At 38.9% G+C, this 133521-nt stretch overlaps 2 protein-coding genes across 3 annotated transcripts; both read left to right on the top strand.

The window, feature by feature from the left end:
- The first annotated feature begins 3213 nt into the window (after positions 1–3213).
- Positions 3214–87892, top strand: dhrs11.L (dehydrogenase/reductase (SDR family) member 11 L homeolog). Its single transcript, XM_018241137.2, has 6 exons — positions 3214–3417; positions 82026–82120; positions 84090–84219; positions 85253–85345; positions 86963–87028; positions 87851–87892. Exons 1-6 carry the CDS (start codon positions 3298–3300, stop codon positions 87890–87892), a joined length of 546 nt encoding a protein of 181 aa, XP_018096626.1. The 5' UTR covers positions 3214–3297.
- LOC121399957 lies at positions 42532–46954 on the top strand. 2 transcript variants are annotated; one of them, XR_005965378.1, is made up of 3 exons: positions 42532–44097; positions 44330–44901; positions 46002–46954. XR_005965378.1 is itself a non-coding variant. In XM_041581996.1 (3 exons), exons 1-3 carry the CDS (start codon positions 44289–44291, stop codon positions 46673–46675), a joined length of 894 nt encoding a protein of 297 aa, XP_041437930.1. In that variant the 5' UTR covers positions 44105–44288; the 3' UTR covers positions 46676–46954. The 2 variants fall into 2 exon arrangements, 1 of the variants encoding a protein (XP_041437930.1); XM_041581996.1 differs by lacking the exon at positions 42532–44097 and having other exon boundaries at positions 44105–44426; positions 44820–44901.
- Positions 87893–133521: the final 45629 nt, after the last annotated feature.

Below are 133521 nucleotides of genomic sequence, written 5' to 3' on the forward strand. Positions count from 1 at the left end.
AACGTTTTGAAATTGGCCTCAGGTGTGCACCCACAACCCCCCATTTTTTATTTGTATTTGCCGGAAGCTTTGGCTAAGCTCATGTGGTTGTTGCACCCTCATACCCACCCCTTTATACTTTTGGTGGTCCTTTTCACCTTTTGAAAGTGTCTTGGTTTTGTGCAATCTCTCTCTCTTAAAAGCCATAAATGCTAGCGGCATGGAGGATCTAGCCGTGAAAAAACCAACGTCCCATTAGACAACTTTCTATGTCCACACACACAAAACCCCTTATTGTGTTTTTCATTTTCTTTACACACTTTCATTCTATGCACATATTCATACACATTCCCAAATACACACACACTGTCCCCTTCTCACCACCATACTCACTTACACATTTCACATATACACACTATTGTGCAACTGCACATATCACTACACTTTGTTTTTAATTACATCACTTAACTACTTTTTTTTTTTTTTTTTTCTGAAATGGTCGTTATTTTAGGCAGTCTCTCCCTCTTAAAATCCGCTCAGCAGTTGGCGGGGGAGGATTTAGCACATAGTTTGAAACCAAGGCACAGGAGATGTTTACATAAAGAATTGTTACTAAACAGAGGTAAAATTCTTTTTTTACTATGATTAGAGGTTAATAAGTTAGGGACCACCATGTGGGGTTTTACCTTGACGTGGTATGGTGGCTTATCAATATTATGATCATAACTTTGTAACAAAAAAACCCTGTCTCAAAATTACATGCACTTGCATATTTACTTGAATCATTTAGACAGGGCTCTAAACGTTTTGAAATTGGCCTCAGGTGTGCACCCACAACCCGCCATTTTTTATTTGCCTTTGCCAATCCCTGCTAAAAATGACCACATCATTCAAATAAGCAGAGGCAAAATGATGATGAGGTCTAAGAATGTGGTCCATCATTCTTTGAAATGTGGCTGGGACTCCCTGGAGCCCGAATGGCATTAGTACATACTGGAAAAGCCCTTGTGGGGTAGAAAAGGCTGTTTCTCCATAGCTGTTTCTGACATTGGTACCTGCCAATACCCCCTAGTTAGGTCAAGAGTTGTACCTACCAGGACCTAGCCAGTCAATCAACTCGGCAACCCTTGGCATGGGGTAAGCATCAAACTTGGGAGACTTCATTTACCTTCCTGAAGTCATTGCAAAATCGTATATAGAGTCTAGACCCATCTGGTTTAGGAACAAGCACAATGGGACTATTCCACTCACTTACGGACTTCTCAGTTACCCCCCAATCCAGCATCCTTTGCACTTCCTTTTCCACTGCCTGTCTACAGGCTTCCGGGATCCGATAGGGCTTAAGCTGGACCCGAACCTGAGGATCAGTAATGACATTATGCTTTATCAGGTTCATACAACCTGGTATGTCAGAAACACCTCAGTGTTTCTTTGCAGAAACTCCCTGACTTCCTGCTTTTGTGGCTCTAAGAAATGTCATAAAAACGCTGTCTTTATTTTAGCTTTGCAGTATGGTAGTTTGGAGTAGAGAGGCATAATTAACCATTTTGGAATCGTCAGAATGTGTACTTTCCAAAAATATATTGTTTCGGGGGACCTTTGTGCTGTTAGGAGGGTTTTGTGGCACATAATACAAAGTAGGGGGCTTTGTTCAGAAAAGGCGTTTTTCAGAAATGTCATAAAAACCGCTGCCTTTAGCGTAGCTTTGCATTTGAGTAGTTTGGAGTAGAAAGACATAATTAACCATGTAAGATTCATCAGAATGTGTACTTTCCAAATATATATGATTTTTAGGGGTCGCCATAACTTTTTGTAGCTTTTACCCCATATAAAACCAATGTTTATAATGCCAATGTTTATTAACTAGTGTAAATGTAAACCATCAAATAAGTATGCACAAGGTAGATTCTGGAGTTTTTACATGCCATGTATTTCAATAAACCTATGTACATTGGGCATCAAACTGTTCAGTTGACCCCAGGCTTTCATGTTTGTGGTGATTTATATTGATACCTAATAGTATGTGGGAAATAAGATGCTGCAGGTTGCAGTTTTAAGGTGATTTTTGGAAGTGTCTCCAAAATTGCCAAATTTAGGAAAGGTTTACAGCTTGGTGCGTTGGAGTAGAAAGACATGCATACCAAATTTGGATTCGGGGGAATGTGTATTTTCTGAAAATATATGGTTTACTGGGTTGAATGTATTTTTTTCTACCTTTGCCCACCTCACTATGATGTAAATGTGTTGATTTTGCAGTATCTGGTATAACAGAACTGATAGCTTGAATGGGATGTCTAAATTTTGGGGCCCCTATATGTCACATACTTAGGTAAACCAATACATATTGGGCATCAAACTGTTCAGTGGCCTCCTGGTATTCTTATTTAGGGTGTTTTACATTGGTACCTAAGGATTTGTGGTAGATATTATGCTGTAGATTGGAAGCTTTGAGGTAATTTTTCAAAAAATTCACCAATAAAAATTATAACTTTAGGAAAGAATTGCAACTTGGTAGTTTGGAGTATATCGATATATTTACCCATTTTTGATTCTACAGAATCTGTTCTTTCTAAAAATGGTTAGTTTTCTAGGGTAAACCTACTGTTAGTGGAATGTTTGGCCTTGAAATCAGAAGTATGCCATTTTGTGGAGCGGTGCTTTGAAAATTTGGTAGTGTACTACTTAGAGATTTTGATCTATACAAGTCAGAAATCTCCATAAAAATATATATATTTGTTATTGGAGGATTCAGGAGACATAGAACTTTCCAATAAATAAATAAATATATATATATATAGTCCACGAGGTAGCCAGCACTCTCGAAAAGTAGTCCAAGGTGCCAGGGTGCAGTATCAATGATATCAATACATATTCAGCAAGGAAGATCCGCACTCTCAGGTCTTAAGTAAAAATGTAAAAAAATTTATTGTTACATACGAGTCTCGTATGTAACAATAAAATTTTATATATATATATATATATATATATATATATATATATATATATATATATATATATATATATATATATATATATAGATATATATATATATATATATATATATATAAATCTCATTTAGTCTTATGTTTATGTTGGTTTGTGAGGATTGTGACCTTTTTGCTAGCAAGTTTATGAGTTCCATAAGTTTTCTGCATGACTATTAGAAAGCTTAGTTTGGCAAGTCCCTTAACTGCAGCACTAATAACGACCTGCTTTCTCTCTTGATAGAAACTGGCTGCTGAATGTCAGAGTGCTGGTTATTCGGGCACCTTAATCCCTTATAAATGTGACCTGTCCAATGAAGAGGAGATTCTTTCCATGTTCTCAGCAATAAAGACTTTGCATCAAGGGGTCGATGTGTGCATCAACAATGCAGGTTTGGCCCGACCGGAGCCTTTGCTGAGTGGCAAGACAGAGGGATGGAGAACAATGATTGATGTAAGTACCAAGAACATTAAGAAGAGATTTTATACATCACAAACCAGTCTAATTCACTGTTGAAGGTGCAACATTTGCTAAATTTTAAATCATCTGTAGCAACCAATCAGTTTAAGAAGTTTATATCTGTTTTGATTATATCTTATGTGCTTTAAGACTTTGATTCCATTACTTGAACATGGAAGAAGTCGAGGAATGAGTTGAATTACTGCCAGCCTATAGGTAAATTGCCCCTATAAGTCAGAGGCAGACTCATGGGCACTTCCTTGTGTAGAGCGAGTACAAATTGATTGAAGAGCCTGGGCTGTGTAAACTCATGCTTTACCTTGTAGTGGGTTGTGTCAGTAGCCACAAATGGTTTCAGGTGAAACTGACACAAATTACCTTATTAATGCCCCATGGTAGATGTGGTTTATTTGAACACAAATGCAGAGCAAAAAAAAGTCTGTCCCAACTTGCAGGGGTGTTACCAAAAGGCACACTACTTTGAGTCCATATAGCTCTGCATCACACAGAAGTTACAGTGGACACAACTTAGTGTGTACCCAAAATCATGGGTTCTGTGAAAAAAGCTGCATTGTAGGTAAAAAACATTGCGATTTGCATGTGAATTTTGCATGTTGCACACTGCAACATTTGGAAATTAGCCCTACAATTTTAAGTCTTTATAATCATACACGGATATTAAAATTTGGTTCATATATATGTAAATATGTTGTAAAACCACTCAAAATAACCTATTGGATATTTACATATTTTTGATATCAAATACATCTGTGGAATTTATGCTCTCCACACATGGAGATGCAACATAATAGTTCACTGGATATATGGCTTCATTAGATCAGGATGTTTTTAGTGTTTTCTTAAAGGGGCTTTTCACCTTCCAACACACTTTTAAAGGGATACTGTCATGGGAAAAAAATTTTTTTTCAAAATGAATCAGTTAATAGTGCTACTCCAGCAGAATTCTGCACTGAAATCCATTTCTCAAAAGAGTAAACAGATTTTTTTATATTCAATTTTGAAATCTGACATGGGGCTAGACATATTGTCAATTTCCCAGCTGCCCCAAGTCATGTGACTTGTGCTCTGATAAACTTCAATCACTCTTTACTGCTGTACTGCAAGTTGGAGTGATATCACCCCCCTCCCTTTCCCCCCCAGCAGCCAAACAAAAGAACAATGGGAAGGTAACCAGATAGCAGCTCCCTAACACAAGATAACAGCTGCCTGGTAGATCTAAGAACAACACTCAATAGTAAAAACCCATGTCCCACTGAGACACATTCAGTTACATTGAGAAGGAAAAACAGCAGCCTGCCATAAAGCATTTCTCTCCTAAAGTGCAGGCACAAGTCACATGACTGGGGGCAGCTGGGAAATTTACAAAATGTCTAGCCCCATGTCAGATTACAAAATTGAATATAAAAAAATCTGTTTGCTCTTTTGAGAAATGGATTTCAGTGCAGAATTCTGCTGGAGTAGCACTATTAAATGATGCGTTTTGAAAAAAACATGTTTTTCGATGACAGAATCCCTTTAAGTTGTTTTTAAATAGTTCACCAGCAATAGACTTTTCAGTTACTTTCTGTTTTCTATTTGTGACAATTTTTTCTAATATTGAAGCTGTTTCATTTCTCTCCTTCTTATGTCTTTCTGAAGCACCCCCGGGTTGGGGGGGGGGGTAGGTCAACAACCCTGTAAACTATTGTAATATGATGCATTAGTTGATACAAATAAGTTTTATTAAAGGCAGCTGTTATAATTGATAAAATTATTGCTAAGGTTCCACAGGTGCTGCTGAGAAATGTAGCAAATTGTAACAGTTAAGAATCTGCACACGATCATTGAGCTGCCTGACACCAGAGACAGAAATAATAAACTTAAATTTTGAAAAAAAAATGGAAAGCAATTGAAAACAGTATTTATTTCTGGAGAACAATCTGAAAACCACTGAACTAAAAAATGTTTGAAAGGCGAACAACCCCTTTTATGAGGAATGCAGAGCTGCAGATTATCTTAGAATAGCTCTGTCTACATCAAGATCATTTTAAGGTAAAAATTGTGGTATGTAAAAATACATTTTGTTTATAGTCCCGACCAGTGTAATTTGCCCTTGGCGGCAAAATAAGACAGGCAATATTCAAATTGGTGATATAGCAAGTATAGACATCTTTAAAGACCCCCCCACACACACACACACACACACACACACATCATGCATTTTCCTTATACGTTAGCTTCTAACCCTGTCTCCTGAAATGCTATAATTTTTCACAATAAAGAGCTTGTGGCTTTCATCTTGGTTGAGGACAGGGCTGACTGCTCTCAACAGATTATTCTGCACAGGCACCTCATCCCTTCTACTTTACTAAAACTTGAGGATTAGCATGGACCAGATGCTGAGCAATGCACACTGCACATGCTACACACCCAGGACAGTATCGAAGGAACCGAAGAAAGGAAGAGCCCAGGGCTGAAGCTGGAGAAGGAAATAATGCATTATTACAGTTGAATGATGCAGAACTGCTGGGACTATCTTAATCCAGTTAATATGAAATCTGCCTTTATTATTGCAGTTAGTTAAAAACAAACTTTCCTTGTCCTTGTAACATTGTTGTATTAGCATACAAATGATTCTGTCCTGTCGGCGGAATTGAGAATCAATGACCTTTCACTTTGCACATTATTTCTAGCACTAGGGAGGCAGGAAAGGTTTGTCTCAGGAAAATAGATTTATTAGATCGGACAGCTGCCAGAGCTGCTTATTGAAGGTAATGTCACTTCAACTGTGTAGAATTTATTGTACCCCAGGGGTCATTGCAAGTTATTGAATTAAACAGGGAAACACATGCATGTGAAAACAACTTATATGCAGGTATGTATTAAATGTAAAAATGGGTTCACTTCACAGAATGTAAAATTACATTTGATGGTGTCCTTTTAAAACAAAGTCTGGCTGATTTGCTTTTCTCTATCATAATAAAATTAATAAAACAACCGCACTTGATGACAACTAACCTACCATAAATCCATGTAAACCTCAAAATGTTCTTGCTGGATTTTTATGAAATTTTTTTGGTTTTAGTAAACTTTAAAGGGGAAGCAAAGCTAAAATCACAAGTGCAAAGTTGTTAGGCAACCTCCAAGTGATTTTAGTCACTTACTTCCTACCCCAGGCCAGCACTAGTTTCTCTTTTGCCGAGTACCATGTCTTAATTTTTTGGGGGTCCCCAAGATGGTTAAATAGGCTGTGCAAAATAATATTTCTAATATAGCAAAAATGTAATCTATAAAGGCTAGAGTGACTGAATATCTAACAGAATAGAACACTTCTTCCTGCTTTGCCATCAGTGACCATAAGGGGGGCCTTTTGGCTTCCCTGAGCCATATTGGAAAAAGAAAAACTGTGTGGGGCCACACATGAAATACACAATAACTTTTGATTTGTAAAAGTAAAGAAAATACACAGAAAAGAACTACAATACCAGCTGGATAACCAGATGGAGCTATACACTGGAATATGGGACACCTGGATATTGAATACACTTATTATAATTACTAACTGGGCAATGGACAGAGTCCCTACTCCTCCCTACTCCATAGTTCACTACATTGTTACAACCTGGCACAGTAAGCCTGTTTCTAACAAGACGGCAGACTGAGGTGGTTAATGTGTCTGGACTTGGAGAGCACAAAGTGTATTCTACTCTCTTGTTTTCTCCTGTTTCCATACCTTTATTTCTTCAGAACGTGCATCATCTTAGGGGTAATACAGTGCCCCAAATGAGTGAAGCACTTAGCACAAGTAGCCAGAAACCACACTGATTTCGCTCCACAGCCGCTCCCTCCGCCAACACGCCTCTCTCTGATTATCCCGCACGTGAAGAACGCAAGTCAGACATGCGAACAACAAGCTGAATTGCCAATGCCAGGTACCAAGTAGTGGCAGCGGACGGGCCCATTAGGTCCGTGGGGGAACCAAGCATCTCAAGCTGGGCCACATTCATATCCATCCTGGGCCGCATGTTGGACACCCCTGCTATAGAGGTTATCTGCTGCATATCCTGCGCCTTTTCTCCTTTTTCAGCTATGAATATTGGTATGTTCTTGTATGTATGCATACAATGTTATTGTATATGTATTAATAGGTGTTGGTGCTCAATTGTAGTTATGTCTTAGATTTGACAAGTGGATGCCAGCACAGAAGATGGTATATTTCAAATAATTGTTAAGGTTTTATGCTAAAAGGAGATTTTTGTCATGAAAATACTTTATGTTGATATCACAAAAATAGGGAAAAAGATGTGTATTACCCAGCTGAACTGTATCTCAGACTAACAACATTAGATCAGTGTGTGAAGCCCTAACAGTAAATAATGCCTGGTCACTAGCAAAATAAGTGACACGGTATGCCTCACAAGGACCATACGTGGAGTAGTTTCAGTTTAAATATTTGCCCTGTTTATCTAAAGAAATAACAAAAACTATAGATTGTTCATAATTAACCCTTTAACCGCCAAGCACGTACGGCGTACGTGCTGGCGGTTCAGGGCTCAGGCTGCCAAGAACGTACCATGTACGTTCTCCTGCAGCTGAGCCCTACTCTCTGCATCGTCGGCTTTTGCCGCCTCAGCAGAGAGTCAGAAGGGTTGACAGCCCCCTGGGCAACAAGGCTGGGGGGCTGTCGAGTCGGATCTGCGACACGATTGTCGCAGATCCGACTTCAAAGTCGCAAATGCGCTGCAAATAGAGCTGCTGCGTGTTACTCACCTCTTCCTTCCTGCACATTCACCCACACACTTCCTGCTGCGCAGTAACTCTGCAGACACGCTGTTCTGGCTGCCTCCATCTGTTCCAGCGATCCTCCTTCCACAAAAACGGTAAGTGCATGTTTTTTACCCACTTACCTGCACTTACACATACCTACAGTACATTTATACACTTACACAAACATTTTAGTAAAAATTTGTATTTTTTATTTTTTTATTTTAGCACACTTGGTCGATTTTGTACACTTATTTACACTTAATTACATGTATTTGCACACTCAGACAACTTTTATTAGTGCACAAATATGTATACACAAAAACTCACAATCAGGTTTTTTTTGTTTGTTTTTTACTTATTCATTGTACCGTTTGTTTTGCCTAAAAACATTTTATTTTGACAGCGTGACTATTGGATAATTGATTTCGGCCACTAATTACGCTGTCGGATCAATAATTTTGTTATTTCATTGATTTACGCTATTTTTGTGGTTTTATTGCAATTTTATCCCTGCATTATTGTTCCTTATGAATCTTTAGTATTGTTTTGCTGTTTGGTGCTTTGGTATAGAAAGATTTATTTTACTTAGTTTGATTCGCCAGAATATATGCTTTCCAAAAATATATAGTTTTCTGGGGATCTTTTTACATTTTGTGGGTCTTACGGCACATAACGCACAGTTGGGGCTCTCTTTTCTGCAGCTTAGTTGGCTAGCGTGAAAATTCATATGCATGTTTTTCATTTGGGGTCCGTACACGCCACATACTTTGGTAAATCTTTGCATATTGGGCATCAAACTATTCAGTAGACCTCTGACGTCCATATTTAGGGTGATTTTTCTTTATACGTAAAACATTGTGTGCGATAAATGCGGCAAACTGCAACAATTTTAGGCGATTTTCAGAAATGTTGTAAAAACCTCTACGTTTAGAAAAGCTTTGCAGTTTGGTAGTTTGGTGTAGAAAGACGTCTTTATCTTTTTTGGATTCGTTAGAATGTGTACTTTCCAAAAATATATGGTTTTGGGGGGGTCTTTGCTGTTAGGAGGGTCTTGAGGCACATAATATGAAGTCAAGGGTCTATGTTCACAGAAGGCGAATCGGCAGCGGAGATAAATCATATGCACTATTTTCATTTTGGGTCCGCACATGCCAGCTGCCTTGGTATATCAATGCATATTGGGCATCAAACTGTTCAGAGGACCCTAGGCTTTCATATTTGGGGTGATTTCTCTTGATACCTAAAAGTATGTGGCTAATACGATGCTGCAGGGTAGAAATTTTGAAGTCATTTTTGGAAATGTCACCAAAATCACCAAATTTAGGAATGGTTTGCGGCTTGATACTTTGGAGTACAAAGACATGCATACCCAATTTAGATTCGTGGGAATGTGTACTTTACGAAAATATATGGTTTTCTGGGGTGAACTTACTTTTTTCTACCTTTGCCCCCCCAAAACGATGTAAATGTGTAGATTTTGCAGTACCTGAAATGACAGACCATACAAGGGGGGGGTTTTCATTTTAGGGGCGATATATGCCACGTGCTTGGGTACACCTATACATATTTGGCATAAAACTGTTCAGAGGACCCCAGGCTTTCATATTTGGGGTGATTTGTCTTGATACCTAAAAGTATGTGGGTAATACGATGCTGCAGGGTAGAAATTTTGAAGTGATTTTTGGAAATGTCACCAAAATCACCAAATTTAGGAATGGTTTGCGGCTTGGTACTTTGGAGTACAAAGACATGCATACCCAATTTGGATTCAGGGGAATGTGTACATTCCGAAAATATATGGTTTTCTGGGGTGAACGTACTTTTTTCTACCTTTGCCGCCCCCCAAAACTATATAAATGTGTTGATTTTGCAGTATCTGAAATGACAGAACAAATGGGGGTCTTCTTTTTGGGGCCCGTATATGCCACGTGCTTGGGTACACCTATACATATTGGGCATCAAACTGTTCAGAGGACCCTAGGCTTTCATATTTGGGGTGATTTCTCTTGATACCTAAAAGTATGTGGGTAATACGATGCTGCAGGGTATAAATTTTGAGGTGACTTTTGGAAATGTCACCAAAATCACCAAATTTAGGAATGGTTTCAGGCTTGGTGCTTTGGCATAGAAAGACATGCATACCCAATTTGGATTCGTGAGAATGTGTACTTTCCGAAAATATATGGTTTTCTGGGGTGAATGTACTTTTTTCTACCTTTGCTCCCCCCCAAAACTATGTATAGGTGTTGATTTTGCAGTACCTGAAATGACACACCATATGGGGGTCTTCCTTTTGGGGCCCCTATATGCCACGTGCTTGGGTACACCTATACATATTGGGCATCAAACTGTTCAGAGGACCCTAGGCTTTCATATTTGGGGTGATTTCTCTTGATACGTAAAAGTATGTGGGTAATACAATTCTGCAGGGTAGAAATTTTGAGGTGACTTTTGGAAATGTCACCAAAACCACCAAATTTAGGAATGGTTTGCGGCTTGGTACTATGTAGTACAAAGACATGCATACCCAATTTAGATTCGTGGCAATGTGTACTTTCCGAAAATATATGGTTTTCTGGGGTGAACGTACTTTTTTCTACTTTTGCCCCCCCCAAAATGATGTAAATGTGTTGATTTTGAAGTATCTGAAATGACAGACCATATGGGGGTCTTCATTTTCAGGCCCCTATATGCCACTTGCTTGGGTACACCTATACATATTGGGCATCAAACTGTTCAGAGGACCCTAGGCTTTCATATTTGGGGTGATTTCTCTTGATACCTAAAAGTATGTGGGTAATACGATGCTGCAGGGTAGAAATTTTTAGGTGATTTTTGGAAATGTCACCAAAATCACCAGATTTAGGAATGGTTTGCCGCTTGGTACTTTGGTGTAGAAAGACATGCATACCCAATTTGGATTCAGGGGAATGTGTGCTTTCCGAAAATATATGGTTTTCTGGGGTGAACGTACTTTTTTCTACCTTTGCCGCCCCCCAAAACTATGTAAATGTGTTGATTTTGCAGTATCTGAAATGACAGAACAAACGGGGGTCTTCCTTTTGGGGCCACCTATGCCACGTGCTTGGGTACACCCATATTGGGCATCAAACTGTTCAGTGGTGATTTCATATTTGGGGTGTTTTACATTGATACCTAATGATGTGTGGGAGATATGTTGCTGTAGAGTGGAAGCTTTGAGGTAATTTTTCACCAATTTCTATAAAACATTATAACTTTAGGAAACAATTGCAACTTGGTAGTTTAGAGTACAAAGATATTTTTACCCATTTTTGGTTCACCAGAATCTGTTCTTTCTAGTAATGGGTAGTTTTCAAGGGTAAACCTACTGTTAGCGGAATGTTTGGCCTTGAAATCAAAAGTATGCCGTTTGGGGAGCATTGCTTTGGAAATTTGGTTGTGTACTGCTTGTAGATTTTGAGCTATACAAGTGAGAAATCTCCATAAAACTATATATATTTTGTATTGCCGCGTTCAGGAGACATAGACCTTTCTAAATCGGTTGTGTTCTCGTACATAAAATAAATGATGTTTCTGATATATGTGATTGTTCTTCGTGAAACATGATTTTTTTCATTTTATTAGACACTTAGAAGCCTATATTTTTTTACAGAAGTAGAATTATACCAAAATTCTTGCATATTGTGAAAGTTCAGGTTGTCCCGAAAAAAACAATATATTGTTTTCCTGGGTAAACTAAAAGACCACCCCAGGAAAGGTCCTTAAAGTGAAAGAGTGCAAAATATCTAAAAACTGCTTGGCAGTAGATGTTTGCATCTAGGACAAAACGGCTGGCAGGGAAAGGGTTAAGCCAATAGTCAAAATATGTTTGGCACAAGCCCTAGTCATTGAACTCACGTTGAAAAGAGAGTATATATCTGATCAGTCTCTGCAGCTCTTGCTAAGTAGATTGTTTGTTTTTAATACTTTGTGTCAACAAACCGCAATCTGTGGACCCCATGGCAGACACCATGGCAGCCCACCACCCCAAAACCCACACAGAATATACCATTAGCTATCCACCAGGTCTCTGTCTCCAGGCAGCTTAAATGTAGATCGTGGGGAATGACGATTGTTTTCAGTATGTTCATTGGGACCTAAGCTGCCCCCTCGATCTTACCTTTGACATGTCTGAATGGGCCAGGAGGGGGGTTGCATCACTAGTACGCAATTGCGCTCTTTTCACTAGAAGAGCCTAATTTCTGGTTTATTATCTGGAAATTCGGCTCTTAGTTACCAGGAGCAGCTTTTTTGCTGCCCATGGTAACTTGTGGGGCAGTGCCAACCGAGGCAAGGTTTTCACTGAGTGGGCCTGAGGCTGGCTTTGAAATGAAGATGATTAAATACTTCTGCCACATGTTGTGTGAATGCATACAATGAACGATGGCTAAACTGAAGTTGGCTAGCGTCTTACTTTTCGTTTGTGTTTGTCAAAGCATCACAGTGTAGAACTCTAAAATCTGGAAGACTGGACATATTTTCGTTTTAGATTTCAGTTAAAAAAAATAGCATTAGACTTTGTTTTCTGTAGATCCTTTTTTTTCTTTTTAGCAAAGGTTTGTGAAAATTAGCTCTTGCAAAATGTATCCTATTATGTGCTGGGAATATACTGCTAAGCCTAGTTAACATGTTGACATGCTAAAGCTCCACTACCTACTAGTGGCACATAAAGTGATTAAAAGAGTAGCTTACCTTCACATAAACTTAATGTTTACCAATGACTAGCAATTTATGACTCTTTACAAGTGGTTTAATTTTTTACTACTTTACTAACATATCTTAGACAGTAACATAACTATAAAGGGAGCACTTTCTACAGCGATTTTGTGACCTGTGATACATGCTGAATTGTGAGTGACCCGTGATTTCACGCACAACCCACAGTCACCCATGATTTCATGAGGAAAGAAATTGAGGAAAATTTTGGGGGGTGTAGGCCCCCAAAAATACACCACTGACTGAGTTTTGTTGCACTGTCTCATGTTTCCCAGTAGCAGCTCAAAAAAACCTAGACGCTGACTCTGGCGGCAACCAACACACTGAAGCTGTAAATCACAAATTCCTACTATTTGCAATGCACTGTGAACAGGGTTGGGTTTGCAGTAGGTAACAAATGTCAGACTGAGAAAGCATGCTAATAAAGCTTAAAATAGTAAAACCTACAGTCATATGAAAAAGTTTGGGAACCCATCTAAGTCTGCATAACAATTTACTCCACTTTAAACAAAAACGATAACAGTGGTATTTCTTTTATTTCTCAGGAACATCTGAGTACTGGGGTGTTTTCTGAACAAAGATTTTTAGTGTAGCAGTATTCAGTTGTATGAAATTAAATCAAATGTGAAAAACTGGCCTTGCAAAAATTTGGGTACCCTTGTAATTTTGCTAATTTGAATGCATGTAACTGCTTGATACTGATTACTGGCTACACCAGATTGGTTGGATTAGCTCGTTAAGCCTTGAACTTCATAGGCAGGTGTGTCCAATCACAAGAAAAGGTATTTAAGGTGGCGAATTGCAAGTTGTGCTTCTGTTTGACTCGTCTGAAGAGTGATGGCATGGGATCCTCAAAGCAAGTCTCAAAAGATCTGAAAGCAAAGATTGTACAATATCATGGTTTAGGGGAAAGCTACAAAAAGCTATCTGAGGAATGTAATCAGGAAATGGAAGGCCACAGGCACAGTTGCTGTAAAACCCAGCTCTGGCAGGCCAAGAAAAATACAGGCATATGCGAAGGATTGTTCGAATGGTTACAGACAACCCAAAGATCACCTCCAAAGACCTGCAAGAACATCTTGCTGCAGATGGTATATCTGTACTTCGTTCTACAATTCAGCGCAATTTGCACGAAGAACATCTGTATGGCAGGGTGATGAGAAAGAAGCCCTTTCTGCACTCACACCACAAGAGTCGCTTGTTGTATGCAAAAGCTCATTTAGACAAGCCACAGTCATTTTAGAACAAAGTGCTTTGGACTGATGAGACAAAAATTTAGTTATTTGGTCATAACAAAAAGTGCTTTGCATGGCAGAAGAAGAACACCGCATTCCAAGAAAAACACCTGCTACCTACTTTCAAATTTGGTTCCATCATGCTGTGGGGCTGTTTGGCTTGTTCAGGGACTGGGGCCCTTGTTATAGTCAAAAAGTCGAATGAATTCAACACAAAATCAACAAATTCTTTAGGATAATGTTCAAGCATCAGTCAAAAAGTTGAAGTTACGCAGGAGTTGGTTATTCCAACAAGATTTAGGATAATTCTAAACACACTTAAAAATCTACAAAGGCATTTATGCTATATTAATAAATGATGATGATGCAGAGGGACAAGTACAATATTCTGGAATGACCCCCGACATGAATATCATCAAAAACCTATGGGATGATTTGAAGCAGGCTGTTCATGCTCGACAGCCATCAAATTTAACTGAAATGAAGAGATTTTGTATGGATGAATGGTCATCCAGAATCCAGACACTCATTAAAGGCTATAGGAGGCATCTAGAGGCTGTTATATTTGCAAAAGGAGGATCAACTAAGTATTGATGTAATATCTCTGCTGCTACTTTGAAAGCTCATCCAATGATAAACAAAACTACAAAGAATTAAGAGGGGTTCCCAAACTTTTTCATATGACTGTATTTGTGGGAAAAATGTATTAGGTACCCACTACAAAAGTGATGGTCCTTTTAAGAGAAATGAAAACTAGGATGTTTAACTATGAAATATAAAATACCTGCACCAATAACTACACAATTTAAAGTCAGAAATTCAATAGTGTTAAAATTTTAGTTCCCCCGAGGAGGCTGTCAGCTGTATTCCCGAATCCACTATTTTGTCCGAGTCAGAATCTCCAAACCATTTATGAAAAATTCGGACGAATGCTGAACCAAATCCGAACCCTAACGTACAAATGTAAATTAGGGAAATGAGGGGGGAATAGAACTACGCACACAGCTTGTGGCTACATTTTTTTTTTAAATTTTTTTTAAAATTCGGATTTGGTTTGGCCAGACACTTGGATTCGGACGAATCTGAATCCTGCTGAAAAAGGTTGAATCTTGGCTTAATCACCAACCGAATCCTGGATTTGGTGCATCACTAATTTAAGTATTAAAAAAAAAAAATTAAACAAGGTCTGTGTCACTTCCTTCCTAATTGGTTATAATAGGTGTTTTTTCTTATACATTCTCCAAATATCACATAAAGAGGGAGCAATATGAAAGCCAGTTGTGGAAAAGAGAGGGATCCCCCTTGGCTTGGCCTCTGGATTATTTCTAAAGAGACTGAGGGAGGATTGCAGGCTGAGGGAAATCTTTTTCCATATACAGATATGGGATCTGTTATCTGGAAACCGGTTATCCAGAAAGCTCTGAATTACGGGATGGTAATCTCCCATAGACTCAAGTAGCAGACCGAGGGAAATCTTTTTCCATATACAGATATGGTATCTGTTATCTGTAAACCTTTTATCCAGAAAGCTCTGAATTACGGGATGTTAAGCTCCCATAGACTCCATTTTAGCAGGCTGAGGGAAATATTTTTCCATATACAGATATGGGATCTGTTATCTGGAAACCTGTTATCCAGAAATCTCTTAATTATGGGATGGTAATCTCCCATAGACTTCATTTTAGTCAAATAATTAACATAAAAATTTGTTCATTTTTCTCTCATGATAAAAACAGTACATTGTATTCAATCCCAACAAAGAAAGAATCCTTACTGGAAGCAAAACAATGCTATTTGGAGTATTTCATGTTAAAATAATTTTTTAGTAGTATGGTGACCCAAATTACGGAAAGACTCCTTATCGAGAAAACCCCAGGTCCAGAGCATTATAGATAACAGGTCCCATACCTGTATAGGCACCCAATGGCCACTCCAGTAGAGGGTTCTTATAGAGAAAATACACCCCTTTGTGTACCATTAGCTGTAGTCAATTTAGCATAAAATCTATACCATTGTGCTTTCATTTAAAAGGCTATATTTTACTTGCTTCAGTGGGGGTTGCCTAAGCAATACCCTACCTAGCCTTCTGAAAATACAGCAACTGTATCTCTCATATGCTGTAGGCTCCTCAAGTATGATTTAGGTAAAGTTTATGGAGGATTATTTGTCTACAACAGTTATTTATTTGACTGTTGATGAGCAAAAGTGTATATTGCTGCTTTAATATTAATCATTTCTAACACTACTGGCAACAAATTATATGTCTAATACAGTTAAGCACAAAATATAAAAATATAACCTTTAGGTGTTTCTGCAGTAAAATATCTGTGCTGTTTTCCAGCATTCCACTAAAATTACAGTATATTTGGCATATCTGGAAAAAACAAACTTAATGAATAGGTTTTATTTTCATTATTCATATACAGCAGTTCCGAATAGCTCTGTAAAGGTTAATCCAACTTAGATAACAGACTGTCCACATGTAAACAAATTCTCTAGGGGAGGAACTCTAGTATTATTATTTATTATCAATAAAATCCAGAATTCCATCTCCACCTTTGTTCATGGCCAACAATGGACAAATGGCACGATAAATTTAAACAGACTTCCAATCATGTTGCATGATTTTTTTTTTTTTGGTAAAATCGAAAATACACTTTGAAATGTATATCCTAGTGCAGTGTTGGACACCCTTCTCTAGGTTGTGTGTAACAGCAATTCAAAAATTGATAAAAAATGGGGACATACATTTTTGGCATTTATCTCTGCTTCACTGCCAGCTGGATTAGCATCACTGCAGAGTCACGAGGGCCTAATGCGTTCAGGAAACAGCATGTCATAATATCTCTGGAACAAGAGAAAAAAAAGTTCTGTAGTAGTAGTTACATTTGTATGTATTACATTTGTTTTGCATACAAATGTAACTAATACAGAACTTTTTTGCACAAGAAGTCCCTTGGTGCTGTTTTTTTGTTCCAGTTGTGTATGAAGTATATACCAAGCACAGGGGCAGCTGCAAGTTAGCTTCTTTGGAGGTGAGGTGCTGTCTGTGATCACTATAGATTAAGTAAGCAGTTTTTTTACTGTTTCCTTTTCATCATGTTAAGTAAGCCGATGAAAAGTTATTTCCATCTGTAATTTTTTTTGAGCACTGTAAAAGAAATATGCTTATTGTTCTGTCCTCGCTACCTATTACCCTGGGGCAGTGTGTAGTTTGACATGCAGCTAAACCTCCCCACAATCCAATAAAGAGACTAAGCTTGGAGTCTGTAGATTTTACTGAATAGGCAAGTGGAATAAGGTGAAACTGTAATACAAACAGCAGAAAATATAATAAGTATGCTTGCAATGAGCTATATAAAAACATGCAAATGAACATATAACTGCGGCATAAAATATAAACAGTATACTGGCATAAATGTCTATGCAGCAATGTCTCTGGAGGTGCTGGCAGCTGTGGAGATGTTTTGGTGTAACTATTTCCTTACCAGCGATTCTATCATAAAGGAGATGCAGAACTGTGTGCTTCTTCCAGCAGCATGGTCTGTCAAATGGAGTCCTGGCTCCCACAAGGCATTGCTCTAGGTCACGTGGTGGGCGTACGGTAGCCTGATTAGTCCAAATTCTGCCATAAGCCTTATGGAGGTGTAGAATGAATATACAGGAAGTGACGTTGTGCACTTACAGCAAGTGTCCAGAGGAGGGAGCTCCGAGCAAATGAATAGGGAAATCCCAAATATGGTAAAAGGGTATGCTGGAGACATGACACTTATTTACTGGTTCCCTTATATAAATAGTGAGTGCCAATGTCACTTTAGTTTTTCTAGTGATGTATTTTTTTGGGTAATAGCACAAGAGGAGAATTATATTAATGTATTACAATGCCAATGGCACCTTGTCCTGCTTAGCGATGGTTATGTATTTCCTGAAAATGCAGGGCTGAGTTTTCGGTCTCAGTATCGGTTGTACCGGCCACAAGCTCCATGTAGACCCAGTCTGTAAGGATATGTGCAGCAGGTTGAATGATCACCTTGACAGATAGCTTACTCAATGAATAAAGACTCCAGAAATGTTCCCCAATGCTTCTTTATGCTTCAAGGTATAAAGTGAGGTTGTGGAATGCACTGCCGGGTGATGTTGTGATGGCTGATTCAGTTAATGCCTTTAAGAATGGCTTGGATGATTTTTTGGACAGACATAATATTAAAGGCTATTGTGATACTAAACTCTATAGTTAATATAGGTATGGGTATATAGAATTTTAATTAAAAGTAGGGAGGGGTGTGTGTATGGATGCTGGGTTTTCATTTGGAGGGGTTGAACTTGATGGACTTTGTCTTTTTTCAACCCAATTTAACTATGTAACTATGTAAAAATGTTAAACATAGAGGCCCTTTTTCATAGGTAATTTTCTAATGGAGTTACACAGCTTACACATACTGCAGTCTCTTCATAACTCACTAAACCAAGGGGGAGGTTACAGAAGAAAATGGAGGGCGGGAGCAGCTATCTAGCAAGAAACAGTGGGGGTGAAAGGATGATACCAAATACCATTATAACATAACATATAATTTTTGAGTAATATGCACCTGTCACTAGACATGAGAAGTAGCTATTGGGCCTTTTATCATTCGCTTTGAAATGGGTGGGAAGATATGTAGCATTATTGTCCCCCTCCCTGAAATGATACATTGCTGGGGGCACAGCAAATCTCCTTGTGTGCCTTTACCCCTCTACAGGTATGGGACCTGTTATCCAGAATGCTCAGGACCTGGGGTTTTCCAGATCTTACCTTAATTTGGGTCTTTATACCTTAAGTCTACTAAAAAATCATGTAAACATTAAACAAACCCAATAGGCTGGTTTTTGCTTCCAATAAGGATTAATTACCGTATATACTTGAGTATAAGCAGAGGTACCTAATTTTAACTACAAAAACTGGGAAAACTTATTGACTCTAGTATAAGCCTAGACACAACTACAGCCCTGTCTCCCAGCAGCGCACATTCCGCCAAAGCAACCCCCCCAGCGATCAACCGGACTTCTTTGCAAAGTTTATGGTGACAGAGAATTGCCAAACGGATTACTGTGTGCATTGTCCCACTGTCCCACTACAATGTGCAGAGGGTGCTGTGTGATATTGCCATCACTGTTAATCTTTCATATAACCAACAGAGTGCGCTGTTTGATATTGCCATCACTGTTAATCCTTCATATAACCAACAGAGGGCACTGTGTGATATTGCAGTCACTGTTATTCTTTGATATAACCAACAGAGGGCGCTGTGTGATATTGCAGTCACAGTTATTCTTTCATATAACCAACAGAGGGCGCACTGTTCTTTCATATAACCAACAGAGGGCACTGTGTGATATTGAAGTCACTGTTATTCTTTCATATAACCAACAGATGGCGCTGTGTGATTTTGCAGTCACTGTTGTACTTTCATATAACCAACAGAGGGTGCTGTGTGATATTGCAGTCACTGTTATTCTTTCATATAACCAACAGAGGGAGCACTGTTATTCTTTCATATAACCAACAGATGGCGCTGTGTGATATTGCAGTCACTGTTATTCTTTCATATAACCAACAGAGGACGCACTGTTATTCTTTCATATAACCAACAGAGGGCGCTGTGTGATATTGCAGTCTCTCCCCAAGTGAACTGTTGGTATAGGAATGATTAAAAGTGACTGCAATCTTAGCTACTGCCCGCTGACCCGAGTATAAGCCGAGTTAGACTTTTTCAGCACATTTTGGATGCTGAAAAACTCGGCTTATACTCGAGTATATACGGTATATCTTCATTTGGATCAAGTACAAGGTACTGTTTTATTATTACAGAGAAAAAGGAAATAATTAAAAAAAAAATTGGATTATTTGGCTAAAATGGAGTCTATGGAAGATGGAGCTTTCTGGATAACGGGTTACCGGATAATGGATCCCATACCTGTAGTTTTATTTGTTTTTTTGTACAGACATAGGTTTCATTATCCGGAAACCAGTTATGCAGAAAGTTCCAAATTACAGGAAGCTCATCTTCCATAGAAGATGAAGATCCATTGCATATTTTAATAAAATTATGCAAATTTTTAAAAATGCATTTCTTTTCTCTGTAATAATAAAACACTACCTTGAAATTGATCCCAGCTTAGATATAATTAATTCTTTTTGGAGGCAAAACAATCTTAATGGGTTTATTAAATGTTTAAATGATTTTTTTTAGCATACTTAGGATATGGAGATCCAAATTATGGAAATGTATCAGTTATCTGGAAAACCCAGGGTCCAGAGCATTCTGGATAACTGTTCCCATACCTGTATTTATTTAGATTTTTTTAAATGTATTTTTAACCCAACATAGCTACATTCTGCAACTAGGTTATGCATGCATTAAAAACTAAATGCAGGGAATATTTAGCAAAGATTTCGGGAGAGCTGGTTTCAGTAAGTCCAGGCTCAAAATTGCAGCACTGCCATTTCTCAAAGATTTTATTACTCCGCCCCAGATAACCTAAAGTACTCAATTAGCTCGATATTATTATCACTTGGTCATTTTTACTGTGTAGTAGTGATAAGGACACCTATGCTGTTTCCCATTTCCCTTCATTTTTACTGTGTAGTAGTGATAAGCAAACCTGTCCTGTTTCCCATTGACCAGGACCAGATTTGTGGAAAGGCCACCAAGGCCCAGGCCTAGGGCGGCAGGATTTTAGGGGGTGGCATACTGCAGAACCACACCCACATTGGTTCAAAAATATTGGGGATGAGCAGGAAATACGTGTTTGTAAAAATTCCCTGTGTGCCAGTCCCCATTTCTCCGGTCCCGATGATGAAAATTTGCACAAATAAAGGGGAGGGGGAGGGGCAACCAACGGCAATGGCCTAGTCAATCCGTCCCTGGTCTTGACAGAAAATATGAGAAACGGCTGAAAAATTAGCAAAATACATTGAAGCAGTGCTTGAATTGGTTTGTAAAAGGTGGAGGGATGGTAAATGTGCCTCGTGCAGCGCGGCGAAAAAACTTTAAGCCCCTTTTAGTAAGCCTCGCCCACCAATAGTTTTTTGCCATTTCCATGTTTATTAAATCTTTTTTAAAAAAATATTGCAAGAAATATAGACTCCACTATTCTGTTTTATGACTAAACAAAAGTATGACCCTTTAGCTACAGTCTGCAAGGATGTTTTTAATTGTAAACTGTCTACAGTTGTAAAGAAATCTTATTTTTAGAATAAACACACTGGAAACAGAATTTTTTTTGCGTTTTACTTTAATAAAAAGTAATTTTGGTGCAGCTCTATATGTATCATTACATATACATAGATAATTAAGACAAACAAAGGAATAGTTCAGTGTAAAAATTAAAACTGGGTTGTGTAAAATAAAAAAATGTTTTCAATAGTCATAAATGTAATGTATAAAGGCTGGAGTGATTCAATGTCTAATAGCCTGAACACTTCTTCCTGCTTTCCAGCTCTTGGTTTCCACTGATTGGTTACCAGGTGGTAACCAGTGACTTGAAGGGGAGGCACATGGGACATAACTTGCTTTTGAATCTAAGCTGAATGCCGAGGATCAATTGCAAACTCACTGAACAGATATGTACCATGTGGCCCCCTTAAATGAGCTACATTTAGATAAATTTAGAGTCTACATACTTTAGCCACAATGTTTGATATTAGAAGATACAGGTTTTTGCCATGAGGAATTGTATTTGAAATCTTAAATTAAAATGAACCATTAGACTGAGAGTCCATTAACTTTAACCACAATGTCTGATATTAGACGATACAGGGTGTAGTCATAAGGAGTTCTATAATAAGGAAACCTAAATGAACACACTAGTCTAAAACCTGTATTAGAAATCTTAAATTGAAATGAACCTTTAGACAGAGAGTCCAAAAATGTAACAGCCACAATGCCTGATATTATAAGATACAGGGTTTAGACAAAGAATTCTATAAGGAAACTTTTTGCATTTGCAGAAGTATGAGAAGCCCTGATTGTAAGCATGCACTTGCTGACATTTTCACTCAATTTAAGAAAAAAATATTTTTTGTTACTGACTGGCATTTTGCCATTTTCTAAAGAAATACCTTTGAATGTCATATTTTTTACAGCATTTTCTGATTCTGCATAGTATTCCCCAGAATTGTTATGAGCCATAGATTGGAACACATGGAATTTTAAAGAAATTTAATGTTGGGCTTCCTCAAGTGTTACTATTCTGTCCTGCAATTTGAGTGAAAGATGTTCAAGTTCTATTAAGGCATCAAACATAAGTCCTATGTTCACGACAAAGATAGTTTCTCTTAATTTCTTTTTAAGCCCCATGTATTGTGCTTTTTCATTACCAGAGCATTTTGCATCCTGTGATGCTTGATTCAAATGCTGGTAAGTGCTTCATATTTGTTCCATACTGCCCTCCGTTACAATTCTTCAGCCTAAAACCTGTATTCGACGCTTGATTAAAATGCTGGTAAAGTGCTTCATATTTGTTCCATACTGCCCTCAGTTATAATTCTTCAGTCTAAAACCTGTATTAGAAATCTTAAATTAAAATGAACCTTTAGACTGAGAGTAAAAAAACAGCCACAATGCCTGATATTATGGTTTAGACAAAGAATTCTATAAGGATTAAAATGCTGGTTAAGTGCTTCATATTTTTTTCATACTGCCCTCAGAACATGCACTTGGGGAAATCCACCGTGTGCCTAAGATACACCCTACTGCTTAATTGGTGTGCAATATTTTCAATTTCTTGTTTTTGGAGATGTATTGTAAACTGCATACAGCTTGTCAAAAAAATTTTCATATGACATATGGATGTCATTTGTGTAACATCATGTACAGCTAGTTTCAACCTATGGTTACTACAGTGCCACACAATTATATCTGGAAATTTGTCAGTGAGGAGCTTTGCTACACCTGCATGCTTACCAAGCATATTAGAGGCGCCATCACACAGGCAAATGATAACCAGTTCCTCATCAAAAAGTTTTCGGTAAAACCATGCTTGTAAAGAAGTAAAGTTTCCAGTATGGAAACTGCTGTAGTGTTTTCTAACTGAATAATATCAAAAAACATACTAGTAGTTTCTATGGAATTAGGAACTTTGAAACGTATACATATTACTAATGCTTTATGTTTGAATATTGTGGTTGATTCAACAATCATGAATCCTATTTTCTCATCATTATCTATAATATAACGCACCAATTTATGTCTCATAACTTCAGCAATATGATTACAAATATTTGTACAAGAATGATTTGAATGTAGAATGCGGCCCATTTTCACATCATTTGCTTTATGAAGCTCTATTAAACTTTGGAGATCTGTTAGTGGACGGTTGTTTTTTGCAATCTGATAGGCTGTTCTGAATACTCTGCACGTTGTCTCGTAAAGATGAGTATGTGCATTTGCATTTAGATTTTGAAAAGTGTCCTTTATGGACAAAGAAACTATTTCACAAGCTTTAACCCTTTAAGTGCCAGCAGAATTTCACATTTTGGTTACGCGAAATGCCAGCCGTTTTTGAAACATTTTGTGCTCTCTCACTTTAGGGGCATTTTCTGAGGGGAAACCTATAGTTTACCTAGGAAAACTATACATTGTTTTTTTCGGTAGAAACTGAGCTTTCTAAATCTGCCTGAGTTTTCATGTATTTCCACCTGTGCAAAAAAATTTATAGTGCTAAATACCAAAAAAAAATGAAAAATTACCATTTTTCATCGTATATCAATTTATACCAGAAAAATATTTCATTTTACGGATGAAAATCCAACTGATTTGGAAAGCCTTATGTCTCTCGAACGTGCCAATACCAGATATGTATAGTTTTAGGGAGATTTAGGACTTCTGTACCTCAAAAACTCCCGGCAGTATATTAACGAATTTTGAAAGCACTAAGGCAGAAAACGGCATGCTTTAGATTCCAAGGCAAAAACTCCTGAAACCGTAGGTTTACCCCAGAAAACCATACATTTTTGAAAAGTACACATTCTGCCTATTACAAAATGGGTAACTATGTCTCTCTACTCCCAACTACCAAACATAAAAGCTTGTCTGAACATAGCGGTTTTTCAAAAAAAAATTCAAAATTCTGAAAAATCATTTCAAAGGTTTTATTTTGCTGCTCCACATATCCCAAACTATATTAGGTACCAAGAAAAAGCACCTGAAATATGATTGCCAGGGGTCCACTGAACAGTTTGATACCCATTATGCATAGGTTTACCAAAGTATCTGGCATTTAGAGACACCAATATGAAGTTAGCACATCCAAATTGATCAGGACTTTACTTCAGCTACTGAGAAATCAACACATTGACTGCATTTTTTGTGGGGTAAAAACACAGAAATATATGTTTACCCCCCAAACCCATATATTTTTGGAAAGTACACATTCTACCGAATCTAAAATGGGTACCCATGCCTTTCTGCTCCAAACTACTGAGTCGCAAGGCTTTCCCAAAATTGTCGGTTTTGGTGAAATATGTGAAAATTGCCTCAAACCTTCAACTTCCCAGCACCATATCACCCATGTATCATTATGCACTAAGAAAAAGCACCCTAAATATGATTGCCATGGTTCCTCTGAACATTTTGGTGGCCATTGTTCATAGGTTTACCAAAGTATCTGGCATTTAGAGGCCCCAAAATGAAGTTAGCGCATACAAACAGTCCCGTGGGTAACTTCAGCTAATGAAAAATCAACACATTGACTGCATTTTTGTGGGGTAAAAACACAGAAATATATGTTTACCCCCAAAACCCATATATTTTTGGAAAGTACACATTCTACCGAATCTAAAATGGGTACCCATGCCTTTCTGCTCCAAACTACTGAGTCACAAGGCTTTCCCACAATTGTCGGTTTTGGTGAAATATCTGAAAATTGCCACAAAGCTTCAACTTCTCAGCACCATATCGCCCATGTATCGTTACGCACCAAGATAAAGCACCCTAAATATGATTGCCAGGGTTCCTCCAAACAGTTTGGTGGCCATTGTTCCTAGGTTTACCAAAGTATCTGGCATTTAGAGGCCCCAAAATGAAGTTAGCGCATACAAACAGTCCCGTGGGTAACTTCAGCTAATGAAAAATCAACACATTGACTGCATTTTTGTGGGGTAAAAACACAGAAATATATGTTTACCCCCAAAACCCATATATTTTTGGAAAGTACACATTCTACCGAATCTAAAATGGGTACCCATGCCTTTCTGCTCCAAACTACTGAGTCGCAAGGCTTTCCCACAATTGTCGGTTTTGGTGAAATATCTGAAAATTGCCTCAAAGCTTCAACTTCTCAGCACCATATCGCCCATGTATCGTTACGCACCAAGATAAAGCACCCTAAATATGATTGCCAGGGTTCCTCCAAACAGTTTGGTGGCCATTGTTCCTAGGTTTACCAAAGTATCTGGCATTTAGAGGCCCCAAAATGAAGTTAGCGCATACAAACAGTCTCGTGGGTAACTTCAGCTAATGAAAAATCAACACATTGACTGCATTTTTGTGGGGTAAAAACACAGAAATATATGTTTACCCCCAAAACCCATATATTTTTGGAAAGTACACATTCTACCGAATCTAAAATGGGTACCCATGCCTTTCTGCTCCAAACTACTGAGTCGCAAGGCTTTCCCACATTTGTCGGTTTTGGTGAAATATCTGAAAATTGCCTCAAAGCTTCAACTTCTCAGTACCATATCGCCCATGTATCGTTACGCACCAAGAAAAAGCACCCTAAATATGATTGCCAGGGTTCCTCCAAACAGTTTGGTGGCAATTGTTCATAGGTTTACCAAAGTATCTGGCATTTAGAGGCCCCAAAATGAAGTTAGCGCATACAAACAGTCCCGTGGGTAACTTCAGCTAATGAAAAATCAACACATTGACTGCATTTTTGTGGGGTAAAAACACAGAAATATATGTTTACCCCCCAAACCCATATATTTTTGGAAAGTACACATTCTACCGAATCTAAAATGGGTACCCATGCCTTTCTGCTCCAAACTACTGAGTCTCAAGGCTTTCCCACAATTGTCGGTTTTGGTGAAATATCTGAAAATTGCCTCAAAGCTTCAACTTCTCAGCACCATATCGCCCATGTATCGTTACGCACCAAGATAAAGCACCCTAAATATGATTGCCAGGGTTCCTCCAAACAGTTTGGTGGCCATTGTTCCTAGGTTTACCAAAGTATCTGGCATTTAGAGGCCCCAAAATGAAGTTAGCGCATACAAACAGTCCCGTGGGTAACTTCAGCTAATGAAAAATCAACACATTGACTGCATTTTTGTGGGGTAAAAACACAGAAATATATGTTTACCCCCAAAACCCATATATTTTTGGAAAGTACACATTCTACTGAATCTAAAATGGGTACCCATGCCTTTCTGCTCCAAACTACTGAGTCGCAAGGCTTTCCCAAAGTTGTCGGTTTTGGTGAAATATCTGAAAATTGCCTCAAAGCTTCAACTTCCCAGCACTATATCACCCATGTATCATTACGTACTAAGAAAAAGCACCCTAAATATGATTGCCAGGGTTCCTCCGAACAGTTTGGTGGCCATTGTTCATAGGTTTACCAAAGTATCTGGCATTTAGAGGCCTCAAAATGAAGTTAGTGCATACAAATAGTCCTGTGGGTAACTTCAGCTAATGAAAGATCAACACATTAACTGCATTTTTGTGGGGTAAAAACACAGAAATATATGTTTACCCCCCAAACCCATACATTTTTGGAAAGTACACATTCTACAGAATCTAAAATGGGTACCCATGCCTTATTGCTCCAAACTACTGAGTCGCAAGGCTTTCCCAAAGTTGTCTTTTTTGGTGAAATATCTGAAAATTGCCTCAATGCTTCAACTTTCCAGCATCATATCGCCCATGTATCATTACGTATCACAAAAAAGCACCCAAATTGTGATTGCCAGGGGTCCTCCAAACAGTTTGGTGCCCACTGTGCATAGGTTTACCAAAGTATATGGCATTTAGAGGCCCCAAAATGAAGTTAGCACATACAAATTGTCCTGTGGGTAACTTCAGCTAATGAAAAATCAGCACATAGTCTGCATTTTTGTGGGGTAAAAACACAGAAATATATGTTTACCCCCCAAACCCATACATTTTTGGAAAGTACACATTCTACAGAATCTAAAATGGGTACCCATGCTTTTCTGCTCCAAACTACTGAGTCGCAAGGCTTTGCCAAATTTGGCGGTTTTGGTGAAATATCTGAAAATTGCCTCAAAGCTTCAACTTTCCAGCATCGTATTGTCCATGTATCATTACCAGCATAAAGCATCCTAAATATAAACATACGGGTCTACTAAATAGTTTGATGCCCAATGTGCATAGATATACCAAACTATGTGGCGCACAGAGACCCCCAAATGACAATATGTATAGACATTTTCACGGCTGACGCGCTAGCTGCTGCAACATAACCACCCGGTGTGTGTATTATGCGACATTAGACCACCTAACAGTACAGAGACCCCAGAAAACCATATATTTTCAGAAAGTACACATTCTGACGAATCCAATATGGGTAAATAAGTGTTTCTACTACAAACTGCCAAACTGCAAAGCAATGCTGAACATAACGGTTTTTATCAAATTTCTGAAAATCATCACAAAGCTTGAATTTTACCTCATTATATGCCCCACATTTCGTAACTTATCAGCATAAAACATCCTAAATATGAACGCCAGGGGTCTACTGAACACTTTGATGCCCAATATGCATAGATATACCAAACTATGTGGCGCACAGAGACCCCAAATGACAATACTGTATATACATTTTCACGGCTGACGCGCTGGCTGCTGCAATATAAGCACCTGGTGTGTGTATTATGCGACATTAGACCCCCCTAACAGTACAGAGACCACAGAAAACCATATATTTTCAGAAAGTAAACATTCTGACGAATCCAATATGGGTAAATAAGTGTTTCTACTACAAACTGCCAAACTGCAAAGCAATGCTGAACATAACGGTTTTTATCAAATTTCTGAAAATCGTCACAAAGCTTGAATTTTACTCCATTATATGCTCCACGTTTCGTAACGTATCAGCATAAAACATCCTAAATATGAACGCCAGGGGTCTACTGAACACTTTGATGCCCAATATGCATAGATATACCAAACTATGTGGCGCACAGAGACCCCCAAATGACAATAGTGTATATACATTTTCACGGCTGACGCGCTGGCTGCTGCAATATAAGCACCTGGTGTGTGTATTATGCGACATTAGACCCCCCTAACAGTACAGAGACCCCAGAAAACCAGATATTTTCAGAAAGTACACATTCTGACGAATCCAATATGGGTAAATAAGTGTTTCTACTACAAACTGCCAAACTGCAAAGCAATGCTGAACATAACGGTTTTTATCAAATTTCTGAAAATCGTCACAAAGCTTGAATTTTACCCCATTATATGCCCCACATTTCGTAACGAATCAGCATAAAACATCCTAAATATGAACGCCAGGGGTCTACTGAACACTTTGATGCCCAATATGCATAGATATACCAAACTATGTGGCGCATAGAGACCCCCAAATGACAATAGTGTATATACATTTTCACGGCTGACGCGCTGGCTGCTGCAATATAAGCACCTGGTGTGTGTATTATGCGACATTAGACCTCCCTAACAGTACAGAGACCCCAGAAAACCAGATATTTTCAGAAAGTACACATTCTGACGAATCCAATATGGGTAAATAAGTGTTTCTACTACAAACTGCCAAACTGCAAAGCAATGCTGAACATAACGGTTTTTATCAAATTTCTGAAAATCGTCACAAAGCTTGAATTTTACCCCATTATATGCCCCACATTTCGTAACGTATCAGCATAAAACATCCTAAATATGAACGCCAGGGGTCTACTGAACACTTTGATGCCCAATATGCATAGATATACCAAACTATGTGGCGCACAGAGACCCCCAAATGACAATACTGTATATACATTTTCACGGCTGACGCGCTGGCTGCTGCAATATAAGCACCTGGTGTGTGTATTATGCGACATTAGACCCCCCTAACAGTACAGAGACCACAGAAAACCATATATTTTCAGAAAGTAAACATTCTGACGAATCCAATATGGGTAAATAAGTGTTTCTACTACAAACTGCCAAACTGCAAAGCAATGCTGAACATAACGGTTTTTATCAAATTTCTGAAAATCGTCACAAAGCTTGAATTTTACTCCATTATATGCTCCACGTTTCGTAACGTATCAGCATAAAACATCCTAAATATGAACGCCAGGGGTCTACTGAACACTTTGATGCCCAATATGCATAGATATACCAAACTATGTGGCGCACAGAGACCCCCAAATGACAATAGTGTATATACATTTTCACGGCTGACGCGCTGGCTGCTGCAATATAAGCACCTGGTGTGTGTATTATGCGACATTAGACCCCCCTAACAGTACAGAGACCCCAGAAAACCAGATATTTTCAGAAAGTACACATTCTGACGAATCCAATATGGGTAAATAAGTGTTTCTACTACAAACTGCCAAACTGCAAAGCAATGCTGAACATAACGGTTTTTATCAAATTTCTGAAAATCGTCACAAAGCTTGAATTTTACCCCATTATATGCCCCACATTTCGTAACGAATCAGCATAAAACATCCTAAATATGAACGCCAGGGGTCTACTGAACACTTTGATGCCCAATATGCATAGATATACCAAACTATGTGGCGCATAGAGACCCCCAAATGACAATAGTGTATATACATTTTCACGGCTGACGCGCTGGCTGCTGCAATATAAGCACCTGGTGTGTGTATTATGCGACATTAGACCTCCCTAACAGTACAGAGACCCCAGAAAACCAGATATTTTCAGAAAGTACACATTCTGACGAATCCAATATGGGTAAATAAGTGTTTCTACTACAAACTGCCAAACTGCAAAGCAATGCTGAACATAACGGTTTTTATCAAATTTCTGAAAATCGTCACAAAGCTTGAATTTTACCCCATTATATGCCCCACATTTCGTAACGTATCAGCATAAAACATCCTAAATATGAACGCCAGGGGTCTACTGAACACTTTGATGCCCAATATGCATAGATATACCAAACTATGTGGCGCATAGAGACCCCCAAATGACAATAGTGTATATACATTTTCACGGCTGACGCGCTGGCTGCTGCAATATAAGCACCTGGTGTGTGTATTATGCGACATTAGACCTCCCTAACAGTACAGAGACCCCAGAAAACCAGATATTTTCAGAAAGTACACATTCTGACGAATCCAATATGGGTAAATAAGTGTTTCTACTACAAACTGCCAAACTGCAAAGCAATGCTGAACATAACGGTTTTTATCAAATTTCTGAAAATCGTCACAAAGCTTGAATTTTACCCCATTATATGCTCCACGTTTCGTAACGTATCAGCATAAAACATCCTAAATATGAACGCCAGGGGTCTACTGAACACTTTGATGCCCAATATGCATAGATATACCAAACTATGTGGCGCATAGAGACCCCCAAATGACAATAGTGTATATACATTTTCACGGCTGACGCGCTGGCTGCTGCAATGTAAGCACCTGGTGTGTGTATTATGCGACATTAGACCCCCCTAACAGTACAGAGACCCCAGAAAACCAGATATTTTCATAAAGTACACATTCTGACGAATCCAATATGGGTAAATAAGTGTTTCTACTACAAACTGCCAAACTGCAAAGCAATGCTGAACATAACGGTTTTTATCAAATTTCTGAAAATCGTCACAAAGCTTGAATTTTACCCCATTATATGCTCCACGTTTCGTAACGTATCAGCATAAAACATCCTAAATATGAACGCCAGAGGTCTACTGAACACTTTGATGCTCAATATGCATAGATATACCAAACTATGTGGCGCACAGAGACCCCCAAATGACAATAGTGTATATACATTTTCACAGCTGACGCGCTGGCTGCTGCAATATAAGCGCCTGGTGTGTGTATTATGCGACATTAGACCCCCCTAACAGTACAGAGACCCCAGAAAACCATATATTTTCAGAAAGTACACATTCTGACGAATCTAATATGGGTAAATAAGTGTTTCTACTACAAACTGCCAAACTGCAAAGCAATGCTGAACATAACGGTTTTTTATCAAATTTCTGAAAATCGTCAGAAAGCTTGAATTTTACCCCATTATATGCCCCACATTTCGTAACGTATCAGCATAAAACATCCTAAATATGAACGCCAGGGGTCTACTGAACACTTTGATGCTCAATATGCATAGATATACCAAACTATGTGGCGCACAGAGACCACCAAATGACAATAGTGTATATACATTTTCACGGCTGACGCGCTGGCTGCTGCAATATGAGCACCTGGTGTGTGTATTATGCGACATTAGACCCCCCTAACAGTACAGAGACCCCAGAAAACCAGATATTTTCAGAAAGTACACATTCTGACGAATCCAATATGGGTAAATAAGTGTTTCTACTACAAAATGCCAAACTGCAAAGCAATGCTGAACATAACGGTTTTTATCAAATTTCTGAAAATCGTCACAAAGCTTGAATTTTACCCCATTATATGCCCCACATTTCGTAACGTATCAGCATAAAACATCCTAAATATGAACGCCAGGGGTCTACTGAACACTTTGATGCCCAATATGCATAGATATACCAAACTATGTGGCGCACAGAGACCCCCAAATGGATATATAGTAGATAAAATTTACAAGGCAAAACAAAATAAGGCAGTAAAGAGTGAAATGAAAAAAAATCCAATAAAACCACAAAAATCAATGTTTTTTTTCCAGAATAGTGTTATCGGCCATCAGAATCACAGTTTGAATATTTTAGCTGGGCCAAACAGGTTATACGGCTAGAAACAAGTGAACACAACATATGCAGAGCTGAAAATGCAATAAAATGGCTAAAAATTCAATAAAATGGCTAAAAATGCACCAAAATACCCAAAATTGCAATATAATCACCGAAATAACATACAAAAGATATTGCACAGTACGGTTAGCGAATACGCTATTCGTAATGGCAATAAAACATTTTTTTCAGCAAAAAAAAGAGACGATGCGATAAGAAAAAAAAAAAAAAGCCACAATGCCATGTATGTGCGTGTGCGTGTGTACAAATGGTAAATTACATGTTATGTGCGCGTGTGTGCGTGTGCACGTGTGTGTAAGTGCAGTGAGTGTAAGTGACCCCCCCAATCCCCAAAAATGTATGTGTAAGTGTGTGTAAGTGTGAATCTAAGTGTGTATTACTGTAATAAGTGTGTGTTGGTGTGTTTGTGTGTGTAATTGTTGCACTAACCTGAAAAAGTCGCTGAAGACTGTTGCACACGATGTGGAGGGGTCCCAGGAAGACATCTGCGACGATCTGCGTGTCTCTGTGCTGTGGGGGCGGAGCTGGATGGCGCAGTGCAGGCTGCAGCAGCAGGACACGTAAGGAACACGTGCCTGCTGCTGTTTTTGGGCCCCTGGGCGATCGCGCCCCAGGGGCCACTCGATCCCCTGCTCTGCTCGTTGCCTAGGGGCAGGGGATCGAAGCGGAACGGAGCGAGCGGCTCTAACAGCCGCTCCTCCGCTCCAGAACCCGGAAGTGCTGCAGAACGTAGAATCTACGTTCTGTGGCATTTCAAGTTACTTTTCCACAGAACGTAGATTCTACGTTCTGTGGCACTTAAAGGGTTAATATGTTCACTTGATAATCTATGACAATAAAAAAAATTTCTGATTGACTGCTGTTTTTTTTCCTTAGTTGAGCCATATTCTTGAACACAGCCTTCTACCCATTCAGAAGCAAGTTTAAGACCCTGGGGCTCATTTATTAACGCAGCGCAGCGCTAAAAAGAGCGCAGAGGCCTGAGATGTGCCCAGCGCATGCGAGTATTTATTAATGTAGCACATAAACTGCGATTTGTGCGTTGATGTAGACGCAGACAGGTGCGACGCGTGAACCTGCGGTTAAACTCTCGCAATGTCTATAATAAATTGTGCGCACTTTTTATTAACGCAGTGTAGCGCTAAAAAGAGCGAAGAGGCCTGAGATTTGCCCAGCGCATGCGAGTATTTATTAATTGTGCGGTGATGTAAACGCAGATAGGTGCAATGGTGCACCTTTATGAATGCGCTGGTTTAAATATTTGCGTTGTATATGGCGCAAACTGCGTCCATTCTGCCGCATCTGCGTCTCTTCCTGTGCTAATAGTTTCTTTGCAAGGTTGTTTTGCCTACATGACAGTCTTAGGAACCCTGATCAATACAACTGTATTGGGGGGAAAGGCTTTGTTAATATGCACTTTTCAGGGGTTGACCTTTCAGTTAACTTTTAATATAATTTATAGAATGCTATAGACAATGTGATATTGGTTTTTATTTTGTAATAGTTGTGGGGTTTGACTTATTTAGTTTTTATTCAGTATTTCTATAGGTTGCAGTTTTAGGAATCTGGTTGCTAGGGTCCAAATTACCCTAGCAACTATGCATTGATTTCAATAATATATAGATATAATAATTATCTAAAACAAAATATTTGTAGCTTTACACAGCATGTGTTTCATGGGATGACTCCAATTTGAATACTGAAAATAGTTTTAATAACTTATACAATTATCGATACCATGCACATCTTCAATTGGTTTTAGTTTTTTATTTTTATTAGTTTTACAGTTATTTGCTTTTTTTAAAGTTATCTAAAAATCTATTTTAAAGGTCAACCACCCCATTAATGGACAATGCCTTGCTGTTTCTAAATGCCATTATTATCTCTTTTGTAAAAGTACAAAGGGGGGTCCAAATAGTGCCATGTCATGCTTGCTGAGCACTTGTGTCTCCCTGCATGATGGGCTTTGCATTAAGTAGCAAGTTAAAGGACAAGTAAGAAAAGAAAAGGTTACTATACATATTAAAGATACCAGTAAGTGCAATGATTTTTTAAAAACGTTAAGTAAATTACTGTAACTCCGCTTATGCTTATCACGAGAAAAGGCGAAAGGCCAACAATCTATTGTGCAATGCTTGATTACTAGGGATGTAGCGAACTGCCGCCGGCGAACGGATGTAGCGAACTGTTCGTGAACGTTCGGCGGACGCGAACGGCCGATGTTCGCGCAAACTAGTTCGCGGCAGAACAGTCCGCGACATCCCTATTGATTACTCCTCCAAGCCTATATCCTATAATAGAAGCAAGTATGGAGAAATTGAGACTAGTGCGCTCGATCATTGCCCTTTCACTTTTTCTCAAGAGAACTAGAAGGGAATTTATGGAAAGCACATTTTTTTTATAAAAGCTTGACGTTTTAAAACTGTATTAAAACTTGTTTTTTTTATTATTTTTTTTGGTTTAATAGCCTGTTTCTGCCCATAGAGTTCTAATCCCGGGTGTTTAATTTTTAAGATCTTTCAGTGTTCTTTATGCCTGTACAAAACCCTTTATTCTATGCAGGCTCGTCTGCGTCATTTTCCTCAGGCTGCATTTAAGAGCGACTGCTACTTTGGAGACGGCATACTCTTTGAATGAGTTTCACGTTGTGCACCATGACACTCTATTCTGTGTATGTTTAAATTATGTGTAACCTATTTGGTGGGCAGGGGTGAAGACTAGGGATGGAGCGAACTGTTCTGCGGCGAACTAGTTTGCGCGAACATCGCCGTTCGCATCCGCCGCAAGTTCGCGAACGTCGCGCGACGTTCGCCAATTGGTGTTCGCGCTCGATTCGAATAGAAAAATCGTTCGACCATTCGACCATTCGAAGTACTTCGACAGCCTAAGATCGAATGATTCCCCATTCGATCGAATGATTTTAATCATTCGATCGAATGATTTGCATTCGATCGAGCCGCTAAAATCGTTCGAATCGAACGATCGAATGGTTTAAGCATTCGAGTGTATGCTTAAACCATTCGATCGTTCGATTCGAATGATTTTACCGTTCGATCGAATGATAATCATTCGATCGAATGATTAAAATCATTCGATCGTTCGAATCGAACGATTTTTAGCGGGTGTTCGATGTTCGCGAACTGTCCGCGAACGTTCGCAAAATTTTGCGTTGTTCGCGAACGGCGTTCGCGAACACGTCGGCGCCCGTTCGCTCCATCACTAGTGAAGACACCTACATAAATACATTTGCCAACCTATTGTTTTGCATAACATTGTCTGCATTTAAATCAGTCTATAGTCCACAACACTTAGGGCAGAAATTACCAAAAATTTCACATGTATTTAAAAAATGGTTCTCTTTGTGTTGTTTGTAAATTTGTTTTTGTTTTCTAATTGAAATGAGGCCCACAACAAATACATCTTAAAACACAAGAATTAATTTACTTTTTAAAATAACATCTTTATTGAAAAGGATCTGATTAATCAAATATTCAAGTTATATAGTCAAAAAAGATTTTTTTGTTTAACAGATTCTCAACAATGTAAAATTTTACCTTAACCTCAGGCCATACTCTACATCACTTATGGCTGATGGCTGAAAATCCAAAATAATTCACATTAATGTAAACGATTATTGTGATTATCTGGAAATAATTTTGTAAGAAACTGATATTATCACTAGTGATTAGGGATGTCGCGGACTGTTCTGCCGCGAACTCGTTCGTGCGAACATCGGCCGTTCGAGTCCGCCGAACGTTCGCGAACGTTTGGGAACGTTCGCAATTTGGGTTCACGTTCGATTCGGAAAAAAAATCGTTCGACCATTCGAATTACTTCGACCGCTAACAAATCGAATGATTTCCATTCGTTCGAACGATTGTAAGCATTCGATCAAATGATTTTCATTCAATCGAATGCTAAAAATCGTTCGAATCGAACGATCGAACGATTTTAAAACATTCGATCGAATGATTTTTCATTCAATCAAATGCTTAAAACGTTCGATCGTTCTATTCGAATGATTTTAGCATTTGATCGAATGAAAAGCATTCGATCGAATGGTTACCATCGTTGGATCGATTCAAACGAAAATCATTCGATCGAATGATTAAAATCGTTCGTTTCTAACGATTTTAGCGGGTGTTCGAATTTCGCAAACTGTCCACGAACGTTCGCATTTTTGACCGGCGGCAGTTCGCTACATCTCTACTAGTGATGGGTTTGTGGATAAAAGATTCTGTTACTGTAATGTAAACTTGTAAAGTCTACGTTTTTTATGTATAATAGAATTTAGGCTAACACGAAAGATTTTAAACATTATTTTAATAAAAAAATGTAAACTGTCATAGTAAAAAATAATTCTAAATGAATCAGTTAATAGTGCTGCTCCAGCAGAATTCTGCACTGATAAGCATTTCTCAAAAGAGCAAACTGAATTTTTTAAATTCGATTTGGAAATCTGACATGGGACTAGACATATTGTACATTTCCCAATTGCCCCATGACATGTGACTTGTGCTCTAATAAATTTCTATCACTCTGTACTACTGTACTGCAATTTGGATTGATATTACCCCCTCCCTTTCTCCCCAGCAGCCAAGCAAAAGAACCATGCAAAGGTAACCAGATAACAGCTCACTAACACAAGATAGCAGCTGCTTGGTAGATCTAAGAACAACACTCAATCATGAAATCACATCTCCCACTGAGACTGAGAAAAACAGCCGGCCAGAAAACATTTCTCCCCTAAAGTGTAGGCATAAGTCACATGACGAGGGGCAGCTGGGAAATTGACAATATGTCTAGCCCCATGTCAGATTTCACAATTGAATATAAAAAAATCTGTTTGCTCTTTTGAGAAATGGATTTAGTGTAGAAGTCTGCTGGAGTCGCAATAATAACTGGTGTGTTTAGAAAATAATTTTTTTACCATGACATGATCCCTTTAAAGAAAATATTTATGGAACATGATCGGACAATTCCAAAAATCCCATGACATTGTCAAAAAAACTATTTCTTTACAAGATTCTCAAGAATAGAAAATTTTTCATCAATTTTAACAAAAAGATCTTGTTTGAAGACCTCTATCTCCTTACGAATAATATCAATTTTTTCAACACAAGAGCAATGGCAATGGGCACTATATTGACTAGGGGATCTATCAATATTATCAGCCATAACAGACTTTAGCAAATTAGATTGCTGGATTTCTCCATAGCTGCTATTTACTTCTTCTTCAATGTCTGGTCCTGCAGAAGCTTGCGTTGGTGATAACGGTATGACAGAAATATGTGTAATATCGTCAGGTGAAGATTCAGGCAGCTGCTTATGTGGTGGATGAGCAGTCTCTGAAACATCATGAGCCTGAAAATCATAGCCACACAGCAGTACAGGAGACTGGGATGTAGGTGAGGTGTATGTGATATTGGTAGAAGGCTCAGCAAATGCCTGTTGCCACTGCTGAGGTAGATCCAGAGGAGCCTTGGTTGTTGTTGTTCTGTCGACATTTACTACATTTGCTGATGTTCCAGATATTGGGTGCTCTACTGGTGGATAACATGGGGCCTGAAGTTGTTGGCCAGATGGTCTTGCTCTTGGCTCTTTTTCTCTTTGTTGTGATGGAGTATTGGAGGTCGGGATGTGCTGATGTATATGCTTGGATGATTCCGCTTGTGGCTGCTGTTCTGGTGGAGAAACATGGCTCTTTTTTTTTTCTTGATTTTTTCTTTATCTGTTAGAATGTAAAAAAAATGACATAACATTTTATCTTTTTGTATTATAAATGGAAGCTTTAGCAAAAATATATAATGTCAAATACATGTCCCAATAATTAATAAATCAGTTTTTCAGTTCTCTAGGAACTAATTTGCTCAAAGTATAATGATGCGAAATTATGTATAATAGCATGCAAATTAATGTGAGCTAATAACTGTACTTATATGTAAATGGTTTATTTCAATCATGTGATATTTGTGTTAAAAAAGATGGGGATGTAAAGTAATTTTTAATATAAAAACTGTTGATGGTTTGTTACTTTCTTCATAATAAAACATATGTTTATCATTAATAGTTTAATCCAAGTTATTTCAAATACAAAGCACATTTTAAATAAACTTACTTAACTTGATTCTGTGTCGTATATTTTCCAGTCGTTCTGTTTCACGTCTATGTAAATCATTCCAGCGCCGTTGCAGTTGTCGGAATGTTCTCTTGCGACCTGTTTTTTTTTCAATAATCTTTTGCGCCTCCTGGATTATGTTATTCTTCATAAACTGATAGTTTAAGGCAAATGTTGGTACATGGTCATATCTGTTATGATGAAAAAAGTACACAAATGCACTTATTAATATTTGACCTTTGATTCACAGAATTTAGAATAACACATTAATACATGTATAGCGTACGTTATCCGGAAACCCTATATCCAGAAAGCTGCAAATATTGGAATGGCTGTCTCCCATTGACTCCATTTTATCTAAATTTTTAAACAATGATTTTCTTTTTCTCAGAAATAGTAAAAAAGTAGCCTTATTGGAAGCAAAAGCACCCGATTTTAATTTTATTTAATGTTTACATGAATTTCTAGTAGACATAAGGCATGAAGACACAAATTATGGAACGAACCGTTATCCGGAAACCCCCAGGTCCCGAGCATTCAGGATAACAGGTCCCATACCTGTACTATACTTTTAGCAGTTGGTTGGTCAGCAGTCTTTGATATCAAGAGATATTGACTAGTTTAAAAGAATATGCTTTCTGTCCTGCTTATATGTAGAGGTTTTTTTACTGTGCTGCACTGCAGATGAGAGTAGCTTGAAAACTGTTCCATTCTTCTATATGCAACTGTAATCACACAGGCTAAACACAAAATTTTGGAAATTAATTTATAAGCCATTGAATTACTCTGAAATGAAGCTTTTTGCTATGTGGCATTTTGTTGTGGAAAATAAATTAATACAGGTATAGGACCTGTTTTCTAGAATGTACAGGACCAGGAGTTTTCCATAAAGCAGATTTGTCCGTTATTTGAGTGTTCATGGCTTAATTGACTAGAAATTATTTTAAACCTTAAATAAAACCAGCATGCTGCTTTACTTGCAATAAGTTTAATGATATCTTAGTTCAGGTGAAGTACATGCTACTGTTTTATTATATCAGAGAACAAGGATATCATTTTCCATAATTTGGATTATCTGGATAAAATTGAGTCAATGGGAGACAGCCATTCACTAATTTGGAGCTTTCTGAATATCAGGTTTCTGGATAATGGATCCTACACTTGTAGTTTATTTTGCATAATTCAGTGTCAGAAAAATCATCTAGACAAAGCTGTAGACATAACCATTACTTTTTATACTTTTTTACTGAGAAAACAAGTTGTATCTTTTGACAATTGCCACGTATTAAAGGGCAAGGAAAGTGTAAAATAGAATAAGGCTAGAAATGTATTTTGTATACTAAATATAAACATGAATTTACTGCACCACAAGTCTAATCAAACAAATGAGACCCAATGGACAGTAAGGGAAGCAGGGCCTGACAATTCTTGTAGTAGCGCCAGGCCCCGCCCCCCCCCCCCTTTTTCTTGCAGGTTTCCGACTGGTGGAGAGTTTCCCGGGTGAGCTGAGGAAGAAGTGGGGCAGCCATACTTACCATTCGGCGGCGGGACTCGGAGGCGGAAGGACGCAGCATCCCCACCCTCCCTCCCCTTTTTTGGTTATGGGTGATTTTCTTTTTGTCGCAGTTGGCAGAGGGTACCGCTACAATGCCCATCAGGGAAAGTTAAAAGGGGGTTGTTTTATAGGGTATATCAGTTGGGGTACAGCCAATACTCCTACACCCCCTTCCTCCTCCCCCCCCTTGGGTGGGGGAACAAGGTTAAAAGGTTATAAGTTTGTTATACAAACGGTTTGTAAAATGTTAAAATGTTAGACATGTTATTTAATTTTATTGATGTGTTAATAAATAACTGCGGCCATCTGTTTCCAAACCAGTTGTGTGTGTGTTTGCATAGTAGACAATGTACCCGTCATGATTTATGCTTTCAAAGTTGGCCACAGGGGGCTGTCATCTTGTAACATTGTTATACATCTTTGTCTGACACTGACACTGCACATGCTCAGTGGGGTCTGGGCTGCTTAGGGATCGTCATAAACAAAGCTGCTTGAGTTCTGCATGGCTGGGAAGTAAGGCGGGGGCTCCCCCTGCTGTACATAAGTATGATTGTTTCCCTGCTCAGCAGTTAGGGACCTTCTGACAATTCCTATACACAGCATTAAATCAAGGGAACATTTCACTGCATACAATCATGTTTCTTACAAAAACAGTACACATTTTTGATTTAAGTATATTGGAGATAGGTTTATTTTTCTTTAGAGAAAGTAAAAATGGTATTTAATTTTTTTGCCTTTCCTTGTCCTTTAACAACAACTATTTACAAAATTCTCCAACTGTTACAAATTGTTTCTACAAAGTGAATGGGGACAGATTCCCTCATAACCACTTTTGGCATTTACATGTGCTTGGTTGATTACAGCTGCATAGAAGGTAGAATGGTATTTTTTGCCATGTTCTTGCTTGTAGTGAAATGCAGGACAACAGTATCACATGATGGTGCCGGAAGTATATTTACTGCAATTTGCCTTAAAGGGCACATGTTGGGTACAAATGCAATCTCCAACAGGTGGGGGTATTATATGGCAAACTCTGGTTGGCCATAACATTATTTTTTAAATAAAAAACCATGCCATCGCAAGGCAACCTGCACAGGGAGCTACTTCCCAGTGCCCGTAGCCATGTCCAGTCACTCACAAGCACATCATGAAAATGAGCCACAAATGGCTCATTATGCCCATGCACATAACGACATGTGCGTTATGTGCATGTGACTGACTAGACATGGCTTCTGCCACCAAGAGCTCCCTCTCGGTGTGGGTAGGATAGTGCTGGCGGGGGGCATTTTTCATAACAAAACTACTGTTATCCCAAACTAAAGTGTGGCCTCAAAACTCCCCCATGTTAGGTTCGAAAGGTGCCCTTTCATGAAACTGACTAATGCTTTCTGTGTATATTCTGTGTTATCACACAGTAACATTTTTTCAATATGTATAATTATAAAAATAATAATCCACATTCCTGCATTAAATCCAAGAGCTGTAGCAGACAATGAAATGCCTCACTTATTATAAGTGCATCAATATGTTTGAGTAGATCATTAATACATCATTATTGAAGTTTACACAATTTTAAAGATTCTGATGTAGTAATAATTACTGTTAGACTTCCCTATGAATTAATGCATCGTTTAGCTTATATGTCAGAGTAACAGAATATATTTTACAAAACAATAGTAATGCTATAGTTATGTCAATATTGTTAAGTGTAGTTTAATGATTATTATTCCACATCAGCAGCAAGTTATGATTCCTAGCTTACCTCTTTTTGTCTAGTACCTCAACTAGAAAATAAAGTTCTCTTCTAGAGAAAGCTTGGCTCCTTAGCTGGCATGACATGACGTTGATGTACTTTGCAAAGTGTCTGGTGCCTTCCCGACTCGCCGTATAAACATGCAAACCACACCCATTCCACACCACGAGTTAGTGCCAATTTTGATGCACATAAAACCAATGCAGGCGCATTGATGAAACGTGCGTCTATATTGACTCTCATTTGCTCCCAATACAGGCGCATTGATGAAACATGCGTCTATATTGACTCTCATTTGCTCTCATGCGGGCAGTCTCTTTCGGCTGGTGTGGTGCTGACGTAGGACCTTTATGACGCAACTTGCGTAACTAAGAGCGCGAAAATTCGGTGCGCGTTGAGGGAAGCAAGTGTTCACTTTGAAGTTCACATTTAATTTGCTAAGGTATCTGTATTTGATATACTTAATTCTTCAAGCAATGGAAGCCACACTTACAGAGGTCGAATTAAAGCAGCTGTTGCAGTTTTTGCCTTTATTAAGAACTTATGGAAATTCTGGCTCCAGTTCTAATGCTGCCACTTGTCATAATGTGCAGGCTGTGGAAAAAAATATGCCTCAGACAACTGCCATTTCAATGAACATTGTGACTGAAAAAAGTGATATGACAGAAACTATGCCAGAGGAAAGTGTTTTATTTGAAGTTGAATGTGAGAATACTTGTGAGGCCATTTATAACAAAGAGGAGAGTAAGAAAATTCAAAAAAGGAAAATGGTAAAAAAATAAAAAAATTAAACACTGTAAAAATGATGTTTTTGAAAATAAAGACTCATCTATAAATATGAGAAAAGACTCATCAAGTGATCTTTCAGAAGAAGACACACAACTACAGTCTAAATATGATCAGAATCGCAAGAGAATGACAAAATTCTCAGATGAAGAGTTAGAGGTATTAATTCGTGAAGTACGTATTTTTATATATTAATAAAATGTATGTAGTATAGTTGTACGTGCGAGTTAGTTCTCTATTTTCATGTATATTTAATACTGTAATGTCTTGCATCAGCACATATGCAGTCTAAATAGTCAATAATGAGCAACTCAAGCAAAGCTTTATTAGGATTAAAGTTGTTATTGTTTTAAAAGCTGTGAGTGGTGCAATAGAAGGCAAATACAGTTGTTCATATCAATTATGTAAAAATAAGAATACTTTATAAAGGGCACATGTACCACATAAAAGTTTGCAGACACGCATCACCAATGATGTTGTCCATAGCAACTAGTAAAATCCCTGTTTTTTTAGTCTACATTGTATGTGGCATCTGTGACATCGGACAAATTCATGAATGGTTGGCACGAAATATTTTATAGGTTTACACTTTTTCTACATAGTTTTCAACATGATTGTCCTCTAAATGTACTAAATATTTGTATATGTTTTCCTGCATATTTAATAATATGCATTTTTAGTTCACAAGTAGGAAACAACTCACAACTAATCCTTTGCTTTTAAACTGATAAGCAGTAAATGTTACATACTGTTTGATTGCAACCTTATATAGCTACTTTTATAACAAGTTTATTTAAGTGCATAACCTCTTGAAGGGGGTGGTAATATGTCATTATGTAAATTTAGTTGTGAATAAGCAATTTGGAAGGCCAGCTTAATTAAATCAGGTCATATAAAACACATGAATAACTAATTAAACTATACAATATTAATATATTAAAAGTACAGTTTAGTTAATTAATAATATCATACACAAGAGGCATGTTGAAATACATTGATATGTTTAAAAGAGTGTTTAGTTGGCTACTATTGTTGTTATATAATGCATGTAGACTTGGGTTACATGTTTTTTTATATTTGCACTATACAGAGAATGATGACAAACTGTAAGACTGTAAAAAGTCATTAGGGAATAAATTAAACAACTAAGTTTATTTTATAGTCAGTCTTTCACTATCTTCTGTTTCTAATTATGTTTTTAACATGATAACGTATCTACTTAATGATGTATTTTTTAAGTTGTTGGTATACTTGACCACTAAAGTTTAAGTATTTTTTGAATTCAACAATATTAATCACTTTGCCTATTATTCTTCTATCTGATTTTAATATATGTTTTTTAATTGTTTTAATGGGGTGTATTGATCAAAATTGTGTATAATTGTTTGCTTTTTGATTCAGGGGCTGACCTTTTAATATTTAATTTTGTTATCCCAATCAATATATGCCTGAATGCATGTATGACTTTGGACACTAGTAACAATGCTGCTATAATAGTACCGTTTAGTGTTGATTAATTAAAAGCAGATAGTAGCAACCTGTTAAACATATAATACTATTTATGTTATATTTAAATCAATAATAAAGATTATACCTTATCATCTTCTTTACAGATTTCGGAAAAATATGACCTACTTTATGGATCATTAGCTTCAAAAATCTCAAATCAAAGAAAAAAACAGATATGGGAAAATATAAAAAACAAAGTTAGTTCTGTAGGAGTGGGTCCAAGAACAGTCATTCAGCTGAAGAAACGATGGTTGGATATTAGACGGTAAAAAAGTATATGAAGTGTTGATGTCATTCTAATAAAGCACTCAAATGCTAATTATTAATTGTAAATGTTGTAAACATTACTTATCAGTTTGTTTAGTTGACAATGTTAATTTTTATTTTTTTATTTACACTATTAATGACTGTATGGTACTGCCATACTTGCAGACAACTACTTAGGTGAAAGTATTGATGTCATTTTACATAAATGTAATTGTCTTTTACATTTCTAGGCGTACCAAAGATAAACTGAGTGATATAGAGAAAAAAAGATCAAAAACTGGTGGTGGAGATGAGAAGGTTACATCACTGAATCAATTTGAAGCCCAAGTAATGCAATTTAATTGAAAGTTCTAACTTTATAAACATCCCCGTTTTTTTTGTTTTTTTTAAAAAACATTTCAATATTTATATTTGGGAAAGGAAGAGAAGAGGTGCAGGGTAATAATATTAAATATCAATGTTGTAATAATTGCAAACATTATAAGCTCACAAATGTTGCCAAATGGAATAAATTATCTGTCCTAAGTTTTAGTTACAATTTAGTGAGTTTCAAAATTTGTAGACTGAACAAGAATGAATAAATGTATTTATATAATAATTAGAATTTTGTGTGTAAATGTGTCAAATCTTTCCTTAACATTTTAACATATAGAAAAATCGGAATTACAAACAGTTGCTTTTTAATAACATTTATTATTAAATCTTTTGTGTTTTGTTAAGGTTCAAGGGACAATACCTGAATTATTAATTAAAGGTGACTCCAAGTTTGATAGTAGTGACGTGCAATCAGTCCGTGAATATGGTAATATAGTTATCTTTTATTTACACTTGTTAAAGACATGTATAAATGTAATAAGTTATAGTTCATTTTAATAAAATGTATTTTCATGGATAGATATATTCATTAGAAGCAATCACTGTTACATGTCAAAAATAAGGGTCAAAATCAGAGCAAACCCCTCACCAAAGTACTAACTATAAAATTAAATATATTACCTGTAGTGCAAAGAATTGTTACTTTCACCTTATCTAATCAAAAGTCAACTCATACATATTAAAGCACCTCTTTCAACAAAACGTCTCGCATGCACAGCTCTGTACTACTCAATAGGGTTTTAAGTGTGAAAAAACACTTTTTAGTTTTTTCCACTTCTGTGTTTATTAGGCATAACCCTTATCTGGCATGAGGCCCGGACTGGCAATCTGTGGGTTCTGGCAAACGCCAGAGGGGCTTGCTCTAGGGTCCCATATAAAGTCATTATTTAGTGGACTGGTGGGGGCTTTTTAGGACTTTATGTGGGCTGATTGGGCCTCTGTGTACTTGAAATGTCAGGGCCTATTTTAATTCTCAGTCCGGACCTGCCTGGCAGACTTATGTGTTTACTGAACAAACATTGAACTGTAGCTCAGGGTTTACAAGGTTCATCTTTCAGCCACGACAACCATATTTAATTCAATATTGTGAAAAGGTAAGGAACACACATAAATAATTAATTAAAAAAAATTAAAATCTATATATACAGATATATATATATATATACATATATATATAGTGTAGATCATTATTGGATAGTCACATATTAGAACATTAAAAGCAGCAAAATCTCCCCAAAATTGTAGCTCTGAAAAATTACTTTGTGTGGTGTGCTGTAATAAGTTGTTAAAACCATTAAAACATACTGCCCAATTGTTCCTGTCAGTCATTCATATACTTTCCATATTGCAATGACTTATTAACAACAAGCCCTAGAGACCTTAAGAGTTTAGCCAAATTTAACACCTTCTTAAAAGAGATTCAAAATGTCTAATTTGCACTGAAATTAATGTTTGTGTCAAAATATGTTATCTGTTTTACTAATTTAAAAATCATATTGTTAACTTATCTTTTCTCTACATTTGCAGCAACTGTAGAAAACAGCATCAATGACTTCATAGATCTAAGCGATACAGAAGATTTTGCAACTTCATCTAAAAGTCAAATGTCGAAACCTTCACTTTATGTAGATAATTCAAAGAAAGACATTCAAAATGAGCTGCTCAAAATATGTCAAGAAGGTAGACCTGCTCAGGAAGAGTGTTTAAATGTTCTGAAACAAATACTATCTGTGTCAAATGCACAGCTTGAGATAACAAAAGAAAACAATGGGTTTTTACAAACAATCAATAAAGGTATAAAAACCATAGAGTCGGCATTAGTAGGTTACCTTAAAATGGAAAGGCAACTAGTGTTCACAGTTGAAACTGACTCAACTGATTATATTATCGATAATCCAACCAATACATTCGAGCAACACATAGGAGATTTGCCCAGTGATACAGTTAATGTGAATGAAAGCAAGCCTCAATCTCCATTATTGGCACTTGATTCCAACAGTCATACAGATGAAAATGTAGCTATAACTGACAACAGTGTCAGCCAACAGAATGATGTTTATAATGATAGTTTTATTGACCAATGCTCCACAATTGTCAAAGAGGTTTTGACAATAGAAACAGCACCTCCCAGGCGTTCATACCGAAAAAGGAAGTCTAACAACATTTTATCAGTGGGTCCAAAAAAAAAAAAAAAATATTAAAAATTGGGAAGGTATACATTTTTGTTGTCTTCACTTTTAAAGTTACATGCCCAATATAAAAACTATAGGTTTACTTACAAATATGACAGACAAGTATGGTGTTTGTTCTTTTCAAAGCATATGCATTGCTCTCTTTAAATAAGTTTATGAGCTTCTCTGTTACATTGTTAATTTGTTTTTAGATAGTTCACTAGAAATGGACAGTTTTTCACGTTTTAAAGGGGTGGTTCACCTTCCAAACACTTTCTTTTCTCAATTCAGTTGTTTTAGATTGTTCCCCAGAAATAAAGACTTTTTTAAAATACTTTCCATTATTTATTATCTAGTATTTTTCCACAATCTAAGTTTAAAGTTAAATGTTTGTGTCTCTGGTGTTTGACTCTGGCAGATCAGTAATTCAGGTGCAGATTCTGAACTGTTACAATTCTGCAACTTTTAGTCGCTACATTTCTCAGCAGCATCTCTGGAGTATTATTAACTATTGTATCAAGTCTAACAGCTGCCTGTAATGAAACTCAGGGATTTTGCTCAGCAGGGACAAAGATAAGAAATGTATCAACTAAAATGCATCCATTTAGAACTGTTTACAGGGTCGGCGACCATCCTCTCCCAGAGCTGCTTCAGAAGGTGAAAAATTAACTATACTCTTCAATATTAGAAAAACGGTGACACAGAAAATAGAAAGGCATTGGAAAAAGTGGTTATTTCTGGTGATCTATCTAAAATAAACTAGTTGTTTGAAGGTGAACCACCCCTTTAAGATTTCACAATGATGTCATTACATTGCGTAAGAAGTAATGTTTTTTATATTTACATAAACTTTAAACAAACTTGGTAAATGTATTAACAACAACTGAAGTGAGATTTTTTTCTCAAAACAGAAAACCCCGGGTTTTTACGTTCCAGTATGTAGTACACTTATAAGAAGCAACATTTCTCATTGTCAACTCACCGTTCAACCATGCATCCGTTCGCATAAGCAAACTTATATTAGCTCATAAAGTATTTCATGAATAAAAGTCATAGCCAATATGTATTGTTATGCAGGAGTTATTTTCTAAAACTGAACTCACATTTCTGCTTGAATAAAACAGTTTATGAATTTGCTGATATTTGCTCATGTAATTCTTCATGTTCAGATAACATTTTTGAATGCAACCAGCCTGAGAGATAAAAGTGTGTTATGTACCTTTTAAAAAAGGATAATTGGAGTAAAAGGCTACAATTAATGTAAGTCATAGCAGGCCCTGTAGGTGTGTATTTTATAAGGGCCTCAAAGTTCTTAGTTACTAAAGAAAATTAGAAATATGAGTTGCTGATTAGGACACAACAGTTGACAGTAGAAAGCAGACCCAAAAGATAGTAGTGGCATGTATCATTTAAACATTACTAAATTGTGATCAGTGTTAAGTGGTGTGTGGTGCATTCTCAGTTTCTTGTCTTATGTTCATTATATGCCCTTATAATTTTAGGATGAGTACAGTTTGTGAAACATACCTATGACCCTGACTCAGTGTTATACCCACCTATATAAAGTTTATTATGCTCTACCTATGTTACATTAAATTGGCTCCAGTTCCACATGTACCTGTACTCTGCATGTGCTCGTCATGTTTACTATGTCATATATATCCCTTCCTCTATTTTGTTTAACTTTATTATATTTGTTTATGTATTGACATCATATAAGTGCAATTGTAAGGAAACAAATTTGTGAAAATTACTAACTCAGATCCAGTATGGGAAGTGCTGAAGGATACATTTTGCAAACTGTGTAGGTATTCATAATACAGCAACACTATATTATTGTTGATTTATGATACACATCCTCTTTTGTAACATAAAGATATTTAAATGAATGAAGCATTTAAGAATGCTACATATTAAATGTTATAAACTAAATCTATTAGGGTTTTCAATTACAATGAGGTGTACTTTATTCAGTCTATAATGTATAGGATGGGATAAGACCTAACTCTCATTGTTAAGAACCATGTTTACAGCTACACAAACATATTACGATCCATTCATTGTTAACCCTAACTTAGTAAACTAATGTCTACTCTGATCACCTTCCCTAACTGTAGTCTGCTTCCTAACACCCCAGCATTTCAATATCAAAAGGACATTGGATGTCAGAAGGTTATAAGGGTAACTGAGACAGAGGGATCACAATAGCCACCAGGGCCCCCACATCATTCTGAAATAAAAGACCAATAACAGTGGCAGCCAGATAGCTACAAAGGAGTGAACAATCACCATCCTCCAGAGCAAAGGGCAGGTCATTTATAATGACCTTAAATGAACAGTTCAGTGTAATAATGACAACTGGGTTAATGGATAGCCAGTGCAAAAGATTTGTTGTTTTTTTATATAGATAAACACAAATTTTAAGACTAAAGGCTATAGTTGGATGTGTTACATACTAGCTAAAACAGTGACCAAACAGTAATCAATCATTGACTTGAGGGGGAGCCACATAGGTAGGGATACACCAAATCCAGGATTCGGTTCGGGATTCGCCCAGGATTCGGCCTTTTTCAGCAGGATTCGGATTCGGCTGAATCCTTCTGCCCAGTCGAACTGAATCCTAATTTGCATATGTAAATTAGGGACAGGGAGGGAAATTGAGTGACTTTTTGTCAGAAAACGAAGAAATAAAAAATGTTTTCACCTTCCCTCCGCTAATTTGCATATGCAAATTAGAGTTCGGATTCGGTTCGATATTCAGCCTAATTTGTAGCGAAGGATTCGGGGGTTCGGCCAAATCCAAAAAAGTGGATTCGGTGCATCCCTACACATAGGTCATAAATATTTTTATTTGAATTTGTGCTGAATGTTGAGGATCAATAGCAAACGCAACGAACATTACCATTTATGAAAATGTATGTGCCATGTTGCCACCTTCAAGTTGCTGACTGACTAAGGTGGTTATTTACTAAACTCTGATTACATGAAAAATGTTTATTTTAACAATTTCCATGTTTTAAAAATCACGAATTCTTCTAATTTTATTAAACACCGAAGATGCCAAAGTCAAAATATGAAAAACCGGCATCTCAGACCTGTCAAGATTGCATATAAGTCAATAGGAGAAGTGCCAAGGATTTTGTGATGTGCACTAGGTTTTTGGCCATTTCCCTAAGCTGTTGGAGTTGGTGGGTGATAAAGTTATAAATAAATAAGTTAAAAAAAAGCCATGGGGATTTGATCAGATTTTTTTAACATTAACAAATCAGACTTTAACAAATAACCCCCTAAGAGTTATAGAGCTGAAATGTTAGAAATAATGTTATGTTATGTTACATATGCAGTCACTCCAGCCGTAATACATATCATTTTAGGCTAACTATATTAGAAACATTTTTATATTACACTGGCTATTTAGCCAGTTTTAATTTTTACATTAAAATCTTCCTTTAAGACATTAGTCAAAGACTCATACCACTCTTTATGAAGAGCCAATTTATAAATGTATGCATTCCTTTTTAAACAAATCGGAGCACTATTCAAAGTTGAATTTAGCTACTTTATTGCCGCAAAATAGAGCACTTTTTGAAGCGTTTTGAGTCCATAAGTGCGCATATTGCTCTCATACAGGCGCAAACTCAACATAGACTACGCATCTACGTCATCCTGCGTCCATTGTTACGTGCCTGTGCGTCTACAACAGTGCGAACCTACAATTTTTTGTGTTGGTGGTTGGTGGTGTTAAGTCTTGTTTATATTTCCAAAAAAAAAGACCTGGATTTCACAAATGGCTTTATGCCAAAATTACCAGCTTGCCTTATTGGCAATGCTACATGAAAATCTTCAAAATGGTGACAATATTGAAAGGCCAAGGTTGAGGGTTCCAAGACAATTTAATCCTCGTACTGTTATGGATAACTTGACTGATGAAGAAATCAGGTTAAGATACCGCCTGGGTCGTACAGCAATTACAGAATTGTATGAAAAAATTAAGCATTACATGGAACCGAAGACCAAACGTAGCCATGCTATTCCTGGCATCTCTAAGTTGCTAGCTACATTGCATTTTTTAGCTTCAGGCTCATTTCAGACAACAATAAGTGCATGTAGTGGATTCAGTCAGCCAACTTTTTCTCAAACTTTGAAACATGTACTAGATGGCATTTGTAGCTTAACACCTGAGCTGCTACACTATGACATGAGTCCAGCTAACTTGGCAAAAATAAAAAATGATTTTTATACCATTGCAGAAATGCCTAATGTCATTGGGGCCATTGACTGCACACATATAGGTTTAATTCCACCAGCTGAAAAAGAGCGTTATTATTACAACCGTAAAGGCTTCCATTCGATAAATGTACAGGTATAAATGAATGTTTTTTTTAAATAAAACTATATTTATGCGAATGTTAAGACATTTATACTTTACGGACCTTCTTAAACATTATTTCTATAGGTGGTCTGTGATGCATCTAGTAAAATTCTAGATGTTGTGGCAAAGTATCCGGGATCAACACATGATTCGTTCATCTTCCGCAACTCACACTTACATCAACGGCTTCAAGCAGGAGAAGCTGGAAATGGATGGCTGCTTGGTTAGTACATGATTGATGTACATTATATCTCTTCATGCTTAAGGCAATATACAATGTTTTAAAAAAAACATCAATTCATTAATGACTAATTACTCTCCTCAGTTATAATTATAGAATTATCCCCATAGAATCCTTCTATCTCTCTCTCCATCTCTCTCTCTCTTTCTCTCTTTCTTGGTCTTTCTCTCTTGGTCTGTGTCTCTCATTGGGGTAGAATTATCAAAGACTGAAGTTAGAGATCACTGCGGTCCACTAGAGTGATTTTCTGCCAATTTCAATTCTTTTCTATAGCATTTTTAAAGACATGTTTATGAAAGGTGAGAGTGAAAGTTCATTCTTTGTTTAAGACACAGTTAAAAATCCATCACTTCACTTATCCCTTGTAACCAGTAGTATAGCGCAGGCCAATTTCAAACAACAGTGTAGGTACATTGCTTTGAAAAAGGGCTTCATTCATACACACAATATTAGACAGAATTGTGTTACCAGGTTACCGTCAAAGCTGCAGCCAGCAGGAATTTGCTACACTTGTACAGGGCAAGCTCAGATTTTTTTCACTACCCCCTAATATGTTGAATATCACTAACTTCACTATTTGATACATATACCCCTTTGTGTATCAGTAACTGATGTCCCTCAAAGTCAAATTTAGTACTGATTTAAGGATTAAAAAACAGTGGACAGTGAAATGTGTGTGAATACTAATTATTTTAAAGCTTCCAATCACACCTATACTCAATAATTAACACAATCAAATACATTATGAGGATAATAAATGTAACATTTCACTTGTGCTTTTAGATAGGCATAAAATAAATTAGTGATGTTCGCTTAGGAAACCAGCACTTGTGTAAAGCACATGTCAGTAGTTAGTTTCATTTGAAAAAACATACTAAGGAATCCTAAATGAGACAAATTTAATCTATTAAATTTTCTTTACATTTTCAATTTTTAAGGTGACAGTGGTTATGCAGTGAAACCATGGCTTATTACACCACTACTTAATCCACTAACTGCTGCAGAAGACAATTTTAATTCCAGCCATAAAGCTACCAGATGCATAATTGAAAGAACCTTTGGTATTCTAAAAAGTCGGTTTAGATGCCTAGATAAAACAGGCGGTTTCTTAATATACAAACCAGAGAAAGTATGCCAAATTATTTTCAGCTGCTGCATTCTTCACAATTATGCACTTCTTCATAAAGAACACATCGAAGTTGCCAGCGATCTTAGTCCACAAATAGATGATATCATTGATCACAATCGAGAAAACAATGTGGAAGGTGTGCTTATACGAAGACAACTGATTTCAAATTATTTCCAGTGGTAAGTAAAATATACTTATGCTATGATAAAGGTCCTGTGTGTACTTTTTCCATCATCTCCATGACCCATGTGCAGAATCTGAACAGTAACTAGTTAATAAATTTATTTATATATTTCTCAGCAGTATTAATGGAATGATAGCAACAATGATATCAATTGTACAAGCTGCCTTTAATAAATGGTTGCTAAGTAAATTTAGACCTTAGTAACTAAGATGCATACAAAGTTAAGTATATAATAACTAAAAAATCAATTAAGAGGACACTAAACTAATTGTTTAAGGACACCAATCAAATCATTTTAAGTCTAAACAAAACTGAAAAGACAACAAACACTTTCTATTATCTAAAATTCTGCATGCTTTACAATACTTTATCTGCAGAACAACATAATGCTACAACAGTCTCTTTTACATGGTTATATTTTAGGGTTAACATATCATTTTTTAATGGATTTTATTTATATGAAATTAGAAGATAGGACAAGATTTCTATATTTAGGTGAAAATCTGTAGCCCTCAGGCACTTAAAGTACATCACAGCACTTGCTCCAGTTCAAATAGTTCATACTGCATTGTTTTTTTTAATCAAAATAATTAATAAATAATACTTCATAATTACAATTGGATTAATTTATTTTGCAGATACCTTCAAGAAATGAAGATGAAATGTGAATGGAAAAACATTCATCAGATTATTGACTTTAATATTTATCTGAACCTAACTACATTTTCTCTGAATTGTATACTATTTTTTTTTTTAATAAAATAAGACGATAGAAATTCCAGCTGTATTACACTTTAATATTACACATTTCAGTGGTGTTTGAAACTTAATTACAACTACAGTAAAATGATCATGTTTTTATTTATTATTATTAACAAGGATTCATAGAGCACTAGCATATTTCATAACGCTATGACATAATACAAAGTTCTATTGTATCTAATGCAGATATCAAATTTATTATTTGAATCTTTAAAGGGGTGGTTCACCTTCAAAACAACTTGTTGGTTTCAGAAATATCACCAGAAATAACGACATTTTCCAATGACTTTCTATTTTTTATGTGTTTTCTAATATTGAAGAGTATAGTTCATTTTTCACCTTCTGAAGCAGCTCTGGGAGAGGATTGTCGCCGACCCTGTAAACAGTTCTAAATGGATGCATTTAGTTGATACATTTCTTATCTTTGTCCCTGCTGAGCAGAATCCCTGGGTTACATTACAGGCAGCTGTTAGAATTGACATAATTGTTGCTAATACTCCATAGATACTGCTGAGAAATGTATCAACTAAATGTTGCAAATTTGTAACAGTTCAGAGTCTGCACCTGAATTACTGAGCTGTCAGACTCAAACACCAGAGACACCAACATTCAACTTTACACTTAGATTAAGGAAAAACAGTAAAAATAAATAATGGAAAGTAATTGAAAAAAGTCTGAACTGAAAAAAGTGTTTGGAAGGTGAACAACCCCTTTAAAACAAACGTATATTTTTGCAGTATAATATATTGACATTTATCAATACTAAGGGTAGGGACACACGCAGCGATTTCGTCGCGATTCTGCCCACCGCGACTTTTCGCTGCGACTTTTAATCCGAAATAGCATCCTAACTTTGGCGCTGGCATCAACGGAAATCGCGGCGAAATCGTTGCGCTAATTCACATGCGCCGAATCTTTTTTTATTGTCGCCCGAAGTTGCCTCGCTGGGCGACTCTGGGCGACAATAGAAAAAGAATCGCCGCGTGTGAATTAGCGCAGCAATTTCGCCGCGATTTCCATTGACGCCAGTGTGAAAGTTAGGAAAGCTATTTCGGCTTAAAAGTCGCGCAAACACGCAGCGAAAAGTCGCTGCGGGCAGAATCGCGGCGAAATCCTAAGGGCAAGGCCACACCAGGCGATTTTGCCGTGATTCGAATTGCGAGGCGATTTCGGGCGACAATAGAAAAAAGATCGCCGCGTGTGTTTTCGCGCAGGCGATTTTGCCGCGATTCCCATTCACGCCAGCGCAAAAGTTAGCGCGGCGATTCTGGATTAAAAGTCGCGGCGACTTTTCGCCGCGACTCGAATCGCAGCAAAATCGCCTGGTGTGGCCTTGCCCTAACAGTCAAAATAGCCCTTGTCATTCTAAACACACATCTAAAAAAAATCTCCACCAACAGCAGCCCCATTGTATTTGCCACAACCCAGTTTAACACTATAACCATGCACACATATATAAAAATCTCTATCAAACAAAAACGCTAAAATGCGAATATACTAGCGCAGAAACACAGGACTGCGCATTTTAAAGAGCGTTACTATTACGCCATGAAGAGGCAGTCGTAGAAACTGTGGTGATGTTGCCCGAGTGCAGTTTTGCCCATATATAGACGCAAAGCTGCGTCAGTCGCAGTGCAAGCGCATTGTAGCCACGCCCACAGTCACGCCCCTCACTACCACGGCATATTTTGCGACATAAATGCCCAATCTTTTGCGCAAAGCGCATAAACAAAACCATCGCAAAATCTGTGTGTCAAGCGCAATATCACGCAGATATATTTGCGATGGCGCTTGTGATGGCGCAGACAATCTTTTGCGTCCATTTATGCCCTGCGCTGCGTTAATAAATGAGCCCCCCTGTGTTTTAGAGGGACCTAATCCACAGATCTGCAAGTTAAACAGCCTAGGCCATTTTTGCCAATCACCAGCCATTTATAGGTTTTCAGTTTTGCATCCCATTGTTCTTTTGACAAGTAGAAAGGTACATTTTGTGTAAATTTTCACAATCTTTGTCATTCAGTGTTGGAAGGACAATGCTAGCTTCATATTCTTCATCATCGATCAATATTATAGATTCTGAGGTCACTTGTTTTTGTGAATTTAGTTTTTGTTTTTTGGCGATCCACTTATCCACCATTGCTGTGAAAAAGAGTGGAAAATCACCATAAGTATCTTATATGGATTTGAGATGGGATGGCTAATCTACAAAAATGAATGTCAAAATGATACCTTTCTGGGTGATCAGGGTGATGAACTGTATCTTGAATCTAGCAGAGAGCGCAGGGAAGGAAGTGTAGCTTCCACAGATGTCTGGTCCACTTGCTGAAAAGTCAAAACCGTTGCTTCTTCACAGGCAGCCGCAAGATTGAAGATGTTGGAAAAAGATGATGATACTGTAAGGAAAGAAAGGAAAAGTTAAAAAAAATTATCAACCACAAAATATCTCTTCCCAGACGCGAGACAGGATCCACTGAGGTTTAAAGCTGCCCATGGGACTGACCATTTGACTTACCTGAAGTCGTAAATTCTTTGAAATCCACTGGCCTAGGTAACTAGCGGTGATTTTAGACCAGAGCAGAGAGCGCAGGGAAGGAGGTGTAGCTTGCACAGATGTCTGGTCCACTTGCTGAATAGTCAAAACCGTTGCTTCTTCACAGGCAGCCGCAAGATTGAAGATGTTGGAAAAAGATGATGATACTGTAAGGAAAGAAAAAGTTAAAAAAAATTATCAACCACAAAATATCTCTTCCCAGACGCGAGACAGGATCCACTGAGGTTTAAAGCTGCCCATGGGACTGACCATTTGACTTACCTGAAGTCGTAAATTCTTTGAAATCCACTGGCCTAGGTAACTAGCGGTGATTTTAGACCAGAGCAGAGAGCGCAGGGAAGGAGGTGTAGCTTGCATAGATGTCTGGTCCACTTGCTGAATAGTCAAAACCGTTGCTTCTTCACAGGTAGCCGCAAGATTGAAGATGTTGGAAAAAGATGATGATACTGTAAGGAAAGAAAGAAAAATTATCAACCACAAAAAATCTCTTCCCAGACGCGAGACAGGATCCACTGAGGTTTAAAGCTGCCCATGGGACTGACCATTTGACTTACCTGAAGTCGTAAATTCTTTGAAATCCGCTGGCCTAGGTAACTAGTGATGATTTTAGACCACAGCAAAGAGCGCAGAGAAGGAGGTATAGCTTTCACAGATGTCTGGTCCACTTGATAAAAAGTCAAAACAGTGGCTTCTTTACAGGCAGCCGCAAGATTGAAGACTTTGAAAAAGATGGTTACAAAATAAGTGATAAATAAAACATTAGTTGACCACAGAGCACAACTGAGTTTCCCTTATTGCCTCATTCATGGGGTTCCTCTGGACTCCTCCCACACATTAAAAACAAAATTTTCAGGGAGGTTACTTAGCTGACAATAAATTGACCATAGACATAGTGTGTGAGAATGTGTGATATGGACCTTTTAAAGGAGAAACTGTCAGGGAGCCGGGAGCTCCCTCCAGGGAGGTAGTCAGGATCAAGGAGGAAGCCCTCTTGAGGGTGCAAGGTCGCGGTATCCAAAGGGTTAAGCAAGATACAAGGTCAAAGTCCAGGCAAAGAGTAGCAAAACCTATTCTTGGGCGCCCTTCTGGCGTCCTGGACGCCCTTCTGGCGTCCTGGGCCCCTTTTATAGTTAAATTTGGCGCCATAGTGATGTCACTGGCGTCCTTACGCCAGTGTGCATGCGCCGGCGTGTTTGCGCATGCGTGTTTTATGTATGTGTCGGCGTTGCGGCGTTGGCATCCCAGCGTCCACGTGGGCCGACTGGGCGCCGCCATTTTGGATTCTTCGCCGCCGGGAGCAGACGCGTCTCTTCATGCTCCCGGCGGCCTTGACAGTACCCCCCCCCTCACGGGGGGCCTCAGGACCACAAGGACTTGGCTTCTGGGGAAACTTGGAATGGAAATCCCTTACAAGACGAGGAGCATGAACATCAGAGTGTCCTTCCCAGGAGCATTCTTCAGGGCCAAACCCCTCCCACTTGATGAGATATTGAAGATAGCTCCTGGAGATTCTGGAGTCAAGGATCCTTTCCACCTCATATTCTTGTTGACCATCCACCGAGATAGTAGGAGGGTGAGACTGGTCCACAGAAAAGAAGTTGGAGGTAGCGGGTTTCACCAAGGAGACATGAAACACGTTGGGAATTCACATCTTAGGGGGAAGCTGAAGTCTGACAGCCACAGGATTGATCACTTCTGAGATGGAGAATGGACCCACAAACTTTGAACCCAACTTAGGAGATGGCACCTTCAATCGAATATTCCTGGAAGACAACCAGACTTTATCACCAACCTTGTAGGGAGGAGAGGGTCTACGTCTTCGATCAGCGAAGGTCTTGTGCACAAGAGCACTTTTCTCCAAATTAGACTTGGTTGCAGCCAAATAGCGGACATATGGGCCGCATGGTCATCAGCGGCTGGGACATCAGACAAAACAAAGTCTTGCGGAAAGGCTTGAGGATGTTGGCCATACACAGACATGAATGGAGATCTTCCAGTGGATGAATGACAGGCGTTGTTATGGGCAAATTCCGCCCACGGGAGAAGGTCAGACCAATCATCTTGGCATAGGGAGACATGATTCCTCAGGAATTGTTCTAAGGCTTGATTCACCCGTTCCGCTGCCCCATTAGTTTGGGGGTGATAGTCAGAAGAGAACTGGAGAGCAATACCCAAATCCTTTCATAAGGAACACCAAAACTTAGTTGTGAACTGGGAACCTCTGTCAGAGACTATCTCTGCTGGGAATCCATGCAAACGGAAAATGAATTGAATGAACAATTGAGACAATTCCACCGCAGATGGAAGCTTCCATAATGGGATGAAGTGGGCCATCTTGCTAAAGCGATCAATGACGACCCAGATGACAGTGTTCCCACTGGAGGGAGGAAGTTTGACTATGAAGTCCATTGCCAAATGAGTCCATGGACGAGAGGGGACAGGCAATGGCTGTAGTAACCCGCTAGGGCGAGAATGGCTCGGCTTTTAAGTGGCACAAACAGTACAAGCAGCAACAAAGTCTTTGACATCTTTACTAATAGTCGGCCACCAGACTAGACGCCGTAAAAGTTCAAGAGTCTTAGCAGGACCAGGATGTCCAGCTTGCTTGGAGCTATGAGTCTGTTGCAGGATAGGCAGACGAAGTTCAGGAGGTACAAATGCCATTCCGATGGGGGTATCAGGAGGGGCAGAAGATTGACCGGCCAGGATTTGATCAGCAAATTGAGGGTACAAAGAAGCGATGATCTTGACAGGAGGAATAATTGGCTCTAGTCTTTCAGGAGAGCAATCCACTGGAGTGAAACTTCGAGACAGAGCATCGGCTTTCCGATTCTTGGAGCCAGGGCGATAAGTCAAGACAAAGTTAAATCGGGAGAAGAAGAGAGCCCACCTTGCTTGTCTGGGATTCAGCCTCTTGAGAGATTGAATGAACTCAAGATTCTTGTGATCTGTGTAGATCGTGACTGGGATCAAGGAACCTTCAAGGAGGTGACGCCACTCTTCTAAGGCAAGCTTGACAGCCAGGAGTTCTCGATTTCCTACATCATAATTCTGTTCAGCAGGAGAGAACTTCTTAGAGAAATACGCACATGGGTGCAATTTTCCATCAGAGGGATGTCTTTGGGACAGGATAGATCCAGCTCCAACTTCAGAAGCATCCACCTCGATGAAGAAAGGTAACTCTGGATCAGGATGACGGAGAACCGAAGCAGAAGTGAAGGCGCCCTTCAAGGATTGAAAAGCTTCAATAGCAGATGGGGGCCATGAACTGGGTTTACCCCCTTTTCGGATGAGGGCCAGGATAGGAGCAATACGAGAAGAGAACCCCTTAATGAATTGCCGGTAGTAATTGGCAAAACCAATGAATCTCTGGATAGCCTTGGTGCTCAGCGGTAGTGGCCATTCACACTTTCACAGGATCCATCTCGAAACCCTCTGGGGAGATGATATAGCCCAGAAAAGGAATCTTGGACACTTCAAACACGCATTTCTCCAGCTTGGCAAAGAGGGAGTTCTTCCTCAAATGAGAGAGTACTTCCTTCACCTGGGAGCGATGGCTTGCAAGGTGCTTAGAGAAAATCAGAATGTCATCAAGGTACACGACCACAAACTTTCCCAAGAGATCCCAGAAAATATCATTCATGAATTCTTGAAAGACAGCGGGGCATTGCAGAGACCAAAGGGCATCACGAGGTATTCATAGTGCCCATCACGAGTGTTGAATGCTGTCTTCCATTCGTCACCTTCTCGGATGCGGATGAGGTTATATGCCCCACGGAGATCCAACTTAGTGAAGATTTTAGCCCCCTTTAGTTGGTCAAAAAGTTCTGCAATCAGAGGCAAAGGGTACCGGTTCTTAATGGTGATTTTATTCAGACCCTGGTAGTCAATACAAGGACGTAGGCCTCCATCCTTCTTCTCCACGAAGAAGAATCCAGCCCCTGCAGGAGAAGTAGAAGGGCGAATAAACCCCCGCTGGAGATTTTCTTGGATATATTCCTTCATAGCAGAGGTCTCTCCTGGGGAGAGAGGATAAGTGCGACCTCTAGGAGGCATAGTTCCAGGCAGGAGATCAACTGGGCAATCGTAGTGACGATGAGGAGGGAGAAATTCTGCAGACTTTTTACAGAAGACATCGGAGAATTCCTTGTAAAAGGAGGGAAGCATCTTCAAATCAGATGTAGAAATATTCACCCTCTGGATGGGTTCAGCAGGAAGGCAGTGTTGTTGGCAGTATGGACTCCAACGGGAAACCTGCCCCGAGGACCAATCAATGATAGGGTTATGCAGGCCTAACCAAGGAAGCCCCAAGACGACTGGAACAGAAGGACAGGAAATAATCAGGAACGATAACTTTTCTTTGTGTAAAGTCCCAACCTGAACAGGCAATTCCCCAGTCGTCATAGAGATAAACTCGGATTCAAGGGGGTCGGTCATCAATGGCGGTTACTCGAAGTGGAGGAGTCAATGGAAACAGGGGAACATTCATATGCTTGGCAAAGAGAGCGTCCATGAAGTTTCCGGCAGCTCCAGAGTCAATAAAAGCTGAGCCAACAATGGTCTTAGAGTACAGACGGATCTGTAAAGGCAGAAGAAACCTGTGAGAGTTTTCTTTTGACTTCGGAGTAATACCCCCTACATGAGTCTTTCCAAGGTTACCTTGAAGAGGGGAACTCTGAGGCTTCACAGGACAGGAGTTGGAAAAATGAGATTGACCCCCACAGTAGAGACAAAGTCCAGCCGTACGTCTCCGGAGTTTCTCCTGTTCAGAGAGACGAGCTCTTCCGACTTCCATAGGTTCCTCCGGAGGAATAACAGAAGACTGCTGGGGGGTAGGAGGTAATAGGGGTCTTTGAAAGTGAGGAGCCAGCATGGGTTGAAACTTCTTGACTCGGTCCCTATCAGCTTGATGTTCTCTCTGATGGGTGTCCACCTTGACAGACAAAGCAATGAGGTCTTCAACCTGTGTGGGTAATTCACGGGAGACCAGGTCATCTTTGAGGCGACGAGAGAGACCATTGTAGAAGGCAGCATGATAGGCATCATTGTTCCAACGAGTCTCAGCAGCGAGAGTACGGAATTCAATGGCATATTCCGCTACACTAAGATTCCCTTGGCGGATCTGGAACAGACGCGAAGCAGCGGTCGCCACTCGACCGGGGCATCGAACACCGTCCGGAATTCTTTCAGGAAGGCTTTAGCATCATCAATTAGAGGAGACTCCTTCTCCCAGTGTGGAGATGCCCATTCAAGTGCTTTCCATGCCAGACGAGTGATCACGAAACCAACCTTAGATCGCTCAGAGATAAATTCAGCAGGTTGCAGGGCGAACCGAATCTGGCACTGATTCACAAAACCACGACAGGCTTGAGGGTCGCCACTGTAGAGAGGCGGTACAAGAATACGTGGACCAGAAGTGACGGACTGTGTAGCCATGTCGGCAGCAACTGGCGTGGGCGTTGTCAGTGTTGGAATAGTCGGTGTCAGCATGGATAATTTTTCTAGAATTGTCTCCAGCGTGTGTCCAACATAATTTTGCCGAGCTTTGTACGCCTCCATGCGAGTATGCAGACCTCGAAAGGCCCTTCCGAAATCTGGCTGAGCTTCCTCAGTGGGATCCATTGCCCAAGAATAATGTCAGGGAGCCGGGAGCTCCCTCCAGGGAGGTAGTCAGGATCAAGGAGGAAGCCCTCTTGAGGGTGCAAGGTCACGGTATCCAAAGGGTTAAGCAAGATACAAGGTCAAAGTCCAGGCAAGAGTTCAATGGCAGGCAGATCAGGATCAAATAACAAGAGTCCAGGCAGGGGGTCAAAACCAAGGCAGGAGCAGGAATCAGGAATACAGGAATCAGGAATACAGGAATACAGGAACCCAGGTTCAGAGTAGCAAAACCTATTCTTGGGCGCCCTTCTGGCGTCCTGGGCGCCCTTTTATAGTTGAATTTGGCACCATAGTGACGTCACTGGCGTCCTTACGCCGGCGTGCTTGCGCCGGCTGGTTTGCGCATGCGTGTTTTACGTATGCGTCTGCGTTGCGGCGTTGGCGTCCCAGCGTCCACGTGGGCCGACTGGGCGCCGCCATTTTGGATTCTTCGCCGCCGGGAGCAGACGCGTCTCTTCATGCTCCTGGCAGCCTTGACAGAAACAAACCCATAACATAAAAAAACCCTACCCCCTACATGTACAGTGTGGATATAATGCCCTACAAAGTATCCCAGACAACACTATGAAATAAGGACTGCGTCCCTACCAGGATTTTACTGTGCTCTATAATTATAGATAATAGATAGAGATAGATACTAGAAAGATTATATATACACACACTAGATAAATAGATAGATTCTAGAAAGAAATAAGATATCCTGGATAGATAGCTGATACATACTAGATAGATAAATAGAATTCTATTGATAAAAAGATAAACAGATAGAGGATAGATAGATAAATGATAGATCTGTCTATTATCTATCTGTCTATTTATCATCTCTATCTATCATCTTTTGCTTTCCATCAATTTATCTGTCAATTATCTATCTTATCTATCATCTCTTTCTATCTATCTGTCTATCATCTATCTATTTCTATCTAGTATCTATTTATCTATCTGTCTATTATCTATCTGTCTATTTAGCATCTCTATCTATCATCTTTTTCTTTCCATCAATTTATCTGTCAATTATCTATCTTATCTATCATCTTTCTATCTATCTGTCTATTATCTATCTATCATCTATCTATTTCTATCTAGTATCTATCTATTTATTTATCTAGTATCTATCTGTGTATCTCTAGTATCTCTTAACTATTTATCTATCTAGTATCTCTATCATATATCTCTTTCTATCTATAGATAGATATCTAGTATAGATCCTAGATATCTATCTAAAGATAGAAAGAAATAGATGATAAACATACTAGATAAATAGTTAAGAGAGATACTAGATAGATACAGATAGATAGATACTAGATAATTAAATAGATAGATACTAGATAGAAATAGATAGATGATAGATAGAGATAGATAGATAATAGACTGATAGAAAGATGATAGATAAGATAGATAATAGATAGATAGAAAGAGATGCTGATAGATAATAGACAGATAATCTATCATCTATCTATCATCTCTATCTATCATCTCTATCTATCTATCTATTATCTATCTATCATCTATCTATTTCTATCTAGTATCTATTTATCTATCTGTCTATTATCTATCTGTCTATTTATCATCTCTATCTATCATCTCTTTCTTTCTATCAATTTATCTGTCTATTATCTATCTTATCTATCATCTCTTTCTATCTGTCTATTATCTATCTATCATCTATCTATTTCTATCTAGTATCTATTTATCTAATAGATGATAGATCCTAAATATTTATCTAATGATAGAAAGAAATAGATGATAAACATACTAGATAGATAAATAGTTGAGAGATACTAGATAGATAAATAGTTGAGAGATACTAGATAGATACAGATAGATAGAAACTAGATAGATAAATAGATAGATACTAGATAGAAATTGATAGATGATGGATAGATAATAGACAGATAGATTGAAAGAGATGATACATAAGATAGATAATTGACAGATAAATTGATAGAAAGAAAGAGATGGTAGATAGAGATGATAAATAGACAGATATATAATAGACAGATAGATAAATAGATTCTAGATAGAAATAGATAGATGATAGATAATAGACAGATAGAAAGAGATGATAGATAAGATAGATAATAGACAGATAAATTGATAGAAAGAAAGAGATGATAGAGATGATAAATAGACAGATAGATAATAGACAGATAGATAAATAGATTCTAGATAGAAACAGATAGATGATAGATAATAGACAGATAGAAAGAGATGATAGATGATAGATTATCTGTCTATTATCTATCAGCATCTCTATCTATCATCTCTTTCTTTCTATCTATCTGTCTATTATCTATCTATCATCTATCTATTTCTATCTATCTAGTATCTATCTATATATCTATCTGTCTGTTATCTATCTGTCTATTTATCATCTCTATCTATCATCTTTTTCTTTCTATCAATTTATCTGTCAATTATCCATCTTATCTATCATCTCTTTCTATCTATCTGTCTATTATCTATCCATCATCTATCTATTTCTATCTAGTATCTATTTATCTATCTAGTATCTATCTGTGTATCTCTAAACTATTTATCTAGTATCTCTATCATCTATCTCTTTCTATCTATAGATAGATATCTAGTATAGATCCTAGATATCTATCTAAAGATAGAAAGAAATAGATGATAAACATACTAGATAGATACATAGTTAAGAGAGATACTAGATAGATACAGATAGATAGATACTAGATAGATAAATAGATAGATACTAGATAGAAATAGATAGATGCTAGATAGATAATAGACAGATAGATAGAAAGATGATAGATACGATAGATAATTGACAGATAAATTGATAGAAAGAGTTGATGGATAGAGATGATAAATAGACAGATAGATAATAGACAGATAGATAAATAGATACTAGATAGAAATAGATAATAGACAGGTAGATAGAAAGAGATGATAGATAAGATGGATAATTGACAGATAAATTGATAGAAAGAAAAACATGATAGAGATGATAAATATAGACAGATAACAGACAGATAGATATATAGATAGATACTAGATATATAGAAATAGATAGATGATATATAGATAATAGACAGATAGATAGAAAGAGATGATAAATAATAGATAGATAAGACAGATAGATATAAAGAAAGATGATAGAGATGAATGATAGATTATAGATAATAGATAAAGAGACAGAGACAGATAAAGAGAGATGACAGATGGAAAGAGGATTATTAGATGATAGATAGAAAGAAAGATAGTGATAGATAAAGGGGCTTGAGGGTTTGCAATCGTAACTAGACAAGCATTGGAACTAACAACAGTATTAGTAAATTACACTGTGTCACTGAGAGGAGCAGTTGTGTTTGGCAGAGCACCAGACCCCACTGCAGCACTGGGAGAAGCAGCTCTCAGATGCCCTAACCAACCAGCCAACCTCTAAATCTCATCATTTTCCCCATCACAGACTGTCACACAAAAGGGGAGGTCGGAGTCACAGCAGCAGAGACTGTGCATAGGGGACATGAAGGGAATCCGGATTGGACATTGGTGCAAAAGAAGGGCAAACTGAAGTTCCCTTATCACAGACTTAAAAGTGCAGTGCAGCCCAATTATTTCATACATAAATATTTTAAACAGGACCCATCAATTCCCAGACCAATTAAATATAAAGTGCTATTTAGTTCATATATCAAATGAATGTTATCAAGCTAATTGCTAATATTTAAATTCATTCCAATCCCAAGTTCATAATTAGACTCACTCAGGTGCAATTAATAGGATCCACAATCAATATAACGTGCTACTTAAAAGTAGCAATGAATAAAGTGCATTCACAGAATTAATAAATTTAATTAAAATTTCATAGGTCAGATAAGGACCTATTTAAAAAGTGCGGTGCAATAAATAAATTGATTTACTAGATATAAGAATTAATTCATTATAAGAAAATAAAAACAATCCACACTCTATTCAAATCAATGCATGGTTGCTAGGGTAACTTGGAACCTAGCAACCAGGTGGCTGAAACTGCAAACTGGACAGCTGAATAAAAAAGCAAATCATTTAATAATAAAAAATCCACAAAATAGAAAAAAATAATAAATCGCAATGGAAATGGTTTTTAGGTCCCTGGACATTTTTATATGCCTTTGCTGCTTTGCATCAAAATTACATAATAATCAGGAGTTGCCACGTGCATGTGTGCCAGAATAAAGATGTCCTAAAAATCAGCAGGAGGCAGGGGAGGTAAATAGAATGGTAACAGCAGGGCAAAGGGTTGGCTGCGCAGTGGGACACAGAGGTGCCGTGCACCATTGTTGCCCACTTGCCCCCCTGTCCGAATGTACCTGTTGTGAACAAACTAGGGGCACTCTCTGGCTCTGCGCAGCTCATGGGACATGGGACCCATCACCCGCAGCAAACCCCACACACCTTGAAAAGGCAGATTCTTACCCCTTAATGCCTCACCCTCCGCACCAGGCCACCATCAATCTGTTCCGTAGCGCATTCGTAGTGCGCCTGCGGCGGCCTCGGCGGCAAAATATGTTGGCCAGGCCCAGCCAGTAAGGGCCGGGTAAAAGAAATTAATGGGCTGGTGACCGGATGCGGAGGGTCGGGTAGCGTGGAGCCCGGCTATTAGCACTATAAAATTTGCCAGCCAGGTCGTGATACAAAATTTGTCCAAAAACCCCCCACCCTTGACTCAGCAGGAGATTGTGGACTGCAGCACAGGACAGGTATAGTATAGTAAACCGTTTACTTACATCAGCCAGGCCCAGCCCTCACACTCCAGCAGCACCACTCCACACCCTCCTCACGCTGCGTGTCTGGCGTGCCTGCAGTGCGCAGCTATTTATTAGCATTTAGGGCCCGCCCAGCCAATACTGTGTCAAAGATTTGGCGCGTCTCATATAATTGGACAGATCCACCTGTCAGTCTACAAAAACAGCGCCAAAACAAAAGGGAAAAAAAAAGATAGCTCCGGTATTAACAATCGCTCCATCCCGCCTGGCGGGATAGAGAACGGTCATTTTAATAAAGTAACGGCATGCCATCCCGCCCCATCCCACCCCAATTCAAGCACTGCATTAAAGGCAATTGGTGTTTTTTACAGCATTTTTTCATGCAAAATACATTAGTTAATGGGTGTTATTTTCTGACTCCAAATGAATTCAAGTCAATGGACATTTGTTTTCTCACTCTAAATGCAATTAAGTCAACCGGGTTGACTTGCTAAATCTTAGAACTGATCAAATTGCTGGCATTGCTTTTGGATTCTGCAGCTTGATCTATTATAAAAATTGCCCTAAATTTCTAAATCACACCTGGAAGAGTGTGTGGCAGGAACATGCATATAAGAGTGTATGTCCCCTTCAAGCAAGGAAAATAGAGGCAAATTCACTAACCTCAGAAAATTCGCCAGGCGTAGATTCGCCAGGACAACGCTAATTCACTAAAATACGAAGTTGCGCTAGCGCTGCCTAATTTGCATATGGCGGGAAGTTAAAGTTCAATGGACGTATATGTTGCAGAAAATACATTACCCTACACAAGCCTGGGAAACCTTAATAAAATGAAAAAAAATTGGTTATATTGCCCTACACATGAGCCCAGTGTATAGTTCATGTGCCATATGTTAGGAAATGTAGGGGGGAAGCCGGTTATCCCAAAAAAAATTGACGCTATGTCTCAGCCTATCACCCTGAAAAAGGAAAAGATGCTAGCGTTTTTTGGGACTTAGAAAAATTCAACTATTTTTTGAGTAACTCTTATCTACTCTATTGTACTTCGCCTGGTCTGAGGTGGTAAAGGCAAGTCTGGCACAAGAGGTAACGTTCAGTAAAATCCGCCACTTAGTGAATTTGCGTAGTTACGTCCATTCACCAGAGTGCAAATTCGTCAGGCGTTAGGGAGCGAAGTACCGCTAGAGTCTATCTCCTTTACTAGCGAAGTTACGCCAGCAAGCATTAGTAAATCAGTGAAGTACCGAAATGACGTCACACTGGCGAATTTTCTCTTTTAAGGCTTAGACTAGCAACATAGTAAAAAATTATTTTCACAATAGTGCGCCTTTAAGTAGTTAATCATTACTCTCATACACAATGAAATTTGCTTGTGTGAACTCGGACCTCAAATTAATCAGATTTTCTGGCTTAAGGCAGTAAAGATATTGAACTTTAGAACCTTGCTTCTTGCAGCAGCACCTTGAATGGAATCTGTAGCCCTGGAATGTGCAAATTATGCATTTTGTATGCTCCACACTTCCTGTAATAGGCGCTAAAATGTTGAATTCACTTACCTTTTACCCCACCTTCCTCTATAAGAATTGTGTCTCTCCTACCTGGCCCTTGCCTGTATGCCTTCTTCCCTCTGTAATTCATTCCTTTCTCATCCTCACTCCTTAACCATCACCTTTTTAAGAATCCGGTACAATTTGGTCCTTCATAAATGTATGGTAGTGTGAGGCTTACTAAAAAGCAATTTGTCTTGATTTATTTGCCTTTGGTGAAAAAAACATCAATGTGATCATCAGATCTCTGATCTGCACTTCAAGGCAACTGATCAGCCCAAAAGGCTCCTTTGAACTATGCTTTATCTTACCACTACAGAGAGATGCTTTATGAGCTATGTAGAACTGTGTTGAGGTGCATTCAATTGTGTTTTGCATCTCCTGATCTCATAGTTTTGTGGTCTATATATTCAGCATGCAGAACCTATTAATGGCATCCATCCTATTTTTTAGTGTGCAAGTGTGCAAGCTTTGTTTAAAATGTATTTTATTGAAGTTTTGCATATACAAGGTGTAAGAAAGGAAAGGAAATCAGGAAGTGAAACAATAAAGAATTGGTTTACAGTCCAGCAATAAAATAAGTATGTATAATTAAGTACATATACAAATAAAATCACTGGTGTAACTAGTGTGCCGGCCCCCTTTGCAAAAAAATATTCAGAGGGGCCCAGTGCACCACGATCCCCATCCTCCCGCCCACTTCCCGCCTCCACCCACTAACTGCCCCATTGCTGTTCTGCTCTGCTTCCCTGCAGAAGAGAGCAGGGGTGGGGGGTTTCTTGTTGGCTATATTGGAAGCAGTCCAGGTCCCCCTTTTCCCCGGGCCCCACTGCAACAGCGGGGTCTGCTTCCTCTATAGTTACGCTGCTGAGTAAAATGCTATGGTTCCATATGAATGAAAATAAATATTAAGTAAATAGTCTCCCTCAAAAAACCAAGGCTGCCAGGGACACACACACACACCTGATTCCACAAGTTAAAAAAACACCATGACACTTGTATGGGTAATTTCCCAACCCATCAGTTCATAATGGGCCAAACACACAGACAGGCTCTTACTGTTTCCTTTCAATCTGTTGAATCCGATATGTTTGTGCAAAAATAAAATACATTTTACATTTTATTTTTATTATTATTATTATTATTTCATTATTACATTCAGATAGTGTTCATGTACCATTTCTTCATAAACCCAACTGAATGAGGTCATGTCAAAATGGGGATATATTTTGCCATGGAGGGGATTGATTCTGCATCAAGAGTAGATGATTATCTATCCAAACAGCCATTTTTTTGGAATTTCTTAGGGCAATCCCTTTGATAGTGTATTATTCTTTAATATACTATCAAAGGGATTCATACATTGATTAACCATTTCAAGCCATTGGTGGTATGAATGGGCATATTGCTTCCATCTCATGGCTAAAAGTAGTTTAGAACAAACTTTCACTTCAGTGTGAGGGATCTCCGATTGGCTCCAGACGTCACGTGTCTTAGAATCAGGGTTCCTGGCTTAGGAACTTTAATCTACATCACACATGCGGATATATTCAACACGATTTCAAATTTAAAAAATGTTACTTTATTGGTTCCATTAAAATTTGTTAGCATTCGGTACAGTGCATGACAATCACCACTGACGCGTTTCATGCCCTATGGCACTTCCTCAGAGTGTTACAGATTTCTAACAAGGCATAACTTTATAGCAAATCTGGATGGCAAACAATACACACAGTGTGTTTCTTAAAGGTGTATTACACATGTATAAACAAATTTATCTTCACATCTATCCTCAGATTTGTATTTCATACATATATCTATTAGGATTTTTAAGACCATCACAAGTTATTAAAAGAAAAAGAACTCTTTTTGATTCCATGTATGTTTTTTCTCTCTTTTGGGGATAGTTCGATTGCACATTGTGGAAATTTACTTAAAGAAGACTTTATTTTTCTTATTGTCAATTTAATAATTTGGTCTATTCAATATAATATTTAATCTCCCAATCTGGCAAAGATTGGCACTCTTCAATCCATCCCATGAATAAATTTGCATACAAAATGCAAATTTATTCATGCGAGGGATTGAAGAGTGCCATATCTTTGGAGATAAGTCAAAATGGAGTAAATATGTATTTAAGTACTTTAGGTTTATCAACGATCTGATTGTGATCTGGAAGGGAAATACTGAACAGGTACAGGAATTTGTGTCATTTTGTAATAATAATGAATGTGGTATTGAATTCACTTAGAAGACTAGTGAGAAAAGTGTAGAATTTTTGGATATACAGTTTACACAAGAAGAAGGCAAGATTAAGACAGATGTGTTTAGGAAATCCATCAGCAGAAATTCCCTTTTGTTAAGGACAAGTAATCATCTCGAACCGCTTCTGGAGGGCATCCCGATTGGACAATTCCTTAGATTAAGAAGGATTTGTTCCACTTGGGATGCTTTTCAGAGAGTGGCAATGGACTTGTGGGATAGATTAGCAAAGAGAGGATATAGCACTAAAACATTAAAAAAGGCATATGATCGAGCTGTTCTAAGTGATCGTAACCAAATGTTAAGGGAGAGTGGTAGAAATAAATGTGATAGAACTAATAAACATAAGAGATCAAAAACAACTGATAGAGAAAAAGTTTATTTTGTGACAGATTACAGCAATGAGGCAACTGATATAAAAAGGATAATAATGAAACACTGGCATGTGATCAGTGCGGATCCGTTATTAAACATTGATAAGCCATGGTTTACGTATAGGAAAAGTAAATCAATTGCTAGCCATATATCCCCTAGCATGCTACCTGAAAAACGAGAACATAGAAGACCTAATTGGTTAACAAATGTGGAGCAAGGGTTTGTAAGGCTTGCAATTATATAAAGGTATCAAAGGGCTTTAGGAGTTCAGTTACTGGCAAAGAATATGAGTGTAAATCCTATATAAATTGTAAAACTGATAATATGATATATTTGGCAACATGTATATGTGGAAGCCAATATGTAGGTAGAACCATGCGGAGAATGAAGGATAGGATTTTGGAATATATAGCATGTGTAGGGAGAAAAGATGTCTCATCTGCTATAGCGGAACATATTCTAATTAAACATAATGGTAATGATAGATGTATATCCTTCCAGGGCATAGAGCATGTCAGATTAGATAGGAGAAAGGGGGATTTGGAGAAACTAATTAATAAAAGAGAAACATGGTGGATGTTTACTTTAGAAACAGAAAAACCAGTTGGTTTAAATAAAGATACGGAGATTAAATACTATATTGAATAGATCAATTTATTAAGTTGACAATAAGAAAAAAAAAGTCTTCTTTAAGTAAATTTCCACAATGTTCAATCGAACTATCCCCAAAAGAGAGAAAAAACATACATGGAATCAAAAAGAGTTCTTTTTCTTTTAATAACTTGTGATGGTCTTAAAAATCTTAATAGATATATGTATGGAATATAAATGTGAGGATAGATGTGAAGAGAAATTTGGTTTATATATGTGTAATACACCTTTAAGAAACACACTGTGTGGATTGTTTGCCAATCAGATTTGCTATAAAGTTATGCCTTGTTAGAAATCTGTAACACTCTGAGGAAGTGCCATAGGGCATGAAACGCGTCAGTGGTGATTGTCATGCACTGTACCGAAGCTAACAAATTTTAACGGAACCAATAAAGTAACATATTTTTTAAATTTGAAATATATCCGCATGTGTGATGTAAAAGTAGTTTGGCCTCAATGAATAGCGGTGTCGATATTTTCCTTTCAGCCATGAAGGTGCAGTGTTCCCTATTTGGTATCGCACTAGCAGGTCAAGTGGAATGATGAGAGCCATGATCTGGCTTATCTCTTCCATTACTCATGCCCAGATTTGTTGGACTAACATTGCCAGACCATATAGAAAATTTTTGCAGAGGGTTAGCAACATTTTGGACAGATCTAGGATGCTTGATAAAGGGGGTAACCCCGAAACGTTGCATGCTGCAATAAATACTTAGCAAGGTATAACCTGCTTGCATTACCTGTGTGCCGGTGAATTCTTGTCGCCATTGGATAGCATATCTCCCAACATTTTGGAAGTAAAAAGAGGGACAAAAATTTTTTTTCCGCACGTAGCGCAGCAATTTTTTTGACCACACCCCTTTCTGTGGCCACACCCCCTAATTACCATGTTTGTTTTACAAAATTTGACAGGTTATGAAAGTTTGAAAATATTTCTCCTTATCTAAACTGTGTTTTTGTGTCTCAAAATTGTTACAAAGTATCTTATTTGCACCTGTTAGCTGTTCTGGGCTATCTGCTAAAAGCCAACTAAGTGAGAAACTTTGTTTCTTTTTCTGGCTGTTCAGTGCAGAGAAAAGAGGGACTTTCCAGTACAAATGAGGGACTGCGGGTTGAGCAGTCAAAAGAGGGACTGTCCCTCCGAAAAAGGGACAGTTGGGAGGTATGGGATAGTGAGGTTGCCGTTTCCTCCATTTTGCTGTGCACCAGGGGTCTCTACCTTTCAGGAAGGCCAGGGTGTGCGAGTGCTTCCTGGATTGTTCTACTATTGATGCTTCATAGAGTGGCCCATTGGCTCTCTCTACCTCTTGTGCCTCCCAGCAATCACAGGGTCTGATTTCTTCTATACACATAGTTATGCCCCCAAACTTCCCTGGTAATAATGTTGGCATCCATATCTTACTAGCTGCAGTGGTAAACTACAAGTTAGGTGGCAACCCTGGCCTTTTCCCTGTATGTCTTCTAAGTATACGTAGATATGTTTTCCTTCCACCTACTACATACCTCCCAACATTTTGGAAATGTGGGACAAAAAAATTTTCAGCTCGGAGCAAGGCAAATTTTTTGTGACCATGCCCAATTCTGTGGCCACATTCCCTAATTACCATGTTTATTTTACACAATATAGCAGGTTATGAAAGTTTGAACACATTTCTGTGGTATTTATGTGTTATTACAGTTTTGCTATTGAAGGTGAATTTCCATTTAAGCTGCAAGTCACAGTTTTCCCCAAGAGACCTGCTTATATTAAAATTTTACAGTTATAGCTTTGCTTACCGTATCTGAAATTGTTACAAAAGTATCTGAATGCACCTGCCACATATTCTGGCCTCTCTGCTAAAAGCCAATTAAGTTTTAGAAACTTTTTCTGGCTGTTTAGTGCAGGATATCAACTACTGAATTATTGCACAACAGCCCAAAGGGCTGTTACACACTGGTGTTTAGCCCTGCATTCCCATGGGGTGGACCTCTCCTGCATTCCACACAGGGGAGCACAGGATGAGACAAAGCTTATTCCTCCTTATAGGCCATACTGAAATGGGTGCCTCCTGTGTTCCCCTACAGAGAACCAACATAATCATGTAAATAACAGCATTTTCAGCACCGTAGTCCAACAATTACAGCCCCCCCCCCAGTATGAGAATACTAGTTTTAGAAAAAACAGCTCAACAATTCCACTGATTTTGGCCAACTCACATAAAAAATTTAGGCATAACTGCAAATGCAAAGGCAGTCCATGGGTTATGTATGAGATAAGGTCTGTAGCTTTGTTCTTAAGCTGAATTTGTTTGTAAGCTGAAACATATACATTTACTGATTAAATGCAAGACAGATGTCTGTCTTAGCATAGTATTTATTTTTACCTTTCTGTGCATAATTATTTTTACTTTTCTGTGCAGTAGACAAGACACACCAGTGGGGATTGGGGCAGGTGCTTTATTAAAGCATACCCCCCAACCGTCCCGTTTTCCGCGGGACAGTCCCGTTTTTGGCTGTCTGTCCAGCTGTCCGGAATAGTTGACCCAATGTCCCGCATCCCGCCGGCGGAGGGGAAGGAGGCGTCGATGGCACGGACTGGTGGATGCCAGACAGAATTTACCTGAACTGCAAGCATCTACTCAGCTGGGAAACATTTTTAAGTCACTCTCTGTTTGTGGTGGGACTTGCTTTTCTGCTGGCAGTAGCGCTTCAGGTGTTACAGATGGTACATTTATCCACTATTTTATTCCCAATAGTCCTGCCCTCCGTGGCATCTGAGCCGTACCACTTCTATTCTCCTCCATTCGGCTTCTTTCTTGGCTTGTTCACTCAGATTCCCCGCTATGTTCTGCCCTAGCAGGTCTCAGCCAATGGCATCCCAGCAGAGGGTGGGCACATTTATTTAATCCAATCAGAAATCAGTATTCTATAAATTGTTATTACAGAGGAGTCAATCAAACGTAACTGCCCTCTTAGGGTTCTCATTGGCTGCAGCATCGTGGGGGCTGAACTTGCTGTCAAAAAAGATAGTTGAGACTGCATGGAGGAGAAACGATATAGTGCAAGTCGGAAGACACAGAGGAACATTGATACTGCAGGTAGGATAAAAGACACCTGTCCCCAGGACATACAACTAACTTAGAAGGAGGAATACAGGAGGGCGCATGAAGTATATGGGGACGGAGGCTAGAGGTGGGCTGGGTTAGGGGACGGCGCAGGGCGGAGAGTAGAAATAAGGGATGACACAGGGAGCAAGGGAATCAGTGTGAATAACTGAATGTTAACATTGGGGAGAGCTAACCTTATGGAGGCGGAAGTTTTGCATGCAAAATTAGTTTTACTGGAAGATGTTCTGACATGACTACTTTGAGGCTACTTTCATGGTACTAAATCTGATCCCATAATCCACAGTGGGGGCTGCATGTTATGGTTTAGCAATTGCCTGGTTATTATTGGGGTATTTATAACAGCATACCCCCAACCGTCCCGTTTTCCGCGAGTCAGTCCCGTTTTTGTCTGTCTGTCACGCTGTCCCAGATTGTGGACTCAATGTCCCGCATCCCGGCGGCGGCGGAGGGGAGGGAGGCGGTGATGGCACGGATGGCTCTGGAGCAGCCAGAGTTCTTCCTGGAAACACGTTTGGTAGCGAGAGAAGTAACCGACGGCACCGAGCCCCGGGGCAGGGCGGTGGCTCCGCAGAGCCTTCTGTCATTTCAGACAAACAGAAGATACCGAACCAGGAAGTTAGTAGCCAGACCAATATCTCAACAAACCAGATGGGACTTATCCCCCAATAGTTTGGGCCCACTTATTACAAAATACACGCATAATCGTATTAAGGAATAAAGATAAAAGGCAATATTTATTAACTACCATGCCACAGATACTTAAAACCATTTAAAATGAATAAATAAACAGCGCTGCGCTGGGTTTAGGGATCCCTTTAACCCCAAATAACCACTTGTAAAGAGGACTCCTCTATGTAAGGTTTGATGGAAATTTGATTATGTTTAGGTGGCTCAACAGCCAGCATTCCAATCAAGCGTTAGTATGTACACATGTAAATCCAATTGTTCATATGAGGGAACGGAAGTGCATCCTTATAATTCACATCCACAAAATGTTGCAGAAAAGAAAGTCCTGGTTATATAACACTGAATAGCGTGCTGCAGCTTTGTAGTAAAGATTACTATCTCCCGCGGATACAATAGTACCCGTGATGGTTTGCGGAGCAGAGCCAGTATATCAGGTTTAATGTCTTTACGGGTAACTGGATTTGCCAGTGTCTACTGTCCCATCCATATATTTACAGCCGCCTATTGCTCTCAGTGGCCAGCTGAGAAGTTGCGGCTTCGTGATACTGCGATCACTGACAGTCACCGTATTGTACCGGCCCAAGTGTAACAGTTGTCCCGGCTATCACCAGACCCGAAAATAAAGGTATACAGACCACATGTCTTTGAGAGTTTTCACCCGATAATTCCGCGTTCCATCAACTGGCAGGAGATCTTCTGTCTGCGCACTTAGGTTCCCAAAGTAGGGGAGCAGGGTATCCCAAATAACTCCGTGTCAGCGCTGTGCCTCGACAGCTGTTTCGCCACTCAACGTGGCTTTGTCAAGAGACCGAAAGGGTGGATATGACGTCATTTTATCCTTGCCATCACATGTTCAAAGTGGGTGGTCTTTTGTGTAAGCCGCTTCCCACACATAAGAAAGATACAATAATATCGATATGAACAATTGTATCATTTTCACTTCCTACAATCGTGGTTATGTAACCCTTTGGTATTATCTTAGTAGAATATATTTAAGGGATCAACCAAATAGGTATCAAATAAGAAAAAAGGACTATCGGCTTCACTTCTACTGTGATGGGAACATCAATATCAACTTGTGGCATGGTTACACAGTACTATATTTCAAAAGTTTATAAGATTAATCGCTATTGCTTATTTTTAACTGTCATCCCATGTTCTTATTAATCAGTACATAATTATAAACTTATATCAAAATAGAGAATAAGAAAGAAAAAGGGAGAAGAAAATGAAAAAAAATCAAAAGGTAGAACTACAACTCTCACCAGCACAAATTTTTTAAAAAGTTGAAATAGTCCAAAAAAGCGGGGCCAATCAAGGGACTATTATTATGACCATTCTTCATTTATTTATAAAGGCCTGAAAATTCAATTGGCCATTGAGTCCGAACTCTGACTTATAAGTGTTAAGCTTAAATATCCAACTGGTCTCTAGTTGGAGCAACCTATTATCTAGGTCACCGCCCCTTACATCACTATGCAGACGGTCAATGCCCTGAAAATAAGACCCCATATGTTTGCCATTGTGAATGCAATAAATGTGTTTGGCAATAGATGACAATAAATTGCAATTATTAATATCTCGCATATGTTCATATATGCGTCTTTTCAGCGGTCTCTTTGTTTTTCCTATGTATTTACTCCCACAGTGGCAAGTGAACATGTAGATCACGTAAGTCGTGGTACAACATATATAATGATACATGTTGTATTTGACTCTTCCATTGCTAAAATCCCTAGATGTCCTCATATACAGATGAAGCCACTTGGATTTGTGAGATAAATGCGTCATGACTCATGGTTAATTGAAGAAACTGCGTTATCTAAAGTCATCTTAACTCATTTAATGCATTTAACCTTTCCATTAGCATACCAAAGCACCATTGTGAACAATGGTGAATGCTTTAATTAGATGGGATGTTGTGACGCAGTTTTCTGTGTTAAATGAGATAAATGGGATATCTGTGTTTAGTTATTCTGTGTCAAACAGACAAACCAAAGTGGCTGCATCTGTATTGACACTGTTCACAGGCCACACACTTGTAGCTACCTACTGTTTTGCAACACGCTGTTTTCGAATGTTTCTGAAAATGACTGTGAGTGAGTAGATCACCTATGCTATTATTTCTCCTGTAACAAAAAAGAGGGTGAGTAGTTACCATTTGACCTATATTGGGATCGTTGGACAAAATGTGCCAATGTTTCCGAATCAATGAGCGGACTTCTTGGTCCTTATTGCTGTATGTCAAAATGAGTCTAGTCTTTTCATTACCTTGAGTGCAACTTTGTTTGGGCTTATATAATAAGTCCTCCCTACTCTGAGATAGGGCATTATGGTAGGCTCTACGTAGGCAACGTGTTTTGTATCCTCGTGCTTTAAATCTTAAGTACAGTTGGTAAGCTTCCCGTTTAAAGTCTTCCTCTGTAGAACAGATTCTCCGTAATCTAAGGTACTGTCCCTTTGGTATGCCTTCGATGCATTTCAATGGATGCATCGATTCTGCATGTAAGAGGCTGTTGCCAGCCGTCTTCTTGCGAAACAGGTTAGTGGACACCTGTCCACAGTTGTCCTTTTTAATCTCTATATCCAAAAATTCCAATTTGGAGTCGTGATAATTTAAGGTGAATGTTAAATTGAAATTATTTTTATTAAGTTTAGACACAAAATCCTTTAATTTCTGTTCGGGGCCCTGCCAGATGATCATAATATCGTCGATATATCTGTGCCACCGTAAAATGTGGCACAGATATTCGTCGTACTCTTCAGCCGAGAACACATAACGCTCCCACTCTCCTAGGAATAAGTTGGCGTAGCTAGGTGCGCATTTAGCGCCCATAGCTACGCCCTGGTGTTGTAGATAATAAATGCCATTAAATATAAACACATTGTGATGTAATACAAAACTCAATGCTTGCAATATAAATTTATGTTCCTCGGAGATTGGGTTGTGTATGCGCTCAAAAATGTTTTTTATGGCCTCAATACCTAGAGCATGTGGTATACTCATGTACAAGGCCTCCACATCCAGACCCACTAAAAAGCAGTCAGAGCTTAAGGTCTGACTGCTTTTTAGTGGGTCTGGATGTGGAGGCCTTGTACATGAGTATACCACATGCTCTAGGTATTGAGGCCATAAAAAACATTTTTGAGCGCATACACAACCCAATCTCCGAGGAACATAAATTTATATTGCAAGCATTGAGTTTTGTATTACATCACAATGTGTTTATATTTAATGGCATTTATTATCTACAACGCCAGGGCGTAGCTATGGGCGCTAAATGCGCACCTAGCTACGCCAACTTATTCCTAGGAGAGTGGGAGCGTTATGTGTTCTCGGCTGAAGAGTACGACGAATATCTGTGCCACATTTTACGGTGGCACAGATATATCGACGATATTATGATCATCTGGCAGGGCCCCGAACAGAAATTAAAGGATTTTGTGTCTAAACTTAATAAAAATAATTTCAATTTAACATTCACCTTAAATTATCACGACTCCAAATTGGAATTTTTGGATATAGAGATTAAAAAGGACAACTGTGGACAGGTGTCCACTAACCTGTTTCGCAAGAAGACGGCTGGCAACAGCCTCTTACATGCAGAATCGATGCATCCATTGAAATGCATCGAAGGCATACCAAAGGGACAGTACCTTAGATTACGGAGAATCTGTTCTACAGAGGAAGACTTTAAACGGGAAGCTTACCAACTGTACTTAAGATTTAAAGCACGAGGATACAAAACACGTTGCCTACGTAGAGCCTACCATAATGCCCTATCTCAGAGTAGGGAGGACTTATTATATAAGCCCAAACAAAGTTGCACTCAAGGTAATGAAAAGACTAGACTCATTTTGACATACAGCAATAAGGACCAAGAAGTCCGCTCATTGATTCGGAAACATTGGCACATTTTGTCCAACGATCCCAATATAGGTCAAATGGTAACTACTCACCCTCTTTTTTGTTACAGGAGAAATAATAGCATAGGTGATCTACTCACTCACAGTCATTTTCAGAAACATTCGAAAACAGCGTGTTGCAAAACAGTAGGTAGCTACAAGTGTGTGGCCTGTGAACAGTGTCAATATATGAGGACATCTAGGGATTTTAGCAATGGAAGAGTCAAATACAACATGTATCATTATATATGTTGTACCACGACTTACGTGATCTACATGTTCACTTGCCACTGTGGGAGTAAATACATAGGAAAAACAAAGAGACCGCTGAAAAGACGCATATATGAACATATGCGAGATATTAATAATTGCAATTTATTGTCATCTATTGCCAAACACATTTATTGCATTCACAATGGCAAACATATGGGGTCTTATTTTCAGGGCATTGACCGTCTGCATAGTGATGTAAGGGGCGGTGACCTAGATAATAGGTTGCTCCAACTAGAGACCAGTTGGATATTTAAGCTTAACACTTATAAGTCAGAGTTCGGACTCAATGGCCAATTGAATTTTCAGGCCTTTATAAATAAATGAAGAATGGTCATAATAATAGTCCCTTGATTGGCCCCGCTTTTTTGGACTATTTCAACTTTTTAAAAAATTTGTGCTGGTGAGAGTTGTAGTTCTACCTTTTGATTTTTTTTCATTTTCTTCTCCCTTTTTCTTTCTTATTCTCTATTTTGATATAAGTTTATAATTATGTACTGATTAATAAGAACATGGGATGACAGTTAAAAATAAGCAATAGCGATTAATCTTATAAACTTTTGAAATATAGTACTGTGTAACCATGCCACAAGTTGATATTGATGTTCCCATCACAGTAGAAGTGAAGCCGATAGTCCTTTTTCTTATTTGATACCTATTTGGTTGATCCCTTAAATATATTCTACTAAGATAATACCAAAGGGTTACATAACCACGATTGTAGGAAGTGAAAATGATACAATTGTTCATATCGATATTATTGTATCTTTCTTATGTGTGGGAAGCGGCTTACACAAAAGACCACCCACTTTGAACATGTGATGGCAAGGATAAAATGACGTCATATCCACCCTTTCGGTCTCTTGACAAAGCCACGTTGAGTGGCGAAACAGCTGTCGAGGCACAGCGCTGACACGGAGTTATTTGGGATACCCTGCTCCCCTACTTTGGGAACCTAAGTGCGCAGACAGAAGATCTCCTGCCAGTTGATGGAACGCGGAATTATCGGGTGAAAACTCTCAAAGACATGTGGTCTGTATACCTTTATTTTCGGGTCTGGTGATAGCCGGGACAACTGTTACACTTGGGCCGGTACAATACGGTGACTGTCAGTGATCGCAGTATCACGAAGCCGCAACTTCTCAGCTGGCCACTGAGAGCAATAGGCGGCTGTAAATATATGGATGGGACAGTAGACACTGGCAAATCCAGTTACCCGTAAAGACATTAAACCTGATATACTGGCTCTGCTCCGCAAACCATCACGGGTACTATTGTATCCGCGGGAGATAGTAATCTTTACTACAAAGCTGCAGCACGCTATTCAGTGTTATATAACCAGGACTTTCTTTTCTGCAACATTTTGTGGATGTGAATTATAAGGATGCACTTCCGTTCCCTCATATGAACAATTGGATTTACATGTGTACATACTAACGCTTGATTGGAATGCTGGCTGTTGAGCCACCTAAACATAATCAAATTTCCATCAAACCTCACATAGAGGAGTCCTCTTTACAAGTGGTTATTTGGGGTTAAAGGGATCCCTAAACCCAGCGCAGCGCTGTTTATTTATTCATTTTAAATGGTTTTAAGTATCTGTGGCATGGTAGTTAATAAATATTGCCTTTTATCTTTATTCCTTAATACGATTATGCGTGTATTTTGTAATAAGTGGGCCCAAACTATTGGGGGATAAGTCCCATCTGGTTTGTTGAGATATTGGAAAGTATATGTGGACACCTCCAATTAGGCCATTTCAAATTGGAGAGACACCTTGCGCAATTAATTTAAGTATACCATAGTAGCCAGACCAAGCGGTAATTGCGCAGGCGCATAATACTGGGCAGCTTCAAAGAACCGTCCACGTAAGGGTGAGATTATGCGCAAGCCGTCATCATGTCTCATAAAAAAAAGGGCAACGCGAACGCAGAAGAGACTGTGTGGCCTGCTTCTGTTGTGGAAACGGACTGTTGCTGCGCATGCTCAGAAAGTGATTTTATAGAAGCGTTTGATGGAAATTTACCAGTGCTTTAAAGCGCCTTAGTGAGGTCATGTGACAGAACCAGTTGGAGTGACAGCTGTCAGCCTGGTCCTCTTACCATACAGTTTGTGTGTGTCTGTTTATCAGCTATATACATAGCAAGTGTGTGTGTGTTGCTGTGTGTCTGTGCATGTTGGTGGGTGTGTGTTTGTGTGTGTGTGTGTGTGTGTGAGAGAGTTACTGTGTCTGTGTGAGTTACTGTGTGTGAGTGATTGGTACATTTGCTGTTGTGTGTGTGTGATGCCAGCTGTGCCCACACTCATGCCCCTTATCCCTACTCTATTCACACAGTGCCGAGGAAATAAACTCACTCTATTTTACCATTGGTCTACACTGACATCAAAGTTCCAGGCACAGATTCTTTCCCCTCCTCTCTCCCCACTAGCCCTGGGTGTTGGTGCTGGGAGTTGTAGTTCAATAACCTGTGGAGGGAAGCCAGTTGCACTACAACTTCTACATCCCCCTTATTAGGGACTGCCATTCAGCTCTCCCTGCCCATTTAAAGTGATACGGCTTATTTACAATTTGTAAAATGAAACATGGTAATTGAGGGGTGTGACCACAAAAATGGGCGTGGCCAAAAATGTTTTGCTGCGCTACGCGCGCCACAACTTTTTGTCCCTCTTTTGATTTCCAAAATGTTGGGAGGTATGTTAAAAGCTAAATGCTAATAAAAGTCAATCAGAATAATATCAGAATAATGCATTGTATCAGGTATGGGTTAAATTATCTGGAAACCTGTTATCCAGAAACTTGTGGTTACAGAAAGACCATCTTATTTATGCAATCAATTATAGTTTTTAAAAAAGATATCCTTTTTATTTGTATTAATGAAACAGTAGCTTGTAGCTGCATAAAATCCATATTGACGGAAAAACAATCCTTGTGGATTCAATTTATTCAATGTTTTGTGTTCCAGGTTAATGTTCTTGCACTCAGTATCTGCACAAGGGCGGCCTACCAGTCTATGAAGGAAAGGAATATTGATGATGGTCATATCATAAACATCAACAGGTAGGAGAGGCTGCAGCCTACATCACAGTTGAGGCCAGATATCATTTATGGTGTATAAACCCACTTCTGTTTTTGTTGGCTTTTAATTGTTTTATCACACTACTAGTCATGATCATGCTTGCTTGTCTGGTTTACCTGAATCATGTTTTCTTTCATTTTCATTTACACTGTGTATTCCTGCATTTGTATTATTTTATCGCTCTGTTAACCCTCTTCACAGTAATCACATAGATTCAAAACTCAAAAGGTACTATGAACATTTTCATTGAAAATCCTAATATTGCTCTTATGCCAAAATATGCACAGTCATTGCATTTTTGTGAATTTACATGACTAGTCGGCCTACTCCTTCACAAATTGATTGTCATGCTACACCTTCTACATAAATGCACAGCTGTAATGACAACAAATCAGTTGTTTAATGTTGCATACTTTTGAGCATTATGAACTGAGGTGTCTTACCTGGTTTTTATCACGTTTGCCGTTAATGTACAGAGCCTGTATGAAAAGAGTGCAGGTACCATATAGAGAACAAATTCCTGCCATATTTATGTGATAATTATACATGTTGCATTTATCAGTACAATCCTTTTATTATAGATTTTTTTGTGTGATTACCTAATAGACCCAGAGAAATCAATGACAGAAAGTGCTTCCTCTTATCTCCATATTTTAAGTATAAATAAAGCTGAACCTACATTTTACAAACCAGTCAAAAAGCCTGGACCAGGTTGGTGTTTTAGCACAACCAAGTGTTGTTGTGCCAAAATGGGTGAAATGATAGGCTTATTAATGCAATTAATATTTATTTATCCATGTAGCTGCCTTAAGCACCATTCTCCTCACCTCAATAGTGCCCAAGTATGTGTATTGACATTCAGGGACCCTGGAGCTGCCTCCACCCTAAAAATGGTTTTAATTCCAGGGTACCCCTAGAAAGTTGGGTCAATATGCTCAGCAGACTTGCTCCAAGAGAATTCCATGTGAATGCTGTTTTAATGGCATGAGCTGCAGGTTTAGGAATGGGGGCACCTAAGGCAAGTGCCCTCCATCTAGAATCAATCGGCCTGAGTCTATGGAAACCCAGACAAAAGAAGTATGTGCCCAGCTTTCCCTCTCCCAGAGGTGCCCACTAGGCACGTGTCTATTCTGCTTACCCGTAGTTCTGGCCCTGGCTGGAAGTGATGCAATCCCCATTCTGAGAATGTAAGCTGTGACTTGCATTTGATTTGTAAGCACATGCAATTTCATTCACTTTGATGCAATGGGTACAGTTGTGGTGGGTGTAACTCCCAGTGCAATTGTGCTGGGATTTCTGGATAAACAGCATGTCATTTTGCATACAAAAATTGCACTTTCCACAGTGCACGCGTTGTAATGACTAATGAAGACCATGACCATAACCAATTTATCTATAAGTTTTAAAACTGTTATCTTTTTAATAAATTTTTTCCAGCATGTTTATTGATCAGGGTTGACCGTTTAAGAGAAATTAAGTGAAATTATGCAGTTATTTTAAACATTTGTGAATCTGTGTGCTTCCTATATGAATAGGATTATTGTTTGTGGATTGTGGTGGTATTCTTTTTATTTTTGCTTCTTCCTGTTTTTTCCTTACTTAAAACATCTGTACATTAGCAAAATATCTGTTCTGGTTTATACTCTTCATTTAGTTTCCATAGTTTTAATATGTTTCAAAAGTTTTTTTTTTCATTTATTTACTTTAATTCTTGCATGTAATGAAATTTTACTTGATTTGCTACATATAAAGAAATTGTATGGAACGTTTTATTTAAACTTTTAGCATTTTAAACCAATCATCTCATTCCCCTCAAAAATAAAAGCACATTTGTTTTGTTTCATCATGCATTAGGTATGTATTTTCCAATAACTTGATTTGATCAATTGTTAAAATTAAAATTGATTTATTACTTTCCTTACTGCTAAGCTGCTTTTTCTCAATCTTCAGCATGAGTGGTCATAGAGTTCTTCCTACTACAGTTATGCACTTTTATTCAGCTACAAAGTATGCTGTAACAGCTCTGACAGAGGGCCTCAGACAAGAGCTTAGAGAAGAAAGGAGTCACATCCGAGCCACGGTAAGTTGAAGAATATTAAAAAATCAGTGGTCCAACAGCAAATTATTTTAGAGGCCCCAAAATGTCTGGAGATTGACCTTTTCTACCAATATTTATTGAAATTGTATGTTAATAAGGGCTCATGGGGCCCCTATAACTCCTGGGCCTGGGCTTTGTAGTTATGTCCCTGGGAAAAACATTTTGCCAAGTTGTTTTTAAAATGTTATTATTGACTGCAGAATTTTCTAAGTTGCTAGCAAATGGAAAGCATGGTCAACACAGAAGGGAATATTAAGGTGTCCCTTTTCTCTGTAATATTAAAACTGTACATTGTACTTGATCCCAACTAAGATATAATTAATTCTTCTTGGTGGCAAAACAATCCTATTGGGTTTAATAAATGTTGAAATGATTCTGATGTAGACGTAAAGTATGGTGATCAAAATTATGGAAAGAGCCCTTATCTGGAAATCCCCAACTCCCAAGCATTAGAAAACAGGTGCCATACCTGTACCAGCTAAGTCATTGTGCTCCCACTTTAAATTCATGTTGGGTGTTCAAAGTAAAAAATGTTTTACCAGCACAATGTCACTGAGAGACAGTTGCTGTTTAAAATAAAATTGTGATCCTACCTTTGTTGAAGGAGGAAAAGGTAGTTACTCAAATTAACAGTTAAACCCACTGTATAATGTACTTTTGCTTGTAAACCTGAGGCACAGGCAGCAGCTAGGAAAGGTGGGGGCTTCTATAAAGCTGACAATATAATCAGGGAGAGGGTAGATAAAATATTTTTTTTAAAACAATGACAATAGTTTATATTGGGTTTTTAGGTTGACATGAATATAGGATGAAAACCAATCCCTTTTCAATGTAATTTAAATGTAAATGTAATTACTGTAATATATTTTCAATTGATGGAGTTTTTGACCCTTTAACTTAATTTCATATACTACATTTAACAGGACTATACATTTTTCTAACAATGTAGCATATACTGACTATTTACTTATTTATGCTTATGTCATGACGTCACAGAAATATTTTTGTGTCTTAGAGTATATCACCAGGCCTTGTGGAAACTGGATTTGCATTTAAACTCCTTGATAATGATCCGGAGAAGGCTGCTGCAACGTATGAAAGTATAAAGGTCAGAATGGCAGGCAACTGATCAGTATAGGGGAATGAAATAAGCCTTTAGTTTCAAAAACCACATACTGAACTGTCTCCAGTGCTAAGTAGTAAAAATTTAGCAACCGCACTGAAGGGTGTGTATGTATTGTTGGTTTTTTTAGGTTGGAAATATCTTGCACCTCTGAGGGCTTACTCTAAGTTAAAGCAAATTGAGGCAATACATTCGTAAAACGTGACTGCAATTTTATTACATTACAAGAGGTCCTCTGCACTCAGCCCATTATCAATATATTTAAGACATTGAGACAATTTGTGCATACAACTACTAAAAAAATGCCTTACCCTTTAAACAAAACAGGGATTGTTTGTCCGTATATTGCAATATATTTAAGCTGGCAAACTACGTAAAAGTCATCCCATATCCGGCAAGTCCTACACTCAAATTGCATCTGATTCATTAAGAATTCTACTGATTCATTATACATTTTACAAAAGGGACTAAGTTTTACCTGCAACTTACTTACCTCCCAAACTTGGTTGCCCTTTTATTAGCCACCAGTGGGATCACCTGACTATAGCTGGGAAGGGTGGGAGCTACAACATGGAGCTGATCACTGCTCCTGTATAATTATTAAAGAGGAAAATTTCTTGTCAACGTTTTGGTCCTGTTCTGGACCTTTCTCAAGACAAAAAAATGTCAGGACCGAAACGCTGAGAATAATTTTTCCTTTTTAACTGCATTATGAAGTCCCGGAGAGCGCGGCAACATTATTACAATATATGATAATACCAGCCATAGGAGAAAAATATATACATTTGCCATTTAAGGGCTAAAGAAATCAAGGATTTTTCCTCCTGCTACAAGAACTGGATTTTTAACCCTTTTGCGGGCACATGGCACAGTTTATATAAGTAATGGTTGGTAGGAAGTGTTACTGTAATACCCATGAATACTTGAATTATTTTTAATTAGTGCTTATGGGTCACTTTTTTAACCTATGTTGTCATTTTGGAGGCCATAATCCTGTGTGTATCATTGATAGGTGGCTTGGCACAAGCACTTCAAGACTGGTACATATAGTGTTAATGATAGATTAAATTGAAGCTTTATAGTTGTTGTCAGTTGCAACTTTATGGGTGAAGGCTAATGTTGGCCCTGGTAATGTAGGGGCAGCAGGTTTGGCATCCATCCCTAAAGTAGTTTCCTGAACCAAGGAAATGTAGGCATGCTGAACGTCATATTCTTATCTAATAAAAACAAAAACAGGGTTTAACCACAATACTCAGGGATGAAAATGATAAGGCTTTATTTTCCTTTCTAAATTAAAACACAAATGGAACAATGGTTGGAAATAAGATATCCAATAATTGTATTAAATATAATAACCATTAACCATGAAAAAAAGTGTAATGCTGAAAACTATTATATTGCTTTGTACAAATTATACTAATTCTGGGAAATGGAATGCATTTTATTCTGTCAACTGTGACATTTTCCATCTCTGTAAACGTGCAGTATTAATCCTATAATATATGCCTTTATATGGAAAATGTAGAGTATTTTTTTTAGTCCTGCTCAAATAATCTCTATTTATGTAACAGATGCCATGTTTTTTTTTTTTATTTCTTGCAGTGTCTGAAAGCTGAAGATATCGCTAGCACTGTGGTTTATGTGCTCAGTGCTCCTCCTCATGTACAGGTCTGTAGAAACAGTTTTGAAAGTTTAATATGAATGAAAGAAATGAAAATATTTACTTATATAGTACTACTTGTGTACACAGTGCTGTACCTTAAAATAATGCAATAATATCAAGGCCTACCCCCACCACACATTTATTGAATTAGGGGAATTTCTGTAGGGATACAAATATGCCAATTTTATTCCCATTCATTGCATGGCTGACATATTGCCATTTTATCACTAATCGACCGCAGACACAGCCTAAACACAAGAAGGTATCCATGAAATACTGATAATCTGATGATTATCTCTTGATTATCTCTTATATAGATGTAGGGGTGATCCTGGCCCCTCTGCCGCCTGAGGCAGTTGCTGCTGACCCCCCTCTCCCGTGCACTTACCTTTTTGCACCTGAGGGTGTCCAGGGGGCTCCACGAGGGCAGCAGAGAGGGTCAGTACGTTAGCGCAGAGAGCCTAACTGCGCTCTCTGCACTAGAAGAGCCGAATTTCTGGTTTGAAAACCGAAAATTTGAGTCTTAAAGTACCAGGAGCGGCATTTTTGCCGCCCCTGGTACCTAGTGGGGCGCTGCAGCCTGAGACGACAGCCTCAACTCGCCTAATAGAACGCCAGCACACTAAATTACCTAAAAATTAATAATTTTCTTTATTTTATGGTAACCAATGCACCTGTTCTGTTCATGAACTAACTTTTTGTTGCCATTATGAGTCCATTACCAGAACCATGTGACTTTTCTAATTGTTTGGAATTTTATATGTGGGAGAATGTAGTATTAAGTAACAATATGTTTTCTTACTCTCCCATTTTTATTCTGCTTTTAGATTGGTGACATTCAGCTGAGGCCTACTGAGCAAATATCTTAGTGATTTAGCACATGGAAGCGGAGTTTTTGAAAGAAGACTTAATTCCTTCAAGGGCTAGCTTGGAGGAACATATTAAGGATTTTTTGGAGACTTTTACCCAGGAAGGAAAAAAAAAAAAAAAAAAGAAACACTGGAAATATATTTTTGTTCTTTATTGTGTAACCAGTACAAAATGTACATTGTTAGCAAGGAACTTTTAGTCTTTGTTTTTCTTTATTTTAATGTGCTTTTCCCCCGTTTTCTAAACATAGTATCACTAAAAGAATTTCATTGGAATTATGATTGCAGAACACTTCTTTGGTTTGTTCATCCACATAACTGCTAATAAGTATTGCCTTCCTGTGTCTGTCAGATCCTTCTGACTGGCTGGAAATGGTTGATTTTAGGAAAAAAAATTTTTAATTAATATTTTGTTTTGGGTTTGGTGATCGTGTCCTCTTAACTTTTCATCTTTTCAGTTCTTAGAAGAGGAAAAGGTTTCTATGAAGTCTTTATAACTGAGTACCAAACAAGGTTCTGCTTGACTTTTTTTATACAAATGTTTGTGTCTGATAACTTTTAATTGAATTACATGCTATGCACCGAATCCAGGATTCGGTTCGGGATTTGGCCAGGATTCAGCTTTTTTCAGCAGGATTCGGATTCGGCTGGATCCTTGTGCCCGACCGAACCGAATCCGAAACCTAATTTGCATATGCAAATTAGGGGCAGCCAGGAAAATCACACAACAAGGAAGTAAAAAATATATACCCCTTCCCTCCCCTAATTTGCATAAGTAAATTAGGATTCGGTTCGGTATTCACCTGAATCTTTTGCAAAGGATTCGGGGGTTCGGGAGAATCCAAAATAGTGGATTCAGTGCATCCCTATTACATACATGTATTAGGAATTATGTGCAAAGGAAATACTATGAGGACAAAATGAGGAATAATTGTTTAAATGGGTACACATAATGCTTTCATGTAGAATACTTGATTTTTCAGTATGAGTTTAAACCTGTTAAGGGCAATGTAGAACTTATCACAATAGCAAAATTACCTCTAGCGAACCTTCATAAATAATTCCATTATCTATGTAACCTCATTTTAACACTATTTTTGGGCCTATTTGGTTGATAACTGATATGAATAACTGTAAAGGTGAACATGGGTTATGCTACTTGCAAAACAATTGCTTAGTTTAGTATTTTTTCATCGGTAGTAATGGCTATTTTGATCATATGGTACAGGTAAAGAAAAGGCTTAAAGGGCTTAAAATTGTACTGTTTTGGTTCCTTTGGTATTTTTCAAATGTTATAGAAACCAGACACTGACCTCATACCTGGCAAAAACACTTTTGACTTGTATGTTTTTTACATAAACTTTAATTACCTGTAATATCATATCATATTTCTCTCTTCTTATTTAAGCTAGTATCAGAGTAGTGAAAGGCTCCATGCATAGGTCCAATAGCTCATGTATTTACAAGGACACACAAAGATTACATATGAGACATTCACTTCTAAGCCAAGATGCATGCAACTTCCAAAAGGCACATACCTGGAAGTTACAGGATCTATCTGCCTTATTGTATTCACACTCATTGAATTGTTAAACATAAATGAGAGCTGCCAAATTACATGCCTAACCTTTTGTATTTTCTAAAGGCTTTACTAGAACAGTGCAAGTAAGAGTTCTGAAAATAGCTGGTACTGCTGTTTTGTATAGTTGGAAAGAGGGCCTTAGCCAAGGCAAACCATATAGCAGGTCCCAATATATGGATAGATCGTCAAATTGTATATTCCCAAGCCAAGGAAATAAAAGTTATTTTCATTAAATGGCAAGTACATAATCTAAGTCATATCTATGTATTTTGAGATTTTGAATTCTAGAGCTGTACGCAAAGTGGCACTTTGTGATTGCACCACTGTGATTACATGCCTGTAGGCATCCATATAACCTCATGGTTTTTTAGGAATAAGTCTTTTTTTTATATAAACTTAATTTCTGTGATACAACACTTTAGATTGTATAATTTTGTTGATTTTTTTTGTTATATTTCTAACCCTAAATAGTGAAACTGGAAAGACTGCGATTTGACCTATAATACCAAATACCGTATATACTCGAGTATAAGCCGACCCGAGTATAAGCCGAGGTACCTAATTTTACCTACATAAACTGGGAAACCTTGTTGACTCGAGTATAAGCCTAGGGTGCTGGTAAGTTTTCCTAAATTTGGCCACAAAAAAATGCCTCACTACTTTTTTACACAACTCTCCAGTAGATCCATTAAGTAGGTTCAGCAAGTTGAAGTCAAGTATTTAGGGGTGTCCAAACTGTATACTGTTGCCGCTTATCCACACCCAACAATTACATGTTAAAGAGAGAGGTGTACAAAATTTTCCATAATAAATAGCAACCCCTGAATGTTAATGGGTAGTTTCTGAACCAGTAGTACTTAGAGTCACTGCTAGGATGAGAGAGAGAGATTTATATTATGGTTGCTAAATTAGGGCAAGATTGAATCCACACTAACACATGTATAGTATGTGTGTGTGTATATATATATATATATATAATATATAATATTAATAAAGCAATAGAAGGATCAGTTGGGTTGTTTTTCATTTACTTGAATGGTGTCAAATAAACAGCATTTTTTCCAAATCCCTCTCATCAATGTGTGACTGAGGCTACAAATCTCCCAATAGGCCATTACCTTTAAAGGGAAATGCTGTTTATTCGTGACCATTCAAATAAATGAAAAACATCCCAACTGATTCTTCTATTGCTTTATTATATATGTATATATATATGTAGCATTGATATCTTTCTTCAGGAGGTATAGGGGCCACATGAAGTTGTGCCTGGTATGTGTAGGAGAGAGAGCAGTGAAATGAGCTGAGGGTGACTTGTGTGGGAGCTGCCTCTACTCACAGAAAGTAGTGCCGTATTCTCCATTTCCTTTAGAGCAGCCAGGGGGGAGGGAGAGCGAGAGAGACTGGATCGCATGTTACCGGTAATTTACAGCAGCTGAAAACCGTCACAATCAACCTGCGTCGGCACCGGAATATGCGGAAGGGGCCATGTGATCTTTTCTTCCATGGAAGCTCTGCCGCCCCAGGTCCTAAAGCCCCTGGATTGCATGTTAATTTACAGCAGGCACCGAGAACCTGAAAACCGGCACAATGAACTCAGCACCGGAAGATGCGGAAGGGGCCATGTGATCTTTTCTTCCATGAAGTCTCTGCCGCCCAGGTCCTAAAGCCCACTGGATCGCATGCCAATTTACAGCAGGTGCTGGACGCCCCTGCAGCAACAATAATTACGGTAATGCATTGAAAATGGCTTCCGGCTGAGCTAATGCATACAGCCAGGAACGAGGCAGCTGTGTGGGCCACAGGAGGGCCAAATTGATGCGGTTTGGGTAATGACTCGAGTATAAGCCGAGGTAGACTTTTTCAGCACATTTTGGGTGCTGAAAAACTCGGCTTATACTCGAGTATATACGGTAAACGCTTGAAATGCCCATACTCAACAGGTTTCGATTGATGTAACAAGCAGTAGACCTTTAAGCGTGTTGTTCTACGGAAATATACCACTCCCCCTTTTTTACATGAGTTGGGCTTACGTAGAAATGGTGCATACACCCTATCTGAACTTCCACAAATAAATATAAATGTAATTTTTACACATACCTGATTTCACAGGTAACTGTTACCATTTGCCAATATCACTTAGGTTTATAGTGTAATGCAATCCCTCCCTCACACTGTTCTCAGGGGTGCTCCGCCAATGAGGCAAGTTGAGGCTGTCGCCTCAGGCAGCAGCGCCCCACTAGCACAAATGCCGCTCCTGGTACTTTAAGAGCGTATTTCTGTGGTAGGGGGGCAGCAGCAACTGCTGCTGCCTCAGGCGGCGGAGGGGCCAGGATCGCCCCTGACTGTTCTATTGTGAAGTGATGAAATTTGGGGCTTGAAGTCCTTCTGCTTTTCATAGTGGGTTGTGCACAGATTCTCTGGAAAGAAGAGGGACTTCAAGTTCCAGAATCCACCACTTCACAATGAAACAATGTAATGTATCATTCTGTGAGGCTAAAGAACTGGTCCCTAATAGGGATGGGCGAATTTTTTCGCCTCGTTTTGCCAAAAAAATGACGCCCATAGACTCGTATGGCAGCGTGCGACAAAAAAAAAAAGACGCGCGTCAAAACAGTTTCGCCGCGCGACAAAATGTTTTTGACGCCCATAGACTTTAATGGGCGTCTGCGACATTTCGCCGGCGGCGAATTTTTGGCGAAGCGAAACGGGTCAAATTCGCCCATCCCTGGTCCCTAAAGCACAGACAGATTGTTATGGTTGCTTTTAAATCTGTGAAATCTGGTATGTCTGTTTTAAAAACATACATTTATTTTTGGTAGTTCAGATAGATTTTATGCATCTTTTCTCAGGGTGACTTATCTATGCTATCTGCTCATCACTTCAGTATGAAGCCATTAATAAACAATAAGGCAAATATTTCCTAATAGTCAAAGACCACATGTTTATAATTCCAGGGCATCAAAATCTTACAATTACATTCCAGTGTGCGTGTGTGTATTTTTTTTCACCAATTCCACCCCCAGATTTAAAAAAGTCCCATGATTACACTTATTTTGTGTGAGAGAGAGCAATAATGTTAAGGCAACAAAAATCTGACTTACTGCACAGCATACACCCTTTTCCTGCACCTCTATGTGAGTCTTGTATGCACACCTGCACAAGATCTGCAATGCCCTTCCTAAGGTTAAAGTAGAGTGAAATAGGTTGGTAATATTCACTTTCACCCTGGGTCCTATCTAATTTACATAGTCCTGATATTCCTTTAGTACATACACATTTAATGGTTATTATAGGCAGGAAGTAATCTAAAACAGTTGCCTCTACTGGTGATCTTTGCAATACCTGTGCATTGACTTCTTCATAAATGGAACCTGCAATTAGAAATAATAACTGATAACAGGTCATATAATTGATAAAATAATAATAGATCCATTTTGTTCATGCTCTGACTAACATTTTAACTTTAATTTCAGCATGTGATTGGTGTAGCCATTTCTGATTTGTGAGTTTTAAACTATTTCTGGTTTGTGATTTCTGAGCCGTTTGTTTTTTTATGTGTTTTTTCTTCTTTTTCTTTTTGAGCTATTACTGATCTTCATGACTAACTATAAAGTCTATTAATTTCCCCCGAGAAATGTTGCAGGCTTACATCTCAACTATACCCAAACCCGGCAAAGATGACACATTATGCTCAAATTATCGTCCTATCTCCTTGCTAAATGGAGAGCCTCTGCTCTACTTAAGAAACAATTACTCCACCAAACCCTGCAGAGTAGGATTGGGAAAATTCGTACTTCTTCTGGTGAATCAAGAATTAATCCTAAAGATATAGCTGACACATTTGCTACGTTTTACAGCACCCTTTACAACTTGAAAGATGACTCCTCTATGGTTGTGCCCTCGGAGCAGGTCATCACTGCTTTTTTGAGGGGGGCGTGGTTTACGCGTGCATGTGAGTACACGCATTTCTCTGCAGCTCCGTCGCCGGTGTCGTCTATAAGCCAGCAATAAGCAGTCCCGTGTCATTATATAGTCACAGATCCTTTCGGAGACAAGCGGTAACATGTCGAGGAGGAGAAACAAGCAAAAACCTCTACAACTCACCGACTTTTACGGGTCTCAGCCGAAAGTTCCGCCACGGGACGGGATCCAAGATGGCGCCCATTCTTCCTCTGCAACCTCGTCACCAGCGCGCCTGGTAGTGGAGGCTGAGCAGCTGCCAGATAAGTATGCTGATGGTGCCCACAGCCTAACGCAAGCTGATTTGAAATGTATGCTGGCGCAGCTAAGGGAGGATATATGCGCTGATACGAAGCACGCAGTGCAAGATCTTAGAAGTGAGCTGCAGGCCATGGGGGAGCGCACGGACCGCTTAGAGTCCAAAATGGCGGAATTTGTAACAGCGCATAATGATGTGGCTGACACAGTCAATGCGCAAGATGCAGAAATAGAGAAGCTCCAGAACAAAATTGCAGATCTGGAAGACCGCTCACGGCGGAACAATGTGAGGCTTAGGGGAGTCCCTGAAGAAGTCTTACAGCCCCAACTATGCCAATACGCCCAAGGCCTTATAAAGGCGGCACTACCAGACGCCACAGCAGAACACCTGCTCATAGACAGGATCCATAGGATTCCTAAAGCAAGGAATGCGCCGAGTGCTGCGCCCAGGGACACTATCCTCCGTATCCATTTTTTCCATATTAAAGAGGATTTAATGCGTTATGCTAGGCAGCGTGGAGAACTGCCGCAGCCATACGAAAAAGTACAAATATACGCTGACTTGTCTGCTGCTACCCTGGCACGGCGGCGTGACTTAGCAGTGATCACCCAAAGCCTGCGCCAGAAGGAAATTCCCTACAAGTGGGGATACCCGACTAAGCTTATAGTCCAGTGGCAAAACACGACGAAAGTCATTGTAAATCTGGCGGAGGGCAAGGCTGCGCTCAAATATTGGAATATCCCCATAGAGCCGCAACACACGGTACCACCGGCTCAAAGCCGACTGCATGTCGAGGAAGAATGGCACACGGCCAAAGCTTGAGAGTCTCGTTGCCACTCGACGACCATTTTCCTGGGTCCCATACCCACTGTGTAAATTTTGACACCGGCATGGAGTTGTTTAGGATCTCAAGACATCAGATCCAAGCACACCCCGTATATATATATTTTCTTCCTCTGCTGGACTCTCTGCCACTAGGCATGGAAGCTGAGGGGATACAGCCTTTGGTTTTGGCTTTATTGTATATATGTTTTGATTACTTTCTTATTCTCTTTCTCCCTACCCCTCCTACTTTATCTCTTTCCCACCCTCCCCTGGAGACTGTTATGTGGTTTATGCATGCTATGTCTACTGCCCCTGGGTCCCGCCATCTGTACGCTGCCTAGCAAAACTCATTACCATTATGGTTCTTAAGTGTATCAGTATTAATGCACGGGGACTTAATACCCCCAGAAAGAGATTATTGCTGCTAGCTGAATGTAAACGACAGAGTGCAGATTTAGTTTGGGTGCAAGAAACTCACTTTCGAACGAAAGATCAATGTAAGCTTGAGAATAGATTCTATACTATGCTGGCGGCAGCAACCTCCACGTCAAAAAATAGAGGAGTTGCCATCTTAGTACGAAAATCTTTGCTCTTAACTAGCGTTAAAACATATGGCGGACCCCAAGGGCAGATGTCTTATAGTGGTTTGTAATATTAACCAGCAAATGTACACCCTGGTAAATTTATATGCGCCTAATACCCAACAGAATGTCTTTCTGAAACAGGCTCTAGAACAGGTGAAACTCCACCAGCAAGGCTTAGTTTTAATTGGGGGGGACTTTAACATTATCCTTGACCCTCAGCTAGATAGATCGCCACGATTCGGGGCACAGGTCACTGACTATGGCAAACGTGTGGTTAAAAGTTCTATGCAGTTTGCCAAATTGTTAGAGCAACATAATTTGTACGATATTTGGCGTGTACTAAACCCGACAGGTAAGGACTTTACGTATTATTCGACCCACCATCAAACTCACACTAGGATAGATTTTTTCCTGGCTTATCCACAAACTCTGTCCTTAGCTTCACAGTGCTCGATCAAACCTACAACTTGGACGGATCACTCCCTTGTAGAACTTTCTCTCCAAGAAAAATACCAGTTTAGTGCTAGGCCGCCCTGGAGACTTAATAACACCCTACTAGTGGACAAAGATATTCGCAAGCAACTTGACACTGATATAGTAGAATTCTTCTCCCGAAATGACACTGCAGAAGTTAAAGATTTGACTCTCTGGTGCGCCCATAAGGCCGCTTTAAGAGGCACACTGATTAGTATTGCTGCATACAAAACTAAACTAGCTAGACGGAAACAGGACCAATTGCTCCTCAACATCAATAGTTTAGAGAGACAGAGACTTATAGCCCCTTCGCTTGCTTTACAGAAACAATTGGATAAGCTTAAGAAGAGGTAAACCTCCTCATTTTGAGTAGATGTCAAGCTCGACTTTTGAAGCTTAAAAGCGAGACCTACATTATGGGGAATAGAGCCTCTGCTCTACTTAAGAAACAATTACTCCACCAAACCCTGCAGAGTAGGATTGGGAAAATTCGTACTTCTTCTGGTGAATCAAGAATTAATCCTAAAGATATAGCTGACACATTTGCTACGTTTTACAGCACCCTTTACAACTTGAAAGATGACTCCTCTATGGTTGTGCCCTCGGAGCAGGTCATCACTGCTTTTTTGAACCGACTAAACCTGCCATCTCTGTCGGACACGGAGTTGGCTGGTTTAACTGGCCCTATAACCATGGAGGAAGTCCTGGCGGTGATACAAGCCCTCCCCAAAAACAAGGCCCCGGGACCGGATGGCTTTACTAATCTATATTACAAAACATTTCATGCTTCGCTAGCTCCCTACCTCACTAGAGCCATCAATGAAGCTGCTTTGCAAGGTACATTCCCCCGAGAAATGTTGCAGGCTTACATCTCAACTATACCCAAACCCGGCAAAGATGACACATTATGCTCAAATTATCGTCCTATCTCCTTGCTAAATGGAGATCTTAAGATTTATGCATCTGTACTTGCTAAGAGACTGCAGGAAGTGTTGCCAGTACTTATAAATAATGATCAGACTGGATTTGTCAAGGGGCGTCATATTCATGATAATACTAGACGGCTTATCACCCTCATCCAACACATGCACTATACTAAAAATCCATCACTAGTCTTAGCGCTTGACGCCGAAAAGGCTTTTGACCGAGTGAATTGGACCTACCTTAGACTAGTTTTGGAGACATTTGGTATACCGCCCCCAATGATTGCTTCTATAATGGCCCTGTACTCAGACCCGTCAGCCCAGGTGAATGTGAATGGGTTCTTGTCAGACTCCTTTTCATTAACTAACGGGACTAGGGCAAGGGTGCCCCCTTTCGCCTCTTATCTATATCCTTAGTATAGAGCCGTTAGCCCAAGCAGTTAGATGCTCGAGTGACATACGGGGAGTTTCTGTGGGGCCGCATGAGCATAAAATTCTGTTGTTTGCTGACGATATTGCCATCACTGTGACTAATCCCATGTTTGCTTTGCAGAAATTATTTGATTTGATTGAACTGTTTGGTAGCATGTCATACTACAAACTCAATGTCTCAAAGACACAAGCCCTTCCCATATTACTACCTCCACCGGTTGTCTGTAGCTTACAACGGATTTATAACCTGGATTGGCAATCTACAGCAGTGAACTACTTGGGTTCAAAGATAACTGCCAATCCCTTTCAACTATACCAGCACAACTACGGAGAAATTCTGAAGGACACGGTTACTACCCTTCAAAAATGGAAAACTACATACATCTCTTGGCTGGGGAGGATAAATGCTATTAAAATGCTGATTGTCCCAAGGCTCTTATACAAATTCAGAACTCTTCCCATTCCACTTTTTACACCTTTTTTCCAGAGGCTTCAGAGGATACTGATGCACTTCATTTGGAATCAGAAGAAACCAAGATTGGCGCAGGATATTATGTATGCCACAAAAAGAAATGCTGGATTGGCCTGTCCTAATGTACACAGGTACTATAAGGCTACTTTGCTGGACCAACTAGCGGATTGGCACCTTCCACCAGGCGTAAAAAAATGGGTAGATCTGGAACGTTGGATCTACAAATCTCAGTTTGGTTGCTCGATTACTGCACATGTCTGGACTCTTGGCAAACATTGCCGCTCTGATTTGGATAAATTGCCGCAGGCTACGCAGGCGACTTTATATGCTTGGTATACTTCCAGGAACAATGTACACCTGGCGAATCCACCTACTGCATTAATGCCAATATCCATTTTGGAAGAGGTAATACCGGATCTGACGCTGTCCCTCTGGAAATCCCGAGGAATACAAAAAATGGGAGACCTGTACGAACAGAACAGTCTGGTCACTTTCCAGTCTTTGCAAACTACATACGAGTTACCAAGCTCGCAACTTTACACTTATTTCAGGCTGAGGCACTACCTCCATGCGCACAAATGGAATGGATTGCATCAACCGACTTTATTTGAAATTAGATGTTGGTCTCAACCTGGAAAGCGAAAGGGAACTCAGGGACTGTACCAAGTGTTGCAACAGAAGGCAGCTGATGTTGCGCCTCTAGCGATAGAACGATGGCAGACAGAGCTGCAGATGCCGCTGCCTATAGAGGTCTGGCGAAGGCTTTTCCGACGTACGATAAAACACTCGAAAGCGCTTAATCACCATGAACTTACTGTCAAATTAATGTATAGGTGGTACATGACCCCTGACAAACTACACAAAGCTTTCCCTAGCTCTCCCAACATCTGTTGGAGGTGCCGACGAGAACCAGGCTCTTTCTTTCATATCTGGTGGGCATGTCCCATAGCAAGGGTTTACTGGAAGAGAGTTAATGAGCTTCTGAGGGACATTACGGGTGACCCATCCACCCTCGGCCCAGCAATGGCCCTACTGGGCTATGAAACGGTGTTACGGGACACAGCAACACAGAGACAAGTCACAAGGCTTCTTCTGGTCAGCAGAAGTTTATTGGCAAGACATTGGAAACAAGTTACTCTCCCCCAGCGAGCACATATCCAAGCTGAACTTGACAGGGTTGATTTATATGAACGTTCTTTTTCCTCCTAATCATACTTAAAAAAGGTGTTGATTCCCAATGCCTAATGTCATGACATGTCATTGCAGTCTCCAGCTCCCTCCCTCCCTCTCTCCCTCCCCCTCCCCCCCCCCCTCCTCTCTCCTTTCTTCGTCCTCCCCAGTTTCTTTTTTTTTCTCTTCTTTTCTTTCTTCTCTCATGCATAATGACTGTAAATTGCAAAAATTGTTAATAAAAAAAAAAAAAAAAAGTCTATTAATTATATCTGTATGTGTTTATGTGTATATATAGATGTGTGAACACACACATATATAATTTATACATAATTTGGCAGAAGTGTCTGCACTCTATCATGACTCTTATTCAAGGCACATAGTCAAAAATATGTACGGTTTTGCAACTAGGACCAGCACTTGTTTCTTCACATACCATTTGTGTCCAGCATTTGGGTCCTCATTAGGACCTTTAGCAAGGTCCTTTTATCTGTTCCATACATGTAAAAATATTTTCTAGCTAGTAGTGGTTGTTTTAGCTGCTATACTTTATTTTTATTACAACTCTCTTTCCAACCATTGTCCCAACCACCAGGGTGGGACACTGTATAATAAGAACAGAAAGCAATTATATGCAAACCATTGTATTCTGTTTAAATTTGCAGTGCCCCAACTTTTGTGGAAACAACAACAACCTCTACCTAAAGGAATTCATTTATAGTACAGTACACTAGAAAATCCTATAGCACAGCTTTTATGTTTTGGCAGTTGCTAGTTTAATAGCATATTCCTATTTCAGAGTTGTCTCATAACTACCTTGGTATTGGTTGGCCACAGCTAAACTCTGTTAAACCATTGCATCTGTAACTCATTATGCACTACACACTGTTTGTAAAGTTTTTTACTGCAAATGTGCTATTGCTGTTTTGCCAGTTAATTACCAGCTGATTTTCAAATCACTACATTGCACTTTTATTTTCCTGTTAATTTGCACTTCTGATTTACTTTGGTAGAATGGTGATGACTGGGTGACATTAAACAATAATTTTGGAGAAAAGGGTGAATTAATAATATTATGTCTAATGGTATTGTGTATCAATAAATCTAGTCATGTGGAACATTTGCAGACTGTTGATGAGTTTTTTTTTTAGGTTCAGAAATAGGAATAGAGTAGTGACAATTTAAAGTATGTAGAGACATCTGCCAACCAGCAACTTAATATTTATCATGTTTGGGTCTGGGAAGTGGTTAATGTAGGACTGGATGTTAAAGGGGTGGCTCACCTTTATCTCAACTTTTAGTTTGTTATAGAATGGCTAGTTCTGAGCAACTTTTCAATTGATTCAATTGAGTTGTTCAGCCAAACCATATCCCTACCCTTAAAATTTTTGCTCATGAACAATAACATTTTAAAAATGTTCTCAGATCTGAATGTGCAGATAAGGAGCTGGTATTTGGCTGATTATCTCTTGGGAGCATTTAAATTCAGATTAATCAAAACAATTATGGAATAGTGATATCTATTTTCCACTTATTTAAAACAGGAAAAAGGTGATTGATGTACTAAATGTTTTTAATTGGAGAACACAGATATATATGTAACCTATATATCACACATGTACACATTCAGTGCTTGCAAGACTATTAATACCCTGATCCAAATCTCTCATTTTACTTACATTGTGTTCTGATTACTTTGACTTGTAGACTAAAATAAAAACAACTTGATAGTTTTTGTATGAAAAACAGGGCTAACGTTCAAAGCAGTGTGCATACTCAGAATCTAGCACTGCCCTCACATTAAAAACACCATAGCTATAAAATGACAGGGGTGACATAATGCTGTGGGGCTGTTTTTCTTCATCAGGGACTTATTGTCTTGTTAAAGGGGTGGTTCACCGTTAAGGCAACTTTAAGTATTGTGGGAAATAGCTCAAAACAGGGCTCAGGTAAAACAGTTCTTACAGAGGAGACAGGAGGCTTAGGTTTGCAACAAAAGTGAAACAGGCTCCTGCCTGGGGTATATATTGTTCAAACCGGACAACTTAAACAGGCACAAGTTCCATGCTATAACAGTCAAACAATAAGGAAAACCTCACCGGTTTGCAGTGTTATAGTCCATAGGAAAGTTCCTTGCGGTGGTAACAAACATTTGCTCTTTTGAAGTGCAGTCAAATACACAGTTTGTTCACAAACACTTCACAGCGTACAACACACTCCCACTCCCCGCCAGGCTCCCTTAAACAGCCCCACCTGCGGACTAATTGGGCAGCATACTGAACTATCCTTGCTCCAGGGTCCTAACCTGTCTTACCCTGGAGATTTAAAGGAGCCAATACCTCAGGCTGGGTGCTATATACCTCCCATCATATACAGGCAGCCTATTGGGACATAGCTCTTTGTCACATACCTCCCCCCTCTGTTCAAACCCGGGGTTTCAGACACCATTAGCCACCATACAGTGGACCCTTGACAAGGCATCTGCATTACCCTGCAGTTTGCCTGCTCGGAGTTCCACTGTAAAATTGAAATTCTGCAAGGAAAGGAACCAATGTGTGACCCTTGCATTTCTTTCTTTTGCCTGTGACATCCAGGTAAGGCGAGAGTGGTCCGTAATGAGCACAAACTGGCGGCCCAGAAGATAGTACTGCAAAGCTTCCAGTGCACATTTAATTGCTAAGCACTCCCGCTCAACAATACTATAATTTTTTTCTGCAGGGGTCAACTTCCTGCTCAAGTAAACCACTGGATGCTCTTCTCCCCCAACTAACTGTGACAATACCGCATCTAATCCAACACCAGAGGCATCAGTTTGCACAAAAAAATTTCTCTTTGAAGTCTGGTGCGACCAACACTGGATCTTGGCATAAAACCACTTTCAAATCTTGGAATGCCTCCTCTACCTCAGGACCCCACTTAATCATTGTGGACCCTTTCCCTTTGGTCAGGTCGGTCAAAGGAGGAGCCCTGCTTGCAAAATTTGGAATGAATCTGCGATAATAGCCCACCATACCGGGAAAAGTACGGACCTGCTTTTTAGTGAGCGGCTGGGGCCAGTCTTTAATTGCCTCCACCTTGTTCACTTGAGGCTTGATAACACCTCTCCCTATAGTGTACCCCAGATAACGGGCTTCTTCCAAACCTAGGGCACATTTCTTGGGATTTGCCGTCAGGCCTGCTTCTCTAATGGAATTTAGGATGGCCTGTACTCTGGGGAGGTGGCTTTGCCAATCCCTGCTAAAAATGACCACATCATCCAAATAAGCAGAGGCAAAATGTTGATGAGGTCTAAGAATTTGGTCCATCAGTCTTTGAAATGTGGCTGGGGCCCGCTGGATCCCGAATGGCATACGAACATACTGGAAGAGTCAAACACAAATTGGATATCCCCTTGGTGTAATGGTGTCAATTGCTCAATCATACAGTGGTGGGGTTCGCCAGGTCCACATAAACTTCAGGGTACAAATAATGATTCCACTGGAGAGCTGGTTACAATGCAGTGTTGTGTTTTATTGAAGATGCATAAGCACTACATGTTTCAGACCTCAAGGGTCCTTCCTCTGGTGCAGTTGAAGAAATTAAAGCAAAGTATGCCTTTTTAAAGGCCTTCACCCCCCACAATCCATCATGTGACCAATTAAAGGTGACCAATTAAAGGTGTGCAAAACAGTACAGATAAACAATTTATCCTAGGTACACCAGCTCCATCTACTGGCCAGGTGTATATATATACATTTGAGAAACTACCAATGGTCTATCAGATAACCAACACACATGGTAACAAATGTTATATGAAAACAGGGGGGTCTCTTTAAAGGCTTTTCTATATGTAAAATCTTGTCCCAATAGGGACCAGTGTTTTTTAACAATCTGTTCCACTTTCTTGTTTAGTGGTCCATGTTCCATAACAAATGGAATTTTTTCACACACATTATCTCTCTTTTTGGTAGTTAGTAGGGTATTACGTGGTATCCTAAGGACCTCATCTCTTGTTAGATGTAATTGACGGCTGTCATATCCCCTTTCAAAGAATTTTTTAATTAAGGTATCAGAGGCTTCCATATATTTTTCATCATCACATGAAATCCTTCTGATACGCAGAAATTGTCCTTTCGGTATCCCTCTGTGCCTGGTGTGTGAAAACTATCATGACGTAATGTGTTGTTCCGTTCAAGGGGTTTAGTATACAATTCAGTAGTTAGTAGCCCTTTTTGGTTATTTATTTGTACATCAAGGTAATGTATTTTATATTCACTGTATTCTGCAGTAAATTTTATGGTTGGATGTTGTGTATTAAGGGTGGCCACAAACTGTTCTAGTTCAGCCTGCGTGGATTCCCATATTAAAAAAATATCATCCACAAAGCGATAGTAGCATGCTATCTTAGCTTTGTATATGGGATTATCAAGATTTAGTTTATGCTCGATTGCATCCATAAAGATATTAGCATAACTAGGGCCAGATTACTTCCCATAGCCGTCACTTGCGTTTGTATATAGTGGTCTTGGTTAAACCTAAAGTAATTCTGTTTCAGTACAAGTGCAGTTAGGTCTAATAGGAAGTAGATTTTAGCATGTGGTATGCTTTCAAGTAGCAATTTGTCTTCAATGTATTTCATCCCTTCATCATGGGGTATGGATGTATATAGGGATTGTACATCTATGCTACACAGTATACAATTCTCTTTCATTGTACCTAAGTTAGATAATCGATTACAAAAAGTCTGTGGTATCTTTGAGGCACTGAGGTAATTTAATTACAATTTCCTGTAAGAATGTATCGACATACTGCGAGAGTGGTTGTAGTACTGATCCCATCCCAGAGACTATTGGGCGACCTGGTGGGTTAGTCAGGCTTTTGTGTACTTTAGGAAGCAGGTATATAAACGGGGTTCTTGGATGTGGGGTAGTTAAAAACTCTTTAGTAGTTGCATTGATAATTCCTGCTTCAAATGCATAGGCTATAGTATCATCCACTTTTTTCTTTATTTCCCAAGTGGGGTCATGATCTATATGTTTATAGTGCCCTGGGATGTTAAATTGCCGATTTGCTTCAGTTATATAATCCAGTTTGTTTTGGATGACAATACTTCCCCCTTTATCTGCTTTTTAATCACTATTTTATCATTATTTTCTAGTGATTTCAGTGCTTCTTTTTCACTTTTTATAATATTATATTTTAAGGGCTTTTTTTGTGTGTCTTGTTTCTCCCAGACTTCGGAAACTTCATGTAAGACAATATTTTGAAAAGTTTCTAGCGCTGGGCATGTGATGTCTGGTATAAATTCACTTTTACTTTTAAGTGCTTCACTTTTGTGTATATATACACTGGGACCCGCTTTTTTATTCAAAAACAACATCTTAAGTTTGAGCCTTCTAATAAATTTATAGAAATCAACCTTCCATTGAAACATGTTGGACGTATGTGTAGGGATAAAGCCCAGCCCCTTACTTAAAACATTATGTTCATCTTTTGTTAGTGTGTAGTCAGACAAGTTCACAATCAGATCATTTGACTTACACATTGTTCCTGTGTCCATACGGGTTGTCACGGTCTGTAAAACTGGCGTCTCACTGGCGCACGTTGGGATCTCCTCTGCAGTATGCTGCTGCTGCTGCGCTCGTCTCCTCGGTCCCCTGCACTGCCTCCTGTGCCAAAGTTTATTTGCCCGCCTCTCCGGTCCCTCCTCTGGCCTAAATCCATAAAACGCCTCGCGGTATACCTCTCTCCACTTGAGTCGCGGTCTGATCCTAAGGACGCTAGTTCCTCTATGTCACTTCCTCCTCTGTATCTGGGCGGGCTTCTCCACTGACGTGCTCCTTGGGATTCCCTTGCCTCTGTACGGTGTCCTGGCAGTCCAAATCTCTGTCCTAAGCTCGTCTGCTGCCTTGGGGATTCTCTCTGCCACGTATACACGCTCCCTGTAGCTATACTTTCTCGTAGTCACTTCTATTTGGTGTTAGATTTTTCACACTTTCTTTCAAGTCACTTATCTCTTTACGGGTTTTGCTTATTTCTGGTTGTAGGTATTCTACTGTAAGGACCATTGAATCCAAACTGGCCTTATTCCAGATTCCTTCCCATTTAGTAAGGAATTCCTTGTTGTTAATGCATCCAAGCGGCTGTGCTCCACTCCTCAAACCACGGGTGATTATTATAGACCTGATATATTTCACCAATGTGGAGCTATGTGAAGTTAGGTTCAATTCTTTCTTTGATAAGTTCAATAATTGATAATAAAAGTCTTTGTTATTTGTGCAGTCGTTAATCGTTATCGTTTTATCCGTTTCTGCCAGGATACAATCTATTTCTGCCCCTGTGTAGGCAAATGTATTAATCTCCACTTGTGTACTGGTGTAGGGTCGTTCTTCAGACATCTCCTTCAAGGGGTGATATTCCAATATTGGCGGTCACTTGCAAGATTCAAACACAAATTGGATATCCCCTTGGTGTAATGGTGTCACTTGCTCAATCATACAGTGGTGGGGTTCGCCAGGTCCACATAAACTTCAGGGTACAAATTATGATTCCACTGGAGAGCTGGTTACAATGCAGTGTTGTGGTTTATTGAAGATGCATAAGCACTACATGTTTCGGCCTTTTTAAAGGCCTTCACTCCCCACAATCCATCATGTGACCAATTAAAGGTGACCAATTAAAGGTGTGCAAAACAGTACAGATAAACAATTCATCCTATGTACACCAGCTCCATCTACTGGCCATGTCTATGTATATACATTTGAGAAACACTGGTCCCTATTGGGACAAGATTTTACATATGGAAAAGCCTTTAAAGAGACCCCCCTGTTTTCATATAAACGAGGGAAAAACATAGCAAATGTTGTGGTAAGGGCAGAATTAACAAAAAGTGGGAATACTAACAAAAAAACTAAATTTTTGGCCAAACCAAAAAATGGCACCTTCCCATGCCTTAACTGTGGAAATTGTAACTCGATCATAAAGGGGGATAATATTACTCATCCACATAAAGGGTATAAGATCCCCATTAAAGATTACTACACGTGCAATACAGAATATGTAATCTATGCCCTTAAATGTCCGTGTGGAAAACTGTACGTAGGACAAACATCACGCACAGTGAAAACCAGAATTGGGGAACACAAAAGGTCCATTACAAATTTTGACCCCACTAAAACACACACACCAGTTGGTAGGCACTTTTTCAATGAAAAACACAATGCGGCAAGCCTACGTTGGATGGTCTTGCAACATATTGAGTTACCAAGCAGAGGGGGAGACAGGAAAACATTGCTTCTAAGACTGGAGGCAAAATGGATAGAAAAGTTACAAACTATTGAACCAAAATGGATGAATGAGTCATGGAGCCTGAAATGCTTTTTATAGTATGTTTATCATTACTAAAGTAAAAAAACTCTTTTCACAGGTTTTCCACCATCTGAATTATCCTATAAGGACATTTACTATGGACTGAATTCTAACAGATGGTAGGATCAAATACAATATTGTTACATATTGAGATGTTGAACACTATTTGTTACCATGTGTGTTGGTTATCTGATAGACCAGTGATCCCCAACCAGTAGCTCGCGAGCAACATGTTGCTCTCCAACCCCTTGGATGTTGCTCTCTGTGTCCTCAAAGCAGAAGCTTATTTTTGAATTCCAGGCTTGGAAGCAAGTTTTAATTGCATAAAAACTAAGTAGAGTACCAAGTAGATCCTCTTGTAGGCTGCCAGTCCACATAGGGGCTACCAAAGAGCCAATCACAGCCCTTATTTGGCACCCCAAGGGACTATTTTATGCTTGTGTTGCTCTCCAACTCTTTTTACATTTGAATGTGGCTCACGGGTAAAAAAAGGTTGGGGACCCCTGTGATAGACCATTGGTAGGTTCTCAAATGTATATACATACACCTGGCCAGTAGATGGAGCTGGTGTACCTAGGATGAATTGTTTATCTGTACTGTTTTAAACACCTTTAATTGGTCACCTTTTTTTTTTTTTAAAGATTTTATTTCTGCTTTTAACATACAAGTGGATAGAACCAACAAAGAAGAACCATCACATTCTACATTAGGCAAGACTGTAAAATTGCTCATATAGTAACAATAATAATATGCAATAGGGCCATAACTCTGTAGCTCAGTGGGCGCTTTGCATAGCCGCTACGAATTGAGGGGTCAATTAATTTCGCTACCCAGGGCTTTGACGCTCCCTAACAGGGCTAAACCACCTGATCCTCTGGATTCGCCTCCAACCACTGGGTCCAGACTCTCTCGAATTTCTGCGGGCACCCTCTTCCCTCATATGTGAGCTTGATCAATGGAAGTGTTTTATTAATCATGTTTCGCCATGCCTGAACTGTGTGGGGTTGGGCCGTCATCCACTTAATCATCAACAGCTTCTTTGCGTAAAATAATAGTACCCTAATTAATGATCTGGATTTATTGAGAGGCAAGAGGTCATCCACTAGTCCGAGAAGGCAAACTTCCGGAGTGCAGGGGCCTTGGAATGATAATTCGTCTGCCATATATTTCACAATATCTTTCCAATATTTATAAATTTGTGAACAAGTCCAGGTCATATGAAAAAAGGCCGCCTCCCCCTCTCCGCACTTGGGACAGATGGCTCCTGGGTTTCTTCCCATTTTTTCAAGTTTACTTGGGGTAATGTATACTTGTTGTAGAAATTTGAGCTGAATGAGTCTATCTTTCAAGGCAATCAGGTCAGAGTAAATGGAATCTGTAGCTTCTTCCCAAAGTTCATCTGTTAATGACGGTAGAAAGGATTGCCATTTGGGGAGAGCTATGTCAAAGTGCGACTGCGAGGGGCCTGTTTTTTGCAGGGATTTGTAATGTCTGGAGGTCAGTTTGCTTCGTTGTGGATTTCTGAGGACCAGCTCAAATGAGGGTGTGACATAGTGTATTGTCAGGCTCAAAAATTGCGAGTGGAATGCATGTCGTAGTTGCATATATCTATAAAGCTGTAGATCTTGATGCCCTGTCCATTCTTTAATTTGTTGGAGTGTAGGGAACTGGTTATCTATCAATAGGTCTCCCGGTACTTTTACCCCTTTCGCCGGCCAGTATTTAAAGTCCTGCAGCTCTCGAAGTTGGGTGAGGTTGCTATTCATCCACAGCGGGAGAAATGGGGAGATAATTGGAGGGGAAGAACTCATCACTTTACATGCGGCTCTCCATGCCTTAAAGGGGGTTGTTATGGTTGACGGTTGTCTGGTGTAGTCTGATAATCTTCTGTACGGGAGGTTACTGATGCCCGTCCAAGAGCTGCCAATAGCACCACTCCAGGATCTTCCTCCCTCACATGGAACCAGGTATGAATGTGGCTAAGCTGACTTGCCAGGAAGTATAGGTAGAGGTGCGGTAGGGCCAGGCCTCCTTGATCAACTGGTGCTGTCAGACTTTTCCAGGAGAGACGGGGCGCTTTATTAGCCCATAAAAACGGAATAAGAATAGAGGTGATCCGATTAAAAAGCTTTTGGGGAATCCAGACCGGAGAGTTAAGAAGTCGGTACAGGAACTTAGGTAAGTAAAGCATTTTCTACAGATTCACTCTCCCCCACAGATTGATCGGCAAGGAAGTCCATATGGACAGCGCTGATTTAAACTGCTGAATAAGGGGTTCCAAATTATGTGCTATATAATTAGAGATCTGAAGAGTTATCACAATACCAAGATATTTGAAGCTTGTGACCCATGGAATTACACAAGTTTCAGGTGATGGAGCCGGTATTGGGTCCACTGTGGTAGTAAGGCTGATTTGGTTTTATTAATAGTGAGGCCCGAAAATGAGCCAAATTGATCCAATATCGCCATAGCAGACTTCAGTGAGTCACACGGATCCGCCAAGAATAGGAGGAGGTCGTCCGCATAAAGAGCCAGCTTGTCTTCTAGCAGACCCCTTCGGAGGCCCGAGACTTGTTGAGATTGTCGTAAACGGATGGCTACTGGCTCAATGACCAGCGCGAAGAGGAGAGGAGACAGGGGGCAGCCCTGTCTCGTGCCCCTGGAGAGGGGAAAGGACCCCGACAATGAGCCGTTGGTCTTAATTCTGGCTGTAGGCCTTTTATACAGCAGTCTAGCCCAGCTAATAAACTTGGGACTGATCCCAAATCTCTTCATGGTCTCCCATAGGTACAGCCACTCAACGGAATCAAAAGCTTTTGTTGCATCCAGAGAGACAAGGACCCTGGACCCTGAGTTATCATGTGAGATTTGTAGGTGGGTATGGACTCTTCGTAGGTTGGTAGAAGTGGACTTGCAGGGTATGACATTTTCCCAGGCCCTATTCAGTGTAGGGTCCCTCATTTGGGCTGTTCCAAAGTTAACCTGAGAGACCTCCAAATCTGGCATATCGGATGCTTCGGAGGGCTCCAAGGGCAACTCTGTTTCACCTGCTAGTACCACTAGGGGAAAATGATCTGCTTCAAGCATGGTCTCCCCTTCAGTAACTACATCTGAGTTAGGTTTACAAACCCCTGGTGCATCCTTAGGAATCCCTTTCTCAGACCCCTGTGGAGAACCTTCCTTTCCCCAGAGCTTCCAAAAGAGGGGAAAGTCTCGTCCCAAAATTACACAATGCATCAAAACAGAGGAAACACCCACTTCATGACAGACAGAACCAGTAACAGTTTTAAATGTCACTACAGCAGTGGGATAACTTTTACAGTCTCCATGAATACAGAGCACCCCAAGATTACGTTCATTAACTTGGTCTGGGCATACCAAACTGGCGTGCACCATTGTCACTAAGCTCCCGGAATCCAACAGAGCTTGAACAGACTTTCCACCCACCTTTACCACCGCCATATGCAAGTCAGTGTCTGCGGTGCACGCAGGGTGAGCAAACAATGACACCTGCTGAGCCGAGTGACAATCCATGGGCTCTGCAGGTAGTGGGCACCTGGCAGCAACATGACCCCACTCTTTACATCGCCAGCATTGCACTTGGCCTCGACCCTTGGTTGGAGGGGACAGCTGAGTTTTGTCAGCTCCTTTAGACCATTCTATAGCCTTTTGGTCAGCCCCAGTATCCTGAGGCAACAAATCACTGGCTTTTCCTGGGGACCTTGCAGATGGATGTTTTGTGGCTGGCTTGCGCTGTTGTGGAAACGATCCTAAGTTGTCCTCAGCAGCAATATAGCGTTCCACCATTTCCACCAGGTGATTGGCTGTCTGGGGATCTGCATGACTCACCCATCTCCTCAAGGATGGCAGAAGAGCTCTCAGAAAGCGATCCACAGTGACCCTTTCCACGATTTGAGGAGCTGACAGGGATTCTCGCTGCAGCCACTTTTTCACAAGATGAATTAAGTCATACATCTGGGCACGGGGAGACCTCTCCTGCTGGTATGACCACTTGTGCACCAGTTGAGCTTGCACGGCTGAGGTGACACCCAAACGGTGGAGTATATCCATTTTTAACTTGTCATAGTCTTTGGCATCGGCTATGGTCAAATCAAAGTATGCCTTTTGGGAATCTCCAGTCAGAAAAGGCGCTACCAGACCTGCCCACTTGGGCCAAGACTCCCTGTCAGCAGTCCTTTCAAAAGTATGCAGATATGCCTCAACATCATCATGTGGCATCATCTTTTGCAGAAAACGACTGTCCTTAATGGAGCTATCAGTGCTAGGGGCCCCACTTGACACACTTGACGCAGTGCAGCCATCTGCTGTACCACAACCATCAAGAGTTGTCAATCAGCCTCACCTGCCTTTGCTAATGCTGCCAGTTGGGCTGCAAGCAAACGATTAGTCTCTTGCTGGATGGCCATACTCTGCCTCTGGATGGCATTGGTCTCTTGCTGACTAGCATTGGACTTTGGCCAGCTGCAACACAAGTTCCTCCATGTTGTTGAACTACAACTCCCACAGTCTGCAGCAGATAGCACTGGCCTTTTACCAATGGCTGTCCTATTATGCTCACTGTCTCTCTGTTGCCCGCATCCGAAACCATTTGTGGGGAATAGCTCAAAGCAGCCGGTAGGGCTCAGGTAAAACAGTTCTTACAGAGGAGACAGGAGGCTTAGGTTTTCAATAAAAGTGAAACAGGCTCCTGCCTGGGGTTTTATTGTTCAAACCGGACAACTTAAACAGGCACAAGTTCCATGCTATAACAGTCAAATAATAAGGAAAACCTCACCAGTTTGCAGTGTTACAGTCCATAGGAAAGTTCCTTGCGGTGGTAACAAACATTTGCTCTTTTGAGTTGCAGTCAAATACACAGTTTGTTCACAAACACTTCACAGCATGTGTTCAGAGGTTCTCTCTGACTCCCAGTACAACACACTCCCACTCCCCGCCAGGCTCCCTTAAACAGCTCCACCTAATTGGGCAGCATACTGAACTATCCTTGCTCCAGGGTCCTAACCTGTCTTACCCTGGAGATTTAAAGGAGCCAATACCTCAGGCTGGGTGCTATATACCTCCCATCATATACAGGCAGCCTATTGGGACATAGCTCTTTGTCACAGTATGTTATAAAATGTTACCCAATGCTAAGCAACTTTTCCATTGGTTTTCATTATTTATTTTTTATAGTTTTATAGTTATTTGCCTTTTTCTTCTGACTCTTTGCAGCTTTCAAGTGAGCGTTGCTGACTTCCTTCTAAAAAGCAAATAGGCTACAAATGTATTGCTATAGCAACTTGATATTCCTGATCTTTCTATTCAGCTCCTCTCCTATTCTTATTACAGTCTCTTATTCAAATTAGTGCATAGTTGCTAGGGGAATTTGCACCCTAGCCACCAGATTGCTTAAAATGCAAATTGAAGAGCTGCTGAATAAAAAGCTAAATGATTCAAAAACCACAAATCTCAAAGATGAACCACCCCTTTAAAATAGAAGAAAGAATGGATGGTGCAAAATACAGGGGAATGCTACAAAATAACCTGTTTCAGCCTTCTAAACAATTTGGAGTCTGTGTAAAGGTCCTCTTTAGCAGGACAATGATTCAAAACACAAGGCTAAAATAACGATGGAGTGGCTCTAGGAAAAAAGGGTGAATGTCTATCAAGTACTAGTTTTGTATAATGAATTATTTAGTAAAATTAGAGATTGTGCACTGCATATACTGTAATACTGCAACATATTGCCACTAGAAATTTATTTTGCTAGTTGTATTTGAAAACTAACCCTCTCAATTAATCATAACTGACTATCACATAATGTAGGGCATCATTTAATACAAATCAACATTACTCCAGGTCATGTAACCTATAACCAGTCACAAAAACACATTGCAAACTAAAAGGGTAATAATGGTCTTAACTTTAGTAACCCATAGTGGTCTTATGTTTAGTAACCTATAGAGACCAGTCATCAGGTAGCAGTTACTTATCAGCTCTTTGAAAACAAATGTCTGGTTACTATGGGTTACTTGACAATTTGCAAGCTACTAGTGGGCAAATTTTTGTTAATTAATAATCACACTTTGTTGTTAAAAGCAAAAAAAATTCCCTGTAGAGCTGGTCTGCTTACAAAAGTAGACTTGGCCATGTACCAAAAATGAATGAAATGGCCAGGTTTAGATGTTTCTATTGCCCTCTGATGATGATTATTATTTGTATTGTTATTGAAAGCAAGAACAGCAATGACTGAATGGGACTGTGTCCGGTATAATTTTGTTTATCTTTTAGGTAAGCTCCAGTAAATTGACTATATTAAGCCTTTTGGACAGTTTTTTGGGCAGCTGGCTAATTACCAAAGATACATTTAACTTAAGTAGTTTAAAAAAATGCATAGCACTGTTTAATTTAATGTATGAATGGAAATAGAATAATTCATAATAAGGTACAATCCAGAGAACTCCAATTTCATAATTTCTCTTGCAGTTGCATTTCTCTTTTGTTAATTGTCTATAATGAAAATTTTTAAAAATCATAGGAATACCTACGTCAAGGGCAAGCAATTTCTGACAAAACTGAAAATCTCAGAATGAGCAGAGCATGAAGACTAAACTATAGTGTGATAAAACAATATAAATGTCTTATAATGTTATTCATTTGCATTTAAGTGTGTGTAGCATTCACATTTTCTCTTTTTCTGTACTCAGATTTTCACTTCTGTGGTGCAAACCTATGGCACTGTAAACACTGGAAAACCTTTTTGAGATTAGAATGTTTTATATGTTCATCATTTGCTGTACAACACTGGCATTGCTGCTGTTATGCTCTACTCTAGGGTTTCTTAAAGAGGTGGTTCACCTTTAAAGGAGAATTCAAACCATTTGTTAAAAATCGAGTACCCCCACCCCAGGTAGACCTCCCTCCCTCCTCCCCCCAGGCTACCTGCCCCCTGGGGAAATGCCTCATACTTTATACTTACCCCTCGGTGCAGATTCTGCCAGCGGAGTTTCACGCAGCCATCTTCCGGGTCTTCGGTAAGTTGACTGGGAGATCAGTATCTGCTGCAACAGCTCACTTTGATTTTGAGTCACAAACTGTTTTTTCTCATGTCATCAGCTGGAATTAAAATGTTAGGTGCAGTGGGTTGCGCTGATGAACCATTTATCTCAGCAATCTATAAGAAAAATATAAAACCTATTTGTGGAACCAATTTCTTAAACATCCACTGCGGTTTGGGTTTTTAGCTATGATACTTCCTGTTCAATATTAGTCCGCGTCAATCAGTTTTAGCTTTATTTCACCTACACCGAAGTATCCAAGAGCTCAATGTTTTGAGGCAGTGGTTTCCCATATGAAATTGTAAGAAAGGGAGTCGATGGCTCCCTAAAACCTGTGCATGTTAGATCCTGTATTGTGCATGAAATAAAGCTAAAATAATGTTTTAATATGCAGTACAACCTCTGTATACACTTAATGCATGGTAAATGCAAAGACCTCTGTGTAACACATTTTAATACAATATATGTAACACAATTTAATATAACAGTGGTTAGTTTCATTATCTTCCAGCTGCTATCCAACTACAACTCCCAGAAAAATTATCTAATCACTTCAAGAAAACAGCATTAACTTTATGACACTTGTTTTTTGTAGTGTTCTTGGCCATATCCACCATTGTGCAAAATATGTTCACTTTTATTCTGCCACCAACAGTGGCGTAACTAGATGTTGCTGGGCCCTACAGCAAATTAATTTTAGGGCCTCCAACAATGTTACATTCTGAATTGTACAAAGGTTGAAAGTCTTGCAACTTCTTTGTTCATTTGGGATCCACTGAATCCAGGATTTGGTACAGAATGTAGTCAAACCCAGATTTCATTTAGGAATTGGCTGAATGCTTAGTGTTTAGATAAACCAACTCTTTGATGTTGAATCTGATGTGCCTTGTATTGCCATCAATGGTGCATAGATCAAAGAGGACATCAAAAATGTGGGATTGACTGCGCCATTACTTTTTGCCACTTTATAGTACATTCCAGATAAGACTGTAGATTTTGTAATCTGTTGCACTTTAGGGTTAAAAAAAAAGAAAGTGTTTTAAAGTAATGAAAATATCATGTCCTGATGCTCTGCACTGGAAAAACTGATCTGTTTGCTTCAGAAACACTACTATAGTTCATGTAAACAAGCTGATGTGTAGCAATGGTGGAAACTGAAAAAAAAAGCTATATGGCACAGGTTAATTAATGGATAACCCCATTATGTTCTACAGAGCTTATCTGCTATCTGTAACCAGAGCCTTTTCTCCTTTGTACAGCTGCCCCATTGCTACATAGCATCTTATTTATATAAACAATAGTAGTGTTTCTCGCGCAAACACACCAGTTGCACCAGTTCAGGGCAACACTACATTATATTTTTATTACTTTAAAACACATTTTTTGATGTTCCTTTAAGTAGGTTTGTACAAGGACAAGGTAATGCTTCCTTTTCCACATGTATGGAACTGTGAAGTTGTGCAAGCCCATGTATGGGCACATACATTAGATGGACATAATTATTATTATTATATTAATATTATTATTAACATGTATTTATAGAGCGCCAATATATAATGACTGAATCCCATCATGAATACAAAAAGTTTTGGTGCACAAGACCCTTTCTGATTAAGCTTTTTTCTGGATGCATTTTTCAGAGCATCTCTCCTGGCCTGGTGGAGACAGAATTTGCTTACAGATGTTTTGAACATACACTGTACAGATCACTCAAGGTAACACTTGTGACTTTTCAGAACTCTGTAGATGTGCAAAAATTTGGGTACTCTTGTAATTTTGCTAATTTGAATGCATTTAACTGCACAATACTGATTACTTGCAACAAATTGGTTGGATTAGCTCCTTAATCGTTGAACTTCATAGGCAGGTGTGTCCAATCAAGAGAATGGAGGTGGCTGATTGCAAGTTGTGCTTCTGTTTGACTTTCCTCTGAAGAGTGAGAGCATGGAATCCTCAAAGCAACTCTCAAAGTTCTGAAAAGAAAGATTATTCAGTATCATGGTTTAGAGGAAGGCTACAAAAAGCTATCTCAGAGGTTTAAACTGATCATCTCCAAAGACCTGCAACAACATCTTGCTGCAGATGGTGTATCTGTACATTGTTCTACAATTCAGCGCAAGAAAAAACACGCTACAAGTGAATCCATTTCACACGACGACAAGACGAGGGAGCAAAAAATCAACTGCTACTGGTGATAGCCGATCCACTCAGTTCACGTGGTACAACACGAAAAGTCATCGAAGACACACTTAAAGCCCACCGTATTGCAGGATTCATACAGATGATTGTATAGATTAAAATCCAAATTTATCTAGGCTTTCTAATAAAATCATTCCACGAGCAATGGACAAATAAAGCAGGCAGGGGAGAGCACGGCTTGATGCTTATGCTAGTCACTTCCTCAGAAGCCAGTGCGTGCTCCCTCTGCCGAGAATACACTTATATAGCCACATGTATAAAATCATTAGTCTAAAGGCTGTTATGCACACAAAACTTGCAAATAATGGTAAATGCCAATATTATTGATATAGTTATTATACCGTATCATGGTTGATGTGTAATGTAACGGCTGTGGTAAGATGGCAGTGAACAATATTGAGAATACTGTACTGACATATATATCAGTATAAATATAATATTAATATATTTTTGCTGTCATAAATATATATAAACATAAGAACCAAACAAGCAAAGGAAAATATATCCACGTCATCAATGAAAAAATGGGAGAAAAAGAGGAGGAAAAAAGGAAGGAGGGGAAACAATATATATATATATATATATTTATATATATATATATATATATATATATATATATATATATATATATATATATATATATCTATATATATAACAGTCCATGGATAATTAGCAGCGCACACTGGAATTTTAAAAAATTTAATTTATTTATTTAAATTTTAAAAAAGAGCATAATACATGCATCGACGTTTCGGTCCTGGTCTTGGACCGTTATCAAGATACAACATGTGATTAAAACAAAAACTTTATACTCTTCTATGAGCCTAAACAGGAAATGAGGTCAATGAAAAACTCACTAACACATAGAACCGGCCGGTTGTCATAGTATCAATAATCATTTAAATGTAACAACTCTCGAACATATTTCCTGTATCAAATACATGGTTATAATCTAGGATACACTGTAACAATTCAAAACATTATGTAACAACCTCGGCACTTGGCAATATACTGAAACAGGTATAGCACATTAAATTAAACCTTTATCTCTGTTCCAAAAAGCACGACAAGGAGAACTGCTCATTTAGACCGTGGGGCGCCAATGTGTTAAGTTTCTTAATCCAAAAACATTCCCTCTGAAGGAGCATTTTAGACCTATCACCCCCTCTCCTAAGTGGAGGAATATGGTCTATGCCAATATATTTAAACGTTGGAAGGTGATGACCTTTCTCCAGGTAATGTTTGGCAACGGGCTTTGAGGTGAAATTGTCCCTAAATGCTGTACTTATAGCCGAACGATGGGCATCCATCCTAAGACGTAATGTCAGATCAGTCTTTCCAACGTATGAAAGACCGCATGGGCAAGTTATTAAATAAATCACATGTGTAGTGGTACATGTGATGTGTGATCGAATAGCAAACCTTTTTCCATTGTGGGGATGACTAAAACTCTGACTTGGGCACATATATCTGCATGAAGTGCAGGAGGGACATCTGAAACATCCCATTTTTCGATTAGCCAGCCAACTGGTCTGTGGTTTTTGATAACATTCTACCGGATCTGTCTTAACCAAAAGATTCCGGAGGCTGACTCCCCTCTTATAGGCTATAATAGGTGGATTGGGCAATACTGTTTTCAAATTACTATCAGCTTTTAGAATGTTCCAATTCTTGTGGACGACCTTTTTGATTTGTCCTGAAATTCCTCCAAATTGTGTAGCAAACACTAAATTATTTGGTGTTCGTTCTATCCTGTCACCACCTAATACCCTATTTTTAGCAGTATATAGAGCCCGTGTTAGTACCCTTTTCGGATACTCCCTTGCCAAGAATCTGTCCTCCATCTCCTTGAGCTGTATAACCCTAGTATTCTCTGAGGAGTTATTTCGCAACACTCGACAGAACTGAGAAATGGGGAGAGAAGATTTCATAGACTCTGAATGCTGACTCTTAAATTGCAATAATGTGTTGCGGTCAGTGGTTTTTCGGTATAATGAATAATCAAATCTGGTGCCGTTACGAACAATTTCAACATCAAGAAATTGCACACTTTTACTGCTCACTGTGGCAGTGAACTTCACTGGACCATCAAGGCTATTAAGGTGGGATACCATAGCCAAAAAGGACTCCTCACTACCCCTCCAGATAATTAGTATGTTGTCTATAAAGCGTTTGAAAAATAATAGACTCATTCCAAACTTTGGCATAATGTTGTGGAGTTCGAATTGATGCATGAATAGATTTGCATATGCAGGTGCCATGGCCGCTCCCATTGCCGTGCCAGACACCTGCATATAATAATCTTGCTCAAATCTGAAATAATTCATAGTCAAACACATATGCAATAACTCCAACACAAACTCGACATTTGGACTAGAATATCCATCAGTTTGCAGCATCGAACGCCGTACAGCATCCACCCCAGAATTTGCTTACAGATGTTTTGAACATACACTGTACAGATCACTCAAGGTAACACTTGTGACTTTTCAGAACTCTGTAGATGTGCAAAAATTTGGGTACTCTTGTAATTTTGCTAATTTGAATGCATTTAACTGCACAATACTGATTACTTGCAACAAATTGGTTGGATTAGCTCCTTAATCGTTGAACTTCATAGGCAGGTGTGTCCAATCAAGAGAATGGAGGTGGCTGATTGCAAGTTGTGCTTCTGTTTGACTTTCCTCTGAAGAGTGAGAGCATGGAATCCTCAAAGCAACTCTCAAAGTTCTGAAAAGAAAGATTATTCAGTATCATGGTTTAGAGGAAGGCTACAAAAAGCTATCTCAGAGGTTTAAACTGATCATCTCCAAAGACCTGCAACAACATCTTGCTGCAGATGGTGTATCTGTACATTGTTCTACAATTCAGCGCAAGAAAAAACACGCTACAAGTGAATCCATTTCACACGACGACAAGACGAGGGAGCAAAAAATCAACTGCTACTGGTGATAGCCGATCCACTCAGTTCACGTGGTACAACACGAAAAGTCATCGAAGACACACTTAAAGCCCACCGTATTGCAGGATTCATACAGATGATTGTATAGATTAAAATCCAAATTTATCTAGGCTTTCTAATAAAATCATTCCACGAGCAATGGACAAATAAAGCAGGCAGGGGAGAGCACGGCTTGATGCTTATGCTAGTCACTTCCTCAGAAGCCAGTGCGTGCTCCCTCTGCCGAGAATACACTTATATAGCCACATGTATAAAATCATTAGTCTAAAGGCTGTTATGCACACAAAACTTGCAAATAATGGTAAATGCCAATATTATTGATATAGTTATTATACCGTATCATGGTTGATGTGTAATGTAACGGCTGTGGTAAGATGGCAGTGAACAATATTGAGAATACTGTACTGACATATATTAGTATAAATATAATATTAATATATTTTTGCTGTCATAAATATATATAAACATAAGAACCAAACAAGCAAAGGAAAATATATCCACGTCATCAATGAAAAAATGGGAGAAAAAGAGGAGGAAAAAAGGAAGGAGGGGAAACAATATATATATATATATATATATATTTATATATATATATATATATATCTATATATATATATCTATATATATATATCTATATATATATATATATATATATATATATATATATATATATATATATATATATATATATATATATATATATATATATATATCTATATATATAACAGTCCATGGATAATTAGCAGCGCACACTGGAATTTTAAAAAATTTAATTTATTTATTTAAATTTTAAAAAAGAGCATAATACATGCATTGACGTTTCGGTCCTGGTCTTGGACCGTTATCAAGATACAACATGTGATTAAAACAAAAACTTTATACTCTTCTATGAGCCTAAACAGGAAATGAGGTCAATGAAAAACTCACTAACACATAGAACCGGCCGGTTGTCATAGTATCAATAATCATTTAAATGTAACAACTCTCGAACATATTTCCTGTATCAAATACATGGTTATAATCTAGGATACACTGTAACAATTCAAAACATTATGTAACAACCTCGGCACTTGGCAATATACTGAAACAGGCATAGCACATTAAATTAAACCTTTATCTCTGTTCCAAAAAGCACGACAAGGAGAACTGCTCATTTAGACCGTGGGGCGCCAATGTGTTAAGTTTCTTAATCCAAAAACATTCCCTCTGAAGGAGCATTTTAGACCTATCACCCCCTCTCCTAAGTGGAGGAATATGGTCTATGCCAATATATTTAAACGTTGGAAGGTGATGACCTTTCTCCAGGTAATGTTTGGCAACGGGCTTTGAGGTGAAATTGTCCCTAAATGCTGTACTTATAGCCGAACGATGGGCATCCATCCTAAGACGTAATGTCAGATCAGTCTTTCCAACGTATGAAAGACCGCATGGGCAAGTTATTAAATAAATCACATGTGTAGTGGTACATGTGATGTGTGATCGAATAGCAAACCTTTTTCCATTGTGGGGATGACTAAAACTCTGACTTGGGCACATATATCTGCATGAAGTGCAGGAGGGACATCTGAAACATCCCATTTTTCGATTAGCCAGCCAATTGGTCTGTGGTTTTTGATAACATTCTACCGGATCTGTCTTAACCAAAAGATTCCGGAGGCTGACTCCCCTCTTATAGGCTATAATAGGTGGATTGGGCAATACTGTTTTCAAATTACTATCAGCTTTTAGAATGTTCCAATTCTTGTGGACGACCTTTTTGATTTGTCCTGAAATTCCTCCAAATTGTGTAGCAAACACTAAATTATTTGGTGTTCGTTCTATCCTGTCACCACCTAATACCCTATTTTTAGCAGTATATAGAGCCCGTGTTAGTACCCTTTTCGGATACCCCCTTGCCAAGAATCTGTCCTCCATCTCCTTGAGCTGTATAACCCTAGTATTCTCTGAGGAGTTATTTCGCAACACTCGACAGAACTGAGAAATGGGGAGAGAAGATTTCATAGACTCTGAATGCTGACTCTTAAATTGCAATAATGTGTTGCGGTCAGTGGTTTTTCGGTATAATGAATAATCAAATCTGGTGCCGTTACGAACAATTTCAACATCAAGAAATTGCACACTTTTACTGCTCACTGTGGCAGTGAACTTCACTGGACCATCAAGGCTATTAAGGTGGGATACCATAGCCAAAAAGGACTCCTCACTACCCCTCCAGATAATTAGTATGTTGTCTATAAAGCGTTTGAAAAATAATAGACTCATTCCAAACTTTGGCATAATGTTGTGGAGTTCGAATTGATGCATGAATAGATTTGCATATGCAGGTGCCATGGCCGCTCCCATTGCCGTGCCAGACACCTGCATATAATAATCTTGCTCAAATCTGAAATAATTCATAGTCAAACACATATGCAATAACTCCAACACAAACTCGACATTTGGACTAGAATATCCATCAGTTTGCAGCATCGAACGCCGTACAGCATCCACCCCTAGATCGTGTGGAATGCAAGTGTATAAATTCACTACATCCATACTGGCCAGTGTAATTACCTCATCAGCCCCCACTGTAAAATCCTTAATCAGACTGAGCAGATGTGGCGTGTCTCTCAAGTAACTTGGGGTGGCTTGCACAATAGGTTGTAGAATTGTATCGATAAAAAGACCAATTGGATGGAAAAGGCTTTCTCTACTAGACACTATGGGTCGTCCAGGGGGTGTTACAGGGTTCTTATGCACCTTCGGTAGGGAATATAGAACCGGGCATTTAGGAAAATCTATAGATAGAAAGGACTTCAACTCTTCAGTAATGAAACCATTAACAAATGACATATTAATGTATAGATCAACTTGTTTCTTAAAAGATACGACAGGGTCGCCCTTAAGCATTTTATATACCTTATTATCAGAGAGTTGTCGTGTGATCTCATTACGATAATCTATATAATTCAACAAAACAATGCCCCCGCCCTTATCGGCGGGCCTAATCACAATTTGTTTGTCCTCTGACAATGTTTTAATTGCCATACTTTCAGATTTAGTTACATTTTTCTTACTTTTTTGAGAGCTAATTAAAGATCCCACTTCACTGTCTACTTGTTGTTTAAACAGCTTGATCGCAGAATTTGTCATGGCAGGATTGAAAAGGCTTTTTAATTTCAAATTATTAGCAGGAATGGTAGGTGAACTATTACCATACATATCTTTCAAGCATAGCACTCTACAAAACTTATAGAAATCAATGTCCCAATCAAATTGTCTCAAGTCCGTCGTGGGGACAAACGTTAACCCCTTCTTAAGCAAACTGGATTCTCCATCCGACAAAGAATGCTGTGAAAGATTAAAGATTGGAATCTCTAAATCTTTGGGCCCTTTCCTCTTTTGCCCCCTCTTCGTACGGCATTTCTTGTGCTGGGTCTTCCTATAGGGGGTCTCCCTGAATTGCCCGGGCCATCTTCTAAAAAAGGGGGTTCCTGCCTGATTGCATTAGTATCGCTAACAGTAGCATTGCCAGATACATTACCGGATACATTTTCGTCCGGGTCTGAGTCCCCCGAGCTGACATCCACTGAATTCAACGGGCGGGTAAGTTTAGCGCGTCTGCGCCATCGCGGACGCTGAGCGCCGAATGGTACCTCCTTCTCCCCTGTAAGCCAGCGATACACGCGGAAGCCGGTGTAGTCTTCGTTCACGCGACGAAGCTTCTCTCTCTTGAATCGAATAAGTTCCTGCTTGTACTGCTCAATCTGCGCCGTGGCTCGTTTGAAAGCATCACTGGATTCCACCACTTGCGCTGACACTCCATGCTGCGTTTCAAAGGAAACCAATGATTTCCGGCTCCTTGTGAGTTCACCTGCTACTTCCTCAATCACGAGTACCATCAAATCAAGCGAGCAACGGTTAAGGACTCCAACCCATTTTTTGCAAAATTCAGGGTTAGATCTACCGATTGTTGGTACATTGCGGATCCTGAATCCTCGAGGGATTCTCTTTGAACGGTAATAATCAGAAAGAAACAGTCCATGCAAATCCAGGTCAGTTTCCTTCTTTTTCATTCTCTCCCAGTCCGGTGCTACATCGGCATCAGATTGCTTATGGGGAAGTTCAGTGTGGCTGTGCTGCCAAAGTACACGGTCGGCATCTGCTTCTGTAACATGCCAAGTTTCAGCATAATCGCTTTGAAAATGAGTTTTATCAATGAATTCATCCATCGTCCAAAAATGCAAATATCGATAATAACTTAAGGGTGCGTAAGCAAGGTATACGATTTATACCGTTATACAAACAAACAACAAAAAATTAGCTGTTCGCACACCAATAGATAGCAATATACCAGGTGCTGCCACAGTGTCGAATATTTAACAGTCCATGGATAATTAGCAGCGCACACTGGAATTTTAAAAAATTTAATTTATTTATTTAAATTTTAAAAAAATATATATCTATATATATATATATATATATATATATAAATTCCCCAAAATCACAGCACTCACGATACGTAGATTCACCTAGCCTGGGTGCACGCCACGGTGTCAAACATACAATCCTCCCAAGAAGCAGCCGCACTCATAGGACTTATCCAGAATATAAATGCTTTTATTTAGAAACTAACGTTTCGGCTGTCACTCAGCCTTTGTCACGTTACATCGCGTTATGCAAATCACACATAAATACCCTGTCAAATGAAGCCCCTTCCCTTGACGTGTTCCCCTTACTTCATTTAATACTTCTGTTTTATTCCCATCATATCATATAGACCATAAAATTACTGTCAGTCTCTTTGTAACATCTTGTAACAAAAGTATCATCTTGTAACAAAAGTATCAAGCCTCATTACATCCATGGATTGTTACTTACATATTTCCTCAACCCCCACATGATCAACCTAATCGCTGTATAATAACAATTTCGTTTCTGGTGTATACATCATATCAACCTCTTCGCTGTGTTACTAGTAACCCATAAGTGTCCAGTGTCTATTTATATCCACCACTTTTAACACGCACCCTTCTCAGTACAGCCTTGCTGAACGATCAATTATCTAAATAAAATAAAAAGCGATTTTGTGAGGCATGTGGGCTCTGGATTTATGTTCAGCTTTCTTTGTTAGAGCAGTTATGGTATCAGTTCTCTGAAAGTCCTTGCAAGAGTCGCGTATTGTTCACAGGAGCAGTAAAGAACTGACGGAGTGAGCCCATTAGCAGGGAATCTGCATGCCGGTGTGTCCTAAAGGAACCGCTCTGGCCGCGGCATACAACAACTTGCAAAAAATCAGGGACGGACTCCACCGGAACAGTAGAAACTCAGGGAACCAGCATTAAAACCGTAAATGCTTTATTAGATATAGATTAAAATCACCAGCGGGCAGGGGATGTGCGCTTGACGCGTTTCGTGACCATTATGTCACTTCATCAGAAGCATGAGTGCCCTCTGTCGGGCTCACACTAAAATAACACACATCGTTAAAATCAAATGAAAACACCTGAGTAAAAATCACGTAGCGTGCATTTGCACCAAGTAGAAAAATCTATTATATATCAGAAATGTAAACTTTTTAAGCAGTCCACTACAGTATGAATATAGATCCATTAATTCAATACAACATAATTAAATATTAAACTTTGAATATTAAATTTTGAAAAAATTTTTTTTGAAAAATCTGAAAAATCAAAAAATATAAATATATAAATATATGTATGTGATGAAAAATCAGACATTATTGAAAAGGAAAAGGAAAAACAACAAAGACATAAATAAATACAAAAGAGTATACACTTCTATGTAGATAAACAAATATGCAAAGGAAATTCCTATAGTACAAAAAGTACAAAAATCATGAAAATATTTATATATATAAATAAATAAATATATACATATAAAGGGGGGGGAGGCAAAGAAAAAAGAAAGAGAAAAAGAGAGAAACGGTAAGAGGAAGCAAAGCTAATGATCAATGAAACAATTTAACTCCCACTCCCTGTTCAACCCATTTGGAGAAACAGTACCCAATCTGTATATCCACATTGCTTCTTTTCTAAGGAGTGGTAAATCCAAATCGCCCTTGCGTACCACAGACACCACTCTATCTATAACCTGGGCATGTACACACAGAGCGCTATTATGACATTCTATCAGATGTTTGGCCACTGCAGAACTGCAATCACGCCGTGCTACACCGCCTAGATGTTCCGACAAGCGCTTCCTAAAAGGTCTAGTTGTTTTACCAACGTACTGGAGACCACAAATACAGGTAATTAGATAGACAACATTCCTGGTACCACAATTGGCATAAAACTGTATATTGTATATTCTGGGGTCTCGTCTACCTCTAAAGGATTTGGTTGGCCTCATATACCGACAAGCACCGCAACATGTGCCACCACATCTATAAGAGCCTTTAGTTGTTAACCAATGTGTGGGTCCCAAAACATCAGTGTCCGAAAAAAGGCTAGGGGACAAGATAGAGCCAAGGCTAGGTCCCCTCTTATAAGCAAATTTGGGTTATGTGGGCAAAATACCTTTCAATTTGGGATCCTGGCCCAAAATACTCCAGTGCTTCTGAATTATCTTGCATAGTTGTGAACTTTTGTGTGAGTATGTTGTAACAATATGTGGACAAACACGTTTAGCCTGTGTTGGATGTTCCCTATAATTCGAGTGCCCACTTGGTCTGCTCTGTATATTACTTCTTGATGTCAAAAGATCATGGCGATTGGCACCCACAGCTCTATCATAGGCATTTTTAACATCCCAAAATTTATACCCACGCTGTATGAACCTATCCCATAGCTGCATAGCTTGTTGGTTGTTTTTTAGACATCAAATTTAGTGTTGAGCATAACAGGATTTTGACAGATTTATTTCGTAAACCAATTACCAGAAACACTCTTCTGCATGCTGACAGCTGCCACCCCAGAAATGTGCTGCGGGGAGTACCGGTGGGCCAGTTCCTGCGGTTACGCAGGATCTGTACCACATGGGATTCTTTCAACCAACAAGCTATGCAGCTATGGGATAGGTTCATACAGCGTGGGTATAAATTTTGGGATGTTAAAAATGCCTATGATAGAGCTGTGGGTGCCAATCGCCATGATCTTTTGACATCAAGAAGTAATATACAGAGCAGACCAAGTGGGCACTCGAATTATAGGGAACATCCAACACAGGCTAAACGTGTTTGTCCACATATTGTTACAACATACTCACACAAAAGTTCACAACTATGCAAGATAATTCAGAAGCACTGGAATATTTTGGGCCAGGATCCCAAATTGAAAGGTATTTTGCCCACACAACCCAAATTTGCTTATAAGAGGGGACCTAGCCTTGGCTCTATCTTGTCCCCTAGCCTTTTTTCGGACACTGATGTTTTGGGACCCACACATTGGTTAACAACTAAAGGCTCTTATAGATGTGGTGGCACATGTTGCGGTGCTTGTCGGTATATGAGGCCAACCAAATCCTTTAGAGGTAGACGAGACCCCAGAATATACAATATACAGTTTTATGCCAATTGTGGTACCAGGAATGTTGTCTATCTAATTACCTGTATTTGTGGTCTCCAGTACGTTGGTAAAACAACTAGACCTTTTAGGAAGCGCTTGTCGGAACATCTAGGCGGTGTAGCACGGCGTGATTGCAGTTCTGCAGTGGCCAAACATCTGATAGAATGTCATAATAGCGCTCTGTGTGTACATGCCCAGGTTATAGATAGAGTGGTGTCTGGGGTACGCAAGGGCGATTTGGATTTACCACTCCTTAGAAAAGAAGCAATGTGGATATACAGATTGGGTACTGTTTCTCCAAATGGGTTGAACAGGGAGTGGGAGTTAAATTGTTTCATTGATCATTAGCTTTGCTTCCTCTTACCGTTTCTCTCTTTTTCTCTTTCTTTTTTCTTTGCCTCCCCCCCTTTATATGTATATATTTATTTATTTATATATATAAATATTTTCATGTTTTTTGTACTTTTTGTACTATAGGAATTTCCTTTGCATATTTGTTTATCTACATAGAAGTGTATACTCTTTTGTATTTATTTATGTCTTTGTTGTTTTTCCTTTTCCTTTTCAATAATGTCTGATTTTTCATCACATACATATATTTATATATTTATATTTTTTGATTTTTCAGATTTTTCAAAAAAAAATTTTTCAAAATTTAATATTCAAAGTTTAATATTTAATTATGTTGTATTGAATTAATGGATCTATATTCATACTGTAGTGGACTGCTTAAAAAGTTTACATTTCTGATATATAATAGATTTTTCTACTTGGTGCAAATGCACGCTACGTGATTTTTACTCAGGTGTTTTCATTTGATTTTAACGATGTGTGTTATTTTAGTGTGAGCCCGACAGAGGGCACTCATGCTTCTGATGAAGTGACATAATGGTCACGAAACGCGTCAAGCGCACATCCCCTGCCCGCTGGTGATTTTAATCTATATCTAATAAAGCATTTACGTTTTAATGCTGGTTCCCTGAGTTTCTACTGTTCCGGTGGAGTCTGTCCCTGATTTTTTGCAAGAGTCGCGTATTAACTGAATAAATATGTTATTATCCAACACATTCGTCCGTAAGCAGTGTGTACATTACCACCATGGCTTCACCTCATGCAGCGGTTGTGTAACAGAACACTTGTGTCGGTAGGACAGCTAGGAGCTGGTTGCATTGCGGTTCTGTAGGAAGTCCATATTCACTTGCTTTCTCTACGCCAATATAAATGCTGACTTTCCAGAGCCTGCATTCATCCACATGGCCCACATGGCCAACGTGCGTTTCAACTTGAACGGCTTTCACCTTGTGGCGCTGGACAAGTGTCCCAGGTGCCCTGAGCCATGTGATTTGTGATAGCACTCAATAGTAAAACATGCAAGTCTTATGTTCCCCAGTGCCAGATTCTGGCTAATATATATTCTGCAAAATGACATATTTACCATTCATAAATTATGTAATGAAAATTTTCAAAAATGAAAAATGAAAACAGATATATGCAAAATAGGTTTATTTTTAAATGATAGCAAAGCTTCTGTGGCACCTTAGTGCAAATGTAAGAAATATATTGAATATAATGCTTACCAAGATCCTGTAATAGCTGGTTAATAGTGATATATTACTTACAATACCCTTCCCTAAGTCATTAATGAACAAGTTAAATAAAACTGGACCCAATACAGAGCCCTGAGGGACCACAATAAGAACCTTACTCCAAGTAGAGAATGTACCATTAACAACCACTCTCTGTACCCGATCCTGTATCCAGTTTCCTATCCATGTACAAATGATCTCATTAAGCCCCACAGCCCTTAGTATAGAAAGCAATAGTTTGTGGGGCACTGTATCAAACACTTTGGCAAAATCCAAATTGATCACATCTACTGCGCCTCCACATGCGTCCAACATCTATCATACCTTATCATAAAAAGCAATCAAATTTGTCTGACATGACCTATCCTTCATAAAGCCATGTTGATTGCTGCTCATAATGCCATTCACTAGGACAACATTTTGAATATGATCCCTTAACAAGACTTAAAATAATTTGTACAAAAACAAAATCGCCAGCGCTTTGTCTAACTCACACTGTGGCATTGACCAGCTGCTATAAACACCCTTGTGCCAGCACTCAGTCTAACCCATATTCTGGAGTTGACCAGCTGCTATAAACTATAAAAAGCCAATATTTTTACACAAAGAGAAAGAGAAAAATTGCCAGCACATGCTTTTAAAAATATTTTTTAGAAAAACACAAGGTGTTAGTACCAAAATATGTAAACTCACGTGCCACAGCAAGGCCCCTCATTGTACGTGAGTCCTACACTAATTGTTAGCATTCTAAGTTTATAGTGCATTTAAAATCAAGTCCCCCAGCAACCAATGTGACTGAGCAGTAAGACCATTGTGCTCTTACCCTTAGCTCAGGAGTGAAAGAAGGGAGCGTTTAAGCCGCAGCCAACAAACATACACCTGTGAATAATTACCTTCCTACACTATCTGTTAGCATTTTAAGTTTGTAGTGCATTTAAAATCAAGTCCCCCAGTAGACAATGTGACTGAGTAATAAGACCATGGTGCACTTCCCCTTAACGAGCTTTTTAGCCCCAGCCAATTAACATACATCTATAAGTAATTCCCTTTTTTAAAGGCTGAATGGCAGTTATAGGCAATATTTGGCTACAATTTGTACACAAAACACAGAAAAAATTGCCAGGCTGAGATCGTTATCCCTTTTTAAATATAGGAATCACATCAGCTTCCCTCCAATCCATACCATACCAGATGGAGCTTGAGAAAATCAGAAATAGAGGCCAGTCTAAAACTGAACTAAGCTCTCTTAAAACCATGGGTGTATTCCATCTGGCCCTTGCTCACATTCATTTTTAGTAAAGCATTATAAACCATATCTTGAGTCATACACTGACTAGATTCAGATGAGACAACAATCCAGCTATGTGGGTCTGGGAACTCTGACTCCTCTATTGTATACACTGAAGCACATTTGCTTTTTCTGTTTCTGTTAACACCATACTGGTATCATTATTTAAAGGGGCAACACTCATGCATCATTTACTATTAATATACAGTCATATAAAAACGTTTGGGAACTTGGCTGAGCTTTCAAAGTAGCAACTTCCTTTTAATATATAACATGCCTTATGGAAACAGTAGTATTTTAACAGAAAACTTGCAATATGCATCATAACAAAATTAGACAGGAGCATACATTTGGGCACCCCAACAGAGATATTACATCAATACTTAGTTGAGCCTCCTTTTACAAATGTAACAGCCTCTAGATGCTTCCTATAGCCTTTGGTGAGTGTCTGGATTCTGGATGGTAGTATTTTTGACCATTCGTCCATACAAAATCTCTCCAGTTCAGTTAAATTTCATGGCTGCCGAGCATGGACAGCCTTCTTCAAATCATCCCATAGATTTTCAATGATATTCAAGTCGGGGGACTGTGATGGCCATTCCAGAATATTGTACTTCTCCCTCTGCATAAATGCTTTTGTAGATTATGAAGTGTGTTTAGGGACTTTGTCTTGTTGGAATATCCAACCCCTCCATAACTTCGACTGTGTGACTGATGCTTGAACATTATCCTGAAGAATTTGTTGATATTGGGTTGAATTCATCTGACACTCGACTTTAACAAGGGCCCCAGTCCCTGAACTAGCACACAGCCCCACAGCATTATGGAACCTCCACCAAATTTGACAGCAGGTAGCAGGTGTTTTTCTTGGAATGCGGTGTTCTTCTTCTGCCATGCAAAGCACTTTTTGTTATGACCAAATAACTAAATATTTGTGTTATCAGTCCAAAGCACTTTGTTCCAACATTACTGCGGCTTGTCTAAATGAGCTTTTGCATACAACAAGCGACTCTGTTTGTGGCGTGAGTGCAGAAAGAGCTTCTTTCTCATCACCCTGCCATACAGATGTTCTTTGTGCAAATTGCGCTGAATTGTAGAACGATGTACAGATACACCATCTGCAGCAAGATGTTCTTGCAGGTCTTTGCAGGTGATCTTTGGGTTGTCTATAACCATTCTCACAATCCTCCGCATATGCCGCTACTGTATTTTCTTCAAAACTTTTTAATTAGATTACAGTACAACATTTAATTTCATCATATCTGATTTTTACGTCTTTACTTTCAGGAAATGAAAATTCTCCTACGCAGAGGAGATTGCAGCCATCCCATTCAAGTATCTTGAGAACCAAGAAAAAAGAAAAAAAAAGGATTTCAATTGCAATCACACCTCACACTTATACAGCGTAATTCAAAACATTTCAATATTAGAAATTGTATATCAATAAAAGTTAAACAAACAAACTTAACCAACCGTTTCCGTGTCTATTAAAGTGTTGGTACATTACTCTTAATTCAGTGTTTGTACCTTCCATCATATAGGTTTCAACTCCACTCAATCTTTCCAAGTTAAACACATTCTTAGTTATATAGATATTTGTTATAGAGCCTCTGTTAGACAATTTTATTGTAATCTAGCATACGTCATCCAAGGGGCCCAGATTTTTATATAAATATTGTATTTGTCTGCTGATCTGCTCAATAATCTCTCGTTTACCATGATCCAGTTCATCTTATGGCGAAACATAATTATAAGAATTGAACATTTTTTCCAGGAGGCAGCAATAGTTTGTTTTGCTGCTGTAAAGATAAATTGGATCAGTTTACGATGATATTGGTTTGTAATTGGAATAGCAGTATTAAGTAATGCTATCATAGGGTCTTTTCGAAGCTTGATTCCCATAATTGAATCAATTAATGTAAATATTCTGGACCAGAATCTGAACACCTGTCTACATTGCCACCAAATATGTATCATAGACCCTTCCATTCCACAATTTCGGAAACAGTGCAAACTAGTAGAGGGATAATATTTATGCAATTTGGCCGGGACCATGTACCACCCAGAAATTACTTTATATAAAGTTTCCTGTGCCAAGATATTTATTGAGGTCTTGGCCGTATTCGTCTAAGATTGTTGCCATGCAGCCACATCAATTATACTGCCCAATTCCCTTTCCCATTGTTTGGTATAAGTCGTAGGGGAGGAAATTGAAGAGTTCAAAATTTCTTTGTATAGTACAGATATTATTCCTCCACTACAAGGAAATTTAATACATAATTGCTCCCAGGCAGAAGAGGTTAGTATATTACACCCTTTTAAGTACTTGTGAAGACCAAGAAATTGTGATACATATATCATATTATTTGACTGCCACCAATGAAAATCTTTATCCTGTAGTCCTGGTTTAAAAGTAGGGTTACCAATTACAGGCATAGCTGGACAATGAGATGACTTCAAAGGCGTTTTTGGTATGACTTGGTCCCAAACGGCTAATGCCATTTTTAATACTAGGGTGGAGAGAGAAGGTCTTTCCTGCAAAACTTGAAAGTAGTACAATATTTTAGGCAAAAGAACCATCTTTACCAAACCATGAAATACGTAGCTTTGACCAGACTCTAAGCGATTTATCAATCTCCATCCAAAGTTGAGGATAGTTGGCTTGGTATAATCCTTCAGGGGTTGCAGTTATTTTTACCCCTAGATAGCTTAACTGCTTAGTTCTCCACTGCACATCAAAATTAAGCCGAATTAATTTTTCTTGTGAATGACTTATATTCAAGGGTAAGGCTTCAGATTTTGCTGAGTTTATTGTCAGTCCAGATATCTGACCAAATTGATACAGATTATTAAACAAGTGCGGTAAAGATGTAAACGGTTTTGTTACTGTCAACAAGATATCATCAGCAAATAACATCTGTTTATGAGTCTGTTGAGCTATTTTATTCCATTTATATTTGGATCTTGCCTAATCAGTGTTGCTAGGGGTTCAATTGCTAGGATAAATAATAGAGGTGTGAGGGGGCATCCCTGTCTCGTCCCCCTGTATAAGGTAATTCTGTCAAAAGGCAAAAGGACCCCATTTTAGAAAAAGCTTGTGGGGTGTGATATAAAGCTTGAATAGATGAAATAAATTTATCACCAAAATTCCATTTTCTTAACACATAATCTAAATAATCCCATGTAACTGAATCAAACGCTTTCTGAATATCCAGAGATAGAATCAATGCTGAAGTGTGAAGAGTTAAGGGTATATATTAATTGTATCAAGCGTCTAATATTTTCTCCACCATCTCTATTAGGAACAAACCCTACTTGATCAGGGTCAATTAAGATTGCTAAGAATGTATTCAAACAAGTGGCCAGTATTTTTCCCCAAATTTTTACATCATTATTCAATATTGAAATGGGTCGATAATTACCACATTCTAGCGAGTCCTTATTAGGTTTGGGTATTAAAGCAATTTGTGCCAATATAGATTCTGAGTGCATTTTATCTCCTTGCATTAAATTATTAAACATATTCGTAAGATGTGGGGCTAAGATTGGGGCAAATTTTTTATAATACATTATCGAAAAGCCATCTGGTCTGTGCGCTTTAGAATTTGGAAGGAGTTTAATCGCTAACAAAGTTTCATCTACTGCGATATCATTATCCATTATCTGCTTTTGTTCAGGAGATAAGGTAGGTAAGTGCACTTTAGTAAACAGTTTGTCTGCTTGAGTCAGATTAAAGTTAGAGGGCTTTTGGTAAATTTTGGAGTAAAAATCAGTAAATTCTTGTAAAAGTTTCTTCGGATTACCTGTAATGGAGCCAGTTTTGGTTCGGATTTTATATAAAGGAGTTTGGAGTCATTACTGAGTGTAAACGTTCAAGCCAGAGGCGTATCTGGTTTGTTTCCTTAACTATAACGCCTGTTAACTTGCCATTGATACTCATTTTCCACATCTTGAGTATACTGTAAATCTAACTCTCTTTTGACATCTATAATAGTATTCTGTATTTTGGGTGAGAATTTAGTTTTATTTTGCGTTTCCAAGATTAACAGTTTATTCTGCAATTCTTGTATTTTTTCTTGTTTTTGCTTCTTACGGGCCGTTGCTATACTAAGAATTTCCCCTCTCAGAACAGATTTGTGGGCTTCACATAATGTAACTGGTGAAGCAACTGTACCTTGATTTAGAGCAAAATATTGTTGGATATTTCCCTCAATTTGAGATCTCAATTGGGGAGTAGCCAATAAGGCATTGTTTAGCCTCCACCTAAATTGTGTAGGTTTACATATCAGCGACATCAATTCTATCTGTACTAAAGAATGATCAGACCATTTTAGCATGTAAACAGATATTGGAGTCACCTCCTAGTATTAAGTGGCCCTTACGATGAGCTTCTATAAACAGTCTCAACTCCTCAAAGAAACATTCCTGACCTACATTTGGGGCATAGTAATTAAGGAGCGTCACCTCCACATCTTGTATTTCCCCAACAATTAATATATATCTTTTTTTACCAAAGCATATTGCTACACCATTTTTTTTACAGGTCCCACCGCCAAATAATATATTGGAAAGTAAGATGATAAATAGGATGGCATTGAGTCTAAAGAAAAATGAGTTTCCTGTAAAAATAAAATATCTGCGTGGATAGAGTGATAATATTTTCAAATGTTTTTGTGGAGAGTTGAAACCTTGGACATTATGCGTAATAATTTTCAAGCTAGCCATAATGTCATATTAATACACCACATTATCAAATAAAACTGTAGCTGTCTAGATTTCACACTGAAAGGACTATTAATATATTGTACAAGGATTTGGTTGAAAAAATATCTCAATCTCTACGTAAGAACAAAATAAAGAAAATACGAAACTTAAACATTATGCGTATCACACGTCACACTTACGTGACGTCACATAGAATAATCCTGTTATGAGTGGAATAACAGGTTTTTCTCCGGAGCCCTTCTTATTTGTAACAATATTATATTTTACCCATAATTATC

Source organism: Xenopus laevis, chromosome 2L (genome assembly GCF_017654675.1).
Source record: "Xenopus laevis strain J_2021 chromosome 2L, Xenopus_laevis_v10.1, whole genome shotgun sequence".
Classification (NCBI taxonomy): domain Eukaryota; kingdom Metazoa; phylum Chordata; class Amphibia; order Anura; family Pipidae; genus Xenopus; species Xenopus laevis.

Coding starts and splice junctions, on each gene's coding strand:
- dhrs11.L (XM_018241137.2), top strand. CDS start 3,298: ATGTTCTCAGCAATAAAGACTTTGCATCAAGGGGTCGATGTGTGCATC. Junction 84,220..85,252: donor GGAGTCACATCCGAGCCACG/GTAAGTTGAAGA, acceptor TTTGTGTCTTAG/AGTATATCACCAGGCCTTGT. Junction 87,029..87,850: donor GTGCTCCTCCTCATGTACAG/GTCTGTAGAAAC, acceptor TTCTGCTTTTAG/ATTGGTGACATTCAGCTGAG.
- LOC121399957 (XM_041581996.1), top strand. CDS start 44,289: ATGTCATTTTACATAAATGTAATTGTCTTTTACATTTCTAGGCGTACC. Junction 44,427..44,819: donor TGAATCAATTTGAAGCCCAA/GTAATGCAATTT, acceptor TGTTTTGTTAAG/GTTCAAGGGACAATACCTGA. Junction 44,902..46,001: donor GCAATCAGTCCGTGAATATG/GTAATATAGTTA, acceptor CTACATTTGCAG/CAACTGTAGAAAACAGCATC.